Genomic DNA, 129,899 nt, shown 5'->3' with positions numbered 1-129,899 from the left:
GAGAGAAAAAAGCTTTTACAGTAACGCCACATACGGTGCAGTGAATTTTCAAGCCAAGAGATTCCCTGCATACAACCACCAGCCTTGTTCTGCAAAAAAACAACACCCTGTTATCTTTGACAAACTATCAGAAAAGCAGATAATACCAAACAGCACTGCATCAATACACAGAGAGCACGAACTGACACTGTGAGTGCAGCCACATCACATACAGATGAGCACGTATACACACACACACACACACACACACACACACACACACATTCAAACACACTCACACAGACACAACCAAGCCAGCATTGTAATCCAAATCAAAGATGCGAACAGTGAAGCAGTACCTTCCACTCACGCAGAGCTTCATCCTGGAGACCGAGAGATAAAAATCCTGCCGCCTGAGCCTCGCCGGGGAAACGGAGAAAACCCCCCCCCCTCTCTATGCTATCTGGATTGGTTTACCCAGCTCTCCCTTAAAGCTCAGAGAAACCCCACCACATGCACACCAGCCCACCACCACTGCCGCCACCACCACGCCAGTCCAACAGCAGCAGCAGCAGCAGCAGCAGCAGCTGAGCCAGGGGGGGGGGGGGGGGGGGAGAGACAGAGGGAGTGAGGGAGAGAGAGAGACTGTGCGAGAGTGGAAAGACAGAGAGGAAGAGTGGGAGGGAAGGAGCTTAAAGGAAGACGACAGGCAGAACGCGGGGGCGTGATGGTGTAGCGCTGAAAGATATGTGAGAGAAAGAGAAAGAGATGGAGAGGCTGAAGCTTACCTGATAGTGTCTATGTTGTTCATCTCTTCGTCAGCCACCTAAAGGAAATGACAGCATGTTAGTGGAGGGGACCCATAAAACTGGCCATGGAGCTGCCAAGTAGAGCATCGCGACCAGAACCAAATCATACATATTCAGGAGGCACGCTCTCCATTTCCCCCTCTGTTTTTGTTTATTTCTTCCCCCCTCTCTCTCTCTCTCTGTCTTTCCTGCCCCCTCATTCGCTCCTCTCCCTCCACTCCATCTCTGCTCGTGAGGAAGCCCTCATCAGGCTGTCTACATCTGCGCTTACTTGAGGTGAGAAGAGAACAATCATATCGCAAGAGTGTGAGAGGAGAGTGTGAGAAAGAGTAATGGGGTAGGAAGAAAGGAGAGGAGGGGAGGGAGTGCGGAGGGAGAGCGGAAACCTCCATCGCAGCCAGACTGCAGATACATGGCAAGCCCCCCCCACGAGGGATACTGGCAGCAACTCAATATCCTCGTCTAGGTGCTGAATCTGAGAAAGCGAGAGCAGAGACAGAGCGAGAGAGAGAAGAGGAGGAGGTGTGGAGAGAGATGCAGAACGCAGGGAGAGAAGTGGGGAAGGTGAGGGGGAACAGGTGGTCCAATCTGTTGAATCTTACATCTCAACTCTCAGGCTGTTAGGGAGAATACGTTTTGTACAAGTCTGCTGCTGGCCCTTTTTCTGAAGGCGATGAATTATGCATCATTCCCAAGTATTGTCATCTTCATTCAGATTTAGGGCGCAGGCCTGATGGAGTGTGGCGTCCACGCTGCCGTGTTATCACGGTTCATGATTTGGGGAAGTCTGGAAAATAGGTTTACCTCAGTTAGGGGAGGGAGTCGTGCATATCCAGTAGTGTCGTCAACGAAGCAACCGTTGGAAGGACATTGTTTGATCTCCAGGGTTAGTGGGAAACATAACCGAGTCAGAGTACCAACAGAAACACGCTTATAAGACGGGGGGGGGGGGGGGACGCTTAACAAATCGAGTTTGCATCTTCGGCGAGAGCACAGCTGAAGGCCGTGTGCCTGTGAAGAATGTTTCGTTACTGCGCTCGCACGTGTACAAGGACTCGTGTGAGGAGATGAAACTTTGCAACGACACACACACACACACACACACACACTACACCGAGATGAACACCGACAGGCTCACATGCCTGCCTCTCTCAGCCCCCACGCCACCCACCTTTTTTTCAAGCAGTTGCTAAGGTGACGGCAAAGGCTGCATTTTAATCAGACAATAAATTAAGGCAAATGTGATCTTCTCCTTTATTATTAAATGGCAGCGGTGCTACTTTCGAAGATCTGTTAAGTATGTTTTGGGTTCAGAGAGAAATACTTACAGACTGACAAATTAAAACTCTTCGTGACTTGCCTAGATCGTCCAGGGGTTGCGAAGGATAGTGATGTTTGAGCTTAATAATGAAATTGTATGCTTTTTAGTCAGTGAAATAATACATGTTGAAATAAGAGGAGGATAGCCGGATGGATCATCATCTACCACTGAAATGATTGTCATGCTGAGACTAGAAATACACTCACTTTTGATGCAGTAATTGCTAATTGAGCCTCCAGGGCTGTCTTCCTGTGACACACACACACTGTTGCGGTAAATATGAGGAAACCACCGGTTGCTATTCCTGAAGACAAACAGTTGTTGAAGCAGGTTCTTTGCATCCACAGCCATTTTAGCAAGGTTATGTCTCAAGCTGAGAAAATGATGGATGTCACACAACAAATGCTGGTGAGGGGGCTGAGTCAGGAAATGACTGCATTGTTCAGTTTGGATAATGTGGAGGAGCTGCTGATTGGTAGAATGCTGATAAGCAGTTACAACTTGAGACACCCTGAAAGCCTGAAATCTTAAAAACAATATTTCTCACTTGCAATTGTCACTTAAAATGTATTTTAAATGAATAGGCTACTATGTCCAGCAGTATTCATTATTAAAATTGAATACATGTATTCACAAATATTAGTAGTGGGCGCAAGAAAGGATTTCAGACAAAGGTTTGCACAAAAAGAGCCCGTCTTCCCTTTGCACAAATTTGATGCAGTAGCGTTCTTGAGAACCTGGATCAAAGCAGAACATTGTGTCTCTTGTTCTTGGATGCCAGGATGAAGAATAAAGCTGAGCCAAAGTCTGTGTGTTGGGTTAGAGAGAGAGAGAGAGAGAGAGAGAGAGAGAGAGAGAGAGAGAGAGAGAGAGAGAGAGGAGTGTGCTGTGTGGATTCTGTTGCAGGGTGTAGTTGTTGTGTGACTGGCCTTATTGTTAACAACGTTAGCCTTGGTGATGTGTGTAGGCTATTGCCTAGCTAACAAGGCTGTTCAAGGCTTGCATCCATGAAATCTGGGTTTTGAGCCTGTGTTAGACCTCAGCATAACACACTAGGTAGGGGGAGCCCCCGATTGCCACCAGGTATTACTCATACTCCTCATGATGTTACGCCAAAGTTTTAATCTCTCAGAAAATAACTCGAGACTTTTCCTAAAAGCTGCAATAACTGACTTTTTTGGCCGTTTAGCGGCAGTGCAGACAAGCTGTGATCACAACACTGACATATTATCACCCTTTGATGAAGCCATTAGCAAACAGTTGCCTGTTTACACATCCAGCAGATACGGAGCAACAACAGCATTCATTTGGAGTGTTTTTTCCAGCCACCTGACAAATACAAGTCCAATATTCTCTCTCCTTTTAGCTCTGTTTTAGTGAACATGCTTCACTAGCAGGTAGTGTACAGTGGGGTTCTGAGTGTTTTCACTCAAAACAGCTCCCTGCTGCGACTGAGAACAGAGAGGGTAAACTCAAACAGTAAATATTCTTTTCTTTTCTTACAGTGTGTACATGTGCGCAAAAGTATATGTGGGGATAAGGGCTTGAATTTGTAGTGTTTACCGTATTTGTTTCGTGCATTTGTATGTTTGTCTTGCGAGACGTGAACATGAACAGATTGTGAAAACAAATTGATAATAAAGGCTGAGTTTCTTTCATATGTTCTTCTATGAACATATCTTCCTTTTAAAACTTTTTGAGACATTCCATGTTATTGTGTGGATTTTTCCTGTATGCTTTTGTTAAAATCTTGAATCAAACAAAACCCCATAGACCGGATTAGACAAAGCACTAGTAACGCTATGACTTGCCCATTTCTTCCTGTACCTCTTTACGCTCTGAATAATAAAACAGAAAAGCCCTAGAAAAATCACTCAAATCATCCAAACACTTGATTTATTCAGGCATCCCTTCAAACTCTGTGAGAAACAAGTTTGGCTCCAATCATAACATATGTTCTGGGATGACTTTCTTCACTCACCATGTTGATGCCCTTGGGCAGAAAGACAGATCTGTAGGGGTACGTGGGGAAGTCGGGATGAAACTCCAGAAAGGGACTCGTCATCTCAAACCTTTCACAGAACTGTGGAGGAGGTGGAATCACGTTGTTCTCGTCTATCTCCAGCTGGAGCGGTATCTCGGCTTTTACCTCCAGGTCCACTGTGTCAATGTTCGTCTCCAGATAGGTTTTCTCTGCCGGGTCAAGGGGAGTCTGCTTCCGCTCGAGTAAAGAGTCCTGCTGTTGGGCCATTGAGCAGGGTGGCCTGGGGGTCCACTGTGTCGCCGCCTGAATCTCGTCTTCAGGCTCAGGTGGACTTGTGGTGGTGAAGCCGGAGGGAGAGACTTGTTTCCCAAATGCCTGCAGGCTGTTTGGATCAATCACGTTGGATGTCACCTCATCCAAGAACTGTGAAAACTTCACTTTGGCTACGATCGTTTCCTCCCGCAGACATTGTAATTTTACACTGCCCCTCCCCTGACACAGCCCCCTCTCTGGCGATGCGCGGAGTTTGTTGTGGTTGCTGCCTCTGACCTGCTCCGCCTGTGGATGAGCTCTGCCATGAGGCCCTCTGAAGAGACATCCAGGAAGCTTCCTCCACCTTCTCTCCTCTCTCAGTCGAGTCTGAAACGCTTCCTGGCTTTGCCTCTTGATAGAGCTGTGCAGGAGGCAGGTGACCCCTGAGCTCCAGCTGTACAGGCTGCCAGTGCCCTCGCTGCTGCATCCTGGGCTGCTGCTGGGGGCACTGGGGCAGGATGGCTGGCTGGGGGAGGACTGATGATATAAGGGGCCTGTCACCTCCTCCAGCCAGACCTGATCGCTGAGAGATCCGGAGGGGCCCCAAGATTTTAGCGATGGCTGGCCCGGCTTTGCTCTGCCTCTCTGGGACAGCATGCAGGCTGTGCTGCTTGTCCCGTCCATCGGCATGAGTCCTGACTGCATGGATGTGTTCTTTCTCTAATTGTTGCAACTGGCAGATGATCCATGGTCCAGTGGACAGACCCAAATTTAAAGAGTTCTACCCCAGTCTCATTATTGTGCAAGCCTGACCTAGAAGAGATCCAATACATTTCACTCTAGGCTGAACAGATGGTCTCTTTTAGTGCCAGAATCACCCCCTGCTATGTCAGGCAAGGACATCCTTGACTTAAAATTGAATGCAGACAATTATGGAGACATGTTATTAGGTCAGTCTAACGAACTTACATTTATTTTTACCCACAAACAACATATTATCCTCTTATCTTCGTTCTGAGGCCAAAGTCAAAGACAAAGAATTTCACAGCTTCTCTGCAGAAGCTTCAGGTTTGGATATAATGAGAGGGAGTTTTAACACAATCCCAGCAAGAGTCTTTGCTAGTCGGGCAGAGCTAACTCCGAGGGTGCTGTTCTTAATTAGACCGTCTATTGAGAGCAGAGCAGCAAAGCTTTTACAGCTTTTTCCAGGTCAGTGGTCGTAGAAAAGCATTGATCAAACAGAGCACATGACAGCTGACACACAGACACACGGACTAATGGACAGGCTTGTTGAGTAATGGAATACGATAATCGTATCAATACCTCTCACTAACAGAGCAGTGGTGCTCATGCAAGCATTAAAAGACATAGTGTATGTCTGAAATGGAAAATAATTATTCTGTAAAATAATAGCTATAGCTCTGACACCCTGTCTCCAGTCCTTATGCTAAGCTAACGGTTTACATGTTCGATACTAACAAATAATCATTCTTGGTATTGATCCTCTCGATCTAACGCTCAATGAGAAAGTGTAAGTCCCAAAATTGCAAACTATTCTTTTGAATGACATACTTACATGGAATTTGCTTTTATACAGAATCATAATGATATATTGATTCCTCCTATACACATATAATGGAGTACATAGATCTGTGCATTGACACACACAGTCATGCACGCACTTTTTATCCGGGACTACAAAACGTGTAGTTTGCTACCTTAACCTAATTGGCCATAGCTGCTGTAAAATGCACAGCTTCACGTTTTGTTATGCTTCGGGATCTTCTCCTCATTCTTAATTTAATCATCTTCTGATATGCATGCAATCTGTATTATGAAGACACGCACTGAAGCATGTATTCATATGGGAATACTGTAGCTCTAATGTTCATCAGTATTCAGGTGGTTACATAACTGCATCCATAACACCTCTGTTAGTCTGCACATGGGAGGAGTGAAAGCGATTGGGATTGGCAAGTGAGTGGCAGCAGTTTGACAGACATGAAATGCCACATATCAAGCCGGGCAGGGCAGAGATATATATCCTCAATGTAAGCCCCTAAACTAAAGCACAAGTTAAAAATGAATGCTTGTACGAAATCTGTACTGGAAACGAAGGCTCATTAGTCTTCGAGAATATGCAACAGGAGAAACCACCAAGTGCAGCATCCAGCATTTCAACTCATGCTGTGTGTAATAATGTACAATAGTCCTTCCTGTATTATTCCACTACAAAGACGCTTTCCCCATAATAATCTTTTATATTCCAAGCCGTTATGATCTAATTAGATGTCTGACCATAAGATCACAGAGGAGACCTTCAACTTGTCCTACCTATACAGTCTTCACTTGGATCAGACCGGGATAATATACTGTACAGTGTATCTTGTCATGCAGGAGCCAGACTGTTTCGGTCCCCGGGGGTATCATTAGCGGCGCATCTGATATGTTGGGTTTGAGCCATGACTGGATGGCCTGCTGTGCGCATGCGTTCCTCCAGACTTGGGCCCCACAACCTGCCTGCTGCTACAGCCCAGCCGGCTCACAGGACACCCAGGGGACCACCCTGTCTGGTACCGGGGAGAAGCTCCAAGCCTTCAGCTCGCAGACATATCTCTATATCATTTTCTCTCCGGTCCAACCCTGTTTCCCTCTTCCTTCAGGCCCTCTCTCCATTGTGCTGCCATTTCTCACCATTTTCAGACTTTCCAGGCAGGATCGGGCCTCTTCTATGATGAATGTCTTTAATAATCTCTTTTCAATCTCAGGAGGAGGAGAGGGGTGGGAGCCAATTTAGAACTATCGCCCTGACGGGAGAGACAGTCAGCCCATGGCTTCCGGAAGGTAATGGTGCTGAAATGGATTCTTGCTAGAAGCGCAGAGGTGGAGATAATTGGTGATGCTTGCTTGCTTGCTCGGTGGTTGCACTGCGCTTTCCCTCGCTGGCTAGTTGTGTGCCTGCCTGGCTGGGCTGAGCCTCTGCAGGGGCCACAGTTCCTGCGTCCCTTACTAAGCCTGCAGAGCAGACTAAATGCCACGTCTGATCAGCTCTGGGCATGAAGAAGTATGGCCTCGTGCCACTCAGCTGTTTCTATGTCAATGTGTTTTGACTCTGCTCGGCCTGCTCTTCTCATCAGATCATCTGTCTCACCTGTCCGCACAGCCTCATGCTAAACACCGGCTGGACAGGGGGTCAGTTTGATGCTTCTTAAAAGTCAGTTTTACTTGTGGCTAAATTACAGCAACAACCAAAAAAACAGCATTGAACATATATTAAAGATGGCAATGACATAGAGCAGGCCAATCCCTTCCACACAGAGCAGATTCATCTAAAACGCTGGAAGAAAAAGTAATTTTCTATTTCCACTCTCCATCATGTAATGTTTTTACCCTACAAACTGATCAAATGTGCCAGTGAATTAATAGCTTGTATGAGAGGACCAGAAAGCAATGTGCTATCAACAGAATCACTGCCTCTCTCTCTCTCCTGCTCGTCCTTCAAAGCAACACGCGAAGCAACGTTTGATTTCAGATTGTTGGAATCATTTCCGGGGAATCACTTAACCTGTTCCCATCTTTAGGTCTGCATATTGGATGTTCGTGTATGAAGCTTACTATCTGTGTCTTGCACCATAGCCGCGCCTGTCAATAGTGGCTAACAGGTGCACTTATACGAAAAGCCAAGATGAGGAAACAGCGTGTCGTCAGATGCGGCATCAGTAATCCATCTCATGCAGAGACACTTGTCAATGCCTCCGGACCTGCGGGGTCGCTTTCAGAGAACCACACTGTGCAATCAAATGAGATTGGACTAAATTGAATAAGGACCACCTCATTGTGGAGGTGTAGAGATGGGTTTCCCGGCAATCGTTGCAGAACAATAAAATCAGTCAGACAGCAATTACAAAAGCACATAATGCATACCGCAAGGGCGATGAGCATCTGTTTCAAACTGGAAGCCTGTTAACACAGGCAGAACCAGTTTAATCATTGCAAAGCATCAACCAACCCCTCTGTGCTACACCATGGACGTCTTAATATATAGCTTTAACTCTTGTGGGTTCGGAGTAGATGTACTCTGCATGGATACTATTTCTATAAGGACGTGCTACTGGGGAGGGGGACCAGCTGACCTCAATACATGTCATTATCATACCACAGTTTTCTGTCAACAGAGCCTGTCATATCACTGTGTGTGTGTGTGTGTGTGTGTGTGTGTGTGTGTGTGTGTGTGTGTGTGTGTGTGTGTGTGTGTGTGTGTGTGTGCTCCACCAACTCAGTCACACAACAAATGGTCACTGTAGCATTGTGCCGCAGATTCACTGAGTTGTTATCACGAGTGTGTTGACAGACTTCATGGTTGAACCGATAAAGAAATAAGCGACCTTAATTTCTAATGTGCACTCAGTTGCTAGTTTATTAGGTACACCTAGCTAAGACTTATGCAGTCTAAAACAACTGTCCTGAAGGGCTAAGGTCAGCTTGCCATTATGCTCAGAATGACCACGCTGATGTTTGGCTGGTACGTTCACCATGTTCACCATCTAAGTTAGCATGTTAGAAATGAAACATTTGCTGATTGGAACTAAGTGGAGGACCGACAGACCAATATTGACATCCAGAAAGCCACACAGTCAATAGCATTTCTGACAACCTGAATCGACAAAGCTTCTGTACATCAATGTAAAAAGCTACAGTATATTAAATAGATATCAATTATCTAATTATGTTCAATAAATATTCCCAAGATATACTTTAAGCCGGCATCAAGGCACCCACCAAGGTGAGGTCGGCCCAAATAAATTACTTAAAAAAAGATCTACCTACATGTTTTTGGCCACCAACCAAGAAAACATTTTTAGAGCAAATTGCTTGTCAAGAAGACGAATGTCGGAGCAGAGTATGAGAGTACTGTTTCCACGCTTATTTTCCGGTAACTTTTCTTGTGGTGTCCTCACACACACACACACACACACACACACCCACACATACACAAAGATAGGGTGCCTATTATAGTAACTGTGTGATGAGGTTTCTCATAGTGAGGCCCATGCTACCTTTGCCTCTAATCCTTTGTTATTAATTATATCTTCAACAAGCCTACACAGTTCTTGTGGTGTCAGCACCGAGTATCCATGGCAACAGCTGGTTGGTCCCGGCTCTCAGGGATGTGCACACACGCACACACGCACACACGCACACACACACACACACACACACACACACTCTGCTGCCTGATAAAACCACGATGCCTCGCTGCAAAGATGCTCTACTAACAAGATGAATAACTCAACTGTAGTGAAATATAATAAAAATAAAATAAATCCTGCGCCTCACAACCTTCTCCTCCTCACAGTCTCTAGGCAGGAAACAATATTCGCTGCCATTACCATAGTGACCGAATTAATAAAGATGCCTGTTGCTCAATCCAAACATTGCACCTCGTGAAAGAAAGAAAGAAAGATGATGAATAAAAAATGTCTCCATCCTGTATACCCAGAATGCTGTGGTTGGTTTTAACTCTATACTTAAAATACAAATTTGAGGGATTTTATCATTTTATATTTCAAATCCACCACATATATTGTACTTTTGACACCACATCATATATGACTTACTTTAAACGTATCAAAGAACTCCAAGACACGCATTTTGTGTGAGGTCACAAGCCATAGAGTTTGGGAACCACTTGTTTAATTTTTAACATGACTTAAAAGTATTTTAAAAGCTCATTATAAGTCTTTCAATGTAAAATCTACTAAATGCCACGTTGTAAAAAATGACAATATTCTCGTCTGGCATGTTGTGGTGTTGAAGTAGCACAACATCAATTGCCTTGAGTGATGTCAGTTGAGTCAAGACAAACGCATATGGAGGGATGGAGTTCGAAAGAAGTGAGTTTACCAGGCTAAATTAGCTGCTACTAGTTTAGACCACAGGCTTAGACACACCCGAATCTCCGAGCCAACGGTTGGAAGTCGAGTTGCATTCTAGGTAATGTAGGCGCCAAGTTTTGACAAGTTCTAAGTCCTGGGTGTTTATCTACAGTCTATGGTTTATACACAGCCCTGGCTCTGTAAATGGGAAACAAACAAAGCCACACAATACTACTTCAGCCAATCAGCAACAGTTCGCGCACAACACGGGGGAAAGGCCGCGGATGTATAAATATAATGGCAAAGCAAGAATAAAGAAATAAAGAGAAACGCAGTGGGAGCAACAGGGGCGTTGAATCTATTATTATTTGTTTGGGTGTTGAGTTCAAATATCAATAATCTTTTTTCAGAATAGCTGACTCCAGTTTTAAGCAAAGGATCTGACAGTCAACTTACTTACTTAACTTGCTATAAACACCTTATGCAATTTGCTGTTTATTCAGTCCAAGAAGGATAAACATCAGATATTATTAATATATCTGGGACCACACTCAGGATAGCTCATTAACTTCCAATTAGGCCTAATGTTAGTACAGAGAGAGCAGAGTGATCTGCATTTTATTCTTGCTGTGCTTTGCAGTGATATGTTGGTACCAAAAAAAAAAGTGGGCCAAGTGGGAGTTCAGTTATTTAAAAAAAGGGGTAAATATAACTCAAAGCATTGTACATTGTGCAAGTTATAACATTGTTTTTGTCTGTTTTTATTTTCTTGAAATATTGTAATGCTTTAATTTGATTTCACTCTTATGTGATCTGTTCTGTTTTACTCTAAAAAAAACGTTTACACAAAAAGTGGGGCTTCTTTGGTTGCTGCTCCTCTTAAACAGGAGCTCTCTCTTGTGGCTTCATTGATCACGTACATGTGAGACGAGAGTCGACCTCCGTCAACTGCGGTTAAACAGACACTGAGGAACATTGAGGTTTAATGACAAGAGAGAAGATGGACGAAGATGAGCTGTTGAAGTTTGACCTCAGCTGGTTTACTTACCACAAACGAGCAGTGTTTTAAAGCATCAAGGTGGACAATTACAGCTAAACAGCACCATCTACTGCTGAGATGTACAAAGAACACTGGTGGAAAAAGGCGACTCAGATTCTTTATGTAAGTTAAAGTATCAAAACAACAATGTAAAAGTCCAATATTCAAAATTGAAATGTAGAGAAGTAGCCTATTAGCAGCAAAAATGTATTATGTATTAAAATAAAAGTACTTGTTCTTCAATGAATGCCTGTTGTCACTGATATATTATCATATCTTACATTATTAAATTGTTTGCTGATGCCTCAATATGCATGCAGCCTGTTATTGTTGTAGCTGGTTGAGTTGGAGCTCGTTTTAACTACTTTATTTACAGTTTGGTAATCTCGTCCAGCGATTTCCAAGTGGGAGACTTTTCTCTAATCTTTGCTGTTTTTGGGGGAAATATTGGATAATTTTACCTTTTAGAGCCTTGAACATTTATGTAAATTTTAGTTTAGATGAAAAATATTATTTGGAGGAACTGCCAACAACTCAGATATCTAAAACATAACAAGGAGCCCCAACAAGACTCACAAGAATGTAGTCGAGTTAAAAAGTAGAATATTTCCCTCTGACATGTAGTGGAGTAGAAGTATAAAGTATCATAAAATGGACAAAGTCAATTAAAGTAGAAGCACCTCAAAATTGTAGCTCAGTACTTGAGTAAATGTACTTAATTACTTTCCACCATTGACAAAAAAACAGACATTGAGGTTCCTCCACATTCCTTTATTCCTCTGCACTCAACACGCAAAGGCTGGATAGAAATCGCAGTACAGAAAAGTGCAATTGTACAAACATCATGTTACCGTGGACACGATTACAATCAGTTCAAAAACACCACATGATCTGTCGACATTACCAGACACGATACAGACATTTACAAACAAGTGTAACTGTAGAACTCCACAATGATGTAGAGTTGTGAAAACATTTACACATTTTTGAAAATGCATCAAATTCAATTTGCAAACATGTAGTCAGTTCTATATAAAAGCACTATAACGTGACAGAAAGGTGTAGTTATAGTGTGCTGCCTGGTAATGAGGTACAGTGCACAAGCGTTAACAACTCACAGAACATAAAGTCTTATATGGTTTGTGTGCATCAACAACAAAGACAGTAACAAAGAAAAACAGCGTCAGTGTTCCCTGTAAGCCAAAGACATTCTACCCGTATAAGTGCTCCTTTAAAAATAACAGTTGATACTAATATGCCCCAACACATGAGAAAAATTAATAACAGAACGTTAGATATTTTGAGTTGAAATTGGCTATTTTTACCTGGCTCATGATCTTTAAGTCCATCAAAGAGCAAACGCAGAAAAACTACTACAGCAGATACGTATATATTCTCCCACCCTGGTGTTCATTAGGCCAAGGACCAACAGCTAAAACCAAGATACATAAAACTACATTTGTATAAAACTGTAAAGAAAATGACAGAAGCGCAAATGTAAATGAGAACAAAAGCTCTCTGAAAAGCTGAACAGGTACACGGTAAGTGCAGTTAAAAGGCCTCGATAGGTGATCTCGAACCTGGTGTTTCTCCTCCACAACAATATTCAGTGAAATAGTTTGTGGCAGCTGGTGTAACTCTTGATTTGAAAATGCATTCCCCCACTCGTCAATAAAAACTTATCCTAAAGATATTTTATAAAAACCCAAAAATAGGAAACTTTGTAGACGGCATCAACAACTAATTACCTCAATCCTTTAAAATTGCTGGTATTCTTCTAACAGATCATTTTTCATAAATGCAAGATTGTATTTTGGAGCGTAGTGGGCATTTAATATTTCAACCAGTTTCAGGTTATTACTTTTCCTTCGCAGGCTGCTCAATGAGTTTCCCCTTGTGGTACTTCTGTCCGATCCCGTAGGGGACGTGTGCCGATATGGTTCCCAGTTCTCTGGCCCCCTCAATGTGGAACATCTGGTCGTCGAAGTAGATGTGCGGTTTGATTTTCTGCAGCAGGGGCCCTTTGGGAGCCCCGGCCAGGAAGAGAGCCTCGTCGATCTCCAGGCCCCAGTTGCGGAGCGTCTTCAGGACGCGGGCCCCGGAGCTGGCTGCGCTGCGGGCCGTCACCAGGTAGGTTCGGATGGGACAGTTCATGCGCTCGTTCTTGGCGTAAAACTTTCTCTGCAGCTTCCCCAGAGCCTCCAGGAAGCACTTTAAGGGACCCTGAAAGAGCCAAATAATCAAGTTAATTTAAAATGTTCGGAAATAAGGAACACGGGGACAGATAAACAAAAGAGGAGAGAAACTAAATGCACACACAGGAGGTCAAAAAGGATTTTAAAACTCATTTATAGCCTGCAGACATTCTCCAGAGCCTTGTTTCACCCCATACAGCTGCTGTTCTCACAGCTATTACATTTGATAACTCATCTGTTCAGTTTGTTTGCATCTTATTGTCATTACTTTTTTTGTATTTTGCTGAATTATGTTATTTATCTCTCCTGTCACTTCTGTTTCCTGGTTTTATGCTTATGTATAAATGTGAATAAATAATCCGAAACTAAAAAACTAAATTGTTTCCATTAGACGAGTCCCCCTGAGCACTCTATTAGGACTCTATCCACTGAAGGCAGATACATCTGGATGGAAAACGATGATCGTGGTCTGTGCATTTTGAGTATCTTTGAGTATATTCTTGTCAATGCTGAAAAGCTTCTGAAACAGCAATTCGGCCATCACAGCCCAATGAAACTTTTAAATTTAAATTTGTTTAAGAGGGTGAATGGCCGAGTAAAACACTGAATCGACAGTATTCAAGAAGAATTAACTTGTGAAGATCAGTATGAGGCTGTGTTTGTATCAGTATATTCTGGATGTACAGGCTCTCCATGAGGTGCCAGTGATCTTAAAGTGCATAGAAACAGGCCTCAGTTACCTGTGCGAGGGGTTTGTTCTCAAACTCCTTCTCGTGCTCAAAGAAGGAGTCCAGGCCCTGTTGCTTCACGATGATCTCGGACTCGTCGGAGAAGAGGACGGCGTCGCCATCGAACGCCACCCTCAGCTCGGTGGTGCTCAACTCACTATCCATTTCTTGAGTGAACATCGTGGCTGCAGCGATGCCTGAAGGAGGGGAGGGGGTTGGTCAGAAATGTGCTTCGGGATGTGCATCCATCGCTATGTTTGATGGAGAAAGTTTGGAGCCGTGAGTCACGCGGCCGTCTCCAACCAGCTCCTTCTCGCTGACACAGCGGCGGGTCGAGGTTTCCCTCAACAGCGTGAATGAGTCACACTCACACAGAGTCAACATGCGAGTGTGTAAATATCAGTCAAGTACAAACGCGTCTCGAGGCTGCTGAAAGCAACTCATGCATCAAAACAAGGTTGTGTGAGATAGAAATCAGCGTTATATAATCCAACAGCATCACTTACCTTCCTCTATGGCCTCTCCGACATTATCCGAGTCCTTGGAGAGGTAGAGGTTGGTCATGTAGGCCTTTAGGTAGCCTATCGGACTTTTCCCTCCGGTCATACAGAATCTCTCTATGGTCAGATCTGTAAGTATAAAAGCAAGTTGGAGGTATGTGAAAAAGAAGCCCCCCCCCCCATAGTGGGTAAGTTCTAGACTGAGTAATGATTGTGCCTGTTGCTGCAGCGCGCTAACCAATCAATGTCTGGCTTAAGGAGCAGCGTACCGTAGTGATTAATGCTGTTTATGAGGCGTACTCCGACCTGGGCGTGGTTGTTGGTCATTAAGATGATATCAAACAGCTCCTCGCTGTCCGGGTAGAGCTTCCTCAGTCGACAGTTGACGTCCATCAGCGCCTGCGTGAGAGGGCGGACCGCTTTGCATCAAACAGCCGGGATGTTGCTTCAAGAGCGTTCAACATGAGGTTACAACACAAACATTACAACATTGTGCCACAGCTGTCTTTCAATTAAGCTTTTTAAAAAGGAACGTCAACGGCATTAAAACGACACTGCAACAAAGGAATGTGCTTTACAAAGCATTACCGCCTTCATCAGGGCGTTCTGTGCATCTTTGTATGGACATGCACGACACAGCTGGATACAGACAGACTTGAATGGCCGGGCTGATAAATCACATGTTAGCGCACCACAGATATACTGGTACCAGTCGTTACAAAGTAATGTTTGAGGATATTTGGAAGCTGTGATGACTTGACACAGTTTGTCCACAGAGAGCAATAAAAAGTTCCTTTTTCCAACTGTTATCTGTACATATCCTGTCATCATTCTTATTATAAAAAAAAAAAAGATTTGAAGGATCTTTAATTAAAATGTTTGTAAAAAATGTGTCAGATTGAGATGATCAGATTTCACTATATATTTACCCATCAATTATCTGCCTTAAAAATGTTATGTTGGTCGGACTTTACTGTTGACATCACATACTAATCGACACATCTAACACATAGCGTCTAAAAATAGAAAACACACACAGCTCTCGAGCAAGAAACTTGTTAAAAAAGGACAAAATATGTAGTACATCATAAACGTTAAATCATGACGGTTGGTTATTATTGGGTCCAGACCTTTGAATACCTCCATGCTCAGTTTTTAATACTGTTCTGAAGAGATTTAACTTTAAATTTCATGGTAATTTTGGAAGCTGTAGTGTGATATTACATTTTACTGAGGAGTGTTTCTGATAAATCATGTCCACCATGATCATATCAATGAGTGTATGCAAATTATTAAAAACAGCTTTCATTATAACACAGTATAATTCAAAAGCACCACAAATGACAGCCTCTACAATGAAAAGAATGTTGAATCAACTGAACATTATAACCTTCATGAAGGTAGGATTTATAACCGGACTGCTGTATTACTCATTGATCACTTTATATCCAACATACAGGCAGGAATACTTTTGGAGAAAGCCAAAACGATGCACTAAACCCACAGTGTCTGTTGCCAGCTTGTGGTAGCAGGAATGTATGCTATGTCACTGGAGTAGGAATACAAGTTGATTCTGCAATCACTCTTCTCCTGATGCTCCTCTATTCCAGGGTGATAACTTCTGTGAAAAAGTTGCTGAACGAGTTCAAGAGTGCACAATCACAGGAACTGAACATCAATCAACCTTTACAGGAAGTTGTACAGTAGTTTTTCATCTCCTTCAATCCTAAAAATGTTTGTGTTGTCTGGCTGAAGAATGGTGTGAATTAATGACTTGTATGACTGAAGGAGAATTAAGCAGATTTTAAGGCAAATAGTTTTTGATAGGGATTTTACTAAGGTTATCCTGGCACTGCGCATGTCCTTCTTAAAGAGACATTTTTCGCTTACACGTGTAAGCGAAAAATGTCAGATCGTCAGATCCAGTACAATCATAAAACTGTAAGTTTTATGATTGTACTGGATCTGACGGGGCCAAAATTCAAATACTTTACTTGACTTATTGAGGTGTGGCCTGATGTGTAACACGGCTTTCAAACCACTGTATTTGTGGATGCAGGGGTTCAAACTGACTCATGTTGTCCCTTAACAGGAAACACTGCAGTCTTCTTACAAAGCGAGTTTTTCCTGGTGTGGCCTGAGGCAACAACGTGCATTCAGGTGACGCAATAACGTTACATTCCAGGCACCACGCCCTGCAAACGGAGACCTTACCGCAGGTTAACACTACTGTGGGGGGGTCGGGGGGGTCCAGACCTACCTTGACGAAGGGGAAAGCAGCTCCTGGCTTCAGCGGCTCTTCTTCATGCTCCACCTGATAAGCCACGTACTTCTCCAACCCTTCGTCCTCGTAGATCTTCCTCTCTGCCACCATGTTGAAGAGGGTGCGAGACGAGACTGCGATGGTGACAGCATACCGGGGTTTGGGCTGCGAGTGGATGGGAGGGGGCGCAAGAAAGAAAGTGCTATTGCAGCCTTGTCTGCACTTAGAAAGTCACAGAATTGTGTGCAAGCAAGTATGTGCAGCTAACACACAAGACCATGGTAATAAAACGTTTCAGCAAAAATACTCACGGGTCTCGGTTTGTTGGTTTTGAGGTTGTCAAAGAAAGCTTTGGCCGCGGTCCAGTCTTTCTCCTCTCCGCCGTCTTCAGTTGGAGCCGAATCGTTTGGTTTGACTTCACACATTTTTATCAACTTTGTAAGTCTTAAAACTTAATAAAAAAAAACCCGATTAAATGTGAGGCAGCTGATGCTTGTAAACTTTGCGGAAATGTGTGTCCACGAGTAGTGACGTCGGCAGATCCCTGGCATTTGATTGGCTGGTGAGGGAGAGACAGGATAATAGGACGTCCCCTGTCTACACGGTTCAGGTTACTTTTGTTTTGATGTGTTTTTTTTATTTTTGTGCTGGGCCCCTTAGTTGTAAAAAATCAATGCAACAGCGTACTATTATATTTGGCAATTAGTGTGCTTCGCTTATTCCCAGATTTAAAAAAGAAAACGAAATATGTAGGAATAAAGACTCTGTTTTGTCTCCCCTTCTTTCTTCTGAAATAAATAATAGTAATCAAGTAACAACAAACAAAGAGACAAAAAACAACAACTCTAAACTAGGAATATATAATTAACACATCACCATCATCCCCACTATAACCAGTGGTGGAACAGGTTCTCAGATCCTTAAATTAAAGTCCCAATAGAGTAAAAAATAGTTTTGACTCTAGTTTAAGTCAAAATTCCACATTCATAATCATTGTTAAATAAAAGTGCTGAAATATTATCATTAAAACGTACTTAAAGTATCAAACTAAAAGTATTGTGCAGTAAAATTATATATTATCAAATAAGATTGTTAATCCTGATGCATTGTAGCAGAATAACAACAACTGAATTTTGGCCTCTGGGCATCAGTAGAGGCTCATTTCATCCTTTTTATCCCACAATTTGAAAAATATGTTGAATATTAGGCCTAATAGTTTACATAGTGCTTCTGATATTGAAATAGTAAATGCCTACACACACACACACACACACACACACACACACACACACACACACACACACACACACACCGTCCACTGGCACATGAATGATCTCCCTCCTCCATCACACCCCCAACACTTGGTAGAGTCCGGGACGGAGCATCATGGCGATTGACGGTAAGTACTCGGTCTCAGGTGTCCTGCGGGACTCGTGTGAAACTTTGCTCGGGACGGAATGAGAATGATGTTTGTAAAAAAAAATAATAATAATCACGTTTTATTCAGAATGTCTGTTATGCTGAGAGCAGTTTCTGCTTTAAATTACGCCGTGCCGCAGTGCTCCGGAGCTGGGACAGCTAGCGGCACGAGGCTGATGCTGTGAAGTGCGGACACCCGCGCTGATGCAGGAATGTTGTGATCCCTTCATGGGATGCGCGCGTGCTCTCTCAGCCGCGTGAAGTGATGCTAAAGTGGACGCGGATGAAGACGGTCCCGGAGCTTTTGATTGACCCAGTCACGTTTGTGCAAAAATATTCGATTGAGACACGCCCGTGACAGAGATTAAATATAAAATAATATGAATATTTATTTTGGGCTTCAACCGAAAAATCACAGCAGGCTGCTACTAAGCATCACATGACAACTTTGTTTTACCACTGTAAAATAACTACATCACCTGGCGGATGAATATGGTGTATTGTTATCGATAATACAATAAAATAACGGCTTGAGTTAGAAAAGCAATCGCTGTTGTCAAATAACCGTTATTTTTCGTGGATACACGTGCTGTTGACATTCTCGCTAAGCTGCATGGGTAATGTGTCGGCTACAATCTCCTCAAGGTTTTAGTGAAAGTGACCGGAACACACATGACACCGAGCAGCGTTGAAAAAAAATGATGCAGTCAGTGTGAAGAGTAGGCGCGTGCCTTGCCCTGTCCCGTCATGGGCACTGTTCTTTATTATGTCACGTGCAGCCATACGTGCAGCAGTGTTTGTTGATACACGTCACCTGAGAAAGAGAGAGGGGGGGGCTTTATAAAGACATATCGGTGACTCACCAGTGGTAAAGGAATACATATATCTGCTATAAATACTCAATCTTGAATTAGTCCATATATTCACACAGCAATGGTTTATTCTTGAAAGTTGGAATATATATTATCATTTAAAATAATCAGAAATATGTCTTCAAAGGTATTTAACCATCATCCATTGGGCTCCCCAGACCCCAGAGCCCTCAGGTGCTTCATTCTATCATTCCAATTTTTCAAGACTTTATCAATCAATTTGCTCCTGATTACTTCACATCATTGTTTCTGTCTTAGTTAGTGCTTTAAAAAAATATTGTACAAAAGCACCCAATTGCAGCCTATGCAGTTTATAGGTAGATAACATGTTTGTTGTGGGTCCTAATTCAAAGTATCACACATATCAAGGGGATAGGGCACTGTGTTAGTCATTTTAAAGGAGACAGACGCAGATTTCCTCATGGGCTCTTTATATTTTCCTGTTACACAATATGCAAACTAACTGTAACTTTCGTAAAATGTTTAGGTTTGTATGTAATTGTGTTGGTAGGATGAAGATTAAATGTGAATCCAGTTAACCTAGATGACTTTTCGGAAGAATCACCTGAGAATAGATTTCTCTCTGAACTCATTTTATTTGTTTGATGGCTTCAAAAAAACAGGCCGAGCTATTTTTGCAGCTTGAAGCTTGCGGTTTTACTTTAACCAATTACAACACCGTCACCACAAACAAGCAGTTCAGTGCTTTGATATTTGAAACTCATACAAGTAGAGTTGGCCTACTCAAAAAATAATGCTTCATATGGCTGAAGAGGTACACACTCAAAATAATCGTATTACCCTAATACTGTCAAAAGCCCTCTTGTAAGCATACCTTTGATTTTAGGGATATCAGTGACCAGTGTTAAACTGATTGCTACATTTTGGCAAGCTTTTTGTCTGTGAAAGAATAGCCGACAGACAGATCCTCTAACATTTAGTGTCCAGGGAGTGTCTGTCTGCTGTGTGACATAACACAGGTCGGCCTTTCTCTGCCTCTGTAGATACCTGCATCATTAAATACTGAGGCGACGAGCCAAGAGAGATAGTGTGTGAATCAAGTGTCAGTGTCCCTCATTAAGTTAAGCCTCAGTGGGATTGTGAAGGAAATAATGGAGTGAAAATAGTAAAAACGTAACGTATTTCCAGATAATGCAATGAGATCATATTAGTTGGTGATAATTAGGTGAAACATAACTTTAACTGATGATATCCAAACCGGTTGGGACATTGAGTTCGGAGGTCATGACTTTGTTATTTCAATCTGGGAATTTAACACATTGAGTATATTTTAAAGAATGATTTCACCATTTTTAGACTTTTCATAACTATATTCCACTACTTGTAGACCAATAAATACATACATACATAATTCAGTATTCAGAGAACATTTCGACCTTCATGCTAGGAAACACAATTATTCCTGAATTATTACTTCTTATGAAATATGCATTGACGTAATGATCACTGCATTTAATATGAATAATGTATAACATGAATGGCCTTCATCACAGTTATGACCCATTCCGAGAGATTTATTCCACTGAAACATGAGTTCTGCTTTTAAGATGGTTACAGATAGATAACAGTGTACTTAAAATAATAATAATGTTAAGTTGTTTTCAGTACTTTACCCATGAATGTCCACACTATTTTAAAGGAATACCTAGACATTTTCAAAATAGCACTTATTTCTCCCTCTTTCTCTACCGAGATGAGAAGATTGATGCCACGCTCATATCTGTCCATTAAATACTGTATGAAGCTGGAACCAGGAGACTGTTAGCTTAGCTTAGCATAAAGACTGGAAGTAGTAGGAAACAGCTAGCATGGCTCTTACCAAAGGTGAAAAAAATGCCTATGGGCATCTCTAAAGCTCAATAATTAACACAGCCAAAAAAAGTACTGAACATAACTCAAACAAAAACTTGGGATTTTTTTCACTTTGGCTTCTGTATGTTTGTAGGCGAGCTGTTTCCTTTGCTTCCAGTCTTCGAGCAAAGATAAGCTAAGCTAACCGGCTCCAGGTTTACAGTGGTTTCACAAATATTTTACAATATTTTTTTTCCAAATACCTCCCTAACTTGATGTTCAGAATTAACCATTTCATTGGATTGAACTTTTTTTTCTCTGTTGGTTCCAGCTCATCAGTTTTATAGTTGTTGGCATATCCATCTGCCAGCCTCCCAAACCTGAGGCATGACCATATGTTTCTACCGTAGCCTACATGGAATCATATTTATAACTTCTGACTCCAAACTTTTTCTCTCTCTCTCTCTCTCTCTCTCTCTCTCTTTCTCTCCCAGGAGGGGGGAGGAACTGTGGTGTTCATGAGCTCATCTGTGCCAGACGAGGTAAGGCCGTGTTTCACGTTGCAAATTTGCGAAAGAGCATATTTTTGTTTGTGTTTGTTTTCATTCGGAGCATAATGGCGTTCGTGCTCGGCCGTACTCCGCGACATCGCTTTAAAAGCACAAAGATTGCTATGTCCAAGCATTTAGCTCTATTCCTGTGAATGTTCACTGAAGTTTGGTGAATAGAAAGTGTCTCAATATGGACTTCACAAAGCATAATGCCTGCGTGTGAATTATGCATGGCATATCAAGTTTTGGTTTACTTCAGCAAAAGAAGGCAGCTGTGTGTTCATGATTTATTCAGCGTGGAGGTTTTGTTTCGTATCAGAAGCCCATGTGTAAGCAACATTTCCACATCGCCTACTTACTTTTTAAACAAGCATGCCCCACAAAGTAGAGCCAGGTTAAGTATGCACTGGTCTAACAACTTAAAAGTGGGATAAGTTATTACATTAATGAATTAGTGACGGCTAACACAACAGAAGGATTTGTTTCCCTTGTTCTTATGTCACAAAAACATTTGATCTAAATGAGCTCACGTTTCCTCCGAGGTTATTATTAATTTGCTGTTTGCACATTGAATGGTTCAGTGGCTGTGTTGTCATGTTTATTAGTCAGCTTACTGGAGTCATTACCTCGGAAAAAAAAAAAAAAAAAGAAGCTGATTGAATCCCGAGGCTCATTTCAGAGTCCTGGGTTCAGCCTCAGCTCATACGCCGTAAAAAGAAAAAAAATACAGATTCATTTTCTTGTCTGTTCTTTTCAGACACACAATTCGTGGATGCACACACTCAGAGAGAAAGGGAAGTGGCTGCGGAGGATCCACTTTAATCTGTTCAAATAAACATCAGGCTTTCCTGAGAATGATGGGTGTTATATAAAAAAACAAGCGACGGCAGGGTGAGCTGTTGCTAAGGCTTGCTGCCGCTCCACTTTCCAGTGTACATTGGACGGAGGCCTCCGGTTACCTCAGGTGCCTAAATTATTCAGCTGTCGTTGACATTTACAGAGCGGGGGCCGTGTATGAAGCGTTATCACACCCGGGGCACAGGGCCACGAGCTGTGTATATTTCGGCTGCAGAGGTTCATTCGGGCACAATCGACACACACAACTTGTTTGCAGTGAGAGTTGATAGGTAAGCCTGGCAAGTGCTGGCCGGGGACTGGGATTTATCACATGTCGGATTACTTCAGAGCAGAGACAACTTTGTTTCTCCCTCTTCTTAGATCGTTTACTATCTATAGCAGCAGAAATACTGATAGTGCTTTTTTGGGGAACAGCTGGCTTTAAAGAGGATATCCGTTTGGAGAAGGTAAGCCTCTGCCGCCACGTCGGAGCTCTTATCTCTCTCCCACTTCTCTTGCCATTCTTGGGGAATTTAGCATTCATTACTTTGGCAGTCGGCAGCAGCACATAGTTGTCAGGCTGCAGTGGTCTCTGCCTGTTGCCATGGTGAAACAAGTCCATCCATAAGTTCAGTCTGTAGTCAGGAGGGTTGAGAAACTATGTCTCTCTTCTACTCTCTCCTCCTCTCGCATTCGTGCTCTGCAGTACCAACACCAGTTTTCACACTGTTGACCAATTTAATCAGTCACAGGTGTGTTAGAAATGAGCCCCTGCTACAAAACACACCATACACCATTTGGGTTATTGCTGTGGTTCAGTCTCAGCGCTCTCATCAGTATCTTTTCCAGACATGGCAAGCAGCAAAAAAAAAAAAAAAAAAACCTCCCTCTGTAGCTGCTCAGCATCACACAGGAGGCAGACAAAGTGAGCGACTGGCTGGTGAACACAAGCTTTTATCAGTTGAAGACCCAGATATTTCCCTCAAGAGTTGGTGGCGGCCAAAAGAGACCTGAAAGATTGGACTAAGGTTACTATTGCGGTAGTAAGCTATCCGCCTGGACATGATAACATGTGCAGCACATGGGAGAGCAAACACACACTTTAATCGATTCCTTACAATTTGGTTGTTGTGGTTATAAAAGGAAGGGTTAGGAAAGACACCCCTCTCCAATGTCTTTAAATGCAAATTATTGCTCTACAGCACCATGCTCACCACCTCAACATGTGGAGAAGTCCCCAGCTTGCCTACGGTTGCTAAGCTATGATTGGACAATCGCTGCTCATGGAAGGGGTTTAGTCAACAGTTAATATAAAACACCTGTGTCGTGTGTCTCCCGTGAAACACTAAGGGATTCATTGTTGAATATGTCCATATCAAAAAACTGTGTTATGTGGCTCAAGAAGGACTTAAATTTAAAATCCAGACGCGCCACGTCGCGGCCTCGCTTGCAGTGTGCTTCATTTTACAAGCTGCCCTTTCCGGCGTGGTCTTTAGAAATAGCCCACAGCTTCATGCCTGCCGTTGTCTTCAGCTAAACTGCGTTGTAGCGTATTAAGTGCAGGCCCAGTGCGGTTTGGCTGGTTTACCGAGTTCTACGTTTCAGTTAGATACAGCCCCTTTGAGGCTCTCATAAAAATAGCACATCAGCAGCGCGGGGCTGCATGGTTACATGAAGTATGGTTGGCCTACATACACTGCTGTAGATTGTATCTGTTATGCCTTTGAAGTGGAACAAGCTCCGATTGTTTAAAAGCACAATAGCTAATGCTGACCCCCCCGACTGGCGAGGTGACATTTTAGGAGTGTGATTACCAAATAGAATGCGTATCATCAGATGGATTTATTTGTGGTATCAAAGTAGAGCTGTTTACAGCCTTAAAAGCATTTTCTTTTAGCTTGCAGCCATCTCTGTTTGTTTTTATTTATAGCATGGTCTTTTCTTCAGAATAAAAGACTTCAATAATCAGTATTATGTTTTTTGTTTTCTCTCTTCTCTGTCCCCCCCCCCCCCCCTGCAACTCTCTCCTTCCCTCCCTCTGTATTTCTGTTCTTGTCCTCCTCAGTCTCTCCTGAGCTTCTGGGTGTCCTGTCTTCCATTGCAGCCTTCATGGCGTTGATGGCTCTGTTTTTTCTTTACCTCAGCAACAAGCTGTCAGTGGAGAGTCCGGCAGATCTGTCACATCTCAGTGGCTATAAGAACAACAAGCCAGGTACTCAACACACACATCGATCTACCACAGTGGCTGCATTTACACACTTGAGCTGGGATAGCAGTGCTCCCAAACCAAAGAAATATCTCACAATAATATACACAATTTGTTCCACCATAAGCGGGCTCATTGTATGTTTGTATGCTCAACTGTGCAGCTGTATATCTGACTGTGTATTGTCTCCAGAATAAGCCAAAGTGTGTGTTCATGTTTGTATGATTGATTCATAATTCAGATTCAGTTTTTATGAACAAACAATAACAACTTTAGAGCCACCATTTCTACAGATGATTTGCCTCATTACAGTATCAGTCATGCAATATTATTAATATTATAAGCTGCTTCCATAACAGGACAGTCGCTTCTTTTACCGTCCCGTCAGATTAGCTCACCAATTAATAAACGCTACAATCAAAAGGAGTGCTTCCTCGCTCCAAGAGCCTCGCTCCTCCTTCCTCAATGATGGCTGACCTTGATTCATTTCTGGCTCGCGGGCCGGAGGACGGAGGAGCGAGGAGCGGAGGAAGCATAATCAAAGCACCCCGAGTCGGAAATGTGAACAGAGAACTGTGGAAAACACGGAATGTGTCATGAATGTGTAAAATCAAAGTTAAGTGGAGGCTTCACTCCTGACAAAACTGAAACCATAGAATTGATATTTTCTTTTCTTTTTGCAGTGCAGCATTGATTAATGTACATATTATTATTATACTATTATAATGTCTGACTACAGACACTGTGAGAAAGCTCTTGTTACCAAACATGTATTATAATCTTTACAATCCCCATGTTGGTTTGTATGCACGTGTTGAGCTCAGCACACACTGTGATGCTAGCGCTACACCCTTCTAACGACCACATGTCCGTGTCAGCGCCTCTGATGAGGTAATCTAGCGGCCAGCGTGGTGACGGGATCCCCGGCTGAGAGATGGCCTTCTTCAAGAGCTTCCAGCAGAACCTCCCGTCTGTCAACATTTCCTCCCTCTTGGACTCGGTCACCAGCCGCGTGGATGACCTGGCCAACGCCGTCAGCGACGTCACGTACGCTGTCAGCGACCAGCTGACGGAGCAGGTCACCACTATCATCAGCAAGGTGCAAGACGAGGAAGATGGCGAAAACAGTGGCCAGGAGTCGGGTCAGATTTCCACGACACAGGAAGGAGGAAGCAAGGCCGGCAACACAGCCTCGAAGACCAACCGGTCCGGTGATGCTAACGAGGCCGAGAGCAATCCGAGCCAGCTGGAGTGGGAATGGAGGGACGGATGCTGGCGAGTGAAAAAGACAGAAGCCGAGTTAGCAGAGGAAGAGAAGAGGAAGAAGGAGGAGAGGGAGCTGCAGGAGAAGAGAGAGCAAAGGAGAAAAGAAAGGAGGGAAAAGCAGCTGGAGAAAGAAGCCATGGCACAGAAAAACAAAGAGGAATCCCAAGATGGAGCGCAAGAAGAGGAAGCCCACGCTTTAGAGAAAAAAGACAACAGTGTCAGCGGAGACAGCTCCACCGCTCAACCACCTCCATCACCTGGTCCTGAGACTGAAAGCGGGTTATCAAAGCAGAAAAGGCCGGAAGATGAAGAAAGGGTAGAGGCGGCGGACAGCCTTGAGAGAGAGGGAGATGACGAGGAAGAGGCCGAGCTGTCTAGATCTTCCTCAGCAGTGAAAAAGAAAAAGTCGGACAAGAAGAAGAGGAAAGGAGCAAAGGAGAGTTCGAAGAAATCGGAAGAGGCCTCAGATGTGGAGGAGAAGAAGAAGAAAGGGAAGAAAAGCAAGAAAAAAAAAAAAGGAAAACAAGGTTAGATGGTGTGCTGCTTCCATTTCACCTGCTGGGTCTCTTCTTCTTCTTCACTCTTTGGAATCATAACCTGAAGTTCTTACCCTAAAAACTCAGCTCTCCAGAGTGCTGCGTGCCACTTTCAGCATCTGCATCTTTGTTCTTGCCTCACTGCACATAATATGTTTTTTGTATAAGATAAATGAAATGTGTGAACAAGAGTCTCTGTGTGTGTTCTCTCCAGAGGGAGTTTTATCAGACAGCGAGGAGGACAAAGGCCCCGAGGCTGTGGCCCAGCAGAACACCACTTCCGCATGGAGCAGCAAATGCAAACAGTCCACTGAGCAGGGAGGCTACAGCAGCGAAGCCTCCAGCGAACGGGGTGAGAGTGTGCATTGTTCTGCAGGAAACTTTATTTAACCGGGAGAGGTGAGCGGAGCAACACATGCACGGTAGAAACGAAAGGTTACAAAATACAAGACGCACTTTATAATGAATGAGATCAAATGTGAGGGAAATAATTAAAGCACATAACATAAAATGATTGCGTGAGATTGATCACAATAATCTGTGGTGGACGAAGTATTCAGATATTCTACTTCAGCGAAAGCAGTAATACTACAGCAAAGACAAAAACAAGTAAAAGTCAGAGATTCAAGTTAAAGTACAAACGTGTCAAAATATACATCAATCATCAATTGACAAAATGCCGGGGTGTTCCATTAGTTGTCGTTAAAATGTCATTGGACCTACATGCTGATCACAGAGAGTTTGAACACCTCTCGGCTGTTTCAGTTTACCAGGATGGACTCACCTGTGGCTCCGGCACAGTTTAAGAGGTTTTAACCTGACTCTGCGGTCGACTGTATGCTGCATGCTTAATGAATATTTCTGCCGAGCACAGTACGTCTCCAGTAACACACCTCTTCGTATCGCATTCCCTCCGCATCCCGCTCTGTCACTGTCGTGAAAGCAGCCAACAGGATCCAGAGAATAAAGAAAAATTCCTCCGTCAGTGAGCCACAGCCTCCTCCGTACCAGGACGAGGGCCCGGCGGCGCGCGTGTCCTCTCGTTCCCGAGGGGTCAGGAGGGGGTCGTCCCGCTGTGCCAGTGAGGCCAGCGAGGCCAGTGTAGACCAGGACACCGAGAGCTACCTCAACAAAGGCTGTGAGGAGGACATACCCAGCGACAGCACCGCTGTGCTGGGACCTGAGGTGAGATCAAAGCTGCTGTATGCTCTTTAATTTCTTAGTTTATAGTAGAAATGTATTTATATGTAGTTTATACCTGCCCTGTAGTTCACCATAACTATAGTCTCTTGGGGACGTAACTGACTATACTAATACTATTCAGGAACAAGAGTAAGTTGATGAAGGTCCCTCTAACACTTCAGATTCCCTCCTCTTTCATACTCTGATTCTCTCTTTCCTCCGCTCAGGACGGCTCCGGTCCTCAGCTCCCTACTGCCTACGAGCCAGAGCCACTGGCCAAATACGGCACGCTGGACGTCGCCTTCGAGTACGACTCCGGCGAGCAGTGGTTGGCAGTGACTGTCACTGCGGCGACAGACATCCCCGCTCTCAAGCAGACGGGCAACATCGCATGGCAGGTCCACCTGGTCCTGCTGCCCACCAAGAAGCAACGGGCCAAGACCGGCGTGCAGAAGGGTCCGTGTCCTGTCTTCACGGAAACATTTAAGTTTTCCAGAGTGGAACAGGAGGCCCTGGGGGACTACGCTGTTCGCTTCCGCCTGTACAGCATCAGGCGGATGAAAAAGGAGAAGGTCCTGGGAGAGAAGGTGTTCTACCTGACTAAGCTCAACCTGCAGGGGAAGATCGCTCTACCTGTCACCCTGGAGCCGGGCTCTGAACTCACAGTGAGAACACTTTGTGAATTTCTATCTCGCACTGTGCATAGTTATATCTGAAGCAAGACACTTTTCATAATATATTAATCCTCTCTAGGTCTATTAAACCTCCACTTCCTCTATTCAATTTGAAATGTCTTTATTTCAAATCCAAATAATATTCAATTTACCATAATGAAAGACAGAAATCACATTTGAGGAGCTGGACCCACACACGTTTGTCCTTTTTTTGTGGGGATTATCAAAATAGCTAATTTCCTGTTGATTGATAATTGACTAATTAGCTGACGTTCAAACAAGATTAAATTATTTAGTTAAAGGAAGCAGTTTCACTGCATCATCAGATGCACTTTTTCAGTGAGACCTTCACACATAATGTCAAAAGATATCGATCAGTAGATGGACGTAATAAACTATAAAAAACAATCTTAGCACAGAATCTTCTACTTTCAGTACTTAATATATAGTTGCATCAGTAGTTGTCATGCCAGGTCGTCAGGCAGATTAGAACATCAAATTACAAGAAGCTAAGAAATCTCTTAGTCAAACACTCTGTGAGGCTCTCCTTGAACTGACTGTTAACATGCTAATGTTTAGCAGCTTAAAAGTTTAGCATCTAAACATTTGCTAATTTGCACACAAATACAGTCAAAGTACAGCTAGCTAGATGTAAAGCCAGTGGTTTAACAAATGTATTCTTCATTCTGAAGTACTTGTTTGACTAACTCCCTGTGTGTTTCCTCTGGCCAGGGTTGCGGCTCTGTGGTGAGCGTTTCTCGCAGTGCAGGAGCTCTGTCCTGCCGCTCTACTGAAGACTCTTCCCTGCCAGAGGTCCTCCTGGGTCTCCTCTACAACTCCACCACGGGTCAGTTGTCGGCTGAGGTCATCCAGGGAAGCCACTTCAAAACCACAGCGTCCGACAAACCCGTCAGTACGTACAAAAGTACCCATGTTAAACCGTTTTCATTCTTGGGGTTTGTGTCCAGCTTGGTTTGAGGTGCTGAGTGGCGATGTAAGTTTTCTTTTCCTTTGTGGAAAGTGGGCTGACACACTAAACAGATGGGCAAGACTCCCAGCAGCTAACAAATGGTGCACCATTACATTGAAATATGAATTGGCAACAGCACCAGCTTTTTAGTAACCGAAGTGATTAAAGCCATAATGCTGGAGCAATTGCTGCTTGTCAGAGTTCCCGTGAAAGCTGACCTTCTGGTGTGTCTCACAATCTTTAAACTGCTTCCTGTTTTTCTTCTTTCCACCTTTGTGTGCCGTGGTGTGTGTGTGCCACAGACGGCCTGTTCTGTTGTATAAAACACTTCGTAGGGGGGCAACTTTATATCATGAGAGGTAAGTCAGCAGTGAATTACTTGTAATCGAATCAGTGTTAGGAGTCTTTGAATCACGTGTAGATTAGAAGGTTTTGACCCCAAACATCACGTATTTGCTCCGTTGGATTAAGTTCTGTTAATGCGCAAATAAATTATGAAACCTCAAAATATTTGGGTCGTTTATCCAAATTTCAGAGCGACACTTTTTTTTTTTTTTGCTACTTCTACTCAAAAATTTAAAGTAGTTTCATATTTCACCCACAGATATGAGAGTTGTATCGATTTTGAAATCTAATCTCGGCAAGAAGACATGTTTTCCAAAATGCTGAACTAGTCTTTTAACAATTACCCCTTATAGACATCATATATTTTAGGTTCCAGTTGTATCTTATATGTGTATTATTTTGTCATTGTAGTCTAATACAGCTCTATATATATGTTCATATTTGTGTAACTTAAACGTAATTATTTAATAATATATAATTCAGCTTTGGCAATAGTGTAACCTAAAAATGGAACATTCGTGCCAGTACGGCATATTTGAATTTGAGAGACAGACATGAGCCTTTCGGCCGGAACCGAACCCGAGCCACTTAATGATACGTAGCTCGCTCTACCCGTTGATCCACCAGGTCACCCCTAAAATGTCATTATCAATGCTGTAAAAAAAAAAATGTGCGCCTGAATAAAACCTCTGCTGCACAGTTTGTTGCAGCTCTGATATCCCACCGCTTGATGGCGCTCTCTCATCGCTCTCTCCCACACACCTCCTTGCAGACACCTACGTGAAGCTGACCATGCTGGACTCAAAGGGGAAAGAGATGTCCAAGTGCAAGACGGCCGTGTGCCGCGGCCAGCCCAACCCCACCTACAAGGAGACCTTCTTGTTCCAGGTGGCGCTCTTCCAGCTGTCCGAGGTGTCTCTGGTGCTGTCGGTGTTCTGCCGCCGAAGCAGCATGAGGCCCAGGGAGAGGCTGGGCTGGGTCTCCCTGGGCCTCAACAGCACCGGCGAGGAGCAGCAGAGCCACTGGACAGAGATGAAAGCGGGGGAGGGACAGCAGGTCTGCCACTGGCACAGCCTTACCGACATATAGGGGGAAGATTTAGGAAGACTGACATTGACATCATTCCCTGGACGGCCGGAGTCTGTGGGGAGCAAGAAGCACCTTGTGAGACGTGTGTGTGTGTGTGTGTGTGATATGTGTGCGTGTGATATGTGTGTGTGTGTGCTGCATACAGGTGTGAGAGCGGGCATGGGTTCCCCGGTCTTCACTGCCAGGGCCGTCATGCATTAATCCCCTTTAATCTGACTGACTTTATTGGTGGAGGTGGAGGCGTAAACACCAGCGCCAGCCTTTTTTTATTGACACACAGAGGCAGACTGAAAATGAATTGCATTATAATTACTGAACAAACCAAGAACAGGAGGTTTTCCAGTAATGCTGCCTACAGCGAGATCTGCATGTACACCAACTGTTTACAGGACAATGCGAAGACACTTCCAAACATTTCCCGTCTCTGAATCTTGGACCAAAGAGCTCGGTCCGTGACTAGCAAGACTCCTCCCCGTCTCTGCTGGGCTTCTCTGGACTTCAGCTGCCACCAGCATACCAGACATTTCTCTACTAGTCATAGCTATTGACAGAAGAGGAGGCAATGGAAACAAAGACTGTTACAAAAGGGCCTATAAGATGCTGCAACTATGCTTACAAGCAATGCTTTGTACAGTTTGTTTACATGCACATGCCATTATGCAAGATCCTTTCATCGGTTTCCCCTTTTATGTTTTTCGATTATCAGTCAAATGGTTTACCGGATTTGTGGGCGTCTCTTTGGGGTATGTGCTGCACAAAGACAGCTTTCTTTTCTTTTCTTGTTATTGCATAACCCGGTACACTATGCATCTGACGCCACTTTCAGCGAGAGGAATGAAATTCTGTCTCGTGCTCGCCGAGAGTCTCTTACAGAATTGGACACAGCTCCGCATGCCACCGGTATCAAAGAGCAGCTTCCTTTGCTTGTGTAATACAGATTGAGCCCGTTTCACCGTTCAGCCTTCTGACAACTCAGCCATGTTCATTCATGTAGAAACACGGTGCTTCCCGCTGAGGAGGAATATGCAGAAGCCAATTCCTCCTCCAATAAACCTGGCCGTCTCTCTGAGGACTGAGGCAGTGCCGATAACAGCGGTGCTAAGGCCGGGAATTGAGCTGGAGTGGCAAAAGGAAATTACTGCAAAAAAAGATGGATTTATTGAATAAAGGTTATAATAAATTAAAACGTTGTCCAGACGTGTGAGGACTCTGGTTTTCTGTTATCATCTGGAACAAAGCCAGTCTTTAACCGTCATCAGACAAATTAAAATGAGTCAGACAATCCCCCCAAAGACTTCTGAAGGCTACACAGCCACACCCCATGTCCCAGTGAAAAGTACGAATACCTCCCTCATCTCTCTGCTGGCTGAAGCTCGAGGGTGTGGGATGCATTCTTCTTCTCCTCGTCCCAGTGATGTCACATCTGAACCCCCTCCTCTGGGTTTGGGGCGCTGCAAACTACACCTCGCTCCGTCAGTCCTCCCGCAGGGCCTCATTTCTTCAAATTCAAATTGTATTCCTTGTAAAAAAAAAAAATAAAAAAAGTATACAAACCAGATGTCTGGCATTGCTGCCAGATAAACAATTGGCTTTTTCCGGTTGGTAAACGTTGGTAATCTAAGACTCACGAAGTCTGAACTACTTAAAAAAAAAAATCTTATACACCCACCATTAAACTGAGGCGGGATTGACGTTACAAAGCTGTACGCCATTGTCTGTTATGAATGTTGTCGTCACTACTACATTGCATTGTGGGATATTTATGCAGGAGTAGTGTCCAGTGTTTGCATACAGTAATATTTTAAAATAAATAGTATGCAATTTCCGTATTATTAAGGTTTCGCACCACCTAAAAATCTCACATGGACCTACTGTTTCAGCATTCTTAATAGTATGTTGGTATGGAATTAAGTGTGTCCCAATATATAGTATGTCACATACAATAAGCCAAAAATACCAGGGTGTGCCACTGTATCTGGTCACATTTTGCATGAGGCAAGCGATCATGGTGTTCTGGCTATGCTGACCCAATACGGATCGAATAAACATGTTTCTTAATAGGTTTGAGGTGCTGGTGGGCGATCTTATTTCCTTCAGACGGAGCCAGACTAAGTTAGCCGTTTCAATTCTTCATGCTAAGCTGCTAGCTGCAGCTTCATCTTCGCCTCACAGAAAGTGGTGTCGATCTTATCATCAAGCAAACCAGCGTTAACTCGACAAGAAAACAGAAACAATGGAACAAGGCAGGCATGTGTTGTGCAAAGACGGAGAAAAGAATGAGGCCATAAGTCAAACAAAGTTTTAACAATGTTGAGAGTTTTTATTTTCATTAATCTGGCCTTCAACAGTATGTTTGTATCATCAGTCAACATCAGTCTGGCACAGCGCGAGCAGCGTTGCAGTTGGCTGGAGCCTCGACCACAGTCGTGGATCAGACCCCAGGAGCACATAGTTTCACAGCTCCTAACACCTAGCAGGGCCACTGTGGCCTTGCAGGGGATTTGATCCTGCTCTGGGCCACGGAAAACCAGCTGTGCCACAGATCCTAGATTGGAGGCACCAAGGACTGGAGGAATGGGGGGCTTTGCCTTCCAACATACCAGCTGACCCCATTTACGCCCCAGGACAGGTTTAGTCAGCCAGGTAATTATGAGGTCCCCAGAGCTTCAGTAACAGTTTTCAGGTGTAACAAGGTTTTGGAAACAGGCCGGTTTTTTTTCCATCTCTGGTGCAGCAGAAGTGTCAATTTGGATTCGTTTGAGCTGTACGGCCATTTTACATCAGTGTAATTTGGAATTTGGCTCTTCATACATCCCGTTTAGCTAAAGAAGCCTAGTCAAATATTGTTATATTTCACTGGAGAGGCCCGAGAGCAGCAGCAGCAGCAGCAGCCACCTGGAGCAGGTAGACATTTGGCTTCAAAGACACTTTGCTGCTTGCCAACTGACTGTTGCAGGAGCTCAGTCAACGATATTCTGTTTCAGGTCGACCTTCCTATCAATCAGGTCATCTTGACGTCTATAAAACACATTGGTCTGCCTGAGCGCCGCTCTCAGGTCAGTTAAGTTCCTCCTCAAGCGTTCAGTGGCACAAGCGAGTTTTCCTTGGCGAAGAAATAAGCTCACGGCTCAGTCGGGTCGTAACCTCTTTGCGATAAGGAATAATAAACAACGTCTTGTCATTTTATTGAATGTGTCATTATCAGTTAAAAAAAAAAAAATCTTTTTTTAAATAATCTATTCAATAAATATACAGGAACCATGGACTTATGGGAGTTTCTGTGTCATAAAAGCATCCTCACAGTTAGAACCTTTTTGGAGGCGGGAGAACAATAAAAATACGAAACTTATCCAAATATCTCTTTTTAAAGGGAACTCTTTCAGTCAATCTTTTTGTTCAGATTACAGAAATGAAGTCCGGTCAAATAAAAGACTTTGGATGTACAACACATGATGGGGAAAGGCTCCAAAGGGTCGACTCCTAAAAAAGTACCATGCAGAGTGGATGAGGGTGTACCAGACTGCATCCTCACACTGTGCACCCTGCAGACTGTGCGCACCCTGCAGACTGTTATGTAAAGCAGCAGACATCGTACCTATTTGGCAAAGAAAACATTCATCAAGTAATGGTGAAAAAAAAAAAAGAAAGAAAGAAGTGAAACCAACACGGCGACACTGTAAAGTGACGTTTCTGTCTGAGCTGGGAAACAGGTCTATACAGGAGGGTGACATAACCATGGCGGGACAAAACTTATACTTCTGTCTCAAAGCCGGAACTGGCAAAATATTAAGACAATAGTTCAATAGTTTATGCTTATTTGGTCTCTGGTGGAGAGTTAGAGGAGAATATCTGATCTTAGTGAGCTTCAGCGGTTCCGATTTTGCCGTTAGTTCCTGTTTCACGGTCTGTACGTTAAACTTACTCGACAGATTTTAGAGAAGGCGAAGACAATCTCATCCAACTCTCTGCCTGAAAGCAAACATTTCCTAATATGTCAAGCTGTTACCTTTCAACTTTTTAAATCCATAATCCTAATAGTACATTTAATTTTCTTTATAATTACAACAGATTTTGGCAGCTGTGATTGTTGACTTTGTTGCACTTCAGTAAGGGGACATTGTAACCGTTGATTGGTTAATATTATCACATTGAAACATGACATAGCATCAAAAACAGACCTCGAAGAGGGCACACCCTGTAGGCAGAACAAAATGACAAGATGGTGGCTGGTTTTCATGACAAATTTGAGGCATTATGGTGACCGCTGAAGAGAATTGCTTCTTGAGAACGTAACACTACTAAACATGATTGGGCCGACTCTTCAGTTAAGGTCCTGTCTCGTTTTCGGACGTTCCGGAAAATGTTCGTTCGACAGAGATTTATACATTTAGACATTTAAAAAAAGAAAAAAAGAAAGAAAGATTGTTCAATAAAATACTTCTGACCATCAGTGCTTCTATTACGTCCACGTACAAGAAGTACAGTCTGTAACTGTAAAATGGAGAAAAAATAAAAAGCAGTGGCAACCATGTGCTGCTGCCACGTTTGCTCTACTTACTGAAACTGTCAACAAGTTGCTGGGCCGATCGCAGCCTGACACCAGTGTGTCGGTGATTGGGTAACCGATAGCTCCAGTCAGGTGGAGTTTATCGCGGGAGAGTTTCTGTACACTGTGTACAACCGTCCTCTTGTCCTCAGCAGGCCGTTGAGAGGTGCAAATGACATCTGTAGTGGTTGATGATCGAGCGTGATTGAAGAACATGAAAACGGAGGAGGGACATCCACTGGAAAGGCTTATTTTTGTTGGCAGTGGTTCCTTTCAGCTTCCACTCCTCAGATTTTCAGTCGAGTTGTGGATTAGACGACCAAGCCAACAGCTTTTAAAGGTTAACTTGTTTCTCACCCCAAACTTTCCTTCTGTGCGTTTATCCGGCAGTCCGTCCGTCCTCATCACTGCTCGCAGTGGGAGCTGCTGGTCTTATAAATACTTCCAGTCCTTCAACCTGCTTTTTGGCTCTTTGCTGGGCCACTCAGCCCGCTGCTAGATGAACTTGAAGCACTTGGTCTTGTCGTGGGGCAAGCGAGTCTTAAACAGCACAGAGTCCACGCGAAACTGCGTGTACAGCAGTGGCATGTAGCCGTACACCTTGACGAAGAAGTTGATGCACTTGTGGCGTTCGTGGAAATGCGAGTCGTCGTGCGACAGGGCCTGAGGGCAGCCGGGGCAGCGGAAAGTCCAGCGCGACGTTACCTAACATGGACAGAGAGAGAGAGAGAGAGAGAGAGAGAGAGAGAGAGAGAGACAGTCGGTCGGTTATTGGCATTATTAGTAACCTTTGCCAAACTCGTCATCAGAGATAGCGTTACGGTTGCCAAACACGTCGTCTAGTCCTCATCCTAAAAGGCTTTTTTTCTTGCGATGGTTAAAGCGAGAACATGCTGTGAAGAAGTCTGATCTTCTATTTTACTCGTACCAATAACTAGCTCTACACTACAATAAAACAACAATGCTGTTTCAGAATTCCCACTCTTTTCTAGAGATTATTTTCCAGGACATACTCGGTGATGATCTTGTTGGTATGACAGACACCCTACACTAATATTGTCCTCTCCGTGGAAGTGTGATATAAAAGATGTGCAGTCTATTCCATGATACAATCAACTCTGGCTGAACACCAAGCTCTCCAGCTACAGCTGATAAACTCTCCACTTGTCTTTTCAACGGGCAAAGTAGTCGACCATCGACTAGAAATGATCCGGTCTGCTTGTTATTGTGTTTGACCAAGTAGACGTCTCAAGGAGAAGTCTCTGCAATCTTGCGTTGCTTCCACATTGTCAACATCAGCTGAATATTCCGCGTTGACAGAGAAACGGATACAACTCCTCTCTCCGACTCTCACTCACGTTTCCAGCGGTGTCTTCCGGCAACAAGTGTCATGACACAATAATAAACAGAAAGGTAGGTGACAAAGAAACAGACTTTTAGAGAACGCACATTGACGGAGTGATCAAACTGCAGCGTTATCCCCTCGATACTGGACCGATTTCCAAAATGAGGGATTGTAGGGTCCAGGTTGGAGAATACTGAAGTTACCGTTTAAAACTACATGAATGCTGAAGAAAAAGACAAATATCCCTAAAAGCCGAGTTCGATTGTTGGTAATTCATCACCAGTGATGCATAAAATCAATGTATTTGCTGTTTTATTTGGGCTAAAAGGGAAATACAGTCCCTCTCTCCATTTAGGCCTCCGCATTCAAACTTGCCCCAAATTCATTATTCACAAGGCTTATTCCTAACAGCGGATTTCCGTCATGCAACACACTCCATCAAAGCAGTCCTTAATTCCCCTCTGAAACACCCGTGAATATTAACACGCCACTAAATCAAAAAGAACTTAAACTGAGGGCTGCAATAACATTTTTTGCTCCAACAGCTTCCATGGCTGGATTGCTATAATTATTTGTCTAGCCAATACGCTCAGCCGAACAAATGTCCTTCCGATAAAAATCCAGTGGACAAATCAGGCATAAAGCACCGATTCGATCTTGTGTTTTTGATTCATCATTTGTGTGGAATATTGGATACGTCAGTTTGAGTAATGGCAAGGCTAAGTGGGCAAAAACATAAACACACAGGGCCCTGAGGGGGGGAACAGGAAGTTTGCGGGTGCTGCGTGTGCTCCGTCACTGACCTTGATGGGTGGTTTGCGGGTGATGTGAGAGACCAGGAAGTTCATGGCGATGTCCTCGCAGTTTATGTAGTCGTCCACCATGTCCCTGATGGCCTGGGGCATCACGTAGGAGTACAGGTAGGCGTAGTACTACAAAACGAGTAGGGGTAACGAGTGAATGAGACGGACAAAAGATCAATTCAGGTGAATGCTGTTTGTCTTTTTTTGTTTTTGGAGTGGTGAGGAGTATAAGATCTGACCTTATGAAAGAAAGCAGCTCCTGTCAGGACCATGGAGAGCTCACAGGAGTAGTTGGAGTTGTACAGCCAGGACTGGTGGTTCACGTCCCATGCGTGGTACCTCCCGGGGAAACCCACGATGCGATCTCTGGCCTCGCGCCACACTCTGCGAGACACCGCGGAACACAAAGTCAGCAGAATTCCTCATTTCAAATCGAGTAATCAAGACGTGACTGGGCAGAATTTATCAGTCTTTTATTGGTATTTGTCCCTTTTTTCTTTAATGGTCATTAGTTTGGTTTCCAAGTGTCTGTCTGTTCACATCCAGCTGTTTAAACTTGTAATCTACTGTATACAAGCAATGTGACAACTATTTGCCTCTTGGGAGCAATTAAGTAACCATTCTGTTGTCTTCTACGAGTGTATTTAAAACCAAATGGTCTCTCTTGGCTCATATTTACACATAATGGAGCCCAGTAACTGCAGGAAACACTGTTTCAGTTAATTAGATCAGATACTTGGAGTTCCTTCAACAGACACAGACGACGCACGAAATCTCAAAAAGCAATCTAACATCTCAAATGTGAGACCACTGAAAAGTCTGAGAGTCAGCTGCTGCGTAATGCTTCCTCTTTGGGCGAGAGTGGAGGCGAGGAATTCTGGGAGAGTTTGAGATAATTGATGTCAAATGACCACACACACACACACACACACACACACACACACACACACACACACACACACACACACACACACACACACACACACACACACACACACACACACACACACACACACACACACACACACACACACACACACAGGAGAGGCTCAGCATGCTCTTTTAATTGGTTTAAACATGGCCTTCACATTCAGCTTATCTAGCTACAGCATGAGCAAATGAATCATGACTACAAGGAAACACGGTTCCCTTTTATTTTCTCTGGTTCAGTCTCAAGTGGTTGGTTCAGTTTCTCTGTCTAGTTGAGCACTTTCAGGAATGTGATGCTTCTGCATTTTTTTTTTTTTGACCTGTTTTGATGTCTCACGAGAGACGAAGCGTTCCCTTATATTTGACTGTATATGAATCCTTTGGGCCGCGTGCATTCGGTCACCATCACTGACCTGAACCCGAACATGATCTCATCGTGGCGGAGATGAGCGTCGTCGTCAATCGACAGGATGGCCTCGGTCTCCACGGCGTCCCAGGGCAGGAAGCGGTTGTTGAGGCTGTTCTTTTCTGTGCGGACGACCTGCGGGCGTAGAAGAGAACATTTCTGTCAGACATTTTCTGTGAGTAGTGATACTTTAATAAACTACAAGTGTAGTTGAGTACATTTCGATAAACGCTACACACAACAAGTTGTACTTCTACATGATCTACATAACACTAACAGATCTCTACTTTAAAATTGTTTGTGACTGCTCATGATTAAACTGAGACTTCAGTAAGACTGATCTTAGCACAGAGGTATTCTGAGGGTGTCATATAATCTAGGTTTACATGTGCCCTACAGAAACAGCTAATATGCTGTAGAAGCTCAGTGCCAGGTAACACCAAAGACTCTCCACGGGATCCATTTCTTCAGCTCCTCTTTCACAGCGCACCACATGTCCCTGTCACAAACTAATGGTGTGAATATGAACCACATGAATATTTGATTTTCCAGGGCTTAATTCAAAAAGCACAAATTGTATTATTCATGGCTGTCAGACTCCTTCACGTCTTTTTAGTAAAGCTGCTGGTAATTGGTGTGGACTCCTGCAGAGTTTCAAAGAGGCACCGATCCAAACAGCGGCATGTGATGTGTTTCAGGTTACTTTTTTTTTTTAGCACTTCAGAGAGACGAGATGTGACAGAGATGTATCCCTTATAAAATAAACAAACACCGTTGAGATGAATGTGTGTACATTTGTTGAACTCTTTCCTGACGGAGCACTCACCACAATCGGCAGGCCGATGTCTGGCCACAGCAGGTCGTCCGACGGAGGCTTGGGTGAGTTCCACACCACCACTACCTTGTTGAGGTACGGCAGGCCGTTCAGTCTCTCCAGAGAGTTCATCAGCACCTCCTCCCTCTCGTACGTCAGCATCACCACGGTGAATTGTTCTCGGGGCACATTTCCTCCGAGAGCTGCCTGAAACTCCTTCCCCGAGCCTCCCGTACCTCCACCGATGGGCCTAAAACCAGTACCTGAGCCGAGGAATTTGGCTTCGGAGGGCAGCACGGGGTCCAGAGGAGTGTGAGGGAACAGATGGAAAGGCCCCGGGGCCCGGTTCCACGTTCTGTAAGTCTCTGCCGCCGTGTATGTGAAGTTGCGGAGGAAGCGCGGAGAGGCGTAGGGGGGCTCTGTCTCGACAGGACCCAAATCCAGATCTCCATTGTCGGCCAGGTTGGCGTCGGTTCCTGCCATCTTCCCCGCTTTGTGGGGGATCTCGTGGGCGGGCTCTTCTTTGATGGGCGCAGCAGGAACCTGGATGCTGGTTCGGATGCTGGCCAGGAGGGTGTTAAGAACATTCTCCGTGGTGGAGAAGTAGGTCTCCCACAGAAAGCGGCCCTGACGCCTCATCGCCAACATGTCGTTGTCTGATAGGCTGCGGAGCAGGAAGTGCAGCTCTGTGACGCGAGGCTTGGGGACTATAATGGCTGCTTCACTCCAGCGGATAAACTGGTGGTATGGTAGTCTGGAGTGGTCCCCCAGCACGACTGGAATGGTCCCTACCTCAAGGGCCTCGAAGAGCCTCATCCCGCAGCCCGCTGAGGCCACCAGCTGTCCGTCCCCTGGAGCAATAACCAAGCCAAAAGTGGAAGCCTTGAGGACCTCCAGCCTGTCCTCCCTCTCTCCACAAAGAGCCCACTCGGTCGGCAAACACGGCTGTGGGTTCTTGCAGGTGAACTCCACCAGCACCTGATCCAGGTGGCTGTCCTGCACCGCCTTTAAGGTGCCGATGATGCGATCGTCGTAGTCGGCCGGTGGGTCTCCTTCCATTTCCTCCTCGAAAGACTGAGGCGGCGCCTCCTGTAAGCTGCTCCTCAGTGACTCCACCCTCTCCCCCTGGAAGGTGAAGAGGTACTTCCTCTTTACGGGAACTTGAGGGGGCACTTCCAAAAAATTTGGCTCCGAGAGGGCGTGAACCAGCGGGGAGACGACCAAGTCAAAGCCCTCGCGGTACTGCTGCTCCAGGAAGGTGGACTGAGCGACCGCCGCCCGGCCTGTGCTCACATTGTACAGGAAGTTCTGCGTCATGGACTTTCTAGAGAAATGCACCAGTACATGATTGTGTCCATCGGACCTCCAGTGAGGGAGAGCTTTTAGTTGCTTCTCCAGCTCTGAAGGAGACGGCGGCGGGGCGGAGGACTCTTGCAGCTCTCCTACCAGCACCAAATACAGACAAGCAACGCTGGGGTTATCGGTTATATAAATGTTGGTCTTAACCGATGCTGCAAACGCCTGCTTCACCAGCGGGTCGAGATAATCCGCCCATGGATAGGAGCCTGTGTCGTAGACGTACACGGGAAACCCAGAAGTAAGAGGGCAGCGCGCATAGTCGAAGCAGGAGCGCAGGCGGCAGGAACGGGCCGACTTGGGCGGCGGCAGTCCCGGGTCCTCCTTGTCTGGCAGCAGCCTGACCGGTAGCGATAACTTGGGCTGGTTCTGGGCCATCAGTTCTTTATAGGAATGCTCCGTCTGGCTGATAACGTTCTTCAGCTGCAGCAGATCCTGCTTGGCGCTGTCGATGCTCCGCTTGCAGGCCTCGATGCGCAGGTTGAGCCGGGCGATCTCCCCGTTGAGCTCCTGCCTCTTGGCCTCCAGCTGCAGCAGCTCCTCGCTGACGGACTCGCGAATCCGGCACAGGTCCTGCACGTGTTTGGCCTCGCACAGTTCGCCGCCGGGCCGCGGCCCGAAGATGCGCTTGTCGGGACCCCCGGCTTCGTCGATGGTGGTGAGGTAGTAGTGGGCGATGAGCGGGAAGAAAACCAGGATGAAGAAGAGCATGAAACTGAGCCAGGTGAGACGCACGCGCCGCAGCACCCACGGCTGGCCGCCGGCACCCCCCCCACCGCCGTTACGCTGCATTGTTGACTCTCTCAGTCTGCTCCTCGCCCAGCCAAGGAACCGTTGCAATGGGGATCAGCAGCAGCCATGATACGACCTTGTCAGCAAGGTACTGGGATGGATACTAAATCATCAAAGCTGGGCTGTGGCTCCGTCCTTGCGTGAAAGTCATCCGAGGCTGTTTACCTCCTGTTAAGAGTCCTCTGGGTATCGGCTAGAGGTTCAGCCTCACCTGTATTCTAATATGTACTCTGATGCGTTACTGCCCACACAAACCAATGCCATTTCTGTTGCGAAGGTTCCAATTCTTCCAAATCTATGTCAGCAAACAGTCCCGCGTCTCGAGAGGGGTTCCCCTCGATGGTTGATGAAGGGAGGGCATGGCTGCTCACAGCGCAGTGAGATAGCCGGTTGGCACAGTTGCTTCTATTTGGGTTGTGCTCATTTTTCTGGCCCCTTGTCAGGAATCCCTCTGGAGGTGGGGCTTCTGAAATCTAGGAAACCTAGGAGAGAATAACAGGAAGAAAAAAACAATTAGCGACAATGATTACATTATTATCTGTACATCAAAGTGACTGCTAATTAACTATAAGAAAGAAAGAGCTGGATTTAACAGGTGGAACCCACAAAGCAGTCTTACTCATATTTTGAATGCATCTCTCAAACCTTCAAGCTACTTTCAGTAAAGCAAACCTGTGATACGGCCTAGATGTTGGAACCATCTTCCGAAATGCGACACGGCCCTAAGGTGAGGTCCACAGTAGCGTTTATTCATAGTCAGGCTTTCCATAGTCAGCCACCGTACATGTTTCTTTGTAAAACAAGCTCTGCAGCTCATCCACTGCATTATGTGCACGATTGCTTAGTCTAGGAAAAATCCTCAGTGTGCTGCAGAATACCAGAGGGTGAATCTTTTTCTTTCAATTTCTTGTCTTTCCAAGTCACGGAGAAAGAGAAGAAAAACAAGGGAGAGCCATCACTAGTGAGCTACACACAGCAGGCGAGCCAACACCACCATCACCTCCAGCAAATCTCATTAATAGGCTTCTGCATCCCAACCTCATCACTGACTCAAATTACTGAGCATCCCCAATAACGGTCCATCTTACAAAGTGATGTGGCTCAGGCTTTTACAAAAGAAACCACCCACAACTTCTGATGCAGACTACTTCACCGCTGCCAGTTTCATTACAAAGTTTTCAAGATGCTCCAAAAGGCCAACGGAGGTGAGCTTTCAGGATATCATGGCTTAGGTCCCCTTAAACAGGCGTGAACGTCACCGAAAGAGTCTCACGTCGGGAGCATGATTAAAATTTCCGCACAGATCGTTCCTTTCCACGAGCAGCAGGGAGCCTGCATTCTGAGCTCTACAGCTTTATCAGAGCCCGGAGGATGTTCGACAGGCCAAATGCCAAACAACCGTTATCAAACACCGCGCTATCCCCACAACGCCGAGCGTGAGCCTTGATGCAGCAGCGCCGTTCAGTGACACGGTCGCAGAGGCGAAAAAGGGACGCAGGTGGCGTTTACCTTTTTGCAGACATAACAACAGCTCCTCTTGATAAGGATTTTATTCCCACGACTGGTGGATTCAAACCTCTGCGGTTGTAACGTTTTCTTTACTGCCGGGTTAGATCAAAACGTAGACAGATGCCATCTTTAAAACAAACTTAGGGGGGGGGGGGGGGGGAGCCATCTCTCATTCTGTCTCAGTCAAGTAATAATTTCTCCACGCTGCCTCCAGGGGACGGGCACTTCTGATGTTTAGAGATTACTTTCTCTCCCCCGACTCCTGAAAAACAGCATCTTGCAACACAGCTGGCATGTGTGTGTGTGTGTGTGTGTACGCCTGTCAAGCAGAGGAATGTGGAAAGGTACTGGCCAATCACATGGCAGGCACGTGATTTCCTCTTGCCTAAAATGACCGCCATCCTGCTGCTACTTGTCTCCTTGTAGCTGCATGTCTGAATGCACCGTAAACCTTCCATACTATCCAGCTACATGATGTTAAACCTGACGAATACAACGCAATGTCTTTTTATGACTTGAAAGATTTTCAAATCACACCTCTGCCTACAGAGTTTATTTTTCGCAGTAGGATTGAAACCAAATATTTTTTTCATCATCCATTAATTTCCTGATTATTTTCTCAATTAAGAGATTCGCTAGTTTGACGGTTAATAAAAACATTAATCCACCAGACCCCCCAAGGTCTTCACCTTCTTTATTTTGTTCAAACAATAATACAAAACTCAAAGTTATTTGACTATTTAATTTGCAACGATATAAAACATTTGAGAAGCTGAGATCTGATAATGTTCTGCTTGACAACAATGACAGAAACGAACAGTCGAATATCAAATTCTTTCTCAGTTTTTATGGTGAATCCTTCAGTCTTAAAAATATGAAAAATGCTCATCGCTATTTCCAAGAGCACAAAGTCCCGTCTTCAAATGTCCAAAACCCAAAGATCTTCAATTTACCATGATGTAAAACAAAAAAAGCAGCAAATCCTCACATGCGAGAGGCTTTTTCCTTTGATAAATGACTTTAACGATGAATCTATTACAGCTGATGAATTGTTGATTGATTTCCTCGCTATCGACCAATCATTTCAGCCCGAGTGTATACGTTTGATTTGAAGGTCGCAGATTCAGCGCCACACGAGAACAACTGAAACATATTGCCCTCTGAATCTTCCATCATCTTACAGTTGTGGTTCCAGCAGCACTAAGCATGAATACTTCTGGATAGATCTGCATTTAAAAACACGACCACACCATTAACAAGCTACTGACTAGAGGTCGGCTTTGCCAGAAACAGAGTAACCCCGGTTAACATCAGATAAGATGCTCTGGCCCTAAACAGTACCTACAGGCCAGAGGGTTTTTAGTGAAGTCAGACAGGAACATGTACAGTCACAGCTCACAGGACACGCGACCCTCTGAACGCTGACCCTCGTCCTGCTGCTTCGTGATGTGCCCGAGGTGCAGAGTGACCGAGTGGCGGCTATCGCAACAGTCTGATTAATTGCTGCATGACTGCCAGTGTCACAGGAGTAATGGCAGGCAGATGTTGGCAAACGCTGTTGCTGGGCCTAATCCGGAGCCAACAACATGCTGGTTTATAAAGTTCTGGGAAACGGAGCAACACACACACACACACGCGCACACACAGATAGAAACTAAATCTCAATCTCTTCGGTTGTATCTTTCTAATCTGCAGAATGTCTCCTCTCCGCTGCAGCCGGCTTAATCGGACTGCTGTCGGCATGGAAAACACACAGGAAAGCATTGATCGCTCTGGATTTACTTTGTGAGGGATCAATGATAATGCCGCCATTACCTACCGCTGAGCTGCGAGGCACTTCGGTGTTAAGCACCTAAAGGGCTGTCGTTGAAGCCATTTCCACTTGAAGGCTTTGGGCATACATGGCGTGCAAGAGAGAGAGAGAGAGAGAGAGAGCTATAAAATATATCTGAACTCAAAGAGAGATACCGATACGCTCGTCCTTGCCGTTAACCTTTCACAACACAGTCTGCATTAACAATATTAAAATGAAGCCACGGGGAAAAACAGATGTTCCAATGCCACATTTTCTTCAGTGTAGTACCAATCGGATACCAGTGCATCAAAAACAAAAAACTGCTTAACCCGATCCAGCATTTTCGGCTGTGTCGGCGGCATTTCTGATATCATAAATGAGGCGCTTCACCCGGCTTCATCTTAATTAAAGGTGCTGGACGTATCAAAAAGCTCAAACTGGTACCACAGCAACTCTAGTATGGCTGCAGGGAACAATTAACACATATTATATTATTCTTGGCAAATATTTTTGCCAAATTGAATTACATCCTTACATACGATGACTAATCTCTGTTTATCACACTGTAATTGTTCCATTACTCACACTGAAAATGAATGCAAATATGATGTACGATCCATCCCCCCTTTTCACACGGCTAAATCCTGCAACACGTTCAAATCAAGTGATCTGTAGGAGAAGCTAAAGCACAGCCGCACCACTGATGACCCAGATAAAATAAAAAAAACTTTTACTCCACATGGTGAGCAGCACTGAGCAAGCAATGACTTAGTCAGCAAATTACCGGTGAGGCCTATCAATAACGCGGACTGTACTAGTGCAGCGGCCTGTTAATTTGATTTAGGAGGTATGGAAACCGACGAGTTGCATTTAACGCGGGTTTTAGTGTCAATAAAGATCAAGTTCTTCAGTCAGAGAGCGTGCGAGAATGTTATGTTTGCAGGCACTCAGAGATGCATCGTGTTGGGATTAATTCCAAGAAGATTTGGGCAGAATATCTTCATCCGAAGTCAGAAGAACAACGTGTCGCAGGTGCCGAGCTCAGAGCCCCGAATGAAGCAGTGAGACGCTACGTTCCAGTTCCCAGACATTTGAGGGCGAGCGCTTGTATAAATGTTTGAACAGTCTCTCTGCACACCGGCTTTTCTGAGGCAGTCTTGAAATTCCTCGCTGAAGAAACGAGGAGAACAGAAATGACATCCAACTATAAAACGGGCTTTTACTTTTACAACAATCAACGCAATTCCAGGGGTCGCATCTCGTGTGGGGAAGACGGGGAAAGGCTGCAGCAGCTTGTGAATATTAAAGTTTCTGACATATCTTGCCACAAAACAGAGTGATGGCGTTTGGTGGTTTTTTTCCGCGTGTCTGTGAGGCATCTGACTGAGCTTTTGACAGATAGTAAGACGAAGTGAGGGATTTAAAAAGGCTGACGGAAAGATCACACAGCTTGTATTTTTAATAAGGCCCCGGCTACCAAGGCTCAAAGATGGAAGGTACTGCAAGGAATGAAATATTAAGAAGATGGATCTTTTGAATTTTCTTTTAACGTCTCAAGAAGAAATATCTTCTTCTAATGAGAAGACTGGCTCTAAGAGTGATTTTCCACACCGAATGCTCTCTTCCACTGCTTAACGTACGACTCGCTGCTTAATCAATCAGACAAATTTATAATAAACAAAGACAAACTGTCATAAAGCAATGTGTAATTTGTCAGACGGCCTCCTTCATAATCAATTAGTCTGTTTGGGCGTCCTACGTGCAAACACTGAATCTTTTTCTTATAGTTTTTTTTAGAGTCTAAAGCTTTGAGAGCCTGTACTTTAGGCACAACGGTGCTTTTAGCTGAATGCTCACATCCTCATGCTAACCTGCTAACAATGACAATGCCAACATCTTATTTAAGTACTGGACAAACTGATATTTTGACCTGATGGTGTACTTTGTAGCTTTAAATATCCTGTTTTTACTCTTCGAGATTTCAAAAAAAAAGTGCAACATTTTGAGCCCAAATTGGCTCTTCATCGAGTCTTTGGGAAGCAGAAATCCCCACAAAATGTTTGGACATTTGGATATTCCAATGAAAAACAAGTACTTGAACCTTTGTGATGCCACTAGAGCTCAGCAGGACTCATCCTCTGGGGACCATGAATGTATGAACAATATATTATGGCAATTTACTGAATAGTTGTTGAGATATTTCAGCCTGGACCGAAGTGGTGGACTGACCGAATGACAGCGATTGCCATCGATCCAGAACAATGCTGCCAACGTTCTCTCATTCCATTCATGGATCTGAGACACAACACGGCTGAGCCCATATGTGCCACGAGGACCAGTACATCCGAACCACATGGTCTAAAAGAACGCTGCCAAAGACAAAAGGTCTCTCTGTGCCGCGTTACACACGTGAACACCCGACTGCTCCTCTAAAGTCAGCCACTCATCACTTCCACAGCCGCTGTAGGACGGTTAAATATACTGCAGGGACCACTTATCGTAAATGCAGAGAAATCAATAAGAAAAATAACAGTGTTTCTTCTTTCTCCATAAATAAATGTTCCGCACATATATTATATTACAATAGGTGTTGAGGGCAGTGAGAGTGTTCATCACTTGTTATTTTTTAACCTTTTCTAGTGGATTTAGCTGGTCAAGGTTGTGAATCAGCATTCATAGTCATAAATTGTCTCACTAATGACTCCATTCTGTCACTAACAATCAAGCTGTTCTAGTGTTGTTTTCCATCTATTTTAATTGAATAACTTTGGGTCTTCAACTGTTGTTTGGACAAAACAAGAAATAGGACGTCTTCACCTTGTGCTTCAGGCCCAGACGTTTGCTTTTACATATTCATTAGTAGCAGCCCTACGCTCTACTCCAAGTAGAACAGAGACACCAGTAGTAAAAAAATTATTAAAAAAAACGAAGCATGTGAATGTTTTAAATCCACAATATACAGCGCTGTAGCTGACTGCAGCAGTGAGCACACAGGCCTCTGGAGGTGATGCTGCTGCTGCACTCCGGAAACTCATCACGGCTGCTGGGACTCCAGGCTATCGTGATGCATTTCTCCCCTTAAAGGGCTTCTGGCTCATCGCGCTTCGCAGACAACCCTTCAAATAATTAATTGTGATTTCATGGAGAGGATCGAGGTAGGGCGCTCCCCATGGAAGTGATGGGGGGGAGGGGGGGGGTGGAAGCAGCTGCAGGGGGAAGCACAGTCATAGGGTTTGTGTGAGTGGAGCAGCTGTTTCAGCCACGGATCACAGCTTATCTGCAGACGGCTGACTGAGCCATCTCAAGGACGTTTTATTATTTTATTTCACTAGTAACAGAAGTGCCTGTAGGGCTGTGGAGTCGTTCTCAAAGAGTTAATGGAAAGTCAGGAAATGTGGGTCTTTTTTTTAGATCCAAGAATCTAAGAGAGAAAAACATGTGATAGTTGGTGCTGAAACAATTAGTTGGTTCACAGAATGCAAATAAATCAACAACCATTATGATGATTTACTTATTTATTTCTTCTGTCACTTATATTGAGAACAGGTGAAGCGAGGGAGCCAGATGTTTGCAGAGATTGGGATTGCACATTTATAACAATTCCCTTGCATTTTAGAGTTCATAGGGTCCGCAGATGGATATTCCAGTGTTGAGAAACCTGAACACGATGGCTGATACTCGGATTGAAACACACCACCACCAGGTTTATGATCGATGTCTGCAATGGCAACCCCATTATGACCTTTTATCGACATTCCACCAAGAGGAGGCCCTGGTATTGTGCATGCCGGCTCACTGACTAGCTTGTTGGGACACTTGATGGAACTGAGCCATCGTTAATGTTACCAGTTTCACCTGTGTGCATGCTTCATCATTCCTTCTTCTTTTTATTACGTTTCAGATTTGGCCTTATGTGCTTTCTTGAGAACTGAATACTTTGCCATACAGGCCAAATTAAAGAGATTTAGTTCATTACAGTTTAAATAACGCCATTAAACTGTAACCTGTATCAGCACTGAAAACTTTCCAGTGATGCTGGAGGGTGCTGCTTCCTGCTGCTCCTCTAATGATCCAATAAGGCTGAAGAGAGGACAGCGAGGTTATGATCATGGGGAGTATTTGGTACGGTGATGACGCGGCACGCGGGCAATTTAAGTCGCCCTCCGCGTGGACCACTTCCTGCTCGTTGCAAAAATATGAGCGTGTTCACCTTTATCTCTCAGAGAAGACAAAGACACACACGGAGGCAGACAGGGAACGTACCCTTCACTGGAAACAAACACGTGTATTTATAACTTTTCTGAATACCATTTTGCAGGGCAGAGACAAAGAGAGGTAGAGAGAGAGAGAGAGAGAGAAAGGTAGCCAGAGAGAGAGAGAGAATGAGTTCATAATGACAGATGGGCCTGGGTGCCTCCCAACCTCCAAAGCTCCTGCAATATGACAAAGATTACACAGGAGAGCAATTCAACAAAAAAAGAAAAGGTGCCCATGTCCTTGCAGGGGGGTTGGGGGGGGGGGGGGGGGGGGGGGCATGTTCGACTTTTAAAAGGCAGTCCAAGGTAAAACATATATTAAAAAAAAAAATGTACCCGGATAATTCTTCGGGCAACTTTATCACAACTGTTGACCAATCTGTCAGCATCTTCAGAGACGAGGCTCTGTGTTCGTAAGAGCTGGGAGGGTGAAAACAAACTAAATGTATCGCAGTGGCGAGGCGAGGAGAGAGAGGAGAGACTCACTGCGTTGGTGAAAAGCTGAGAGTGTGACGGCCAATTAGAGTCAGAGCAGACGTACAGACACACAGGACTCCCTCAGTTTTCAGCACACAACAGCTCGCACTTTGCTAATGAGCTCCAACTGCTGAAAACAAATAAATGGGATACATTTATAATTCTTGCTTGCTTTGTCCTTTGCCAGAAACTCACACAGTAGGCCAATATTGAATTATGTGTCCTTTGGTTTCCCAAAACTGGTTCGTTAGCGTTGTTACTTTGCTCCTCCCTATAAACAAAGAACAGGGTTAGCTTGAAGCTCTTTCATTTAATTATGGCTTTACCTCTTTTTTTTTAAAGTCAAATAAAACGTTGGACTGAATCTATTTTAACCAAAGTGCAGTAAAAATGTGTCTATTTTAATGTTTAAAAAAAACAATTACATTTGCCCCAGGATGGCAGTCTGCTCGTCCACAGAAGAGGGAAATAAAGACGTGAATGTGTTTAAGTTACAGACTGAAGCTGCAGATGTAGATGAGTTCAGTGAGCGGACTCCAGGCAACATTCACCACTAATTCTTCCTAACGCGGTGTGAAAGGCAGCGTTTGACGAGCATTTCTTGGCGTCTCCAATTCCTGCACAGTCTGGTCGTGCATGTATCTTTTTAAATTGTATTTACATATGAGCTGGAGTGCTAATGAGGTCATTTAATGGAACTATGAGCTCACATTGAGCATGCCTTACGAGTTAAATGTCTTTTTAAAGTGTCTCTGTTGAGGGTATTTCCTACAGTTTCTATAATGTCTTCTACATGTGTAAAGGGAACCGCAGTGGCACTAAAGCTTAGACTGATTGAGGAGGATTACTTTGGAATATTTGATATTGATTTAGTTTTACATTACTACTACTCTTATCAACATTCAGGGATGAATGATCTTTTGGGACATGAAAATGCTCCAGCACCATTTTAAAGGATACACAGCTTAAGTTCAAATGTTTCAGTTGGTTCCCTAAAGGTATTAAAACTGTGGCCTGACTAAACTCACGGCTGCATAATTAATCTAAGATTAATTGCAATCATGATTTTTGGCTTCCCACAATGAACATGATTAACTGTGACATTGACGTTTAAACTACGTGCTCCAGTCATGGAAAACTCAGCTGCATAGCAAATCAAGCGCTTCCTAAACTAACAGCCGGCCATCAGTAGCTCAACATCAAAGTGAAAGCAGTGCTCTGTTTATTTAAATCTAAAAGTGCAATAACGACATATTGAATAATCATGATGAATAATAATGATCTCAAAAAAAAAAAGATCATCTTGATTATCAACTATAAACTGGTCTTGTTTCTCTGCAGAACAGAAAAACCTTTGAAATAACACTGAAATCTGCCAATATTCACTGAACAGCTTCAATATTCTCATATATTTGAAGTTAGATGAACCAAAGTTCAAACAAGCTTCTCCTCCATGTCCTGTTAGAAATATCCTGTCTTATATCTTGTGTTATCTTGTGTAAAATGTCTTATGTGCTCAAATGCCTGCAACTGGTATTTGACCCATTCATTACCAAAAATCTAATTACAGGCTGCCACATGGTACTCATTTAGCCATTCGCGTCTCCATAATTACTTTAGGCTGAGATGAAAAGGGACATAAGAGTCTGAGACTACAAACAGGCCTGTCATACACTGGCAGAAACACATAAAGCGTCACCCAAAAACAGAAACGAAAACCAGATTTAGGATGAACATGGCTGTGTTTATTAGTATTGCGTGCGGCTACTCTACAATGCTTAATCTGGAGCAAAGTGAATCCAGCAGGTCACAACTACAAGAACCTCCACGGCTCAAAGTTACAACAGTTTGTAGACAAGGAGCAGAATGAGGGCAGGAAGAAACATGAAGAGTCCTTTTGTATTCAAGAGTGGAAGCTGATTGAATACATCAAGTTCACTGCAGCGGAGAGTCAGAAGAAACCTCTTTCTCTCACTCGGTGAAGCAACATCGAAGGTAAATTCAAATAAAAGGCACACTGTCCACCACATCCTGTCTTTCTATGTAGAAGTAGGATACACAAACTGTTTAGAAGAGCACACGGAGGATGGAAAATCAAAGACGCAACTGAACCTCCTCATCTTCATGTTCTTTATTTCCTGAAGCCAACCCAATGAGCATTAGCTCTGTGGTTAAGATCCAGTATAAAACTGGCACTAAATTCTCGGGGGGAGATTTAGAGGAAAGCATTGTCACTACTTCAATGCGTTTTATACACATTTGAGAACCAGTTGATGGGTAAAATAACCAGCAATGAATGTCTGAGAGGTCAAGGTGCACCACAATGATGTGAAAATCCAATAGGAATCCAATACTGCCGCAAAGCAGTCCTGCCGTGGCCCAACACAAGCAGAGATGTTAGTGGTTTGGATACCACGGTATAAATGATGTGGCAAAATCTCTCACTAGGGATGTCGTTGAACAATCGATTAGCAGTTAATTGCGTTAACAATTTAACCGATTCAAGATGTGTTAACTGATAATGTAGACGAGGCGTGAAGACGAGGGACGTGAGGTGCGACTGTCAGAAAATGAAGTGTAGATTTGCTGTGGCGTGCAGTTGCACCACAAGGTGGAGCTTCTTACTCTGTAATGATTGAGTTAATTGTGTTGTGACCCCCGAAAGGTTCACAAATCAAACGCACCTCCATGCCCTCCGCAGAAGAAATGAGTCGCAGCGTGCCTCGCCCTGCTCACTGAGGGTCCTCCCGTTGATGAACTCTGTGGCACACAGTTGAGAAAATTCCACAGAGTTGTTGTTTTGGTGGCTGCACAGTTTAGCTATCCGAGGCTAACGCTGAACTAGCATCTTGAACAGAAGCAGCTGCTCGTTTAACGCAGGCTGAGAGCTGAGTGTGAGATAGCAGGACTGTAATATTACACACAACAACAAAAGTGATCAACTGTGTAAGCGACACACCCCTGCTGGGTATGAATGCATTTTAGCCGTGGCAGTAAATGGACACACAAAGCGACGTCATCGTTGGAACATCTGTACAGAAGCTAGGCTAACGTTAGCTACAGTAAAACCAGTCAGACTGAAGGGGTTGGGGTAACCTGGTTCACATTTATTTGATAACATTACAGCTATTTACTGTTGAAGGCTACAGCAATTTTGATTAAATGTTAATTAATTGTTAAATACGTCCAACACATACCCAGTACATTCATGAACCGGTTTAATGTGAGTGTGAGCACATTGGGGAGACTGGGGACAAACAAAACAAACGTTAACCTCGGGATCACTATGTGGTGGCGAACAACCGTCTACATATGAGAGAGGCCAACAGCTGCGGTCACCTGTTATTATCTACACTCAACATCTTGAATGTCTCACAGATAAAAGTCTGCCACATAAAACGAACATGTAAAAATAACATCTCAGGGCCCTGGCATTGAGCGTTTACATGGCTTACAGGCACACGTGAATGGAAGAGAGACATTGTTAGTGTTATGACATACACCTGTGTTTTTCCTGCTCTAATTAGTCCAAAGGTCGACTGTGAAAAAAGCCTTTTCCGAACAGACCCCCCCCCCCCCAGTTTGTCCTCAAGTACACCTGCTGGTTTGCAGGCAGCAACGCTCCCTCACTTATTTTTCTGTGTGGTATTACATCTAGAAATGTCAAAAAATAAGTTATTGAGCCGTTTCTCCTCCGTCTGCCCTCAAAAACTTGTGAACAGCCGAGCGCTCTCAGCAGCCTGCAAATGGAAGAACGGCTCCAAATATTTGCCTTGACGACTCACTCTAAATCTGGAGGTCTCTGCCAATTCCCTCTCCCAGCATTAACAACCGCTCTGTTACGGCCCCGCAATATCAGCCATTTGGTTTAATCCAACACGGCTAGTTTGTAATCCACGATAATCAAAAAAATAGCCTACGTCTGAGTAACACTGAGAAGTAAGTTAAGTCCATCGAGGACTGTCCTCATTCGGTAATAAGGCCGATTTAAACATTTCACTTTGATGCTGCTTGCATAAATATCTGAAAAGTCACGGGCAATTATTTTGTAGAAACTGTTTTGAAAGGATGAACTATTCGAGTTTAAAAAAAGAAAAGAAGTGACACAGCTGACACGTGACAACTGAATAACTTACAGTACATTGACATCATGAGCGAGGCATATGGAGAAGTACACGCTCTAGATATTTTTGGCAGATTGCACTTAATAGTATAGTTTCTGCCATTAATGGCTGCAACTAGAAGTTTATTTATTAACTAGTTTTTATCATCTTATTAATCTCTGATTAGTTTCACAATTAATCGTTCTAATATTTAGCCTATGAAATGTCCATCAGAGGTGAAACGTCTTAAAAAAAGTTTTTTATTATTCAATTATATAACAATATATTAAAACAATATAACACAGGTAGAAGCAGCTAATCCTCCGTTTTTCCTTAAAAGATGACAAACGATTATTAAAAAGCTCATCGACGATCACCAAAATAGTTGGTGATCGGTGTTTTTTATCCATCAACAAATTGTTTTGGCTCCACTATCATAAGTTTTATTGACACATTGCGCTTATAAAACCCTTCCTCCTTCAACCTGGCTTCCCCCTGCACACACTTTACAGAGAACACCGCTAAATTAACACACAAACGCTGAAATCCTGCCCTCCTAACAAATAAATCCTCGTGTTATCTCTCCATAGCAGCGGCAGCAGCCTCGCTCGCCGTGTCCTTCTGAGAGCTCTTCCTCTCCCCCTCCTGCGCATGCTGGCGTCGACTCAGCCCGACAACAGCTGCCAGAACCCCGCGAGCCTCGTCCTCCAGACACTGATGGATTGTGGGAGGGGAGCCAGGGTGATTAGCCCCCCCTGACACCAGAGAATTATTTGCTATGTACCACCCCAAAACAGATTGCACCTGAGTGTCAGCGCAGGGCATTCGCACTACTGTCAGTCGTGTTGCTAGCGGCCATTCGCCCGTACAAATTCACTGGGCTTGAAATCAACGTGTCAACAACAAGTGGCAAGTGTGTGTGTGTGTGTGTGTGTTTGATTTGTTTAAAAGAAAGTACTGACAATCTAAATATCCACTTTCGCCCTGCAGCCAAGTTTATTTTTAACCGTTTCCTTCACATGAGGCACTTACCTTCAACTTGACAGTGACATGCACTGACTAAGGCCCACTGGAGGGAGGCAAATGGTGCTTCTATTTGAGGAAATATATCGCTGCTTGGAAAATGAATTAGCTGAGAAATCCTACTGCTCGACTAGCAGTCATGGCAGACAGAGCTGCTGTTTGCTTACTGTGCCAAACGTAAAACCAGTCCTGCCATCTCTCTTCTTCCCAGCGTTTCTCTGCTCCGACTGCCACATCTGTTCCAGTCAGTACTTTCATTCACGCCATTCAGTTCTCTCCTGCGTATCGCAATAACTAAAATACAAACACAACATCTTGCCGTCATTCAATAAGTGTACAGAGCGATCTGTCCGAGGTTAATGTAGCCTAACTCCCCCTGGCTCTCAAAGCAGATGTTCATTAGAGAAGAGGAGCTTCGGGAACACTCGGCTGTTCGAGTGGAGTTTAACCTCGCCACTCTGTCAGGCGAGAGCGGGACAGTTTGACAGAACGCAAGTCGAGAGTCGGGCGGCTCGAGTCGATGATTCATCCAGACCCTCGTTACAAGGACGTGGCAATCAATGGCTGAGTCTCAAAGTTCAACAGCACAGACAAATTCTTCTCACTCTGGACCGTGAAACTTTTATCGGAATAAAATCACAAATCAGGGCTGCAATAAAGAAGCATACTTGATCCCTGGCACCCCTGCTGTTCCTGCTTTGACAATTCTAAATGTCTTCCATGTCCATTAACAGTAGAAGGATTCATTGATGAATCTTAGGCCACGCCCACACCTTTTGTGGACTGTTATCAGATGAGGCCTTATATCTCACTGTCTCAGGTGTAACTACTGACATTAATAATGGATGCACTTCATTTACACCTGCACTAACTGACTGTACTGACTGTAGTGACTGTAAGAGAGCTGTGACAGTGAATCAAAGCAGTAAAGTTCAGGGCGGAGAGCTCAACAATGATGTGAAACTTGATTTTAAGGCCAAGAAAGCGCCTTTCGAATTACTATCTAGCAGCTCAATGGGATTTATTTTTTGTAGTTCCAACTATTAACATCCGTCGCTGGCCAACATATTCTACATTGTTCAAACAGTACAAATGTTACTGGAATGGAATCTATATGAAGCATCAGGCAGACGTCCAATTATTAAATGAGGTCAGCACATCTACAAGCATCTTGACCACAACGGAAAAACAATGCCCCTCTGAGAAAAAGATCAATACCCTCGTCCTCAATGGGACTCATAAAGTCACATTAATGCATGCTGTGGTCCAACCTAACATAACAGGGGGGGGGGGGGGGGTTCAAATCATACATTTGTCAAAATATTAACAAGGTGATAATTATAAAAACACATATGACGGCTTTTGGATAGAGCTACATTAACTGAGTTTGTGTTAAATCTATCTTTAAAAAAATAAAAGCCTTTTGCTTAGTTCACCGTTTACAAACTGTATTACATACTTCTGCTGTTTATATCTCAGTGCAGGAAAAGAATGCCTCCAACTACAAACACCCATCTGAAACCAAACCAACGCTAGCATCTGCTGCGATACGTTCACAAACCGTAGCACTGACTTTACGACAAAAACTACAATCCACACCACTGTCTGGGGAAACACAGACACTGATCTAATCGTGCACGACAAATACAGCTGACAAGATAACAAAACTAATTATGAATGTTAGAACGGGAGTGAGGAAAGAACATGCGATCCAGACAGTGATTAATCTGACTCGACATCTTTGACATCAGATGAATATTTTGTGTTACTTAGTTTTCTCTACATCATCAGATTCAGGACACCCCATATGTTCATGCTCAGCGACTTTATGTTCCCACCAAGTTTCAGGCTTTGAGATAATAAATAACATACAATGAAATTGACTCGTATATTCAGCGCATTATCTGTTATGTATTGTGTGATTTGACAAACTGGGGTGCATTTCCCAAAACTACAAGAGGCTGGCTCACGCCATTCATCTCTTATTCTCTGGATTGCTGTGACGCAGCCGTGCAATAAATCAAACCTTCAGGTAGGCTGTAATGGTCCAATTTTGGGTGTTTCTGATATTTAGTCAACTCTCATTTATATAGGGACAAAAAGGACAAAATACAACTCATTCTTTTTACATTTTAAACTATATTATATGGAATCAATACAGTATGAATGAGCAAGCAGTAATACCGGATGATCTCCTCTTTGCCGAGTAGATCAAATACATTATTACAGTTATTGCTACCTTGCTCAATGGCAAAAGGTACAACATGACTGACAGAGCAGCATTTCGAACGTGTTCTCCACATTGTCAGAGACCCTAACCTTTGTCCCACCACAGCAAACACAACATCCATTTCCAAATTCCTAGCCCTATAATGGAGTAGTCATTAATAACCGCAGTATTAACAGTGTTCGTGTATCACCATGTGTCACAGAAAACAATCGTCGGTGTATAAAAAACAAAAAAAAAGCATGTTGACTCAACAAGATGCTCATCGTGGTTTTCTTAATTGGCGAGCATCATCATGCCAGTATTTATGCTTGGCAATAATCAAGTCGACATTTAATTGTCCGTTTTTATGAATGGAGTTAGGCGTGACATTTTACTCGTTATAAAAGAGCGGCACGTCACGGGGGCTGTGGAGGGGCCCACATTAAAGAACATGTTTAGACTCCCAACATGTGTGGCAGTCACATGCAGACTACAAATAACGTCGGTTTGTGTCATGCAAGTTAACATCGCTTTGGTTGACGTGTGCCTCAGCCCGTGTTCAAAGCAAAACAGACTCACGACTTGCAGCGGCTCCGGGAGAACGACACAACTGCACGAAAGTCTTGATACAAACTACCAACCTTTTATATTCACACCTGTTAGAATACCCCGCATTTAAAACACAATGAGGACAGTGGACACCACGACTATTGTGTTGGTTATGGTCCGGCGGGGGGTTGCAGGGGGAAAGACACAAGGGGCCATATGTCTCATCTGGCCAATTAGCTAGCCTGCTAGCCAGCACACGAACATCACAAAATGCATTTGCTCTCAACTACACTGGCAGACCAGCGTTAGCTTCGGTCGCTACTCACCCCAGCAGAAGAGTCGAGGATGTCCTAAAAAACTGAGTCACAGCCGCGTGGCACGTTTGTCAAACCGTCAAAAACCCTGCTGTGCTGAATCTAAACGACTACAGTCACCGGACAAGCCTGCGGTGTTGCTGCGTTTTTCGGTTCGCACCGCTCACAGCACCATTAAAAGCTGCATTGTTGGAGCGACGGCTGCACAAACAGCGCCGACAGCGCGCCGCAAGGAATTGTGGGAAACGGTGTTTCATAAACGTGTCGCTGGATTACATGAATTATTGGGGGAAATGCTCCACCAAGTGGTCAACGTGAAAAACAAATACATTTATTTATCATTATGAGGTGTGTGGGAAATTGTATCAGCAGAGCTTGCTGAAACTCAGAAATATCATATTGAAGAAATTCACTTTAACTTAACTTAAGACATGTAGTATGAAACTAATGTATATAAAAATATCACTGACCAAGCTAGATACAGGATCTGCTAATATGTGCTCATGTCCAAATGTAAGAGTACAGAAACAAAAAGCTTCTGTTTGTTAATATTAAGCAAAACATAACTTAGTTATTATCTGTTAGAAATGTGTTATTAGTCCACAACTCGAGCTTGATAGACCATCTTCATCTTGCAATGTCTTAAGGACAAATAAGGACAAATACTCGACTATATTTACTGATGTCCAAATGTATTTTTTTGTGCTTTGTTTGCTTATTGCAAATTATTATTATTATCATTGTTTCTTCTTTTCAATTCAGTCATGTACGCCCTACTCTGTCCTTGAGTTCTTATTCTCTGGCTGCTCACTTGTGTGTGTGTGTGTGTGTGTGTGTGTGTGTGTATTGGATGAACTACTTTCAAAAACTTAATAAACACAATATTTCTGATGACAGAACGTCCAAAAAGCTCCTTTCAGTCCCGAGTGAGCTGTAACTTGTCGTGCAACACTGTAGGCGTCAGTAGTGAGTCCGTCAGAGAGCAAATGTACACAAATAGCCGTAAAAGAAGACTCGCCAGCAGTCGCACGCTGATGACGCGCATTCTGAAAAATGGAGAGAAAACACATGTCAGCCTTTGCTTTGTATCAAACGCTGTCAACAGACGTGCCTGCTGCTACGACGCCTTCTCGGCAGGTAATGTTGGATATTATTGAAATAATATGGTGTAGTGTTTGGTGCTGTGCTCTGTGATAGACTCCCAGCTGCAGCAGGGGCAGTGCTGACACTAGCACAGTCCCTCTGATAGTGAGCTATTGAAACCATGCTATCTGCTCTTCATTGCTCCAGGCTAACCATGCATCTATGTTCACTGTGTTTAGCCTTATGGTCACTTGTATGATGTTCTAGGTGGCAGATAAGAAGAAAAGGAAAAAGGAGAATGGGGCCAATAAGGTCCACACAGTAAAAGCTCAATTAAAGCCTGAAAGGAAGAAAATGCGAAAGATGGTCCTTAAGTCTCCACAAAGAGAGGAGAGCCTTAAGGGAATTAAAAAAGTAAGTTTGTACGTGCTGCAAAGATGGATGCCATGGGGGCTATTTTCACATCCAAGAAGTTAATCTGACTGTTAACGTTCTTTTTTTTCCAATTCTTAATTGTTTATTATCGTGTTATTATTATTTATTTTGTTCAGTTATGGTTGATCGAGTCTTTATGCTTCTGATGCAGGACGAGGAGAGCGTAAATGGAGATGGTGAGGCTCTGGATGCTTTGCTGGCCGACCTGGGAAAATTCAACAACAGCAGGGAGAGAGCCAGCAAGCTGTTCCAGTGGCTCATCAACCCCATTCCTGCCAAGGCCTTCTTCAGGTATGGATGATTGTTTTGGCAGGGGCTCTCTCAATGCACAGACTATAGATATATCTATATCTATATTTAACCCAATATTACAACAAAGCAGACATTTTGCATAATACAAGGTGTCATCTTTGTCTTGGAGAATTCACCGACTAATGTTTTTCCTCTTTCCAAAGAGAAACATGGGAAAAGAAGCCCATTCTTGTTCAACGTAAGAATTCAGATTATTACAAGGGACTGTTCTCCACAGCAGAGTTTGATCGCATATTAAGACAGGTAAGGATCTGAAACATGACCTCATCCATGCTTACTTTATTCATAATTTCCAGACCTGGTGTTGGAATTTGTTATCATCAAGACTGATCTTTTGACACACCACAAAATTGTACACAGTTATTATTATTATTATTATTATTATTATTGTTAGGAAGGTATTGTCCTTCATTTATTGTGGGAATGTTTTGTTTTTTTTGGAAAACTTTAAGGGATTACTCGGAAGAGTCAGACAAACTGATTTTGCTGAATGGTTAACATTAATGTGGGACATAGGCTCTCATGACTCTGTAATCCCATGGACCAAAGATTATCATGGGAGGTTGTAATATACAATTTTTTTATTCATACAATGAAAGAGACATAGTAGGAAATATAGATTCTTATCAATGTGAAAATGAGACGCCTCATTTTTGTTGTATATTATGTTTGTTTTTTTATTTGCACCTTTAGTGTTGCATTATGCTCTTTGATGTATAATGAAGATCTGTCTCACTGATTGTCTGCGTTGTCTGATTTAAGGAGGATGTTCAGTATGGAGTGAACCTGGACGTCACGAGCTACAGTAATGGCAGAAGGGAGACACACAATCCTGCGGGGAGAGCTCTGCCGTTCACTGTGTGGGACTTCTATGGGGTAAGGCCACGCTGATGCAGGCACCGGATTTGCATACAGCATGTGATTATTACTAGGATTCTGTATTTTTACATTCCTTATAATTAGACCCTTTGCAGCGTGTGAGCTGCACCGGCTGTTTCTATGGGGGATCATTATAGTTTCTTCTCACATTTTCAAGGACCACCTTCATTAAAAAGCAATTGGATGTACGTTTATGCATTCAGCATTATATTGATTTAATTTTTTTCTATTCTGCAAGCTAAAAGTGATTTTGCGTTAAGTGCATTTAAAGTATCATTGCACCATCAGCATATCATCGTATCGTCCATTTCCCAGAACGGCTGCTCCCTCCGCATGCTGAATCCCCAGGCTTTCTCCTCCACCGTGTGGAATGTGCTGTCCATCCTCCAAGAGCAGTTTGGCAGCATGGCAGGAGCCAACGTGTAAGTATTTTTTGGACAGTAATTGTCTTGGATATTCACTTTGGATGCTATCAGTAACTGTTAAATCTGTGTATTTTTTTTTTTTTCTTTAAACCAGATACCTGACACCACCTGGAACACAAGGCTTTGCTCCACATTACGACGACATCGAGGCGTTTGTGGTTCAGCTGGAGGGGAAGAAACACTGGAGAGTGTACAACCCCAGGTGAGATACAGCAAGGAACCTTTTTAAAAGAGCATCATCAAGTTAAACTCAGAAGCTAGTGGATCATTTCAACATTTTGAGACGGAACACTAAGTCATGTGCACTAATCATTTGCACTTTGCAGCTAATCCAGTTTTTGTGCTTTACATTTACCCCATGTGACTCATGATACACAAAATGTTTTCCTGGTAGTTTGACATAAAGTTAGTAAATAAGTGACGGAATGATTCCACAAAATACTGAAGTTGTTTTTTCTGACTTTTTTTATAGGACAGAAGATGAGGTCTTACCTGCGCTTTCAAGTGGTGAGTAAAAAAAAAAAAAAAGATTGATTTCATTCGTTTTTTTCTCAATTTGGTTGTAAACAGAAGTTATCGAAATATTTGTACTGTACGTTATTGGTTACACACAGAAAGGTAGCTAATTGCACAAAGGTGAAGGAAGTTGTTGTACTCGAGGCTGCCCTCCCACGTTCTCTTCAGAGCTGATAAACCACATAGTGGACAGCCGTCATTTCTCAGACGGGACTTCTTTGCGTTTCACTTCAGGAAACTTCAATCAGAAAGACATCGGGAAGCCGATCCTGGAAGTGGTGCTGGAAGCCGGAGACCTCCTTTACTTTCCCCGGGGATTCATCCACCAGGGCGACTGCCTCCCAGATGCTCACTCGCTCCACATTACCATCTCCTCCTACCAGAAGAACAGCTGGGGGGATCTGCTACAGAAGGTGAAACTTGCATGTTAACAAAGGACAGCATCCGTGCAAGCGTACAATGGCACTTTTACTGATTACGCATCACAGGTATAGTGCAATAACCAATAGCAACAATCCATCGAAATACAATTATTATTTTTTTCAGGTGGCTCCAGCAGCATTGGAAATAGCAATGGAGGAGGATGTGGAGTTTAGACAGGGCTTACCTTTGGATTACCTGACGTACATGGGAGTACAGAACTCTGACAAGGTAGTTCATCAGTTATTGTGTTTTATTTTGCCACTTCCTGTCACCGTCACCATACTTGGCTTTTCACCAATTACCCACAATTGACCCAAGTCCTCCTCATGCACATTTGTTTGTAGGATGACCCACGCAGGACAAAATTCTTTTCCCGAATTGAGTGTCTGATGAAGAAGCTAGCAACTTACTCCCCGGTCGATGCTGCCGTGGATCAGAAAGCCAGAGCCTTCCTCCATGACTGCCTCCCTCCCATGCTCACACCAGGTATGTGATGCATACGTCAGTTCTGGGAACAAACTCTCTTTCAGTTCACTTAATTCAGAAAAAAATTGTAGTAAGCGTTAATGATTGTAAATCGAGTTGGACAGCCTGAGATGTATTCAGTAATGCTTCTGATTCTAACGGTTTCATGCCTTCTCCCGCAGAGGAATTGTCCAGCAGTGTGCAAGGAGCATCTGCTCGGTGGGAGTGTGGGCAGGTCATGGATGTAGGTGCAAAAATCACGACCCAGACCAAAGTCAGAGTTCTCCGTGCTGGATGTGCCAGGTAATACAACTCTTTATTGCATTTCAGATAATGTTCACACCAGGCAGGTTTGGAATGGGCTATTCAAAATGTGGAGTATGTTGTCTTTGACTGTATGTTGTCAAGAACACCTGATTCAATGATCCATTAAAGCAGAAATGTAACTTTTTTCCCCAGGTTATGCAGTGATGGAGAAGCTGTTAATCTTTACTACACAACAGAAAACTCCAGAGTTTACCACAAAGAGGAGCTCAAGAGTTTCGAAATAAAAGCAGAGGTAGATAGGAAGATGTTTGTAGATCATTGTTTCGTATTTAATGTCCCAATGATGTCGTCACTAACAATTGTTTTCCTTTCAGCACACAGATGCCATTGAGTTTCTGATCCATTCGTATCCCAAATTTGTGACCGTAGGAAGTTTCCCATGTGGTTCTGCAGAGGACAGGGTATGTTGTTTTAAGTGCATTCGGTCTGTGCAGCTACTGCACATTCGGGCATGTCTGTACAGCCGGGATTTAGAAGGAGGGGGTCTTGCATTTAACAATTGATTACTTCTGGTAATAGGTCTGTCATTCCTAGCCCTTTTTTAAATATCCATAGACTGATTAAAAGTCCTATTTTAGATAGATATGTATTCTAAATTATTATTTAAGCCTGTTTTTGTGAAATCAGCTGTTTGACTCATGCTCATTTTTATTTTATTTTTATCCCCAGATCACTTTGGCTGACTTGCTCTTTGAGAGGGGGATTATCCACACTGCAGAACCTCTGTAGTGGCCACAGATTCTTCAGTCATGCTGACTGCATGAATAGATTGCCTCCGTACAATTTAATGCAAAACCACTTCTCCCCCCCCCCTCCCCCCCCCCCCCCAAGTTGTCTTAATTAGCTCTACTGAACTAGTCACGCTGAACAACCCCATTCATGACTTTGCTCTTTGTTTAGCATCAAATAAATCAGTTTTTGAAAAGAATGAAATGGTGTAATGTGTTATGCAATCAATCACCAGCAAGTACCACATTATTTTGATGAGAAAGGGCATGTTTATTGTCTGTTGATACAACTGAAATACATAGATACAGTCTTCTTAAATACTCTGATTCGAGGGACACCACAGATGACGGGACACATTATCCAGGTAGGGGCAGTCTACTTCCAGGTCACCTCCTCACCAGGCTTCAGCTCCCTAAAGAGAACAAAAGTTGGATTAGCTTTTACCCAGAGCAACACTGCCGTTAGATGACCGGCTTAATGTCAGGCAAGTTTTCAAAATGCTTATTATCAAAACATTTAAAAAGCTAATTGTACTCACGTTTTATTTTATAAGTGCACTGGCAAATATACATGGTAAAACACAACTAGAGGCTTTTGGGTTCCATCTCTAATGTTTAGTGGAGCAACTGTATATTGGATCGCTGTTAGTTGAGTGTTGCAACACAAACTACATGTTTTCCTTTAATCACCGAGCATTCTGCTTACTTATATTCCTAGTAATTAGTTCAAAGTGGAGGTGAGTGGGTTTGCAGTAGCAAGAATCATCATCACACAACTTTGAAATGAATGTCACTGGATCCTTAATCCACTGAAAACCAAAGGGGGACCTGTTTAACTTTAAGACAGAGCGGGGACATTTTATTCTTACCTGCTAAACAAAACACTTTTGTTCCTGAAAGCTGTCAGCTTCTGGTCCTGTTGTTTGTCGAGGTACCATCCGATCACAAAGCCCATGGGCACCAGTATGTTCACCCAATGCTCCCGGGCAAGTGCTACAAAGTTGACCATGGTTCCTACAGAAGTAAGCAGAAAACACATTGTAACCTAGATTCTGTGGCACATTTTAAACCCTGGTCAAAAACGGGTATACTAATATTTGCATTTGACATGACACTATTACAAAATGTACTATCACATTAATGAAAACCTAATGCAATATCCAATAGATTGCTCTGCCAGTCACTTAATGAAATGCCATGCATTTCGAAAGGACTTCGCCCAGAGTTACTGTAGTCAGTGGAAAGGGCCTATACGTCTTTGGAAAAAAGTGGTATCACACTATCTAGTTGAAATAATTAATAGGTAACCCCCATCACATCTGAGGAACTACACAGGAGACAGGACTACCAATTGTTTTAGGAAGGCCATCTTTATTTAGACGAGCTCAACAAGACGTGTGACACTAAAGCTACTGCAAAAATAAAGCTGACCGAAATTCTGGTCATATATATTTCTGATTTGGGATTGATTGGATTGCACAACTAAAACTATATGTGACAAATCATGATAGGTGATGACAACCTCTAAAACATTGTTTTTAGCCTTTGGACGACCTCATTTGCGTGGACACTATTCGGACTGAGAACATAATGGAGCGTGTTATTTAGTCATTTCATTGTTGCTAACGTTTGTCAGACAGAGCTCTCTTATATCTAATTGGTGTGAGGTGAAGGTAATCTCTAAACCTCAGATAATACCGTTTAATATTGCACATTGTAATTTAATAACTAAACACAACGCAGACCACAGCTACTGGTTAGCTAGCTAATCGGCTAGCTAGCTAACATTAGCAATGTGTGTCAGGTTTTCGTTGAGAATGGTTTCTCAGTTAAAGCAATTGTTAGGTGTTTAGCAAAATCAACATGTTACAGTTCAATGACTCAAATATCAAAGACGCACAACGAATATGTAAAATATTACCTTCTGTTTACACCAAGCAGTGGCCTTTAGCTCTTCACTCAGTAGGCAGAGGACATTGGACTCTACCAACTGTGACAATGCGACGGTGTCATTTGAACAAGAACAAAAATGTATTACCGTAATGTCTCTTATCATGGGTGATAATATCAGTTACAACATATTAATTAAATATATTCAAGAACAGTTATTAAAATGTACTACGATAAAATGAGCATTTGGTGTTAAGTCGGCAAATAGTTTTGTTTTTTTATTAACGCGGCCATACTTGGTACGCTCTTTTGCCCTTTCACACATGACGCAGCGGTAAACATGTCTGCTAGTCAAGTGTGCACTGTAAACGCTAGACAAAATGTCTTAATGTTGGAATTATAGAACATTTACCAATTGTGTTTCTATATCAACGGGAGGAAATTATAGTATCTCCTATTTAGTGGTAAGTTGCACCTTCCATTGCCGACCCAAGTCACTTAACGTTGCATCCACAAGCTAAGTGTAGCTAGGATGCTAAATAGACAGGCTGCCGGCTAACGGTTACTTTGTTAACGTTGCTAGTGCGAACTAGCTGTGGCTAGCAACGAAACTGCTTTACTTTTCTTACTTACTTGTAATTAATTAGCCCGCCACATATTTAACAACCAGTTAAGTGTCTATGTTTGCAGATTACATGAATAGAACTGAATGAGTGCTCAGTCGTCATCAAAGTTGCACAGAGCCACACCACTTAACGTAGGTGGTTTAGTTTTGTTTATTTGTTGTGTGGTAAGCATAACCTCCTGCTAACTTAAGTTTACTTTCAGCGTGACAACTGAAGAAACATGACCTCCATTATCAAACTGACAGCCATATCAGGGGTGCAGGAGGAGTCGGCCCTCTGTTACCTGCTGCAGGTGGATGAATTCCGCTTCCTCCTGGACTGTGGCTGGGATGAAAGCTTCTCAATGGACATCATTGATGCTATGAAACGGTAATTGTGCTATCAATCTTCTAAATCCATCACTCCCCCCCCCCCTCCCCCTCTGTTTTGCAAATTCAAACAAGTGTGATGTCCTCTTTTCCCTCCAGATATGTTCATCAGGTCGATGCCGTGCTCCTCTCCCACCCTGACCCCATACATCTGGGAGCCCTGCCATACGCTGTGGGGAAACTGGGTCTAAACTGCACCATCTATGCTACAATCCCTGTCTACAAGATGGGTCAGATGTTCATGTATGATCTATATCAGGTAGGAAGGGGGTGTGGGGGAATGTACTGCATGTAAAGCTATTTATTAGAGCTTGATCGCATATTTACCGATGATTTCTTAATCATTTCATTCTTTCCGCTTAGTCTCGAAACAACAGTGAAGACTTCACACTGTTCACCCTCGATGATGTGGACTGTGCTTTTGATAAAATCCAGCAGCTGAAATACTCTCAGATTGTCAATCTGAAAGGTGAGTTAGTTGCAGACCCGTTTAGGTCAGGACAGGAGTCACCACTGTTTGTGTTTCACGTCTTTCTTTTTACCCGACAGGGAAAGGACATGGGCTTTCCATCACTCCACTTCCAGCCGGTCATATGATTGGAGGCACTATTTGGAAAATTGTGAAGGATGGCGAGGAGGAGATTGTTTATGCCGTTGACTTCAACCACAAGAGAGAAATGTGAGCGCACAAAACATTGATATGAAATTGGATTTGTTTAGTTTTTAATCTCGTGTTAGCTCATGCACGTTTTAACTCCGTTCCTCTATTCTAGACACCTCAACGGCTGCACGTTGGAGAGCATTAGTCGTCCGTCTTTACTTATCACAGACTCCTTCAACGCTACATACGTGCAGCCACGTCGCAAACAGAGGGATGAGCTGCTCCTTAGTAAGTCATCTTCACAAGACTTTTAAGTAATAATGTCTGTATTTAACAGTATATTTATTCAGTTGAATTACTTATATTTTAAGATGTATTGCAATCACATTATAACATGTCTTGTGGTGTAAGAAAATAACCATGTAATTCAAACGAGCAAGTTATCATTTAAGTTCTCTCTTTCTGTCCAGTATTAGTTTTTTCTAATATTGTGTAAAAAATATAGGATGTTTGGTGTTTTGCATCTCCTCTAACTACTCATTGAATACAATGGGAGAACAATGTTGTTCATTTTCATTAATATTTTCATATATTTTTTTCACTCACAGCCAATGTAATGGAGACCCTTCGTGGTGACGGAAATGTCCTTATTGCCGTGGACACAGCTGGGCGCGTGTTGGAGCTGGCTCAGCTCTTGGACCAGATTTGGAGGACAAAAGACGCTGGACTGGGAGCCTACCCACTCGCTCTGCTGAACAATGTCAGCTATAACGTGGTGGAGTTCTCAAAGTCCCAGGTATCGATCACCGATTTTTACACTTTAGAGGATCTTGTACTATTCCGTCCTTGTGACTTTACCAGGATAGTTCAGATTCAGAATCACTTTGTTTGCCACATATAACAAATGTACACAATTACATGAACTTAATCCGCTTTGTTTCTGAAGGTGGAGTGGATGAGTGACAAGCTCATGAGGTGCTTTGAAGACAAGAGGAACAACCCCTTCCAGTTCCGCCACTTGACCCTGTGCCACAGTCTGGCAGACCTGGCGCGGGTGCCCAGTCCCAAAGTGGTGCTTTGCAGCCAACCAGACCTCGAGTCTGGCTTTTCCAGAGAACTCTTCATCCAGTGGTGCCAAGACGCCAAAAACTCTGTCATCCTGACGTACCGCACTACACCTGGAACTCTGGCCCGCTACCTCATTGACAATCCTGGAGAGAAGATGTTGGATCTGGAGGTGAGACCGGCGGTCACAATGCTAATTTGTCATGACGGGGGGTTTTAAGATTGTCTCTTTACGCTGCGTTTTCCCCACGACAAGCTCTGTTATCTCACATTCCGACTCATCATTTGCTCCATATCCATCTTTCACTCTTCTCGTTATGACAGGTGAGGAAAAGAGTGAAGCTCGAGGGCAAGGAGCTGGAGGAATACCTTGAAAAGGACAGAGTGAAGAAAGAAGCAGCTAAAAAACTGGAACAAGCAAAAGAGTAAGTAGAAATAGACATGGGTCGAGGGTTGGATGTCTCTTTTTCATGATGCTTTATGCCTGGTGGTGTAACAAAACCTGCCATTTATTTTTCCGTCTTTTAACAGCTCAAACAGGAAATTATGTAAAAAGCCAGCAGAAATGCAAATACTGCTCTAGATTGCAAATTTAAAAGAGTCTATTTAAATGGCAATTTGTAAATGGGAGATGAGTCATGACACTTTAAGGCAACATTTCCACTCTGCAACTGAGCGAAAATCTGTTGCCTGTCTGTGGGAAAATGAAACATGTATGTGTCCAGTTAATGTGTATTTCATGCGCTTGCAGGGTGGATGTTGACTCGAGTGACGAGAGCGATATGGACGATGATCTGGATCAGCCCGTTCCAGTGAAAACAAAACACCACGACCTGATGATGAAGAGCGAGGGGAGCCGCAAAGGCAGCTTCTTCAAACAGGCCAAAAAGTCTTATCCGATGTTCCCCACACACGAGGAGAGAATCAAATGGGACGAGTATGGGGAAATCATCAGGTGCAAAACCTTTCATACACGGCAGATTACATAAAGATGCATACAGAGAATTTACACCGACTGTTTGACGCCATCGTCAATAAGCCATTATTGTTCTTTCGCAGGCTAGAAGACTTCCTGGTTCCTGAGCTGCAAGCCACAGAGGAGGAGAAAAGCAAACTGGAATCCGGGTTGACCAACGGCGATGAGCCCATGGACCAGGATCTCTCTGTGGTTCCCACCAAATGCATCTCCAGTGTAGAAAATCTTGAAATCAGGTCAGTGATCCTTTAACAAGAACTCTGCAGGTCTTAGTTCCCAATATGTGTCGTCTCAAGTCTTTTAAGAAATCTTATCTGTGAGGATACTAAACAATGCTAACTTAACTCTTCTTCCAGAGCGAGGATAATGTACATAGACTACGAAGGTCGCTCTGATGGCGACTCCATCAAGAAGATCATTAATCAGATGAAGCCCAGACAGCTGGTGATCGTTCGTGGGCCGGCGGATGCCAGTCTAGACCTGGCTGAGTCCTGCAAGGCTTTCAGCAAGGACATCAAGGTTTACACGCCCAAACTGCAGGAGACCATCGACGCCACCAGTGAAACGCACATCTACCAGGTCAGCCGCAGTAAAAGCCTGCCGGGTTGCATTTTTGTGATGATTTGATATACAGGATTGTTGTACGTAGGTCTATCATGTATCCTTAAATGTGTTTAATAGATTCATGCAGCAAAAATATTCTGCTGTGAAATAGTAAAACCTGATAAAACTTTGTCGGTTGACAAGTGAGGCAAAAAGTTAACTGCTACGAGGTTGATTTCTTTAGCAAAGCACAGAAGAGAGCTTCCATGACAGGCGAACATCTTCATCTTGTCTCATCTTCTCGCGGTAAAGGTGCGGTTGAAAGACTCCCTGGTGAGCTCCCTGCAGTTCTGCAAGGCCAAAGACACGGAGCTGGCCTGGATCGATGGCGTGCTGGACATGCGCGTGGTGAAGGTGGACACGGGCGTGATGCTGGAGGAGGGTGTGAAAGAGGAGACGGAGGACGGCGAGCTGGCCATGGATGTCGCCCCCGAGCTCGACATCGACCAAAACGCCACGGCGGTGGCAGCACAGCGAGCTATTAAGAACCTGTTTGGGGAGGACGAGAAGGAGGTGTCTGAGGAGAGCGACGTCATTCCCACGCTGGAGCCACTGCCTCCACAGGAGGTGAGGCATCATTATCTCTGAATATGAGTTATGGGGTTTTGCGAAATGTGTGACAATTAAATGTCAATTTTTTTTTCAAAATGCTGAGAATGACATCATCTCCCTTTCCCTGATTAACAAATCCAGAATGTATGAATATGCAAAGATTTTCATTTCAAAGGTTTAAGTGCCGGTCATAATAAGTCTCCCACTTCACTGAGAAGCACATTCCCCTTGAATGACAAACTGGTGTTATTTGACCATGATTATCTTCCACACTAGTTGTGCCGTCACAAATGATGCTCGTACAGACGCTTATTAAACTCAGACTGAAGGTGAGCACGGAGAAACTTTCCCCCTTCAGCACATAATTGGGCAGACAGCCTTCTCGTGTCAAACTCATCAGCATAGACATCGTTCTACTGAATCTTTATGTAAAAAAAGACTCCATGTTGTCAGCAAAGAGGTTGGGAGACAGTTAGCCCAAGGTGAGCTGTCAACAGACACCCATTGGGCTCTGATTGAGAAGGCATTACAATGCAGTTCCACTGTTATGTGTTCACAAGGACACATAAGCAATTCAGACAGCCCTTAGTCTAATCGACGCTTCTTTTTTTTTTTTTCTTGTTCTCCCTCCAGATTTCTGGACATCAGTCGGTGTTCATCAACGAGCCTCGCCTCTCCGACTTTAAGCAGGTCCTGCTGAGAGAGGGCATCCAGGCCGAGTTTGTAGGAGGCGTGCTGGTTTGCAACAACATGGTGGCCGTCCGCAGGGTGAGTTGTCCTTCCCACTGGCTCAGCGAGTGTGCTATCCGTCAGCTCCCTGCCACACTCGTCACCACTATCCCCCCCCCCCCCTACAGGGAAAGTTGCCCGCACAGACATACGACGTAGGCTCGTTGTACCGCCAAAACCAAGCAATAAAAATGTTGAGCCAAAATTCCAAATGTATTCATATTTAGCTCTCTGTGCAAAGAAGTTGCATAGCTGAAATATAGCCAGTTTTAATGAAATTAAAAGCATGTGAATTAAAGGACCTGTACAAAACACTTAAAATAATTAATTGTCCAACAAATTTAAAGACCCTAAGAGGCCTTTAGCTTATCACAAAAAATATATCCTCTCACATCTCATGTCTGTAACCTTCAGTAACTTTTATTGTACCTGTCAAAGCCCCAGAAACACACAACCATTATTTATGACTGCAGCAAACGGGCACAGATTAAATACATTACCAATGATGTGGGTATTTATTGCCTTAGAGCCGTACAGCTGAAAAAGACACTAAAATTGTTGTAACGCATTGTGACACATTGGACTGTCGGGCAAGTTGTTTTAGATGGCGTAAATACAGCAGCCCAGTCTATACGGTGATATAGTACAGTAAATACAGCAGCCCAGTCTATACAGTGATATAGTACAGTAAATACAGCAGCCCAGTCTATACAGTGATATAGTACAGTAAATACAGCAGCCCAGTCTATACAGTGATATAGTACAGTAAATACAGCAGCCCAGTCTATACAGTGATATAGTACAGTAAATACAGCAGCCCAGTCTATACAGTGATATAGTACAGTAAATACAGCAGCTGAGTCTAGATAAACAATAGCAGAGGTATCTATCGAATGTGAGGTTAAGGTTTGTCTACTTCCACCCGATGAGATAAATTACCGGTGTCGGACCAAAAGTGGAACATTAAACACAAGAGAAACAAATGCAGCCTGTTAAAGGAGGATTCAAATAAAAGTTACATATGAATACATCTCACCACAGAAAAAACCCGCAAAAAAGAAAAGTTGAGAGTGAGCCAGGATACCAACAACAAAATGCGTAATTGACAAGAACTTAAAATAGACACAACCCAGAAAATGAGATCAAAGAGAACTGAGACTCTTAAAGGCGCGTGTGCTATTTAAGAGGGACAACTTGGAGCGGATGGCTTCATTAGAAAGTCTGTGAACGTCTGTGGGAATGAATTGGACCGATATTTATTTTGGAGGTCAGCAGTGGGCTGTTCAGTGCGTGTACTTCAATGTTTAAAAAGGGGGAACCATGTTGTACAAAGTGTTAATGAATGGACCCATGTGACCTGTGCTTCTTTGTCCAGACGGAGGCCGGGCGCATTGGCCTGGAAGGCTGCCTGTGTGACGACTACTATAAGATCCGGGAGCTGCTGTATCAGCAGTACGCCGTGGTATAGCAGCAGCAGCAGCAGCAGGAGGAGGAGGAGGAGGACACACTGCAGAAGAGCATACAGCGGCAATACAGAGACGATCCTTCACGAGGACTTTACCCAGAGGACAAGGGTGTACCACACTCTGCCTCATGGGCAGCTCCAGCTGTTTCCCTGCAAACCCAGTTGTACATTTTCCCTTTTTATAGTCGTTTTTTTTCCAGATGATGATTTTGTTTTATGATTGTTGGTTTACCTCCACAAAGCGAGAGGCTGATGCTTTCCCTGGACTGACCTCTCTGTGTGTGTGTGAACAGATACTACAACTCCTCCCTCTGTACAGTAACATCCTGATGCACTGGATGGACTAAAGGATGTGTTTCCCCCTCCTATTCTGTCATTAAATCCTTTTTTTTTCCAAATATGCTTTGTCTCAGATGTCAACAGTTAGGGCTGGGAAATGAACCTCATTACTTTTTGAGTAAAATGGGAAAGAATCAAAAGTTGGCAACAAATTCTTGGCACAATTCTTGAGCTCTGTCCTCTTCACTTATTCTTGAGACCACTATGTAGCGGATATATTTCACACTTGATTCCAGATCAAATATCACAGGATAGATATACTATACTATAGGTAGACTATTCCACTCCAACAGTAAAGCCTTAGTGTAATACTCTGAACATATATTCAGGTTAACAGGAATTTTTGGTCATTTTAGACAGAATTTATCGAAAATACGTTCTTGTGTGGCCGGTCGTGCCACATTAAGAGGGTGCTGCTGTGTTTTTGTTATTGCACTTCCATAAAATGAAGGGCCCGGTGAGAGACCGACCAGAAGCAGAGGCCCGGGTATCCTGAGTTTGAGCTACTACTGTCTGATAAATGCCCAAAACTCCAGCTTGGATACTTTCTCTGATTTGATGTCTCACAACCAAACCAAACTAACTGATGACATCATCAGTCATTTTCTCAAAATTGACAAATTTCCAATGACGAGTAAACTGATGTTCATGTGTAAAATTGGCGTATTTTGCTCAATTTAAAAGTGAATATTCCTCAAACTAATCTATTAAAGTATCATTTTCGATGCAGAAACTGTACCCAAATGATCCCCTGCTCTGTCCTTATTAGATTTCTTTTTTTTGCATGAGCTGCATCTATCTCCGCACAACATTTCCTGCCTGCTAGTTCAACTAGTTAGCGCTGCAACACCAGATGGAGACATTTTTCAGCTGCATCTAACCGGCCCCTGAATACCCATATCAAATCTGCCCATGCGGCAGGACCATCTGTAATACAGTGGAGAGATGACATGGTCCCCGAAGAGATAACTGGGATTGAATATAATTCGGCCTACTAGCAATAAATAAATAAATAAACCTCCCTGGCTGTTCATGACAGGGTAAAAAAAATAAAATAATGAAATGGTTCAGCAGTTTGTTTTCTTATCTTTCTCAGACACACATGGATGTACAGCCTCACCTCTGCTGTGCTCCAGTGAGGTCTAACCAGCGTATTAGAAAGTCGGGGCGATAAGAAGGGATGTTGCTGCCGTTGAGGATGGAGGGGAAGGCAGGGTGTCACTGCCGGAGAGATGTGTCCGCTGCAGCCGCGGTGGCACATTGACTTGGTTGATTACGTTTGCAGCGCTGTGTGAATCCCGGGGGAAGATCCTTAATACGGGCAGCTGTGGAACGCCACTTTTACGGATATACCATCCCCCCCCCCCCCCCCCCCCCCCACCAAATCATCCTCCAACAACTCTTCATCATCCAGAACTCTCCCAACATCACATGTGCAGCATAGTGGTGGAGACTCCTCCTACACTGATAGCCTGTTAAGCAATCACTGTGGGGCACACGCACATAAGTAGAGCAGTGTGTGTGTGCGTGGGGGGTGATCATGCACGTGGTTGGAGGAGTTACACTTGAGCACTGATGGCTGGCTGACGTGCAGGCCTGTTCTTACACAGTTGCATAACATACAGTTTTGCACTTTAGAAACATTAAAATTGAAATGCTCTTTTTTTTAATCCGTGGCTCACACACAGACAGACAAACACACACACACACACACACACACACGTTCATGTTCAGAAAGGCAGAAACGCTTCAACGATGCCTTTTATTCCCCACCCTACCCCAAACCTCAGTAACCTGTGACAGGCAGAAGCTGAGAGAGAGGAGCTCTTCTGTGCCACAGAGCATGCCAGCCCTGCCCAGTCACTGCTTTTCATTTTGATAATTGACCGGCAACGCCAGAAATGTCCATCAGCTAATCCTCTTAGCTTTCATAATGCCGACTCTGTCACAGAAGCCCCTGTTTTAATGTAACGAGGAGCTAAGCCCAGAGCACAGGGCAGAGTCTCCCTGGGGCACTGAGGCTCTGCCCCCTGGAGGCCAGCGAGAGATCTGCTCTCAACTCAACAAGTGCCCCCTGCCTATCTGTCAGACCACGTCTAATCCATAAATCCATAACCTGGCTCCGTGTTGACCACCCCTCTGCTCTTCACACTGTACTCATTGGCACGAAGCAGCGCTCAGAAAGGAGAATCTTGGTTGTGTGTGTGTGTTTCCATTCATCTGTGTCGACTGGAGGATGAATGAATTTAATCCCTTTTGAATTCCCGGTCAACTCACTAAGCAGACCACTTAACGAAGCAGTCCTTTGACAGAATTGCTAGATATTTAATAAATGTGTTGCATCTCTTGCCTCCACACTGTTGTTTAACGTTACCATTGTTATGCTTTTATCTCACCATCGGAAAATAATAACATCAAAATAAAGAAATGATAACACCGTGCAATACTTGAACGCTCAAATTTTCCACATTAATGTGGAGTCTCTTAGTTGTAATTTCGAGTCTGAGATGCATCGGCCATTTCTGAGATATCTCACTTGGTGAAAAACTACAGAACTGACAACTGTAAATGATTGCAAAGCCCCCATCGCCGACAGCTGCATCTAAATGACATGTAACTGGCAGATATTTCTCTAAAAATCAGTTTGGGTGGAGTTGCCTTTCCTGTTTTCAGCCTATTCATTTTCTTCCCCACTCCACACATCATAATTCCCCTCCAGGCACTCGCATGCTCTTCCCGTCTATCTCTTCCATAATTCCTGCCTCTGTGGCTAATCCTCATGTGCCAGCATCTTCCTCTCGGTAATTGTCCTTCAGTAAAAGAACCACTCCTGCCCACCCTCTCCCTAAGACTCGCATAGAAAGGCGGTGCTGAGCAGGAATCCTGAATTACACCATTACGGAGGTGATCCTCTTATGCAACCTGCTCTTCACACCCATCCACAAAGCGGGGACGCTCACGAGCACAAATCCACGAAGGCTCTTGCTGCCAGATTATTCACAGCCCACAATACTGCAGCTGCCATGATTCCTTTTTGATGAAACAATGCGTTTTTGTTGGGTGCATTCATGGCTGGGACTCATCCCGACTGGCTCCCCCTGGCACAGGCATTTGGGTGACTTAGCGATCATGTGTATGTGACTGGATATTTAGGACAGATCACATGAGATTGTTTTACTTGGCTTGTGTACAAACAGCGCATTCTTCTCCTGCCAGAGCAAAACAAACCTGACCAGTTTGGTTGTCTGTAACTTGAGGCCACGCAGGCAATGGGATCAGGAAAACACGTTCTTGGATGAGGGCAGCATCCGCCTCTGAGCAAACTGCATTCGGGCTGACATGTGGCTCCAGCCAGTCAGCAGAATGCAAACCTGGCTGGCCTGCTCTTTCCGCTCAGCACATCAGAGGGAGCCGGCCTCATCCGATGTGACATCGCTGACACCACCTTGAGAGCGATGAGGAGACCCTGCCGATGATTAATTCAAGCTCTGGAAAACACGACGAGGATTCGCTCCCTGTGTTTACCCCTGCAGACGTCTCTCCTAAACTCAGCATGACTCTCTGGCATGACACGCGATGCCGCGTAATAAGGCTGAATCATCTGCAGTGAACGATGCCGACGTGAAAATGAGAAGAGGCCCAGACCGAGGAGTGAGAATCCAGAGAAGTGACTCAGCACTGCAACTGTTTTATCTTCGTGTTGTTTCGGTGGACATGCCAGCGCTCTGAGCCGTGGCCAGCAGACCCTCAGTCAAACAGAATTTAATGCTTTCTGTCACTCACATTCTCTTTTGAGGCCAATTCTAGCCGCCTCATGCCGGATACAATAAGGGCCAGAGCTGTAGACTTGAGACTTGAGCCAGGTTTAGGTCACAAGAAAACGGTGACTTAAAACTTGACTTGGCTGACCGGTGGGAGAGTTGATATACTTGAGACTTAATCGCCGAAAGACTTAACATGACTTGAGACCTGAGAGCAAAAACATTAAAGGTCTCAAGTTTTTACCTGTTAAAATCAGTAAAAAGAAAAAGGAAAAGACCATGAATATGTTATCATTCGGCATATGGATATCAAGAACTCAAATACGTAAAGCCACTGTTAACACGTGAGCCTGGAAATCCCATTTTGACCAGTGTATGTGTGATAAAATGATATCAACTCAAAGATCGACCCCATTAGCTTTCTTTGAATACACCTCTTAGTCATCAGCAAAATTGAGAACCAAGACTATACGATCTTCCCCTCCCATAGACCAAGGCTCCACTCATGGCTGGATTAGAGGGGTCCCCAGACCAAAAATGGGCTATGGGCCCCTACTGACCCCTCATATGTGCGTGTTAGTTTGTGGTTATTTGATTAAGGAAATGAGATAAGCTGATTAATAAAGGCTTTAAAACTACATTTGAAATTAGTATCCCCTCTGCAAGAGATGCCTCTAGATTATGTAACAATGCAGATGTCACCGCAACCCTAAGGGATTTGTGTCGTGCTTTTTGTGCCGCATACTGTATTACCAAACAAATTTTTGCAATTATTCAAACTACCACAAACACAACGTGACCCTGTAGCCCCCCCCCCCCCCCCCCCAGTATTCAAATGAGATAAGTGAGAAAAGCCAAATAGGGGTTTGGGGTGGAGGGATGTGAAAACTGAGTCAAAGAGGAAGTGAATTATACAACAACAAAAACAAAAAAAGTTGATGTCAGCTCCCTTCAGAGCCACAGCAGAGAGGATCCAGCTGTTTTTACAGCCTGAGCGGTACTCTTCATGACAAGGCTAGCTCATCTCCATGTGTAAAAATGGCGGGATGCCACTTTAAATAACATTTCTGATAACCTTTCCATCAAAAAGCACGTAGCAGTCCCCGTGCCTGCTTATGAATAATGCGACTATGACATTAACAACTCCTACTCATCCTCCTACTACGCAGTGCCTATAACTTTTGTGTCCAGCATGGAGGTGTGCAGGGTGAGGAAATCACACAGCAGGGAAATCTACTGGCTCACTGACTTTATTGCACACCCTTCCACCCCCGGCTCCAAGTGAATGAAGGAACGCACCCTCACTTGCCCTCTGTTTTTGGAGACTGCTGCTTGCCGCATTGATATAGACTTTGTAGCCTGCGCATCCAACTCTGACGCTATCTTCCCAGAATGAATGGGCTGCATGTGGTCAGTCTGAATGGGACTCTCCACTGTTCCTTGCAAGGGGAAAAGGCGGCTCTTTGCCTGCCTTACCCTTTCTTTTCTGCTCTGCAGACAAAAGAATAATGAAGTTATTTATGTGCAGCTCAATTACAGAAGGCTGAGGCTCTCCGATGTAGCCAATCACACGGTCCTGATGCTCATGCTCAAATGATTAAAACCATTCTAAAAAGTCTAATAGATGTCTTGGGTCCAGGGGATGAGGGTGATGTGGAGGGAAGTATAAGAAAAATGGAAAGTAAGCCGGTTTGGACGAACTGTTAATAGAGTTTGTCACCAGAATAATGAAAAAATAAGAAAGAGCTGAACATAAAGGTGAAATAATGAGTGACATGTTGAGATATTTCATCAGACGCGTTGAGGAGATATGTATTTTAGCATTTGTCATTAAAAGAGGGTGGACAAAATGACACGAACACCCTGTAGTGTCCATGCAACACCGCAAACTACAGCCTCAAATTGAGCGTGAAAGGGCATTCTTGCCTTTGAATCAGTAGTTTGACAGCAATATGTTGAATCAAGGTCCACTTACTTGCCTTTTCTGGAGCTTTCGACAACATTTCACACTCACCCTGAGCGGATACAAGCAGCCACAGAGGTGAATGACCAATTTCTGACACCATCTCAACAAAAAAAACAAAAAAAACAAGATGAGGTAGCATATCGCATGGCTACTGTACTGGATTGCATAACATACAACAAGCGTCCCATTTTATCCGCCTCGTGTAGCTACTGAAGCACCTACTGTGAACCTCTCTGGCACTTATCATGCTCATCGTGTTATGAAACTGAGTTTTTATTTTTGAGAGATAAAGAAATAGATCACAGCCAGAAGGCATGAAACACACACACATAAATGAGAAATGTGCTGTTTTCTGGCCCATACACACCTGCACGTAAACAGCACTGTATGAATCACAATCTTTGGTACAGATGCCGGCCGTCTTGGGTTGGCTGAGTTGCCTTATGTTGACGACAGCTGTATGGGTGAGTTTTCATGTCCTGGAAGATGAAGCGGGCAGTGCAGGAGATGGCTGCTGCCTCTAGAATACACAGATTAGACTCTCTGTTGCTCCTCTCGGCCCTGTTTACTCTTCACACCTGAGCAGGCAGACAAATAAACCTGCAGTGCTGCCACAGAATGCTCAACGCTCACGATTAATATTTCATTTTTTTCCTGCAGCTGACTGAGGAGCTTATGCAAGGAGTAAAAATCAGCAGGTCTCCAGAGACATTTCCTGTGCGCATGTACGCCAAGCTTGTACTGTACTATTAGTACCAGCCATTGGCTGAAGTGGGCTCTGCTATAGTTGGCAGGTTGAGAGAGAGAGAAAAAAAGAGGTTCATAGGGGTCTTTCTTTCTCCATCTGTTTACTTGCTTCAGATAAATGGTAAAATATTAGTTACAGTGCCAGCAGTGCAATAATTGAAGGTGTCACGCTTTCTTTTTTTGGCACAGTGTCACCTCTATCCACCGCAAACACTACTCAGCAGAATCAGTCCCACTTATACATGGGATATCCCAGCATTGTGTCGCCGCGAAAGGACATGCTGTATTCCAGTTGCCCTTTTCTCCCTTTGTGTCATATGAACAGAAACAAAGACAGTGTAAAGCTATGTTCAGAGTTATGTCAGAGTTTTCACAATGTTATTTTAATCACGTTTTTGAAGGCTTTAACTTGGATATAAAATATCTTCATCAGAACGTTAAAGAGACAAAAACAGGACTTGAGAAAACAATTTCATTACAAGGTCCAATTAGTCCTTCAAAATCAAACAAAAATACATTCGACGACTTCACTTGTCTGCGTCAGCTGTCTTTTCCCAAGATACTCAAGAGTCAGTTACTTTGAAGACGTCATCTTTCGGCAACCTAGATGAGAGCGATGGGACAACAACTTCCTGTTTATCTTTTGAAATAGAACCGTTAAAATAATGTGTAACAGTGACACAAATTGAGAAGAGTCATAAAGAGATAAAGTTTGCCTTAGCTAACGTTAGCGACCAAAGGTAAAGCTAGAGCAGCAAAAGATTGCAATGAAATATTTACTTCTCATTTGTACTAGGAAGGCGGTGTTAACCAACTATCAAATGTCACATAGTCCTTTAAAATGCTCGTGAAAAAAATGGAAAAACTTGGAAAAATCTATTTGCAGATGGAAGATCAGCTGATATGATGAAAATATCAAGAACCACTACTAAATGGACCATGTGATGCGACTGTTTTCTCAACCGCAGGATTTAAATAATTCCGGCATCAGCTTGCAGAAATAAACAAATGTGACAATTTGAGGTCTTTCAGTCAGCATTTCAAATTGTATACCTCACCATGCTGCAGCTATGTGTCATTATTGCAAATAGCAGTTGACAATCATTCACTATCTGGTGACATAGACTCAGCTTCAGTCGGTGCATAACCATTGAACCTCTGAAAATCCATCCACAGTGCATTGTTGAAGTGAGACATACTGTCAGCACTTGATTCAAAAGCCTACAATGCAAAACATAATGTAAACTGTGCCCGGGTCCTGCTGGATGCTAATGCATTAAACCAGTGAATAAACCACATGAATCATCGCAGCAGAAATGGAGCTGGAAGCTGACATGAGCAGCGCTGACTCAATCGTTGTGCAACACTCACACAGTTCATTGTTAACACCCTTGACATCAAGTCATTAGTGATCCGCAGTGCAAGGACATGACACATGCTTGGCATTTATACGAAACAACACATTACACTGACTGCTCCTTTCGACATCTGCCCACATTAACACACTCCTACAAAGCCATTCTCTCACCGTCTCCCCGGGCAGCTAAAACCACCGTTCACACACGTTATCGTCTCCGCTGCAGATCGGCGGCCGTTCACCGGGTCCTGCAGGAGGCAAAGGAGGCCATGTATGTATGTTTGACCGGGCCAGGGAGTGTAAAGCAGTAGCTAAATCTCTGTAAGCAGGCCCTGGCACTGCTCCCCAATTGCCTGCCTGCTGTGTGGGCCTGGGCCTGGGCCTGGAGGGGACTAATCCCTTGGCAAGGCCATCGGTCACACATGTTGATGTGTATGTCTCTGTGTGTGTGTGTGTGTGTGTGTGTGCGTGTGTGTGTGTGTGTGTGTGTGTGTGTGTGTGTGTTTATGCATGCAGAAGACCCAAGCTGCAGGATGAAGATGAGACCTGGCGCCAGATTCAGAAAGCCCTGTCTAATAACCTGCAACCCCTTCCATGCTTAACTAGCAGCCTTCACACAAAGTCTTGGATGCTCCTCAGAGATGAGGGCCAATGTTTGTTGGAGGTCTGCCTCGTACTGTACCCACAGGGTCAGCCCTGGTCTTACATAACCTCGGTATGCGGGAGATTGCAATGGAGTGTGAGCCCTTTGACCCTTACATGCTGCTCATTTTTTTTTGTTTTTTTGTTGAAGTGGGCATGTAAGAGCTGACACGCTGTTTCAACCTTGTCAACCTGTTGTGTGGAGATGGAGAGTTAAGGTGACCCGCAGCAGGCCTGGAGCCAGCTTCTGCACTGCAGCCTCACAATTCCCCCAACACATGCGTGTGCTGTTTGTAATTCTTAAGACAGCACTGCAACTCAAGTGTTAAAGAAACAGTTAGACACTTTTGGGAAATATATATTTTATTTTCTCTCTTGCTGAGGATTAGATGAAATGATCGATACCACTCCCATGTCTCTCAAAAGCACCTCGAATAAACACGTTATATTATAAACACCTAGAAATAGTCCAGCACATGTAATTCTTATACTTGTGCCTTATAAGGTTTGAACAAATAGGATTCAGACGTGTTGGCAGGCACATTTTCCCCCTATTTCTTTATGCTGAGCTAAGCTAACTCCTGAATGTAGTTTTAAAGCGACAGACACAAGAGTGGTATGAATCTTCTCATCTAACTCTCTCTAACGAAAGCGAATAAGTGTATTTCCCAACATGTGGAACAATTTCTTGAAAGTTCTTGGAAGTGGAAACTTCCACTTCTTTCAATCTATTAATAAACTATTAAAAGTTCAGTAGTGGGAAGTTAATTGTTCCAGCAGCAGTCTAAAAATACAGCTGGTAATAACAGAGGAGATCTGCATCAGAGCAAACAGCAGGGCTTTTCTTACTAACACTTCTGCCAAATGTGCTTTTCAAACAAGTGTGAATCTCTCGTCTATGTGTTGTTCAGGCAGGACACAATACAAGAACGACGGATACAACAGATAATATCTTGGGAACATCCCTTCTGTTTGTGGTGCATTTTCCGAACCACAACATCGAATTGCACCATCGTAAATAATTGGCTACTTATATCAAAGTATAGCGCCCATTCGCATATAAGTCTCTCCAAAGAACGTCCACTTTTGGCGTCCAGGGAACATAACTGTCCAATTATTTCCTGTAGCACGAAGTCACAGCTCCAGGTGACAGCTAACACCAAATAATAGGTGAGCAACGACACCTGAGCTTCACCAATCACCTGGAGCCTCCAGGACTCCACAGAGTCCTCGGTTGGCCACTAATTATGGGTGTAGTGGAAGGCTAAATCCAGTTCCACTCAGCATCCCACTCACGCTGACATATACGCTTGTGGAACATTCACGGCACAAAAAAGTGAAGTGAGACTCGTTGATATTAATGCTTTTCTCAATACACAGCAGAATTGATTTTTTTCCCTCCCTTATAATGGTAATTGTTTGACTTAATATCAATGACTGCAGGACATATTTACCCACATTTAATTTACTACTGCCACACTGACATAAAGGTCCCCATTACATTATTCATTTATAGTATGCGCAGGTCTAACCGCTCTGTTTGTGTGAAGCAATTTTCTGAAGGGCAAAACGTATGAACCATTATAATCTTGGACAAAAAAAAACCTTTAGGCAATGAGACATTATTACATGGTTGTAGATTTGAAAAAGGGGGGGGGGGCAGACGCTGATACCCGTGAGCCTGAAGATCTATAACCTCAATTATTCAGCATGTTATCAAAATGAGGATAGCAGGTGACTTTGGAGTTATTAAGAAGGAGGACTGTGTTCGGGAGACCCAGACACAGATATTGGCTTTGGTTTCATAACAGCAGTGGTGGGATATACGCGTGACTCGTGTTGTTTTTGAGCAGCGTGATAGGGCATGCCTCGTCGCGCACACATCCTACCTGTGTGTTTGATTTCACGGAGACGCGCAAATAAGGTGAAAAGGTTTCCGCACCCCGCAAGGGTCCAGAGGTGTGATCGATGAGCCCGGAGAGTGTTTTTTTTTTTTTTTTTTGGAAGGTGGACAGCGAAAGCATGTTTTTACTGGCCGTTCGCACATGCAGTCCTCGGGAAAGTTAAAGGGGCCCGGTCTCACTGAAGGTGGCAGGGCAGCAGCTGTGAGCACAGGGAGCTGATGGTCCTCTCTCTCTCTCGCGTCAGCGCTGCTTTTCTGCACTGAGGAGGGATCCATGTGAAGGGGAGGCGCCCCGAGCGAGCAGAGCTGCACGACTGCTGGCCGGATTCGACAATTAACCTTGATGAACACAGATTGCTTTCACTTAGCAGGCGCAGGTGCGTGGAGTTCCCGATGCCGCGCAGCTGAGCGAGTTCACGTTAATGTGCCGTACGCCGACGCATTTAAGACTGAAACTACACGGGGAAAGGATATTGCAGCTGATGGTTTCTTTTTTTGTTGGAGTTTTTTTTTTTTTTTTTTTTTTTTGTCACGGGACAGGATGCATGTTGCAATGGGAGCCGTCCGATATCCATCCTCGTAGCTACAGAAGCCGAATTCAGGAGCGTTGCTGAAGTGATTTGATTTGGAGACCCTTGTCGGAATTTGACCGCCGTGTCATTGGACAGCAGTCACGGTCCCGGCAGCTTAGAGACATCTTCTGAACGGCGCAGAATAGAAGAGCGGGGGAGATAAAGAAAACAACAACTGTCCGCTTCACTACTCTCCATCTGCGACCCTGAAATTGAAATGAGGATCACAACCCGGCTGTGTTCCGTGTGAAGAGGCAAGCGGGGGACGGCAGTTTATTCGGCTCTCAAGGACGCAAAGAAGTGAACGCCGGCCGGGCTCCGGAAGCATGGAGCGGGACGACACCGACACCGGGAGCGCGTCCAAAAAGACTATAATTGCGAAGATATTCAAAGTTCGCAGGAGGAGGGAGATGCTTTTCGTCCAGGTGTGCTTCGTCTGCAGTATCCTCTTAGCGGCGTGGGGCATGTCGGCGTTGTTGACCAAGACAGGTGAGTGGGGAGGGGGTGGTGGTGGGGGGGGGGAAGACTGCTGAGATGCACCGGGGGCAAAGGGAGCTCTGGACGGAGCGGATCTGCAGTGAAACCATGTACCCACGCGCACCAACAGTTCGGCTCATTGTGATCTCAGAGCATCGAGCCCAACACAGGCCTACACGCTCTCATGTCAAGGGCAGGGGATCACAGCGTTGTGTTCGCCGGCTTGTTAAAATCGGCGCAGGTCCATAAAATATGTGCGCGATGCCTCCGATTGTGGCTTTCTACCAGTTTAGATGAAGTGTGTGTAGTTTCTATTAATATGCTGTAAATAGCCCAGGATGAGTTCGGTGTTTTTTTTTTTGGCCCAGCACACTCTGTAGCAAAAAAAAAAAAGTCCACTACACAGGTTATCGTCAGGTTACAGCATTTGTCTTTTATCGCAGTGTTTGCTACATGCCTCTGTTTGCCCGTATGTGCCGCAGTGTGCGCGCGGTGGCAGCGGCACGTTTTTAAATTTGAAATAGGGTGGCTCATAATCACGGCACACTCACACCTCACGCTCCACATGCACACGGCGAACAAGTAACCGATCCCAGAACGAGCACAATTTGATTCGACTGCGCTTTGCTCTTTCTTTTTTTTTTACTTTTATTTCTCCCAAATCTGCCTCTTTTTTTGGTTTGGCGCCAGGCATATCCTCGGTCACACTACACTGGAGCTCAGGATGGTGGTTAGCGCTGGCATCATCGCGTCTGGCCCGGGGCTACACACACACACGAGCGCGCACACACACTGGATCACCTCAATCACGCTCGAGCATCATCACGCTTCCAGGTTCCGCATGGCCATCGAGGGATCCTGATTTTACGCAGAGACCGCTGTAGCTTATCTAAAGATGATATGCGGTGGCTTGCTTAATGTTTGTAGCTTGGCGCTCGACGTGTGCGCCGAGCAGACAAGTCAGATGGCTGATCATGCGTGTGATGTTATGCAGGCACTGAGACACTCGCACACCAACATGCACACATGTCGAAACTCTTACCTCAGGCCAGTGCCAACGCTGACACGCAGAGCATCCCACACAGTCTCACATGCGGTTATGTAATCTAACGAGCAACCGTGCCATTTTGCTGGTGAAGAATGATATCTGACACACACCGCTTTGATACAAATGTGCCAACATGAATCTCGCAGTCTTGCTGCTTTTTTATTTATTTATTTATTTATTTTTTAATTCACGAGTTATTGCAATATGAGCATGGGAGAGAAGAGTGCTTGGTCTTTGTCTTTTTTTTTTTTTTCTTTTCTCAAAGTGCTTAACCCTAAACTTCAAGCCCTGTCATGGGATCTGTCCCATCTGCAACCACTTAGGCCCCCCGGAGCTGAAAGCGGCCGTAAATTACCCAAAACTACAGCCTGACTGTAGATCTCGAACTGATGTATCAGCAGTTTTATTAATTACATTAAAAACAACAAGAGGCTTAAAAGATTATTCTGAATGATATCATACAGGCAAGTGCAAATCTCTTATCTCCAAAGGCAGGCACTGGGAGCCAAAGTAAGCCACCCTCTGTCACTAATGGCTTGCCTTTTTTTTTTTCATTTAATCAAGTTCTCCTGACCCACACGATGATTGTCATGTGGGGGTATTTGACAGAAGGCGTTTATTGTGAATTTCATCCTGTTTGACCATGCAGTGATGGAGGTGGTGGGATTACAAGGTAACATGCAAGAGAAGTGTTTGATAAGAGATGACCAGAAATCCCCTCTGCACCCACGAGACCCAAAGCTCGCTCTGTGTAATTGAACAGCCGTGGCCTTCTCATCTTTCGTCCATCACAAGGACACGCACACATTCATGTCACAGTGAAACCTGTGCCATGTGTTTGCCACCCGTTTGATTGATGGTAGTGTGGAGGAGTGTTGCTGCGCTGACTGGTCCAGATGGATGGGATTTGATGTACTACTCCTGGGTTATATCTCCGTGAAAGAGGGGTGGTGCGCAACATGCTGTCGTGCATGCTGATGGGGCTGCGTGCGATGAAGCTGCGCATGGGGAGGACTAGAACAGGTGTTTATGAGAAGCGGGACAGGGCTCGACTCTGACAGGTAGCTGCGGCATGCAGTCGGTGATGGTCTTGGGGGGGGGGGGGTTAATAGGTGAACACCCGACTAAGGAGAGCATCTTCACCGCACGGTAGATTAATGGATGCTTGTCCTTGGTCCATTGCTGAGCTAACTGGAAAAATGTGCTCACAGACTTTTATTTATATATTTTTTTTAAATTTATTTTTTAATATCCCATTTGGGCTCATTTCTTTGTTTGTTCTGCTCCAAAATAGCAAGTCGATTTAGTATCTTTTGATGTAACTGCTGCAGTTGTCAGGATTTCAGGTTGGCCTTATTGCCACATTTAAGATGTGCTCATCTATAGATTAGGCCACCTTTAAGGCACACAGCATGTTAACCTTCACCAACGTTGAGCAATATATGCTGGTGACTTCTTCAAATGTTTTTGTTTTGTCTTTTTGGACAAACAGTCCCAAACCCAAAGATGGAGGACTAATAACAGTCACATTTAAGACACTGGGACAAGACAATATGTGGCAATGTTAATTTACTGACGCCTTATCACTATTGTCATAATGATATTTTAAATTCAAACTAACATGTCAAAATGAATAACAAATGTATATCCCAACTTCTTAGACCTCAAAGTGACTTCCAATTGTTGAAATTTCTTAGTATGAGCCAAAATATTCAATGTCTAAAGATAAAGATGCGGTGGCTTTGAATTTCTTTTTTTTAAGCTCCAGATTCACTTTGTTGTCCCACATCGTAGGACATTTGGATTGGGCTTTCGCTAATGCGGCATCTACAAAAAACCTTCCAAATTCATCAATAAATAAACAAACAAAGCACTGTTGGGTTCCATCTCAATTTCATCTTTATTTTTTTTTAATCTGCTGCGGTTTAGATTCTGTATTGAAGGAGGGATAAGACTTTTTAAAATCTATTCAGTCAGCAATGTTGTAAACCTGGTATCTGGTGCTCTGTGTGTCGCACATGGGATGGGTCGGTTATCATTTTCTTGGCTTGCCTTTCGAACAGCCTTTTGGTAGGTCCACTGCAGGGATGGAAGCTGTCCTGAACCTTTTTACTACAATGAAGTCTGCATGAGTTGGACTTGAGTTGCACAGAGACGGGACCGACGCATCGTCTGTCCCTTTTTTACTGCACCTGTAAGCGCACTGAACAACTGACCTCTAGTTTCAATACATTGATGGTGATTTTCTAAAAACATTTCATCACTACAGAAGTCAAAGCAACCGGTCTATAGTCAGTTTTCCTTACAGCATGCTTTGCATAAGTCACTTAGTTCATTGGCCTTCTCATCCTAGTTAAGCTGGGACCATGTTCGTCTCCTCCCCATTCCTTAAATTCCACAAGGTCCCTGCTCCTAAATGCTATTTATTTTTGAACTATGCATTTTCTTTTTTTAAATGTCTTTGGGGATAGAGGGTTTTTGTTTGGGTCCATAGTTGTCGTCTTCTGAGTTAGGACATTGTCTCTGCAGAATTTAATATAGTCTCTAGTTGTGTCTGTGGCCTCCTCAAAGATGAAGCTGTGAAAGTCGGTACAACTTTCAATGCCATCATTGTCCCAGACATGTGCATTTCTTTTTACTTCTGGTTTACTGCTTTTGAGTCAGGCCTTGTGGGATGAAACTAAATGCACATTATGATCAGAGTTGTCTAGTGGGGGCGAGGCCTCTGATGTCTAAGTTCAATTTTTATTGAGAATTCTGTTGCCGCCAGTCTTACAGTCCACACATTGCTTAAATGCATTGCAATTGTCATTGCACACAGTCCGCAACTAAGATGGTTGCTTTTGCAGCGTTTCCACGTATTTGTGTCGACTCGTAGTTTGTCAACTATGCTCCTGAAAGTGGGCATTGCAGAGAAACGAGGATGGCGCTGAAGTTGGCTCCCTAATTGCAGCAGCCGATCCGGAAGTTAAGGGAAACTTACATTCTATTGCTGAGCGACTGATGCATGTTTGACATTTTAGGTAGAGGCAGGTCTCCGTCTAAAACCACTATACTTAGACTGGTCAAATCCGGACTAGATTATCCCAGAGACTCTTTAAATCACAGTTTCCGAGTTGTGAAATTGGCAGCATGTGTGCCAACCACCGGTGTCAGAAAATGTTATGTAACTTTTTACTTTATTTACAACTAAATTAATTCTTGGATCAAGTTCCCTGTAAATTCCACTGAAAGTCCGAAGTTTTTGAGACTTCCTGCTGACAAACTAACGAGGGTTAATCAGGGGCAATCAAAACCTCCAAGCTCTTCACGACGCCAACACTGCGGTCATTCAACATGGAGACTAAGACAATTAATCAACGTGAGTCATGCCCACAACAGACTGCAGTCCTCATCCTACCCCAGCCTGCCTAGAAGTCCCGACAGAAATCAGTCTTTATTGTTTTTCATTTTCAGATGCTGGGCAGGAAGCACGCAGAGCACTGTCGCAGGGACACAGAGATGCATGCAGTCGTTTTCCACGAAACGACACGGAATCATTCTTTTAAGAACACAAGATTTCATAGTTGCGGTCAAGTGGTTCTACACATAACAGCCTGGAGAAATTGCATTTGGATGGACTGTCATGCAAACTTTCCCAAAACATGTAAATGGTCCACTGTTTCCAAACATCAAACAGCCCATGTGCTTTACACATGACTCTTATTGTCAAGTATGACAAAGTCATCATCTCTTGGCACAGTGTCTACACGTTTCAATCCCTCCCCTGGCCTTACATTGGTGTGCGTTGTGAGCATTGAGCGGATAACGGTAATCAAAAAGGGGGAGTGAAACTGAGCCGGTTAGTGAAGGGGAACAGTTTGCAGTGATGACTGGATGGTTTGGTGTTTTTTTTGGATTGTAGAGCTGTGGGCAGCAGCTGCACTCTCCTTGTGTACAGTCTGTTTGTCCAGCGCCTGCTGATCGCCAGGCTGTCGAACTGTACCGGATTAAAAGCCATTTAATGACGCCATTTCGGTGTCTGTACACCAACAAAATACCGTGCAGTCCAGGTAGATGACGTTATACAAAGATTAAGTGAAAGGTTGGAGAGCAGAAAATGATTAACTGGTGCCTAAACTGTTTTTTTTTTTTATTTTAATTTTTTTTATTCGGTGGGCAGAAACACGACTCCTGCTCGACGTGTAAATGGGCTGCTCAGATTCACCAACACAACCTTTTTAACGGTAGTAACATCTTCTTTATTTAATCGATAAATAGAGAAAATAATCAGCAGATTAAACAACTTCTTCCTTGCTCCAAATGACCGATCAGCTGACGTATATACTGATGGACCTGCAATAAGCAAATATTGGTGGATTTCTTTGGTCTAGCTCTACGATATTTTATATAACATTCGGTGTTCTAATCAGTCAAATTTTCCAAGAAGTCTTTACATCTCTGTAATAGTTGTCTCCTTTTTGTCCTAACCATAACTTCCGCAACTTCATTGCCAGAGGGGGAATTCAGTGATCCTTCGGACACGTTCACATGGTCAAGGGAGACATTTACAAAGTCTTAGATCATGTGAGTCCACTGCTTCAAAGTCTTTCACAACCATTGTATAACCTACAACGGCAAGCCAGACGGAGGTAATCTGAACAAGTTGTACACAAAATAAACAGACAAAATAAACAGACAATCTGTCCTCGGGGTATTCCCTAGTGATCTGCTCGTAACCGAGAATTCAGCAATACTGTGAAATCATCCTGCAGCAAGTTACCGCTGTGTCGAATCAACATTGCGCTTGTGTGGTCACATGTTATTAAAATTTGTGAGTTTTGAAACACCGCTCAGGTCGTTGGCGATTTTTACATAATAGATTTGGGACAGCAGTTTTTTTTTATTTTTTTAATTTTTTTTTATGTCCTCATTACGGAGGCTTAAGAGCATTTTAATGAAAAATGAAAGTTGTACGCTCCTCCTCCCACCCCAAAAACATAATGGCACAGCAGCTGCATCTTGATGTGTTATTGCTATCGCCGGAAGAAAATGCAATTTCTACATGAATGAAAACTTTTAACGGATTAAAGAAAAGCCACCTTATTTGGATTAATGACCATGATCATGGATGTTTTGGGTCATAAAACATACTTTTGTGTAAGAGCAGCCATGTTAGTTTTCCTTGCTGTTTTTGCAATGTGCAAAATGGAGTTTCAAGGTTTCCCTGCGGCAAAAGAAAAGGCTTTTAAATCGTTCCAGCAGATCTTCAGTATTAACCTCCAACACATGCAGCAAACTTAATTTCTGCAATTTTAGATGGTTTAATTCACGTTGACTGGATGATAAGCAAAGCTGTTTTTGTGTTCTGTTTCCTGCAGGCCATGGGATGATCGTGGAGGGACATGCGGACGTTGAATACTGGGGAAGACGGCTAATGGCTTCAGTACCAGACAACGAAACGGAGAAGAAGAACTGCTCAGCGCCAGGTATGCTGTTAAAGATCCACTAATCCAGCAACAGAGAATTGTCACTCTACTCTGTAGTTTTACTCACACACATCCTCCACAAAGGGTTTTTACGTCTTTTCGTGCATTGTTTTGTTTTCACGCCCCGCAACTTTAAAAAAAAAAAAAATTCTTTCTTCAGCAAAACTGCCATGAAAAGCCTGCTGCACACTTCCTACTCGGCACTAAATGGCAAACAAACAAAGTTGGCGACTATCTTGTGAATGTAGTGGAGCATTTAGAAGCTAAAGAGACAGATGTTTCTCTCAGGATATATTTTATATATTAAGATATGATGATCTTTATGCACCAGTGAATGTACACGGCATGACTAATGCAGTCGTAAGGTCATAGATGGACTATTCTTGACTACTATAGGTATGTATTATTCCAAGACGATCAATGAAATTGTCTGAAAAACTCCAAATAGCACCCAGTAGTTGAGGAGTTTTTGAGTTTGCTATGCTACTTTAATTTGGCCTCTATTGTTCTGACTCGGTTTAGAATACTTGCGCTGCAATAAGCACTGAAAGGGCTATTAGAAGAGTCGGGTATTGATTATGTTACAGCATCTTTGGTACACTTAAAGGAAGCAACATTCTCCTATAATTAGTTATACCGGACTCTATGCTGACAGTTCCACTGACACTGCTGACATCTGCATCAGGCAACGAAAAAGATTAAAGCTACGTTGTTCATGATATTATTGATTTGAAATGTACCAGCAGCAAAGGCAAGATGTCAATTGAATTGCCTTGTTTTTACTACATCTGTTTCATTTGAGCTTTCTGTGATTTTATCTTTTATTTTTTATTTTTCCTCCTCCAATGACTCAGTGAGAAAAGCTCTGCATTCGAGCAGCTGGGTTCGAGGTGATATTTATTGGCAAACAGGATTTAGGGACTACCTGCTCTCTTGTGTGTGTGTGTGTGTGTGTGTGTGTGTGTGTGTGTGTGTGTGTGTGTGTGTGTGTGTGTGTGTGTGTGTGTGTGTGTGTGTGTGTGTGTGTGTGTGTGTGTGTGTGGTAGCATCCCTCAAGGATTAATGAATCATTGGTGCTGTGACCTGCTATTGTGTTTATATATAAACAAGCAAAACATCCCTTTTTACGCCGCTGGATTTTAACTATTCAGTATTGAGACCATTTGAATAGCACAGTGGGGTCCTGTTTAAATGAGCACCAAATGACAAGATTATGTCCTTGAAGTTTTCCTCCTAATCCTTCAGGATTAACTTTTTTTTTTTTTTTGCAAATGTCTTCCGCACCAGACTGTACTTCACATTCTGATCCCCCCCCCTGCTCTGCCCTGTCACTGTGAGCCGATCATGTGACTCTTTGTTCTGGGGTCACGGTCTTGTGAATAATCCAGTCATAAACTTCAGGCACCTCAGATGACCAGTAACTATGTTGTGGGCAGTATGAGTGTCTCTGACTGTAACCGGGCAAGGCTTCAATATAGATGCACATTTTTTCACTACATTGATTTGACCTTCACGATATATTATACTGCACTTTACCAAGTCATTTAGCCTTCTAGACCAAATTCTCTTAAATTGGGGAAAATAATCTGACAGATGAGGCCAATTATTTTTCTTCTTTGCTCGGCTCTTTTTCTATTTACTCAGCAACTCCTTATGTAGAGATTCAGGACACTCAACGCAAAATTTCTAAAGTTGTTGAGGGGAAAAAGTAATCCAACATTGATCACTTGAAACGCTTTTCTCTCTGTCTGACCGACAGTCAATTAATTGTTCGTGTTGCACTTGTCAAGACTATTTATTGCTCATGTCTCCCATCATCAGCTGGACAGATGACATGAATATAAATGGATGTTCATGGTCTTTCTAGTATGACAAACGTGTTTACCATCAACACATTTGCCAAGAACTGAATAGAGTTCTTGGTTTCCAACGCTCACAATAAGCGAGAAATGTTTTCGTTTTTTTTTGTATCACCGATCGGTGCGTTTGTCCTGATTCCCTCTGCAGTTGTTTGTCCAGACCTGATGATCCAGCAGTGGACGATGGCACTGGCGTGCCAAGCACTAACCGTGGCTGGACCCCTGCTCGATTGGATGAGAATTATTATTGGAGGCTTTTCGTTTTATGCTGAGTGTGTGCAACATCTGAAGCTCAGTTTAATTAAGCCGCTGTTTGTGGGCTGCATAGATTACACTCGGCCAGCTTTGGTCTCTCTGCCTTTTCCTCATCATTATTTCTGTGATCAGCGAGGGAGCCCTTTTCAGGGTTCACGGGGTGCTAATGTTGTTTTGCTTGTCCTGACACTTGTGCTGCAAAGGCAGCCATTCATCATAAGTGCCTTTTTTTTATTTTTATTGGTCTTTTAGTAATAACTCCTGGAAAGCACAAGGTGCTGTCCAAACTGTTTTTGTTGCACTCCTGCTTGAAGGGGCTGATGCAACCTTATTTAATAGTCGCATGCAGAACTTTAGATGCATTTTTCCCTTGTAGCAGGCCCATGACGGATAGAACAAATGCACTCACCTAAATTTAACAAGTAACTCTGTGGATTGAAAGTACAAGCAGTTTTATTTCCAAATCAAACTGTTTTATGATTTCTTCAAGGCTGCACCAGAAGTGTGATCAGAAATGTGTGTTTTGCTATTTGACTTGAGGTTTACTTGGGGACAGAGACTATTAGATTATATTCCCCATTTTGGGACCGACTGATGCCAACTGTGGAGCAAAGGAAATTGGAGAGGGGGGGAGGGCGGCAAAGCACCGTGGCTAATGTTCTGTGGGAGGAATAATTAGCTTTTAATAAAGATGCTGCTAATACCATGCATTTAAAACTCCCCTTGAGCGGCCTAATTGGCCTGGTGGAAGTCGACGACGACAGCAGCGCGAGAAGTAGCCGTGAACAACAAAGCAAAGGTTTTAGTATGGCTGGGTTTGTACTATGAAATAATCCGACGGGATTTGATTTGTAGTGGTTTTAGATATGGCTCTAATCCTCCCACGGGCAAGGGGATGCCCATGTCGCATGTTTGTCTTGAAAAGTGGCGTGGGTGAGGAGGAACTGGGTGACTGTGGCCCAAAGTGGAATTGTCATCCTGTAAAAAGCCTGCTGTGTTATGGTGTCAGTTCTGCTGCTGGCAAAAACAAAAGGCAGCATACAACATCCACTTGTTTGCCTAAAATCCTGAGTTTCATTTCTTGGGGGGGGGCGTATGGTTGGGTTTGGGTAGGTGGGAACTGTGGTGGCAACACGAGGGGTGACTGTGCCAGCAGGGAGGCAGCCAGTCCACCGTTGGAATGCAGGGTCGTCCACTCCAGGGAAACACCAGAAGGAGGCTTTTTGAAAGGGAATTACACAAGTGGGGATTATGCTGCTGTGCATAATGGAAACTGACCTCGCTTTGCTTCTCGCTCGCATGCCAACGGTGGAACAATGCAGAGGAGAGGGGGCTCGCAGGCACGAGCACCTGCACAGAGCACTTTCCGCGCTGCCCATTTCAAACGCGCCTGACCTCTTTTATGCTTTCACGCTGTCGCGCTCTGTTCTGCTTCAGATTTGCAACCTCATAAATTTCTATCCCGTTCTGCTTTTGGCTGATACAAACCGAGAAAAGGGACATTGGGTTTAAAGGAGTGTAGTCGAGGCAGCTCTACTCTTGCATTGTTGCAGATCCATACCTCACCCCTGAGCGAGCTCGGTACCTATTTCTCCTGGACACAGCTTAATGCGCACGTCTCACACCTTTTAGGTTATTGGACCAGGTGTCTTCTGGGTCCACCAGCTTGGCCTTTTTCAGCACCCCAAACACTCTCTCTTACATGAACGCGGTCACATTAAGGGCTGAGGGGAATCTATGCTAAACGTGGAAGTGCAATAGGTATGAAAGTGTGTTCATGCAGGTGAAATTGCGTGTGTTTGAGCACGTGAGAGCAGTTGTACATGTGAAAGTATCGACCTAACAAATGGATAATCGTGTGTGTTGTAGGTTAAGCCAAGCCCCTGCGCTCTTAAGAAGTTATTGTTTCTGTGTGACACAGAGATTTGCCACTAAGGCTACTCGTGATGTTGTTGTGTACAAGAATGCTGTCGGTTACCGTTGAGTCATGCTCTTCACTGATGTCTGCTGGAGTAAGCTAATTATCTAATCGACTAATAATGACCCCCGAGGAATCATTCTCCTCTGAAGAGTCTCTTGACTGCTGTACTGGAGTGTCAACTGTATTCTGTTAATGACTTGGCTGGTCTGTGGGTTGGTGACAGAAGGTAGCACCGGGCCCTCCGCCAAAACATCATGCTCTCATCATAATAGTTTTATTCGGCTGTTTTTAACAAGTGATGACATTGTGTTTTTCCTCTGAAAACATACTTTGCATGGCTCCATATCAGTCCGTTTTTGACCAGGCCACCGCAGTAGCTGTGTTGGGTGGAGACTCTCCTGTCTTTCTATCTCTGGGACAACAGACGGTACACGATGCTGAGCTCCATTATGTAACGGCACCATAATATCTGGAATATTACCAGATTATGGAATAATGGTTGCACAAATGTAAAGAATGGCTGTCGTGCTCTGGCTTTAATACGCCAATAAATGAAGGTTATCTGAGCAGATTTGTGTATATGCAGAGAGACTTGTGTGACCTGTGTAGAGACGATATTTGTATGACTTGACATTTTAAAATGTATTCAGTGCTTTAAATAACTGAACTTTACTCGCAGTAAAGCAGTGCCACAACAAATCCAGGGAAGTATACTCTTGTTTATAGCGCATGTAATTATTTTCTTTGAACCCCGTATATGGTTACACCGTTTCCCAAATATCTCGCGTATTGAATTGGGTTAACTGATATTATCGTTACAATCCAAACAGGTGAATATTGTCACTTTTTTTTATCAATAAATGTATACAATAATAGATTACTACCACCAACCGGCGTGAACTGGGCCCAACATGTCGAGCTGAACTTAAATTATTGAATTACTTGAATTATTTCATGGCCTGACTTGATACGACACCTTTCCTTTTTGTGAAAAGTTGCTGTCCGGTGCATATGGTAAAAATGTTTTTGGCCCTTTTGTGCACACTAAAGTCACCATTATTGACTCAATGAAATATTTATATCTTGCATGGGAAGGCTGAATTATGTAATACATCTGGGGTGAGAAAAGAAAAGGACCTCCCCCATAATCATCTTAATACTGTCCACACCTAAAGTGATGGTAGCGCTGCATCTCATCAAATCCTCCCCAACACTTGTTGCCAATAATTTCTTGCATAAGCGGCACAGTCAGGTGTCCAAACAGAGAATCCAGGGTTTATTTATAGATTTTGTAGCTCAGCCTCTGAACAGGACCTGTTTTTTGTTTTACCTCCTGCCTGTCGTGCCGGTACAGACATCCTCTCGCTCCTTCGTTGCCTCCAAAACAGACGGCAGCCCCACGCAAACACAAGAACAGCAGCATAGATACAAGTTTTAGTTTCCGATTTGTACAATCGCACAACCTTTTGTTCAGCGGAACACGCTCTATTTTGATAGCAGCTTCCTCTGCGGCATCTTAAAGATATTTGCCTAAAGATTTTTAATTTCTAGTGTGATTTAATAACATATTGGCACATGCCGTTTAGCTCACAATGCCAGATATTAATTTTACAAATCTGTACCTTAATGCCGTGTTTCATGATAGATGTAGGCTACAACTTGTGCATATGTCTAAAGCAAAACAATGTCTTATGAAATGATTACAAAAAATGGTGAATAGCAAGCAAACTCTTTTTAGAGCTGAAGCAATTGATTGAAGGATTCACCGTCAGACAGAAAGTTGAAAACTTTATCTTATTTGTGTGCAAACACTCTCTAATTAAAAATGATACCCAGTTCAACTGAGCTCCATATTATTTATGGTTCTATTTATGGGCCTCATTTGAGATGCATGACTTAAGTAACCTGTCTGTTTTCCTGCTCCTGTGTACGTCCTGTCCTTGTGTGGGGAAACGGCTGTGGAGGCATGTTCACGTCCGGTTTGACCTCTGCAGTGAGGAGACCCAGATGAACCCTGTAGACGCTGTCTGCCCGAGTGTTTACAGGGACGGGGAGGTGACCCCTGCCTGCCCTCTCTCTGCTGTGCCGGCGCCCTTTAAACACCTTTTGTGATCACCTATTTTTAACTCGCTCTCAGCCAGACCCGATTGTGCACAGAGGCAGGGGGCTGAACATGTAACCAAAGAACATGGATGGCAATGGCATTTAATTATTGATTAATGGCAGACCTGCAGGTTTGGCGGCTGAACATGGAAGCAGGAGGTGACAGCAGGAAATTCAAACTTGATACTTTCCCCATGGTTTTATGTTTTTCAGAAGTATTCGAGCAACCTTCAGCTGGTAGAATAATGTTTGATTGTGGGTGTTTGTCCCTGAGGTATCAGTAGGACTTTAGCTTACTGTATCAGCATCAGTTTGTTTTCAGTCACCTCTGAGGGCACAGCTGACAAATCCTGTAATTGATTGCGCCTTTGCTTGAGGCCGGCGGCTTTCCGACACGTTTCATTCAGCACATAAACCTGTCAGAAGTGAAATGAGCTAAAGCCGCCTGCAATAGTCAATGTTGCAGTCAGATCCCCATGTCAGCGTGGTGTTCTCCAGATTGTCATATTTGCGTTCATGAAGACATTACTCATACTATTATTATTTTGTCCTCTAATCAGTTGCATTTACTGTGTCATGAAGGCAGTCTTGGTGCTGCAATGAGACCTCAAATCAAGGTCGGATCAAAGAGCCATGACGCAAAGAGACTGTCTGAGATGACATAATAGAGATGTGAAAAATGTCCATGTATGTGACGTAAATGAGTGAAATGCATCGGTTGATTTCAGTGGGCTTGGACCACATACTGTAGAGTGTCTGATGTGCCTGTGCAGTGTTCCAAATGCTGCGCTGATTCAGTCATGTATGCACACTCCGCCGAATATCATAAATGCAGGCAACGGTGGGGATGGGACAGATGCAGTGAGAAGTCTCAGGTGAGCACTGTTCCACTTCACGAGTCCATATACGGCAAGGGCCCAAAGCTTGCCTTATATTCAATTACAAACAGCGTTATTCTGCTGGCTCAGACTACAGCAGTTTGTTGCATCACTTGGGTATTTGTATTTTTCGAACAGTAGTGCCACAGCAAAGCAGTCCCATCTACTGATTATTTCAATGTTGGGATAGCAAGGTCTACCACTTTGACCCAGACTGAAATATCGTAAAAAGATGATGAATCCTATTTTTGATGATCCCTTCACTTTTCATGTAGCGCCACCGTGACGCTCACATTTGTGGTATTGAGTGGAATGTCTCTACAGCGAACTGAAATTTGGCACAAGCAGTCATGTCCCCATCAGGATGAGCTGTTGATCAACTTTGGTGCTCCCCTGACAGCATCATCGGGTGGAAATACTTGATCGTCGGTCACGGCTGTACTGTGTTTACCGCTAATTAGCAAATGTTAGCATGCTAGCACTAAACTAAGATGTGAACATGGTAAATATTCTACTTGTCATTGTGAAAAAAACAACTTGGCAACCCTAGCTGACCAGAAGAATGTTCTTTATTTTATTTACAGAATGTGTCTTTAAAGAAACAACAAAAACACCCCAGTTTGAACAGCTGGATCTTTATCAGTTATCCACTGAGAGCCAGACGCCAAATGATGCTGCACGTCCAACACAAACTTAAAAATTAAAAGTGCACAACAAAGTGAAACGGCAAACAATTATCACAGTAACAACTTATCACCACATGCACAAGAATATAATTTAAAATGAACTGTTAAAACATCAATAAAAACTCTAATGCTAAATTCTTCATCCATTGTTAGCATGCTGACATTAGCATCAGCTAGCACCGATATGCCCATGTGCAGTCGCACGGAGCTCCTGCATGGCTGTAGACCTTTGTTAGTTTATTCTGCACTATATGTCTAAATGTAGCATAGCGATAGCTGTAACTTGTGTACGCAGTATGAGAGGTATGTTACAGGCTTGTTTAATAAGAAACGAGATGTGAGCCTGCAGCTCGGGGCCCAACAGGAACGGGTCGGACCGAGGCAGATCGCCCCAGATGCCGGGTCCCATCAGGGCGACGACCAGCTTCTGTCTTCGGCCACGTGCACTGTGGGGTGGTTGTGCTCCCAGAGATGTAGGCCATATGGTGGCACCCTGTGTTCCAGCTGGAGCTCTGGTGATGGATGATGAGTCCTCAGCATGGACGCTATTTTTTTTTATTTTTATTTTTTTATTTTTTATTTTTTTCATTTTTTTGCTGCCTGCTTGCTTTAATTCTGTATGACTGCAAGCTCTTAATATAGCCCAGGCTTTTACATCAGGTTTTGAGAAGATGGGATCAGTTATTTTTTTTCTTCTTCCATGAATAGGTATGAAGTCATTGGTTGCCGAGGGGTGTGACATACTGCAGGCTGGTTTTCAGTCCTTTGGAAATTCAAAGCCCTTGATGTTTGAGTTCCCAGGTTCTTTTTCTTTTTTTTTTTTGGCTGATGATCACAGGCTGCTATTTAATTTGCATTTGAACCTTTCAGGCTGCAGTGCCCTGTTTTTAAGTATACACGAGTGTTTGTTGCTGTATTAGATGATAAAGTGTGACGAGATGGAACAAGAACAGTCAGGATGACACTCTGATCGATACCATGACCAAACTAATTCAGTGTAAGCAAGCTGAACCAACAGGGCACACCAGGCCCATCATGAAGTCATGTGGTCCTCTCTGGGTGGGTTGGGGACATGTACCTCGCTGATATGCCGCTCCTGTGTGGTGACCGTGACATTTCCTCTCTCCTCAGCAATACACGAGTTCCCCAATGACATTTTCACCAATGATGAACGTAAGAGCGGGGGCGTTGTGCTCCACATCGCGGCGGTAAGAGGACTTTCATTTTTTATTTTATTTTTTAGAAGCTGCTGCATCTCCCATCACATCTGTCCCCAATCAACACTTTTAGTAGAGCTCAGCTGGTTGCAGGTGGGTTTAGGAGCTTTTTACTTAGCAGACTAATTGCTTGTTTATATCTTTTTAAAGCCAGAAAGGGAAGGTTGGAGTCGCTGCATAGTAGCAGTTTTTGCTTAGCCTGAGTGTCCGGATGCCACATAGGAGCTTTTTAATGCTCAAATGATTTTACACACAAATTGTCATTCACCTGTTTTGTGCAAAACAAACTCCTAGATGTAAACTCGCACACAGATGAGAGGAAGATGTATAGGGAAGAAAAAAAAATGGGTAGAACAGTTCAGTAGTACTTTGAGCTTGGAGGTTCATGTCCTCTGTAATGCAGATCTTTTCTGAGAGGCCATGGGATACAAACAAAAAAAAGCTCTGGGAATAGCCAAGTAATTGCACTTTTAATATTTTATGACAAATTTATCTTAAATTATTAAAGCCAAAGCACAACCACATTTGACAGGGTGTATAATACAGTAAACAAAAAAGGGCAGGGAGCAAATCGGTACGAGAATGTAGAACTAGATTTAAAATCAGCGGATATAACCCATGCACATCGGAACAGCTGCAAAACTACAAGACCTCATTCATTTCATTTTACAGTTCTGAGTGTCGTAAAGCGATGTCTCTCACAGGAGAGCTTCAACTCAGGAGTGTGTGTGAGTGTAGATGGCTTCATAAATATGATAGTGTAACTCTGACGTAAGTATTTTTAGTAAGAGTTTAATTTTAAGAATGATTACATTCATTAGAACAATGCTGAGGCCTTTATAAGTAATGTACATTTGCGTCTCCAGGACATGTATTTATCTTGAATGAGCAGCTTCTCCACATGAAAAACCCCTTATTGACTATTTAGTCATGCTAAGCTCCAACTGACTTGACTTGTGGAGTTCAATGGAGTTCTTGGGTATTGTTCAGCAGGAGGTAATGCTCTTCATGCTGGCTTTAAAAAGTTTATTTTAGTCAAATGCAAGTCAGGGCTGTAGGATTAGAGACATTTCTGAGGTCATGAGGCTCCCCTCGTAACACATTCCCCATCCCGCTCAAACTGTTGACCAGAATGAATTGGACATGAATGGAAATTTGACATCTCGGTATGAAATCCTTCTCCACACTGGGGTAGAAATGCTGAGACTTTAAATAATATATCGTTTTGTTGGATTAAAGGATAGGTTCACACAGTGAACAAGTCTGTCACATAGTGATAGTCGAAAATTCCCTTTTTTATTTTTGTTACGATGCCTCCGCTGCAGTTCGGCAAGGGAACACAGGGAATTGTATACTAAAAGGACTAGGACGATGTGAAGATACCGACTGGATTTGTCTAACTCTGACATTTTTGAGCAGAGCCAGTTAGAACAGAGGTGTGAGAACTGTAGTACTTTGCCTTCACGGCATGGTTAAGCACTTCTCACCACACAGATTACATTAGCGCGGAGATCCCCCGCCTACGAGGGTACTTTAGAGAGTGCTCATCTTCTCTCGCGTTCTTAATGAAAACATTATCATGATCACTATCGGGTTGTGTGCGCCCACGTTTGGTTTCCCTTCTAAGGTTAGAGACGCAAATAGAAATGTTCATGACCGGGACATAAAGAGTCTTGTATGATTTGAGCAGTTCAGTATGCTGCTCTTACACTTAAGTGTCTCAAACTGGATGTTCCACGCTGCAATTTGACTTCTTATTGTCACTGCTGAGAAGAGTAAAATACTGTGTGTGTGGGGGGTCTGATCATACTGCAGTCCTGCACTGCCCCCTGTGGATAGCATAGAGCAGAGCACCGCTGCTAGGGCTGCCGGGCCATGATGATGTCACAGCTGATCTATAATTTAGAGATCTCTCCTCAGCTACTGAAATATGCTGCCCCCCCCCTCCCCACCTCTCCTCTCTCACATCTATCCTGATGGATCCTGTAGATTTTTCAAATTACAAGAGAGAACAGCTTGTTGCTGAATTGACATTTGAATTTAATGCAGGCACTATTATAATGGGATGCTGTGCTTTGAGATTCCCCTTCACCCGTCCTTTAGCTGGAGAACATCTTGCTCTGCCAAGGCTCTATTAAGTTTGCTCATTTCTGCTGATTAAGGATGTATCTACACAGGGACACAGACACACGCTGTCTTGCCCTTGACACACACACACACACACACACACACACACACTCTTAAAGCGTAACTCTACCGTTTCTGTCTATAGGCACTCTACATGTTTCTGGCCCTCGCCATAACGTGCGACGAATACTTTGTGACGGCGCTGGAAAAAATCTGTGAGGTACTTGGGAGTTGCAGTCTTTGATTTGTCAGCGTTAACATCACACGATGCCGTTGTTTGTGTAAACCAGACGTCTTTGCTTAATTTCTGCAGAAACTTGATCTGAGTGAAGATGTTGCAGGAGCCACCTTCATGGCAGCTGGCAGCTCTGCGCCAGAGCTTTTTGCTTCAGTCATTGGTAGTGACACACACACACACACACGCGCGCACACACACACCCCCACACACACCCCTACAGTATGTGTATACATTCAGACATTCCCAGATGGTTGGTGTCACCACTGGCTCTGATTGGCTGCCTCTCCACGTGTGCAGGTGTCTTCATCACCCACGGTGATGTGGGGGTGGGGACCATCGTTGGCTCGGCGGTCTTCAACATCCTTTGCATCATTGGTGTCTGCGGGATCTTTGCTGGACAGGTGTGTGTGTGTGTGTGTGCTAGAGGGAGTGACTTACTGCTCCGGCTGCATCTTTTCTGTTTATTTATAGACCGCAGAGCAGCACATGTGGAGCAGAAGTCTATTTTTTTTTTTCTTTTTTGCAGAGGGGAAACAAAGCCATCTGCTTTAGTTGGCTTTCTCAAAAATGGTTTTAGTAGAAATGGAGAACTAAACTCTGGAGGTGTAAATTAATCATAAATCAATGTTTCATCTGTAAGCTCTTTCTGCCAAGTGCAATTCACATATTAAGTTTGTTGGTTCACACCATATGTATGACCCAAAATGCTTCACAGAACCCTAATACACAATGATCTAAAATATGACCCCTTTTTAAATCAGGTGGTGATTTTGACCTGGTGGGCAGTTTTCAGGGATTCCTTCTACTACACCCTGTCTGTTTTGGCTTTAATTGCAGTAAGTTGGACCCCGTGCATTTAAAAAAAAATTGAAATCAGCCTAAGTTTGATAAAGCTATGTTTTCTTTTTCAGTTCATCTACGATGGGAAGATAGAGTGGTAAGTTATTCATCCAGTTTTGCTTTAAATGTGTCCATATTTTAAAACGGGACTGTCACTTTTAAAAGAAAAACATTATTATTATTATTATGATTGGAACTCTAAATTCATAAGCAAGAAAACACCCTGAATCACTTCTTCACACTCAAATGACTTCGATTATGTTGATAAACTTTAATATAACTTTAGGACATTGCTGCACCTCACATTACCATTCAGACTTAATGTTACACTACAATTTACCGTTGTCCTGTAATTGTTGTGGTGACAGAAGTCATTGTTCAGCAAAAGTTACACAGTCTGACTTTAAAGGACACGTGTGTAGGATTTCGGGGGATCTCTTGGCAGAAACTGAATAAAATATTAATGACTATGTTTTCATGAGTGTATAATCACCTGAAACAAAGAATATTCATGTTCCCATTAGAATGAGCCCTTCATATCTACATATGGAGCAGGTCCTCTTCATGGAGTCCACCATGTTTCACGGCCATGTTTCTAGAGTAGCCCAGAACAGACAACCCAAACACTGGCTCTAGAGAGCCTAGTGGGTTTTTACCTGAAGGCCACCGTAGTCAGTTGTGAAACTGTGGTAATGTGAGCTGCTGAGTGCAAAGCCGTGCAACTGCCACCCACCTTCTGAATTACGTTGCTCTGAAAGTAGGCGAGGCGAAGGTCCTGAAAGACACCATGGCGTTACCACGGGTTTGTACTCGGTGGCTCACGTTTTAAAGCAGTCTCGGAAAGGGCGGAGTGAGCGAAGGGGTATTCTGTTGGTTGCAATCTCACTGCTAAATGCTACTAAATCATACACACTGATTTATTTCAAGTGTGTGAGAACCTGAATTCATTGTTTTATAATTAACCCTGTATTTTTATCCTCACCAGGTGGGAGAGTTTGATACTGGTGGTCATGTATGTTGGATATATCCTTATCATGAAGTGAGTTCTGCACGTTTTTGTTTTTTTCAGTTGTTGTTCGAGCTGACTAACACATTCCCACTGCAACAACCTGAGTGTAAACTTGGGGAGAGCTGCTATAATTCTGCGCTCTAATACTTTATTTTTTAATTTTTTATTTTTTTTAAATGAGCATGAGGAGAGCACTCGGTAGTTTCACAAGAGAAGAGTGCGTTTCCAGCTGGAGGGGAGGGTCTCATTCATGTCCCCTTAACCCAGATGTTATAAAGATTAAGCTCAGGAGCCTTCTGGTGGACACAATTTTACATTTTCTTATTTATGGATCTTTGACAAGTATGCCAGATATCAGAATTTCTATTCATTTTATATAATTGATTGAAAAATATGCTGCACATAGGAAACTATTAAAGTTAATTATCTGGAGGATTCTATGTATTTTATAAAACTCTTGCCCCATGACGTTGAACCTTTGATTATTAGAATCAGAGTAGGGGTTCTTTTTCGTCTATTGTCTGGGGCGTGTGCATCCATTCGGTTACAATCGGCCCCGAAAAAACGTCTCGTCCCCTGTCTCATTTAATCTGTTACCTTTCTGCTTGCATGAGCAAACTGTTTGCACAAAATACAGACTCTATCTATCACGACACATTTGTGTCTTTTATAGTCCAAGCTGCATAATGCCAACCCACGTCGTCCTGTGCCGCTGTCTCTGTCCAGCTGGTAATCTGTGTTACAGTCTGCAGCAGCCTGCTCTCTCCCTGCCATAAGAGTTTAATCTTTCTCCCTCTGCAGTGGCTAAGAGCACGGGCTTAACCGGATCACTCCTCTCCTTTCTCATTTGGAGGAAAGAAGTGCTTACTGTATGTGCTGTCATATGTCTGCCCTCTCCCGAAAATATCCGCTGACCACTTTGGGCTGTTCCAGTCCAAATGGTGTAAAGTGGGTTTTATATAGCTCGATCGGAGCGCCGAGGTGACCTTCCAGGGCTTGGCTGTGATTCTTTTTTCCTCCTCAAATAGCATGCACGCTGCCAATTGTGAAAGGGAGTAACACAAAATCCAAGAGTAAAAAAAAAAAAAAGATGCGCATTTATTTTTGGATATCATTAGTCAAGAATACTTGGGCCCAAAACTGAGCTGATGTGATGGTCTTCAAATGCAGCCTTCGAAGGTTGCGACCACTGAATTGGGACGCAGCTAATGTAATTAGAAACGGCCAGCCTGCTTCATTCTTCATGGTTTGTGGTTCTGTGTGTTTAGCTAACATGTTCAGTCAAGCTAGCTAGCCTTTTCTCTTTTGTAAATTTAAACTCTGTGAATGATTTTACATATTTAACAAACAGTATTTATCTTTTACAGCTTTTTGCCGGTTCTGGGCTTCATCAAACTCCACAAAATCTAAGAATCACTAGTTTAAAAACCCTCAATTCAGAGGAGAAACTTAGCATAAAGTAAAATGTGGAATTAAGATAACGACTTTGAATGTGCTGCAAACTGTAAAATACAAAACATTAGTTTTCATGTTAGCTTTTGAAGGTGTAACCTCTGAAAGGGATAAAGCTGTTCCTTAGATGTTGTCGCTGTTACTTTGCACACATTCTGTTCAAAGGCAGCAGAAGTGACTATTTGTAATCCATTTTTATGTAATGGCACTCAAATGGTCTTATTGAAGGCCCTTGTTGCGTATGAAAGCCTTGTGATTGGCCTCTGGGAAACACCTTTTCCCTTCTATTCTTATGCAGAAGATAATGCATCATATTTCAGCCGTTTTTCACATGGTTTATGCTGATGCAGTTTTTCAGAAATTGGGCCACATTAACTGTAAATTCACTCTATACAAGTACGGATAGTAAACAAACAAGTTGGCGCCTTTCATCTGAAGCTCATAAACCCTATTCGCAAATGTGAATATTGACACTCAATCTTGTTTATTTCTTTCCCTTTTGGACTCTGGGCTGAATTATATCAGTATCTCTAATTCAGGGATTATGTTCCATCTGGTTACTAGATTCAACACCAGCATGCAGAGACTTTTCATGGGGTCGAAGTCGAACAAGAATGTGGCCAATGGTAACGCTGCAGCCAGCAGTGAGATGGAGGACGGTAATACTAGTTATGCCTATGTTTGGGATGACGACCCGTCATTGCCTTTAATCTCACCAGGTAAGGTTAATCAGACAGGCTGGGAACCCAACATTATTCTGTCCGAACATGGATCGAATGTTTAAATGGAGATATAGCGACGATTTGACTTCTGGAAGACTGTGGTTGTTTCCTTCTGTTAAAGGAGATGTGGCTTTAACCATTGCCCCTATCTGCTGAACTAACTTGAGTTTTTTCATCTTCTATGGTATTCTGCTGATATTTACATAAAGGAATAGTTTAACATTTTGGGAAATATGCAAATTTGCTTCTTTGCCAACAGTTGGATGAGAAGATTGATAGTTTAGCCTACAGACTGGAAACGGATAGCTCACCTGGCTCTGTCCAAAGGTAACGGAAGCAATAGTCTGCCATTTATCGGCTGTGGAGCTCAAGTTATTGTTTACACTTCAGTTTTATGAATTTAACAAACAAGATATTTAATGTTAATATTGAGCTTGTAGGCATATTTTGTCACCAGCAGGTTTTCCTGTTCACACCCGTTCGTTCTCGTGCAACAGTGTGCTAAGCTAACCGGCTGCTGGCTGTAGCTTTATATTTAGCAGACAGACCATGAGTGGTATTAAACTTCTCAACTCTCTGCAGGACTGCAAATAAACACATCTCCCAAAACGTCAAACTATTCCTTTTAAACGTGATTCTGCAGAATCCCTTTCCGAAAGGTCAAGAAAACTTCAGTCCTTTGACCTCACAAACTGCACTACCTGAAGAGACGGTTCGTCAAATGTCTCCCTCTTACTTTTTTCTTTTTCCCTGTGGTAATTTATAAAGTTCTCTTTGTTCCTGCATTCATTTTCTCTGCCCGCTAACTCCTCTTCTGAGTGATAAGCAACTGAAGCTTATCTGAGCATACAGGGGGCACTAAAATGGGAACAGCATAATGAAGATATTCTTTATCTTCCTTCGGTAATGCAGTTTAATGTCGGGGGACGTTGTTGTCTTGGGTTTCAAACTTATTAAAAAACGTCTCGACAAAATTCGAAATACCATCTTTAATGTCACATTTGGGCGAGATTTCGTCATAAACACAGTTCTCCACTAATTGCTTTCCTGCTTTTGACCTTTTTCAGAAGTGTCTAATCAGTGACTTTTAACCCCTCAGAGATTTAACCCTTCCCTTTTGGCTGCATTAGTCTTAACATGCCTGTCTGTTTAGCCTTACTAAACTTATTCTTGCTTACTGTCAACAGTGTTGTGCTGCTGTGTGCCAATTCTTTCTGCTTGCATACTACTTTCTTCTGCCGGTCTCTGGGGCGTAGACCCACTCACTCCTGAAGTGGTAATGAATTTCACAAGAGGAAATGTTTATGCCGGCTCTCTTTACACAGTTAATTTATGTGCATCCTTGCATGCATAATAAGGCCGAGTTAAACTAATAAGTGTACTTTAGAACTTTTTTTTTATTCCCCATGCACTGTGTCTTATATCTAATTGTGAGCACAGGGCAAATGAGTTATAGGATCCCAATAAAACATTTAAAGATATGTAGTATTGTCGGAGCAGAAATTGACTGAAGTGGACTGACATTTGTTTGTGTCGGACACCTGCGCAACAGTTTGAGATAGTTGGATCAAAGATGCCAGAGGTTGCGTCTTTCGTGCCATCATAAATATTCACAACTGTTGGGCAACTTCAAAGCTGCACCTGGCAATTTGGGAAAGCCATTTGATGTTCAGTACCCAGAAATCATGTTAACTCAGCTGGTGTGTGTGTGATGTTTTATACCAGAGGGATGTGGGGAGGGTTCAACTTTGGTAAGTCCAGGGGGGGATGCCAAAGATTTTAAACTCTCCTTTACCTCCATGATATGAGGATAGAGTGAAGTGAGAGAAGGAAGAACTAATTTGGGACCGTTAATCTGCTACTCCGTCAAGACCGGATGATTTTTTGTTTTATTAGGTAGCCCCATCATAACTGAGGTAGCCCCATCATAACTGAATTGGCTAAAGCCCCAAAGTAGTATTTCAGCCAAGAGAAGTTTTTCTGCCGATCTGTCTTCTTCACGTTTACATACGTACTTGTGCTACATCCTGCAAATATATGCGGGTTTATGCAGTCTTAACATGCGAGTCTTTTCCACATCGCCACTAAATATTTCATATCAACTGAATGATTCAGTGTTCGTTCGTGGCTTCATCTCACTTCCATCATTGCTGCTGAGACAACTTGCAACATAAAGGCGCCAACATCCATTTCCAGGTCACTTTGTAAAAGATGAGGGAGTGGATTTCCAGAGCTTTGGAAAACACCCCGACTATTTATTTTTTTATTTTTTTTTTTTTAGGAGACGTTGTTGCTCTGTAGTTTTGATTTGTGTCGGTATAAAACTGCCCACGTTGTGATTTAGGGTAATGGGAATGGTGCGTGTTAAAATAAAAAATCTTGCCTGGTGCAGCTTAAGCTCCGACATGGTGACAAAGTAGCTCTGGTTGAGTGCTCATTAATATTCCTTAGTATCCCGGGACACTGTAGTGCGTCAGACTATAAAGTGACACTACAGATGTTTATAGTCCAGTACATATCTCTTGATGGCTCCTAAGTTTTAATTAGTCTTAAGGATGCTCCACCAGGGACTCTATTTTATTGGTTTCATTTAAGTGCATCGTACTTCCTGACTGAACCACGATGCACTTAAATGAAACCAATAAATGAATGAAAACACAGTGCTATGTGTTGGTGTGCTAGATTGATACACAGGTAATTCATTCATAAAGTTATGATTTTTTTTTTTTTGTTGTATATTTGCATCATATTTCTCCAAACCTCAGTCAAGCCCACCAAGGCTTACAGCCGTGGATCGGTGGTGATGGTGGACGAGATCATGCACGCCAGCCCTTCAAAGTTCAGGTTCCCAGAAGCCGGCCTCCGTGTCATGGTGACCAGCCATTTTGGACCCAAGACCCGTCTGCGCATGGCCAGTCGCCTCATCATTACAGAGGTACAGCCTGATGTCGTTGCCCCAAAAAAGAGGATTTAGCTGCTATTATGTGTTGTGTATTCTATTTGCAGCTTTGCATTTCTGAGTTAAGTTTCCAATTTAAAGCCCCAAAGAGTATCCTTATCTCACTGGGAGAGTTTACATTTATTTGTTTTTCATTTCAAACAACATGCATAAAAGATATGGCCGTGACGCAGCAGTCAAAAGTAGCAGCATGTCTGTCTCATGTGCTCTTTGACTTAGTTTTTTTTTTTTTTTTTTTTTTTTTCTTTTTTTCTGAAAGCGGCAGAAGTTGGTCCAAGCAGCTAATGGAGTGGAGACGCAAGTGATTGACGGGAAGGTTGAAATCGAGAATGGAAACGTGCCAGAGGACAAACCCAGCGAAGAGCCGGAAAACGAAACCATCTCTCCGTTTCATATTCCAAGTATGTCATTTGTGTATTTACACGACGCGTGTGTGTAGTTAAGCAGACTTGGATGCATTCTTTACTGGGTAACAATGTTGTAACATTTCAGACGTATGAAACAATTTCATGTCATGTATTGCTCACTTGAAATAAGCAAAACTGAACTCAAATGTCAAAGAAAAATGCAGATGTTGTTGGCACTTAAACAGATAGTGGACGATATGTCTTCTTACAATGACTTTAGCAATCCAGTTGCTGGAAAGATAGATTCACATAATCGAAGAGGGGAAACCAGATTTGATTATAAAGTGCAAAGATTTGTGGGAAATGTGGTCTACAGGTTATCGTGATCATGATAAAATTTGACGGTATGGCGTTTAAATTGTACTTTTTTTGTGGGCAATAAACTTTACTTCCACCATATTACTAAAGAGCAAGAGGCTAATCACTTGTGCCAATGTGTGTTCTTGCTGCAGAGGGTATAGGCAGCCAGTTGAAGTGGCTGATCTCATGGCCTCTGCTCCTGTTGCTGTTCTTCACCGTCCCGAACTGTGCCAAGCCTCGCTGGGAGAAATTCTTCATGTTCTCCTTCATCCTGTCCACCGTCTGGATTGCCGTCTTCTCCTACTTTATGGTCTGGATGGTGAGTGCGAAAGCAAGAACTTATTATTATTATTATTATTATTATTATTATTATTATTATTATTGAACCGTTAAACATTTGCAGCTAAGTAGGGGAGCATTGAACTTGGGTATTTGGTGTTCAGGTTGACAAACAGAAAATGCTATTTTTGAGCTCTGACACTATACATTTCTCTCAGGTGACTGTAATTGGCTACACTCTGGGAATTCCCGATGTCATCATGGGCATCACTTTCCTGGCAGCAGGCACCAGCGTCCCAGACTGCATAGCCAGCCTCATTGTGGCTCGGCAAGGTAGACCGCTCCCTCTGAAACGGTTTTAGATTGCAATTTCCTCAGTTATTTATTATTAGTATAGTTACTGTAAATAACACAGTGGAGAGCCAGACGTTGATATTGCCTGATGCACATTTTATATCACTAGTCCTCCAGGACCTTTTGTGGTGAAAGTGCTTTCTGGGATGTTCCTTTTCTTAGGGCGATAGAACATGGATAGAGAACTGTATCTAGATATTAAAATCTCAGTATTTATTGTAAACGAAGTGCAGATGGCATTATCATGCCTTTTAGCCATAATTGATCAAACTGTGTTGGCATTTACAAATCTAGTGTAACATACTTGGCGTACTGTTCATACATGTGTTGTCTGCTACATACAAATAAAAGAGTTGAACAAGTTGGAACTAAGCACAGAAACGAGAGGAAAGAGTTCGGTGTAGCTCTGCGTCAACTGAACGAGAAGAATATCAAAGTACAGAACAGCAAAAACATTTGATAAAAATGGATTATTCAACCTTAAAGTCTCAATAAAAAATCTTTCATATCCTTTCCTAAAGTTATTTTCCTTTATAAAATGGCTTCTTTTGGTTTTGTTGCAGGTTTGGGAGACATGGCCGTGTCGAACACTATTGGCAGTAATGTGTTTGATATTCTCGTGGGACTTGGGGTTCCCTGGGCGATACAGACCATGTGCGTCAGCTATGGATCAGTGGTAAGGAGCTTGTTTACCTTACTAGAACTTAGAACTTGTCGTGTCTGTATCACTCTGCGTGTTGGCGTAAGAAACAACCAAAATTCTGTTCCTCCTTATATCTGATGTTGACTTGAAAAAGATTGAGGAGCTGCAGGGGAATTGTTGTCACTCTCTTGTGCGTCGCAGGTGATGATCAACAGTCGTGGCCTGGTGTACTCGGTGGTGCTTTTGCTGGGCTCCGTGTTCCTCACGGTGAGCAATAGTTAATGATGTTTATGCTGCAGTGGTCCCAGATGTTCACCACTCCCTGGAAGACAACTTGTTTTTTTTTCAAAGTGTATGAAGTAAAAATCCACACTGCTTTCACATAGTAGCCAAACAGGGATATTATTTATCTACCGTCACTGACTGATTCACTGTTATGCAATAGCGACTGAACCAAGTTATGCAATTGGTTCATCAAAATGTAAAACATTCAGTGTTAGTGTTCTCCTTCCTATGAAAGATCCGCTGGTGCAAAGGAGGTAATGAATTTATTTATTTTGGAATAAACAGAGGTGTGGATATTCACGCTGCATTCAATAATTAGGTGGAAAGTGAAACTCTTACTGAAAAAAAAAAAAATAAATAAAAATAAACCAAAATTACCTTTTAACAAACTGTCTGACTTTCAGACCAGAAATCTGAATTGCAATCAACTCCTACTTCACAATGCGGCGTCAAACAAACATGAGTTTCAACAGTTTGTAAACAAATGTTACTTCTATAAAAAAAAAAAAACATTTTCGTTTGATCTTTTTAAAAAATTTGTATAAATTACTGCAGTAATTTTAGCTCATCCATGCTTTTTCAACCTTAGCGTCTCAAACACACACAAATGAGTAATGAGCCAGCTACAGAAAATCTGTTCGCTTCAACAGAACGATGGACACACTGCTGTAGCAAAAATGCCTCTCGTGGATCACAGTTACAGGATGAGATTTGCATGATATGTGTATTGGCTGCCCAGGTACGTGCTATTGAGTCAGATCAGGGTTAATTCAACTATCGCCTCTTAACTCAAACTACTGCGCATTCAGAAGTCATGTGGAACATGCGAGATCCACCGCATGCCTCTCTGATGTATTCGTATTATGCGTGCAGGTGCTGGGGATCCACCTGAATAAATGGAGGCTGGACGTGAAGCTGGGCATTTACGTCCTGGTGTTGTACGCCATCTTCGTCTGCTTCTCCGTGATGATCGAGTACAACGTCTTCACCTTTGTCAACCTGCCCATGTGCATGGAGGACTAGAGCACAGCAGCATGCCTCCGATACCAAAACCTCAACGCTCCCATTGCAACCCCCAAATATTCCCCCCCCCCCCCCCCCCCAAGTATACTGGACCTATCTGCAGACTCTTTTTCTCCTCTCTTGCGCTCTTTCTTACGATCCTTTTAGTCTCAAATGGGAATCTCATTTCCTCAAGAGGCAGTACACGCTGTAAGAGTGGACTTCATTCTATGTCTCTAATTTGTCCTCTTGTCACACAGTGCCGGTCCTTAATTCTAATTATTTCAGGCATTGCCTGTTATTGCAGGAGAGTCTTTAGTTATTCTGTGCGCCTGTTACCTTTCTACCCGTTTAGCATGCCTTTAGATGTTGGGGACCTCCAGAATCATAAGTGCCCCCTGTTGATTGTTGGTGTGTGTTTTCACTGTTTTCACATATAGATTTCCGCTCCATTTCCAAAGCCTTTCCACAAACCAAAAGAGTTTGTGATGATGGTGGGGGGGGGGGGGGGGGGAAACAAAAAATTGATTCCAACCAAAACCCCCACATAGAGATAACTCTCCATGAACTCACGCCTGAAAATAATTACAGTTCCTCCAGCACCCAAAGAAAGAAATACACTCTCCTTTCCCTCTTGACCCCATGGAGGAGGGCTTTGTCCTTGGCAGCTCCCCTCCTCCAGCCTGGACCCCCCCCCCCCCCCACTCCCCGAGCATGGCCTTTGGCATCAGGGAGCAGATACTGTTAGCTCTTCACTGAACTCACCCTCCGCAACTCTCCTCCACCCTCACCTGCTTGATCAATTCTGCTGTGTTTTCTTAAAAAAACTAAACTAAACAAAAAAGACGTTTTGTCAGGACACTTTTGTGTCGAGTTGTACCACGGTCCAGATCAGATGACTGTGAGGGTGTTATGCATATGCAGCACTGCACAATGTAAACATGTAAACACTTTTTTTTTTTTCTATTCATTTTTTTCAAGCAAAGGTTTTGTCTAGTATGAAATACAGAGGAGAGCTTGTTGCAAATGTAGGACATTGCCTGTTTTTTTTTTTTTTCACTGAAACAAATTGCACATGGAAATGCTTTTCTTGCTTTGTGCTGTAAGGAGATTTTGCCACTCGGAGGGGTATCTGGCTGGTGGTTGCGACTCTACTCCAGCATTCGTTTTTCTTTCAGCGATGGGTCAGTCCACTTTTCCCTCTGCACAACTTTAGAAAAAAAAAAAAAAACTGGCTCTAGATCTGTGGGACGCATTGTATGTCTGTCATCGTCAGGTGACTTGTTGTCGTCTTTAGACGGCAGCAGCATGGAGATGGTTGTTTTAAAGAAAATGCAAAGAAACCAGGCGGTTCTCAACACTGACTGTCTGCTATAACACCCCCCTGGCCAGTAGGGGGTACCGCAGCCCCTCTACCCAGGGTGGGGGTGCCAACCACAGCCGACGGTTATCAGGGAAACTCAGAGATGGACAACTCCAGCAGATGGCGATGATGATGGTCTCTTGATTTTGAGTTACATGTAGATATTGCACTTTAACAGCCGTCCTCTCATTCTGAATCAACTAGTGCTTCCTTCTGTGCGTGTGTGTTTTCAGTGTATATATGTGTGTGTGTGTGTGTGTGTGTGTGTGTGAGAGAGTGTGTGTGTGAGAGAGAGAGAGAACAATTGTGTGTGTGTGTGCGCTCAGTATGGGCCCACGCTACATTTCCCACACTGGGCTCTCAACTCTCGGACAGTTTGATTGGAACCTCGTTAACATCATGAGCACACCCGCCTCTGTCTGCAGTGCATGCTAGGACATTAAATGCAGCTCCTCCACAGCACAGCAAAAGGCTGAGGGCTTCTGGGCGTCTCCATGGAAAACCGCCCAACCCACTTTACAAAAATCGGCAGCTACGAGCTACACTGCAATCCAGACATTTTGACGTCATGCAAAAAATGCCCGCGAGGAGGCCGCAAGTGAGGTGCAGAGACTTACAAAAGTGCATGGGGGAGGGCGGGGGGGGTGAGTGTTTTTAAGTGTGGAGAAATATTCCTCTGCTTTGGCAGCAGGCACTTGTATATGCAATCTCAATTTAAAGAATTCTATGTGACAGAAGGCTCCTGCAAGGCTGCCATATAAAGACGGGGGGTCCTGTGGAGATGTGACGTCGGTTTGTCTCGTAGTACTTGATGTGTGAGCTCACAGGTGTGTGTGTGTGTGTGTGTGTGTGTGTGTTTGTGTTTGTGATGACTGAAGAACTGAGCCCAAAGGGTGGACCTTTTCTGGAACGGTGGCTTTGAGGGATGTCCTACATGCTCTCCTTTCTTTCCCCTCTTTCTCCACTCTTGTTCCTACTTGCACAAGGGCATTAACTCTCCACCAACCCGAGCTGAAGGAGCAGAGGGGCAGCAGGGAATGGATGATTTGCCTCCACCGCCCTGGGGCCGTTGTCGCTTTTCAAAGAACATGGATGGGAGCAGACTTTAAGGAGGACTTTAAGGTCAGGAGGTGACCACACAGGGCCTACAGACTCCTCCACACGGCCCACTGACGTCCTTGTACGCCTCCTTTCCTACCCCCTAAATCCTTTCAGTGAGTCTTCTGTACATACAGGACCTAATTTTTTGGATGCTTTTTGTTGGGAAGGCACGTCTGTACTGTACTTGAGTTGATTCAGAATGTGCAGTGTTGAGGTTCTTTTTTTTTTTCTTTTTTTTTTCTTTTTTTTTTTCTTTCGTGTGTATATTTTTGTTGCTCTGTGTGGTCACGTCCTGGTTGCCAGATTTGAGCAGTAACACACAGCATCGTGTCCTGATCTTGACACATGTTCTCACCGGTTGTCTGACTCGCATCTTTGTTAAGTCTTTCTTTTTGAAAGAGGGGGGAAAAAGTGTTGAAATCAAATGCCAATGCCATACTTGTCATTACTCTGCATCAATACAGATTGTATGGAAATCATGTGTACAAAATAAGCACACATACTTTAGGACACACACTTTAGAAATGCCAATTGAACATGAGAGAGGACCGGTATGTATTTCTTGATTGAATGCGACCTGATGCACTGTGAGCTCAATGTGATGTGGGAGTTTGTTTGTCAAGAATAATACATGATAAAAAAAATATATTTAATGTAAAGTTAGTTACTATAAAACATTACTGAGGACATCTGTGTAACTTATATGAATGTATTGTCTTGCTATACTGGACATATCCAACCAATGCATTTTACTGTAAAGCAATAATGTGAAGAAAAAAAATAAAATGGCTAAAATAATTCATGTACATTTGTCTCATAAGTTCTTGGATCGTTTGTGAAATACATAAATTAAATGAAGCCATTTGTACATATATCTGCCGTTTTTTGTTTTTCCCAGCATGCACTGGTTTTAGGTTTAAAAGGGCACTCTGACTATTTTTAACCCATATTTTAGATGAAATCAATAGAGGAAGTGCTGTACTTCTGTGAGTGTTTCCATTTGATACTTGTACACCACATGGTCTACCCCACTAAATGTATTTCACAGCTGAAGTTAGTAGATACTTTTCAGATTTCTAATTAAAAAAACCTGATTTTTGTCTGAGTACTTTAAGTGTAATTTATGCCCTGACTTTTAGTTTTTTGTCCAAAAACACTACATCCTACATTTCCCATAATGCAACCTTAGAAAGCTCCTTCCAGAGTCACAGAAGACCTCATAAAACTGTTTGGACAACCTGTAAAGTGTTCCACATGATGTATAAACCGAGTTTAATATGTAAGGAGCCTCCCTTTAGTAACATTTTAGTTGGATGTTCTGCTTTGTTGAAAATGATCTCTCCTGTTGCTAATTTATGATTTTAGAACAATGACCTCCCAACAATACTGTGTACTAAAAACAGTCTTTTCTGTAATCTATTGTAATTGACTAAGAAAGTCACAACACTGGAGGAAAACTTCAGATATGCTGACTCGGAGCCAAATGACACGGTGCAGCTTTCACAGTTTCGATCTGAGCAGTTTAAAATGTGTAATATTTCATGGTAAAATAACCCTTAAGGTAAAGTTAATGAGTTCCATGTACTCCTTACGGCTACTCCGTTGCACCAGCAGAGATTGAAGTCCAAGAAAAGTAGTTTGTCCCCTCAGAAACTCTAATATATTCTGTCCATATCACCCTGGTTTGATTGCGTCCTTTCTTTTTTTTTCACGCTGCTGGCTGTGCTGTTCTTCTGTACAAAAACTCACTGATTTTTAATTAAAGTTCCTGCATCTTCCAATCACACTCAAGTATTCACACTCGGTCAAGGCTTAAAGTAATACATTGCAACAATACTTTTAATTTGTGGGATATGTGTGAGATTAGATAGCAAATAAATCACCTGCGGTTTGGTTGAAGCGTCCCTGAAAAGAATACCTGAATGAATGAGTCCTATTGCAACAGCTTGTATTTCTCCCCGAGTGAATGATGAATAATAATTTATTGGTCCTTACTGGAAACTTGTCTTGTGTGATAATCAAGTTGAAGAGCACTGACAGGGTGATTGCAAACAATTTGTTATTTATGGTGACGGCAGGCAACATGTGAAGAGTCCATTGAGAGGCGAGTGATGGGAACATTCATGTTTTGATTGCATCTTGTCTCCATCAATCTAGATTTTTCTTTTGTATTTTCAGCACCAGCAGGGGGCAGTGTTGCAACAGGATTCAATGTCACAGAGAAACTTTGTAACTGGCTCAGTATGACATGAAAAATGGAGCTCCTTTTACCCAAGTGAATAAGACTGGCAGTCTGTGATGAAGTTTCAAATATCAAAATGTGGCAAAGTCAAACCATGACTGGAATATGAGTGTGTTCTGTATGATTCCCTGCACATAAAACATACTGCGAATCATTTGTTGATGATGGATGTCCACATTCTTCATCAGCCAGCAGACAAGGCGGCCATCTGGTGAGACCAGCATGGCACGAGCCGGCTACTGGGGCTTCTCCCTAATGACCCCACCGCCTTGACTACCGTGCTGCAGTTAACAAGCATCCCTGTCAGCCCTGATCTTGTGCACTGATGAGTTCCTTCTCTGCCCCCTAACAAGCCCGTTTGGGCAGCTACTGCGTGTCTCCCGTGACCGCCGGCTTAGTTCCCCTCCACCATTTGCTGTGCCACATTTAGAGACAAGGCCCACGCATCCCGGCCTCCACATATACAGCACCGTAATCCTGCTTTGGAAAGTTGTTTATCTGTTCACCCTCCGCCCCTGCAGTTACAGTTTGGGGACATTTTCTTTCCTTGTTTGTGCCTTGCCAGTATTTTTCTGACTCCACTCTGCAGTTTGGGTAAATTGCTGTGCTGCAATGATGGATGGTGAACAAACTGGGTTGCTGCTGCTTGCTGCAGTCCCACGTGAAGGCATCCCGTGCTGCTGAACACAAGGTGTTTTGGGTCGCCCCTGTTTTCTTAACTACTGGTTTGTTTGGCTTTCGATGGTGAGCTCTGACTGTGCTTTTTTTGTTTTAACGAGTTAGTTCAAATGATAAAAACAAACATTTACTATATTTATTTGTTTATCCATGGGGACAGTTTGGGTTTTGAGATATTGTCTCATATATATTCGGCCTCATATAAATTCAATGGAAGTAAATTGAATTGTATTGTGGGGCTCACAGGAATGACAAAAACAACATTAAAAGAAATCTCTTCCCAGAAACAATGTCCCGGTTGCTGAAGATAATCCGTAGACCTCGACGTGAATATTTTTTACTTAAAAAAAAAAATCTTGATAACAACTGTTGACAGAAAGTATTTAGGATTTCTTTAGAACGGCTCTAATCTCTCGTCTACAAAAGTTTTCTCTCTCCCTTTCTGACGTTTAACCCCCGAAGGTCTGGGAAATAGTGTTTGTAAAAGCAGACGTTCCCAATCCTGTTTGACTTGTAGCCCCTTAAAAATGAAGCAACGTCTCCTTGCCAACGCTTATCACAGATTGCAATTGTCGGTATAAGGTGGTCAGTTCAACCACAGAGTGATTTAAGAAGTAAATTGACCCAATAGTTAATGATCAAAAACGGTGATTCCAGAAATGTCAAAATTCTTAGGACAAAATGAGTGATTCACATTCAAATTTGAATAACCGTGGATGGTATGTTGTTGTGCTGGACTTTTAGTAATTCATTTTATTACAAGTGTCAATGGGATTTTGAATTGGATAGTTCCTCTGGAGCAGAACCCACAACTAGAATTACTCTTTCTTTTTAGATTGTTGTGACCATTTAGTTCATGATGCTTTTCAAAGTACAGCATTCAAACGGACACAGCATATCAATAACACTTTAAAGGCAATTTTGTGAACCGTAATGATCTCGTTAAGCTGCTTCTTTATATTGGATTTCTTTTGACACCCAGATACTCTTTTCCAGTAGTGTCTCACCTGTCTTCTTTTTGTTCAAAAATCCACTGGCTGAGTCGATTTAAAGTCTGTAAGCTAACAGTCCACACTCCGTAAGTGGCACACATCTTTCTCCATTACCACCATGTGACCTTTCCCTGGTATTTAAACCAACTTTATAACAAGATAGAATTATAATAAACTGAATAATGATGAGGACAATGACATTATCAGAGCTGTAACCCGTGGTCGCTGGCTGTTGTAGGCCTTTTTCTTTAGCAACTCAGCCAATAACGAAGCCACTTTTTTTAAATAGCACAGAAATCAAGTCATAAACTCAGAGGACGGTCAGCTTTTTTTTCACATCTAACAGCAGGACGCTGGACCAGGATGCCCGCTCAGCTTTCATTTATGCTTATCTGTTTATGGCAGTCCCCCCACAGCCTGTTCCCGCGTGCATTGTGGCTCAGTGATTAATCCATTCTGCACACGCTGTACACTTCATGAAGATAACACAATACCTTCTTATCTAGCTATGTATGAATATTAAGTAGTCAGCCCCGTTGAAGGTAACAGTGTGCAATGGAGACTGATATAGTTTTGATAAGACCATCTGGAAAACTCAAGTAATGGTGAGTCATGCAACGAGTCCTTTCATCAAGGTTATAGTTAGGATAGTGTGCCATAGATCACTGAGTGCTGTGGACTTTTGTTCGGCTAATCCACAGACGTCCATCATTACGAGAAACAAATTTGTGTCGGAGAGAGTCCAGGGTTTGCATTTATTGTAGCATGAAATATAGATTCACACTCAGAATCAAATCTAATTTTAAATTAAAACAGTTAAACTGACTCAGATGCATTGCTTGGTATTCAGGGGAAAGCAGGATTATAATTCATTGTATTGTTATCCATAATTAAAATGGGAAGTTTCCTCAATTAGTGAATAACATTTAAAAGATAAAGCTGTCAAAGGATGATTAAAATGAAATCGTTACTATTTCCTGGGCCTAATCGTGGGTGTGTTTTGCTGTGTCGTTTTTCTTTCTTGACAGTTAAGTTGTTGATCGCATTTGGATGTTTTGAAATATTTCTGTAAGGCAAACAATCAGTATTCATTTAATTATATTTCACTTTTAACACTACTACTCATTTTTTCTTGTGTTTTTGTTTGCATATACTTTAGCTTTAAGTAAGAACTAGGTGTGATTAATAGTGTTACACACATACATATAAATATTAAAGTCGATAAATCCGATAACAAATCATAAAAAAGACGCTCCTTGTAATTATGGAACTTGCCTGAGATTTATCACGCTTTTAAGTTGTATTCAGTATCGAAGTAATCCAGTGATAGCTGTCTGCTTATCCGTGGGGAAATTGCAATCAGAAACTGCTAATAGCTGATTTGGCATACTTCTAATGGCGCTTATTTGACAAAATGTAAAACAAATTAAGCCTTTAAAAATATGTTGTCGACAGCTCTCTCTCTCACCGTGGCGTGATTATACTTCCTGTTTGATGTTGGGTCTTCTAGACCCACAGTGTCAGACTTTAAAACCCCTGACCTGGAGTAAGACTGCACAAATTATCATGGAGAGCTTAGAATATGCAACTATTTATGGCTGCAGAAATGTCATCATTAGGCCTACTAACTTTTGGCAAGACGTTTATTGTTCGTTGACCAAGCTTTCATTGGGCAATAAATGTGTTGCGGTTTTATGATAGAGGCACAGTCAGACAATTATTTTCACATAGATTACAGTGAGCAGGGGGTAGTGCAGGGTGAAGCTGCGTGTGTAGCCAATAAAACTATTAAGGCGTGAGAACCAACTTGTGTGAAGCAAAGAGAGCAGCTAAATGGACAAAAGCCTACAAGTCAGCAAATCCAAAGGTGGTCAAGAGAGAGTCTTTAAATCTGGAAACGGCTCCCTCATCCGATTGCTTCTGATTTAATTTAGCAGAGACTAAGTGCTTCAGGAAGTCATAGATACACAGTAAATCAGAGGCCGGGAGAGAAAAAGGCGCCTTTACCGAGTTATTACATATGGAGAGAGCACAATTACATTCCTGATGCACGTGCCTGGTGATTTATGGATGACTCTCTCTCTCAGAGGGTCTCTGGAAAGGTGATCTGTTCCAGAGGCAGCCACAGGTAATTTATTCTAGTCCCAAGTTTGCCATTTACTTTCTCCCCTTCAACCACTTGCGCCGGCAAGATTCATTCAAACAATCGTGGCATTATGCTCAAAGCCTAGCAATGAGCCGTGATCCAGACCACAGCAAAGATTTGGTCTCAGTCACGGACATAAAGGCTCTAAATAGTACCAAGGACTGGTTCTGTGGCTCTTATTCATACTGGGGAAACAGTTTCAATTAAATACCGGACCTGGTTCTCCATTCCCATTCCCATTCTTTATAAATGTACATTTTGCTGAGTCTACTGTTTCGACAGCCTAAGAGAGATTTAATAATGTGAGTTGCAGCAGAGAGCCAACCAGGCCATACTTAAACTCCACTATCTCAGACGTTTTGTCACCTCGCAATGCTGCATTTAGCTCTGTCAGAGTTCAAGATAATACCGGCGTCATTTCAACATTTAGACTTACAGCCTTTTTACGTTGAAGAAATCATTTTGTGGTTCACGAGGTGTGTAATTAGATTTTTTAAAAACAATCTACTTGTTTATGTTGCACGGTGTCATTAACTTTAGCTGTCCTCGCTAACAAGTCTACTCTAAATATAGAGACCTGGATATGACAACAAAGTGTGCAAGCCAAGGTGACAAGATTTTGAAGGACTATTTAATGGGGGACAGTTGATGATATCACTTCCGGTGGGTGGCGGATGATTGACAGCAACCAGTGTAATGCAATATCAATGTGTATTAATGTGAAACAAAGCAAACAGCAACTGATGGCATCCTTTTAGTCCAACAGCATATTATGTAATGATGTGACAGTGATGGGTTTGAGACTGACTGACACTTCTGTCAAATGTCAAGGAACGTGGGTCTTATGTTGCAGTTTTGTCCATTGTTTCTATTGGTTATGAGAAATACTCATTTAAGTAATTGCTGATATCTGATAATATGGCAACATGTCCACAACAAAAGAAACAAATGTCTTCAGATGATCAAGCTGGTTGCAAACAAGCCAAAATACAAAGTGTGGACCACTTTATTTGGAGGTAAAAACTGAAAGTGATTGCAACCAAAATGTCAGGAAAAATCTTTCATTGCACAGGAAAAAACATGCGCTTGTGCTACGGTTAGTGTGGTTGGTCAAGGTTGAACCAGTGGTCTGTAGACTATGATGGATGTTTAACACAATGGACTGTCTGAGAGTGGGAATAGTTTACATGAGGTAGTGCGAAGAATGAAGTGCGGCACATAATCCTACACAGCAGCTATAGGATGCTACAGACTACATCCGTATGTAAATATTAATCCCTTTGTTAAATTTCTCTCCCGGTATCCCCGTCCTCCTTTTTCCTCACGTCCCGGTAGGATCGGAGAAAAGTTCAACTACTCCAGGAATTCGGAGATGTACAGAATTAATTATTCTCAACAGTAGAATTATCTCTTGTCATAAAGTCCACGCCAGAATTTCACTGGACATGCGGATCAGCACATTTGGGGTCAAAGTTTAATTAAATTGAACTTTTGCCACAAAACCTGGCATAAAATCAGGCCAGTACAAGTTTGGAAACAATGTCAATGCTCTGCTTAGTGTTGCACTTCTGATGTTAAAAGACATATTTTTACCGTTCGTCGTTGTTTTCTTGGCTTTAGTCTGTCTGTGGCTTTGGTTTGAAAGCTGCATGATCGTCTGACCACATGTTTTTTTTTGCTGTGATCTCTTTTTAGTGATGTCACCATGTTGCAAGATCTAAAAAAAAAATCACTTGGTGAGTACAATGTGTATAATTACCGACAGGAATCACGGCCAAAAACCATGAACCGGAATGATCCTGAACAGCCCGAATTCAGGAATTATCTAGAAATAATAATCTATTTATTGTGTTGTGTCACTCTCAGCTGTTGTTAGTTATTTCATATGTCAGTTATTAGGCCTCATGGTGCAGAGTTACTGTCAGACAGGAGCTGAACTGAAAAACAGACAACCAGGATGAACTGGATGTGCCCGGAGAGACATGCCTCAGAAATACTTAACACTGCACCACCAGCAAGAACATTTTATATCTTTTTACAATGTAGATTCCAAGAGAGGAGACTGGCAGTTTGTGCAGATACTGTAAGCCCCAAACTGATCCTGCTCAGTCAGTTTAAACGACCGGTTGTTTGATGAGCTTGAAGCAACAATATCATGGGGCGTGACCACTTCATTGTGCATACTTAGTTTCTTGCAGTGCTGTAGCTTTTTGAGTCTTCCTCTCTGTGTGTTTAGCATATTTTGCAAATATACTGCAACTTGGGTCTTGAGGCAATTTGCCAACTAAGCACATTTTTTAATTACAATAATATTAAGCTGTTGGAATAGCTGTCTTTGCTTTGCTGAGCATAATTGGCGGTGAAGTGAGCAAACGTACTTGTGTCATTACTCTGTCTGTAGTGTGGCTTTACCCCTGCAAATTAGGAGAGCTTAAATTAATAATAGCTTTAATGGTAAAAATGCAATGCAGTCATATAATATCCTGTACCTTTGTCAATCATATTATGACTGAATTTGCTCTGGTCTTTGCAGTCCAGTCAGTCTGATTTTGCTCCAAGTGTTCAAATAGACAGCTTTGAACAATTTTGAGACCCATGAGTGAAATCAGAATGATCTTTTAAAAAAATGCCCTATATTTTGCTTGAAAAGTAAAAAAAAAACACTCTGCAGCCGACGGTTAACGCTGATGGAGTGTGTCTCTGTAAGCTGAGATCAGCAGGTAACCTTACGACAGTAAAGTGACAGACTGTCCTCGTGTGGCTGACTTCTCCATCTCCCACCACAGCACTTCAGTCAACGAAACTCTCTATGGAAACAATAAAGAGTGCTGGGAAGAACAAGGGGAGAAATTATGAAAGAAAAAGGTTTATACATTTTTTTATCACATTTGCGTGGCTGTCCAACAAAGTAGAGAAGCTCTGATTACAACACACAGAGGAAAGTGACTTCCTTCTCTACTCAAGCAGACATTGCTCTACTTTATCTCTACATAGCAACTATTCTCTTGCTGCTAAATAAATGCTCTGAATGTGGTATAGAGAACCTTTCATTTGGCTAAGAATATTAGATACTTACTAAAAACAATTTGGAAAAAGAAACCAAGCTCTCATCATTATTCTTTTATACATACTTTTATTAAAACATCATTGGCCTCCAACAAGGAAAGAATGTACATAATAATCATAATCATAATAATAATAATAATTAACTGAATAACATCAGAAAAAGTATTTTCTGTCTGTATGTTATAGTATTTATGCTTTATCTTTTGTCAATTCTTCAGTGAGGCGCTCCCTGTAGACTCTCTGCATTCTCTGACTTCAAGGCTTCAGCTAGTTTTAGAGGAATGTACAGTACAGGAAAACTAAACATATCTTACCCCCATCATATTATAACTTCTTTTTTTTTTCTGACGTCACTACATATTTTGTCTCATTTGCTATTCATCACACACATCAACCACTCACATCTGTTCCAAAACAATTTCAAATAACCCGCACCTCCTGTGGTGAACATGGACATGTACGCTTGCCGTGCACACATACTCTGCAGACTGGTGTGCGTGTGCACGTAGACAGCTCGGCACTATACCGCCCACGCTCGGATGCCTGCAGTGGGAGGTATAGTGCTGAGCTCTGGTGCTTTAATCAGACCTTTGGCCGTAAAGTGTCACACTGACCGGCTTCCACAGAGCTCTTTTCTCAGCGGAACCAAACACAGGAGGAGAAAGCATTCGTCTGCCACCGACCTTGCTCTAGCGCAGCACAGATAGCCGCCCATGACTGACCCGTGTCACTCTCCGCATCTCCTCTCCATCAGAGCGTCACGCTGAGTGGTCCGTCCTTTGGTGCTGGAATTGAAAGGAAATGCCACAGATGCACTGTTGAAAAAAAAAAAAAGTGACCTTTTTAAAAAATACAAGATGCTCACCGAGGCGGGACCAACTGTCCGTATTTACACAACATAATGTCACCGGGCTTTGCACTGTGGAGATTGTCTCTAATAAAAGTTTGAACTTTTAAAACTTCTGAAACAATTAAAAACACAATGGCACAATTAAAAACCTTTTTGACTCGATTTCAAAGTCTGCACGCTGCACTCAGAGTCAAGTGTAGGTTTACAGTATGTTCTGACAGGCAGGTGATGCTGAAAATCTCTTTTATGGTTTCACAGCAGTTCATGTGGGCTTGACAAGTGCCGAGTATCATCCTGTCATGCAGCTGATTTCTCGATCTACCTCCACTGCTGGAGCTTTCATAAAAAGCAGTCAGTCTCTAATGGCGCTCAGTCCACCGCTGGCTGGTCATGTGTCAATGACATCCTGTACCGGCGAAGGTTCGTGTGGCAAACTAGTGGCGTTGGGCAGCGGCTGCGTGTGGCTGTTCTGCTGCAGCTCTAGTGCCATGGCGTTCTGCGGGTGGGGGAACTCCTTCACCTGCCTGCGGTACTCCAGGAAGGTGGACGCCTTGGTGGCGATCGCGACCACGTTCTTTCCGACGAAGATGGTGGAGACGCGGCTGTCCTGAAACAGCACCATGTTCACGCCTCGTATGAGGATGGTCACCACGTTTATGGTGACCAAGCTCAGAACCGGGTACAGCATCATCTTCTGGGGCGACATGTGCTCCCCTTGCATGCTGATCTCGCTGAGCGACACGCAGGGCAGGATGAGCAGCAGGATGTAGCAGTAGAAGAACATCAGGCCCTCGGCCCAGATGGGCAGGCCTGTCCGCTGGGGCTCCCACAGGTTGGCTTGGATGTCCAGCAGGTCCAGCAGGTCCAGAGCCACCCAGAATAGACGACTCCTCATGTCCTCCTTCTTACGGAAAGTTCTCACGTATTCCATACTATCCAGAGCCACGAGAACCAAGTATAAGCCTGGCACACATACAGATAGTAACAACGTCAAAGCCTTCCGGGCCACCGTCTCCAAACTCTTCCTGTCTGCCTTGCAATTCTGGAAGACAAAGTAGAGCTTGATCTCCAGGACAAAGATGTACAGAAACCAGAGGATCATGGCGTATCCTCGCCGGGCGGTGCGCACCTCGGCGCCGACCCACACTGCCACGTATCGCAGCACTATGAGGAAGCATACGTCCCCTACCAGCACTATAATACACACACCGATCTTTCTGGGACCCTGGTTCTGCTCCACCAGGTAGGCGTCCATGAAGGCCATGCTGGTCATGATGACGATGGTGGTCAGGCACACGTGGCGTTTGTCTGGGGGTGGCAACACCATGGCGAGGGCACCTGCTTGCTCTCACTCTCAGTTCCCAGCTTTTAAAAGCAAAAAAAAATAGTCCAGAAGGTGAAGACGGCACCGTGTCCTCTCCAAACCTTTACGGCTGGAGGAAAAAAAGAAATGTATTTAAGTTGGTCTGACAGCTCTGGTGTGCAGAGGAGCAAATGTCTGACTCGTGTGTCTAATATTAGAACAGCACTATAAGTCGCTGCACTAATAGTCCATAGAGGAGGACGCTTATTGCAATGTAGAAGCAGAGCAGTGTGTGGAGTCAGTGGAGAGATGCTGGCTGCTGATTGCTCTCAGATCATGTGAAAACAGGAACATCACCTCGTTACTCAACGCACTTCCATTGATCCGCCTCGGCCCCCCCGAGCATGCAGCTAGAACCAACGGCTCTACGGCTGACACGCCATGACTGATAGTCATCCACACACAGTCAAACGGAGAATACTCTTGGAGCCGGCTCGGTCTAATGCACATGCGATGGGATTGCGGGACACGGCACTGCAGTGTAGAAATGTTTATGGAGGGCTTTATTTCTGTACGAGACGGCGCAGGAAGCAGGAGTTGTATGCGCGCCCGTGCTGCAGCTCAGCATGTGCGAGGAATTCCTCTTCGGATACTCCTGCAGACGGTGGTGCAGTGTGTGTGGCTCCTTGCAATCCTGCAGTGTGTGTGAAGGGAAGCGGAGGAGAGAGAGGAAAGGAGTCTGCAGTGGCCGGAGGCCCCCAGCCGCCATAAATCACAGAGACAGTAGGTCAACGGCCCATGAGGCCTTGCGTCCGACGCCAGCTTCCCTGGGGGGAAGCTCTTACATCGGTTTGAAGATCCATCCTTCCCTCCTCCTCTTGCCACGTGCCAGCCTCTCCACAGCCTAGAAGAGGGGAGAAATAAAGAGGAGAAGAGGGGGGAGGGCAGAGGAAAGCGAGAAAGAAACCTGTCAGCACTACAGGGCCATATAACACAGTTTTCATTGCCAACGGGCCACCACATATGAGGAGCCAAGCAATGTGTCAGCTTGGCTTAAATGTAGCCTGTTTCACTATCGATAGGGCAGAGTATAGTGCACATGTATAAGACTAGGACTGCTTCAGGATGTCATTACCTCTCTATTGTCTGTGATGTGTCACAAGACATCTGGATGCATAGCTAATATGCTTCGATGGTTATTATAGTCAGCATATCTGGGACCATAATACCCAGTAGTTTCATTTTGGGAGTTGGATTACTCCCAAAACTTGTAGTCTCATATTGTAGCTAACTGCTCGGCACCTCTTTTTCTTTTTACTGCCTTACTTGCCAATACATTTTCTTCTGATTAAATGGGGAAAACGATGACAAAGAGTTAATTTCTGGCACATTTTGAGTCACTCTGAACACACTTCTAAACTGAAACTAGGATATTGTGATTGCAGTATGTATGCAGTAGATATTTCCCCGGAGGATTATTAGGTAGTGTTTTTCATGGAGTATCCATGGAGACCACATTTCAGCTGTCTAAAACATGTCAAACTAAATTGATAATTACATTCCTCATGCTTTATTTTGCCTTCAATTCAAGCTGTACAGTCTATTTTGGCTGGATGATGTTTCAAGGTGTTCCTGTTTTGACCTGTTTAATATTCCAGCTGACGTGTTTGTCGAAGCGTGTGACGGGTTGGGTCAGGGGGGGGGGGGCTCTCATCAACAGTCCAGTCAGACGTTTACGGCTCTTTCCAAAAAAGAAACCGTCCAGATGCCGAGCGCTTAGCTCGGCAGCAGGAGCCCACCTCGTGCGCCCTGGCCTCGTCCATAAATAACCCAGCATGTCTAAGTTATTAGCATAGATGGCGAACACGGCTGGATAAAAAAAAGAAAGTGAAGTGCGTTAATTGAGCAGACCCTTCTCCCTCGGGTTCAGTTTGGCGAGCTTCGGGGAGAAACTCTAATTTATCTGTTGCTCTGTTCATTTCTGTCCGCTCCTCCTGTCACTGGATCCTTCAGGCAGAACACAAATAAATCACATTTGTGTTTCTGTCAGCTGAGGTACGTTTCAAATCAAGATATGAATCCTATAACCAAACTTGTGCTAAAAAAATAGGAGCATGCAACTCCTGTCTATAAAGGCTGTACCGAATGTACATTCGTTGGGCTTCGTAGCTTCTGTGACAAGTATTCAACGATATTTGAAGGTAACGCAACACATCCTCCTCCTTTAGGAGCATCAGTCACCTCTCACCCTTCATTCTGTCAGTCAGTCAGTAAGAGAAACAGATCTTAGTCAGATAGAAATAAATAAGTAAATATACTGTAGTCTATGCCAACATGTAGTCCCGAAATAACATACATGGCTTTGTTGAGACTCTTTGTCAGTTCATCGATCCCTGCCGCTGCGTCTCAGTGGCCCGGGCAGCACAGTCACACCCCCTCTATACACAACGAGGGCTGTCCATCTGAGAATAGCTCATAATAATTCACGTTGATGCATAATGAATATTGTGGAATTACTATTTATTCTGGGTTTTTTCGGGGTAATACATATATAGAAAACAAAGCAAAAAAAACCCTGATCCATTTGATTATTGATTTGGACATTTATTACCATGGCAAGGGTCAAAGCTTTGAAGCAAGTGGTTCAGTCTTACTTCTGCTGAGGTTTTCAAATGAATCATTGAATGTCTGTCCTTTTATGAGGTCATCACCCCAAAAAAAAGAAAAAATACAGGTGTGTCCTTTGTGTCCGGCAAGTGGGAGTCCTTTGAGTGACAGTTCTTTGAGCGCAGTGAAACTTTTGTTTTGGAAAGGCTAAACACCAACAAATATAGATTGAAGCGGAATATTTGGTATAATTTTTGAAATTCTAACATCTATCTTTTTTTCAATAAATGTTGACTTTTGGTCTTTACAACACAATTATTGGAAATGTTTGGATCACACCAGTCGAAAACAATCCTACGCAGCCACCACCGGAATCTAATTATACAGATAATATAACACGAATAATATAAGTGGAGCCTAATCTTCCTAAACACTGGGTTCAAACACAATAAATAGACATGCAAATATAAAGAAAAAAGAAGCTGCCCAGCATTCAAATGTTGGTTCAGAATTGTAATCATCAATGTAATGAATGAAGCTGCGAACTATTCGGTACATTCCTCGTCTCTAGCCACCCCAAAATATTCCACCATTTTCACAAAAAGTGCAATGAGGGGAATTATAGTTGACCTACAGACTCGGATATTAATACTGTTTCGTCTAACTCCCTGCACAGGTTCAACCTGACTTGTTGGTTTGCCACAGCTTATTTCAGTATTTCTCAACATATCTCACTTTGATAAAAAGACCTGACAACTTCAAAAGCCTTCGGTGTGTATAAACATAAAATATTGATCTGCAATGGGGTACTCCAGTGACTTATTATTGCTCTCCCATGAAGATATGTGACCCACATGAGACAGAGCAACAGGGAGTGCCCCACCGCCATCAACCACAATGTTAATGGTTGGGATCAACGGTGTTTCTGACATTAACAGAAGGCCAAAGCTTATGTTTGTGCTCTTGCCATTTACAGATCAGTTCAGAACAATATTTTCTAACCTTTTAGTGATATTGATTGGATCCATTTTAAAAAGCTAATCCAGAAATGCATTACAAGTGGTCCCCCCCCCCCCCCCCCCCCCCCCACTGAGTTTACTTTTTTAAACCAAAGGCTTCTATTTCACTCTCATTTTGACGAACCGAGCTCTTGATGTGAGAGTTTTAAGCATGTGATAAATAAACATGAGTTTGTTTTCAGCTGGGCTGAATCACCGAAGCAAAATGGGCTTTTGTGGTTTCTGAATGAGATCCAGAGATTGCGGAGAGGTTATTTTTCATCAGAAAATACCAGCCTTGAAGAGCACGAGCTGCATGTACCCCCAGAAAGAATAT

General features: G+C 43.4%; 8 protein-coding genes across 11 annotated transcripts; 4 read left to right on the top strand and 4 right to left on the bottom strand.

Moving 5' to 3' along the window:
- Positions 1-12,016: 12,016 nt before the first annotated feature.
- Positions 12,017-17,458, bottom strand: LOC142942244 (cytosolic 5'-nucleotidase 1A-like). Its single transcript, XM_076084501.1, has 6 exons — positions 17,258-17,458; positions 16,944-17,111; positions 14,953-15,082; positions 14,690-14,812; positions 14,196-14,380; positions 12,017-13,483 (listed from the first exon to the last, which is right to left on the bottom strand). Exons 1-6 carry the CDS (start codon positions 17,369-17,371, stop codon positions 13,118-13,120), a joined length of 1,086 nt encoding a protein of 361 aa, XP_075940616.1. The 5' UTR covers positions 17,372-17,458; the 3' UTR covers positions 12,017-13,117.
- Positions 17,459-25,556: 8,098 nt separating this feature from the next.
- LOC142941924 (synaptotagmin-14-like) lies at positions 25,557-30,705 on the top strand. The gene is made up of 7 exons (XM_076084053.1): positions 25,557-26,436; positions 26,660-26,797; positions 27,389-27,630; positions 27,855-28,292; positions 29,034-29,214; positions 29,574-29,630; positions 30,389-30,705. Exons 1-7 carry the CDS (start codon positions 25,578-25,580, stop codon positions 30,703-30,705), a joined length of 2,232 nt encoding a protein of 743 aa, XP_075940168.1. The 5' UTR covers positions 25,557-25,577.
- Positions 30,706-33,000: 2,295 nt separating this feature from the next.
- extl3 (exostosin-like glycosyltransferase 3) lies at positions 33,001-58,165 on the bottom strand. 2 transcript variants are annotated; one of them, XM_076083879.1, is made up of 7 exons: positions 57,945-58,165; positions 52,419-52,494; positions 39,562-42,179; positions 38,743-38,870; positions 37,639-37,783; positions 37,400-37,528; positions 33,001-35,956 (listed from the first exon to the last, which is right to left on the bottom strand). In XM_076083879.1, exons 3-7 carry the CDS (start codon positions 41,695-41,697, stop codon positions 35,747-35,749), a joined length of 2,748 nt encoding a protein of 915 aa, XP_075939994.1. In that variant the 5' UTR covers positions 41,698-42,179; positions 52,419-52,494; positions 57,945-58,165; the 3' UTR covers positions 33,001-35,746. The 2 variants fall into 2 exon arrangements, with proteins under 2 accessions (XP_075939994.1, XP_075939993.1); XM_076083878.1 differs by lacking the exon at positions 52,419-52,494.
- Positions 58,166-58,937: 772 nt separating this feature from the next.
- On the top strand, positions 58,938-63,730 carry riox1 (ribosomal oxygenase 1). The gene is made up of 15 exons (XM_076083732.1): positions 58,938-59,069; positions 59,283-59,429; positions 59,602-59,741; positions 59,906-60,005; positions 60,525-60,638; positions 60,957-61,063; positions 61,161-61,268; positions 61,539-61,573; positions 61,817-61,995; positions 62,129-62,233; positions 62,350-62,491; positions 62,653-62,773; positions 62,930-63,029; positions 63,112-63,198; positions 63,467-63,730. Exons 1-15 carry the CDS (start codon positions 58,986-58,988, stop codon positions 63,524-63,526), a joined length of 1,629 nt encoding a protein of 542 aa, XP_075939847.1. The 5' UTR covers positions 58,938-58,985; the 3' UTR covers positions 63,527-63,730.
- A 42-nt stretch (positions 63,731-63,772) lies between these two features.
- On the bottom strand, positions 63,773-66,378 carry ndufb1 (NADH:ubiquinone oxidoreductase subunit B1). Its single transcript, XM_076083733.1, has 4 exons — positions 66,325-66,378; positions 65,447-65,515; positions 64,395-64,539; positions 63,773-63,938 (listed from the first exon to the last, which is right to left on the bottom strand). The coding sequence occupies exons 3-4, from the start codon at positions 64,532-64,534 to the stop codon at positions 63,902-63,904; spliced, it is 177 nt and encodes a 58-aa protein (XP_075939848.1). The 5' UTR covers positions 64,535-64,539; positions 65,447-65,515; positions 66,325-66,378; the 3' UTR covers positions 63,773-63,901.
- On the top strand, positions 65,722-72,798 carry cpsf2 (cleavage and polyadenylation specific factor 2). 3 transcript variants are annotated; one of them, XM_076083731.1, is made up of 16 exons: positions 65,745-65,879; positions 66,091-66,172; positions 66,244-66,410; positions 66,509-66,668; positions 66,773-66,878; positions 66,959-67,088; positions 67,183-67,298; positions 67,619-67,806; positions 67,957-68,247; positions 68,400-68,500; positions 68,827-69,030; positions 69,135-69,287; positions 69,408-69,630; positions 69,907-70,221; positions 70,840-70,974; positions 72,311-72,798. In XM_076083731.1, exons 3-16 carry the CDS (start codon positions 66,262-66,264, stop codon positions 72,401-72,403), a joined length of 2,364 nt encoding a protein of 787 aa, XP_075939846.1. In that variant the 5' UTR covers positions 65,745-65,879; positions 66,091-66,172; positions 66,244-66,261; the 3' UTR covers positions 72,404-72,798. The 3 variants fall into 3 exon arrangements, with proteins under 3 accessions (XP_075939843.1, XP_075939846.1, XP_075939845.1); XM_076083728.1 differs by lacking the exon at positions 66,091-66,172 and having other exon boundaries at positions 65,722-65,879; XM_076083730.1 differs by having other exon boundaries at positions 65,748-66,172.
- Positions 72,799-82,769: 9,971 nt separating this feature from the next.
- Positions 82,770-112,237, top strand: slc24a4b (solute carrier family 24 member 4b). The gene is made up of 17 exons (XM_076084522.1): positions 82,770-84,176; positions 90,573-90,680; positions 99,514-99,590; positions 101,872-101,946; positions 102,040-102,124; positions 102,262-102,365; positions 102,726-102,800; positions 102,876-102,901; positions 103,790-103,843; positions 105,830-105,984; positions 108,753-108,922; positions 109,206-109,347; positions 109,806-109,972; positions 110,151-110,265; positions 110,850-110,962; positions 111,131-111,196; positions 112,088-112,237. Exons 1-17 carry the CDS (start codon positions 84,014-84,016, stop codon positions 112,235-112,237), a joined length of 1,845 nt encoding a protein of 614 aa, XP_075940637.1. The 5' UTR covers positions 82,770-84,013.
- Positions 112,238-125,042: 12,805 nt separating this feature from the next.
- On the bottom strand, positions 125,043-125,981 carry tmem121ab (transmembrane protein 121Ab). The gene has a single exon (XM_076084853.1). The coding sequence runs from the start codon at positions 125,979-125,981 to the stop codon at positions 125,043-125,045; it is 939 nt and encodes a 312-aa protein (XP_075940968.1).
- Between the last annotated feature and the right edge of the window lie 3,918 nt (positions 125,982-129,899).

The sequence above is a fragment of the Anarhichas minor genome, unplaced genomic scaffold, assembly GCF_050575085.1.
Source record: "Anarhichas minor isolate MPS153535 unplaced genomic scaffold, ASM5057508v1 ptg000136l, whole genome shotgun sequence".
NCBI classification, from domain to species: Eukaryota; Metazoa; Chordata; class Actinopteri; order Perciformes; family Anarhichadidae; genus Anarhichas; species Anarhichas minor.
Note: the sequence above shows the minus strand (reverse complement) of the source record. Positions and strands in the feature narration are given on the sequence as shown.

What these genes read in the sequence shown, in the direction of transcription:
- LOC142942244 (XM_076084501.1), bottom strand. Translation starts at nt 17,371, where the DNA reads ATGTGTGAAGTCAAACCAAACGATTCGGCTCCAACTGAAGACGGCGGA. An exon ending in AAACAGCATTAATCACTACG is followed by an intron (nt 14,813 to 14,952) that starts GTACGCTGCTCC and finishes TTATACTTACAG; the next exon opens with ATCTGACCATAGAGAGATTC. An exon ending in AGAACAAACCCCTCGCACAG is followed by an intron (nt 13,484 to 14,195) that starts GTAACTGAGGCC and finishes TGGCTCTTTCAG; the next exon opens with GGTCCCTTAAAGTGCTTCCT.
- tmem121ab (XM_076084853.1), bottom strand. Translation starts at nt 125,981, where the DNA reads ATGGTGTTGCCACCCCCAGACAAACGCCACGTGTGCCTGACCACCATC.
- extl3 (XM_076083879.1), bottom strand. Translation starts at nt 41,697, where the DNA reads ATGCAGCGTAACGGCGGTGGGGGGGGTGCCGGCGGCCAGCCGTGGGTG. An exon ending in ACATCGGCCTGCCGATTGTG is followed by an intron (nt 38,871 to 39,561) that starts GTGAGTGCTCCG and finishes CTACGCCCGCAG; the next exon opens with GTCGTCCGCACAGAAAAGAA. An exon ending in GAGCTGCTTTCTTTCATAAG is followed by an intron (nt 37,529 to 37,638) that starts GTCAGATCTTAT and finishes CTCGTTTTGTAG; the next exon opens with TACTACGCCTACCTGTACTC.
- cpsf2 (XM_076083728.1), top strand. Translation starts at nt 66,262, where the DNA reads ATGACCTCCATTATCAAACTGACAGCCATATCAGGGGTGCAGGAGGAG. An exon ending in GTAGAAAATCTTGAAATCAG is followed by an intron (nt 69,288 to 69,407) that starts GTCAGTGATCCT and finishes CTCTTCTTCCAG; the next exon opens with AGCGAGGATAATGTACATAG. An exon ending in GTGAAACGCACATCTACCAG is followed by an intron (nt 69,631 to 69,906) that starts GTCAGCCGCAGT and finishes CTCGCGGTAAAG; the next exon opens with GTGCGGTTGAAAGACTCCCT.
- slc24a4b (XM_076084522.1), top strand. Translation starts at nt 84,014, where the DNA reads ATGGAGCGGGACGACACCGACACCGGGAGCGCGTCCAAAAAGACTATA. An exon ending in GGCGTTGTTGACCAAGACAG is followed by an intron (nt 84,177 to 90,572) that starts GTGAGTGGGGAG and finishes TGTTTCCTGCAG; the next exon opens with GCCATGGGATGATCGTGGAG. An exon ending in CCTCATTGTGGCTCGGCAAG is followed by an intron (nt 110,266 to 110,849) that starts GTAGACCGCTCC and finishes GTTTTGTTGCAG; the next exon opens with GTTTGGGAGACATGGCCGTG.
- ndufb1 (XM_076083733.1), bottom strand. Translation starts at nt 64,534, where the DNA reads ATGGTCAACTTTGTAGCACTTGCCCGGGAGCATTGGGTGAACATACTG. An exon ending in AAAAGTGTTTTGTTTAGCAG is followed by an intron (nt 63,939 to 64,394) that starts GTAAGAATAAAA and finishes TGTTCTCTTTAG; the next exon opens with GGAGCTGAAGCCTGGTGAGG.
- riox1 (XM_076083732.1), top strand. Translation starts at nt 58,986, where the DNA reads ATGGAGAGAAAACACATGTCAGCCTTTGCTTTGTATCAAACGCTGTCA. An exon ending in AGCATGGCAGGAGCCAACGT is followed by an intron (nt 61,064 to 61,160) that starts GTAAGTATTTTT and finishes TCTTTAAACCAG; the next exon opens with ATACCTGACACCACCTGGAA. An exon ending in CCCTCCCATGCTCACACCAG is followed by an intron (nt 62,492 to 62,652) that starts GTATGTGATGCA and finishes CTTCTCCCGCAG; the next exon opens with AGGAATTGTCCAGCAGTGTG.
- LOC142941924 (XM_076084053.1), top strand. Translation starts at nt 25,578, where the DNA reads ATGGCCTTCTTCAAGAGCTTCCAGCAGAACCTCCCGTCTGTCAACATT. An exon ending in AAAAAAAAAAGGAAAACAAG is followed by an intron (nt 26,437 to 26,659) that starts GTTAGATGGTGT and finishes TGTTCTCTCCAG; the next exon opens with AGGGAGTTTTATCAGACAGC. An exon ending in AGCGTCCGACAAACCCGTCA is followed by an intron (nt 29,215 to 29,573) that starts GTACGTACAAAA and finishes TGTGTGCCACAG; the next exon opens with ACGGCCTGTTCTGTTGTATA.